Source organism: Boleophthalmus pectinirostris, unplaced genomic scaffold (assembly GCF_026225935.1).
Source record: "Boleophthalmus pectinirostris isolate CB_2022bp ecotype Guang Dong unplaced genomic scaffold, ASM2622593v1 HiC_scaffold_20, whole genome shotgun sequence".
NCBI classification, from domain to species: domain Eukaryota; kingdom Metazoa; phylum Chordata; class Actinopteri; order Gobiiformes; family Gobiidae; genus Boleophthalmus; species Boleophthalmus pectinirostris.
In genome coordinates this window covers 31,523,504-31,667,682 of record NW_026571153.1, presented here as the reverse complement: position 1 = coordinate 31,667,682, position 144,179 = coordinate 31,523,504, and the positions used below count along the sequence as shown (strand labels likewise).

General features: G+C 40.2%; 1 protein-coding gene across 1 annotated transcript; it reads right to left on the bottom strand.

The window, feature by feature from the left end:
* Positions 1-56,428: 56,428 nt before the first annotated feature.
* On the bottom strand, positions 56,429-143,036 carry LOC110163435 (cytochrome P450 26B1). Its single transcript, XM_020928391.2, has 7 exons — positions 142,274-143,036; positions 97,293-97,517; positions 76,276-76,394; positions 74,672-74,828; positions 71,335-71,487; positions 63,266-63,550; positions 56,429-59,255 (listed from the first exon to the last, which is right to left on the bottom strand). The coding sequence occupies exons 1-7, from the start codon at positions 142,475-142,477 to the stop codon at positions 58,863-58,865; spliced, it is 1,536 nt and encodes a 511-aa protein (XP_020784050.1). The 5' UTR covers positions 142,478-143,036; the 3' UTR covers positions 56,429-58,862.
* Positions 143,037-144,179: the final 1,143 nt, after the last annotated feature.

Below are 144,179 nucleotides of genomic sequence, written 5' to 3'. Positions count from 1 at the left end.
GGGGCCGAGGGAGGGGCAGAGCCAGAGTGCGAGGCCGCGGCCGAGGGAGGGGGTGGTGCAGGTTCTGATGCGGAGAGCGAGGGAGGGGCTGATGAGGAGAGCGAGGGAGGGGCCGAGGGAGGGGCCGAGGTGACTGTTGAGGAGGAGATGAGGTGTTTGTGGAGCACGGCCACAGTCTCAGTCTCACCCCAACCCCAGGAAACAAACTCGTATCATGTGCCCGAACACAATCACCTGGAGTTGTGTTTAAACTTGTAGGAAAGCAGACTTGTTGAACTCAGAGCAGATGAGTTCCCCTGTGAAATCCTCTGAGCTCATGTCCCGCGTGGTCAGTGTGATGTGTTTGCATTGAGCATGTTCAACTGACCGGAGGTGGGGCTCGGGGGTCCGAATGGGGGCGTGACTGTGGACCTGGGTGTGAGCGGTGGATCAGGTTGTGTTGTTGGGGCTGGGAGTGAGCGGTGGATCAGGTTGGGTTTGTCAAACTGTATCAATAAATACCCAGCGCGCGTTGCATGCTGGGAATTATTTTGGTCGGTGGCAAGAAACACTAATTCAACATGACAGACGAAGCGAGAAAGCACGTAAAGGGTATTGATCCTGGTTATTTATCCAGTCTAACGACAGAGGACCCAAGACCATTTGACCAGAAATTGGTCATAAACATCGATGGAGCCAAATCACCCTTTTCAACCCCGACAAAAGGTGGACCAAACCAAATTTCTGGTCCGAATCGCCAACTACCTGGACAAATATTCACTTGGGTGATATCCACAATGACTTGGTGGAAACTCCTGGGCCATTCACAGCAGAAAAGATGAAAACCTCCAAGAGTCTCGATGTTGTTGTTGAACTTGTTGGAGTCCACGGTTTGTTAGGATCTTCTACGTTTGCTCTGCGGATGTTTGAAAGCCATTTAATTCACCGTTAGCGTTTGTGCATCCGATAATGCAGCAGAAATTTACCATTATCGGGGAAAATACACAAGGTTACGCACTGTGTTTGACCGCTATTGTGTTTCTTGCCTCCGACCAAAATATTTCCCAGCAGCAACGCGGGCTTTTAATAACAATGACATCAGCTGAAACTCGCCTATTACAATGTGCGTTTTGAATAGGTGGGGTTTCCGTCCTGGTTCTGTTGATTTCGGGGGCCTCACTCTCGTGTGGCGTGGATGAGTTGTTGCTGCTCGGACACTGGTGCCCAGAGACACGTTGGGTAAGGTGAGATGTGCATTATGTCACTACCAGTCAAAGTTTGGACACATTAGTTTTGTCTTTATTTCCACGATTATTGAGTGTGTTTACATGCACATCAGAGTCCCGGTTATGATCGGGTTTTTTAAGTGTCCCGGTTTCTTCATGGTGCATGTGTACGGTTTCAGTATCCTGGTTATGGCAGTATTCTGGTTATGAGAAACCGGGATATTGTAGCTGGTATATTCCGATAGTAACTGGGATACTGTGACATGTAAACACAGTATCCCGGGTACTGCAACATAAATTTGAGTGTGCATGCATCCAAAAGACAAACACCTTCCAGTCTTTTCACCACAACAGTAGTGACAGAAATAAAGTGACCAACATAATTAAAGTGACCAACATAATTAAAGTGACCAACATAGATAAAGTGACCAACATAAATAAAGTGACCAACATAGATAAAGTGATCAACATAAATAAAGTGATCAACATAAATAAAGTGATCAACATAAATAAAGTGACCAACATAAATAAAGTGATCAACATAAATAAAGTGATCAACATAAATAAAGTGACCAACATAATAAAGTGATAAAACATAATAAAGTGACCAACATAAATAAAGTGATCAACATAAATAAAGTGATCAACATAATAAAGTGACCCAACATAAATAAAGTGATCAACATAAATAAAGTGATCAACATAATAAAGTGACCAACATAATAAAGTGATCAACATAAATAAAGTGACCACATAAATAAAGTGATCAACATAGATAAAGTGATCATACATGAGTGAAATGACTGTAAAATAAAGAGCTGCACTAAACCTGCACACGTATGATCACTGAAAAGTTAAACATGAAACATCTCCTACGATATACACACAGAACAGACTCACCATCATCAGCCACTCCTCTGTCACAGAAGAAAACACATATAATCCACTGAGTTGTGTCCTTTAGTTCGACAGAAGCTGAGCGCATCAGAGGCACAAGTAGCGAGGTCTTTTTATCGGCGCTAACAGTTTATGTAAATTAGCCATGCGGTTTTAAGTTTTGTTTCAGTAAACCGTAAACAAATGTGGCAAAGCTGAATTATATGATCAAATGGGCTGATGTGGCTCTATAGTGGTTATGGTTTATATGTTACAAAGCTGAGTATATCTATGCAGAAGATTTTAATTTAAAAAATCTACACGTTCAGTTTGATCTGCGCAGTGGATTGTGGGATACCTCATAGCTCCTTGCGTTGGATAAGAACATGGATCTGTTAAAATAAGGAACCTCCCGAGCTTCCTGTGCTCATGGTTATTGTACGGTTAACAGAGTTAATGCGAAGATGAGCTTGAGTTGACTTGTTTTATTTTTAGTTTATATATTATTTAATGTAATTAGGGATTTTTTATAATCTTAAATGTGGCAGAAGCACTGTCTACCTCTTTGCACTTCAATAAAAAAAAGACATTGTGGAATTTGGCATATTTGTTTTGCTGTAGTTTTTGGGAGGTTATTTTTCCTGTACAGATAGAGATATATATCGTATATTGAGATATAGCAAAATATATCAAGATATATTTTTTGTTCCACATCGCCCAGCCCTACTCCAGAGCCATTCTTCTGCAATTTCTCAGAGCTCTTTCTGCCCATCACTCGTTTTGGGCTGGCTCCTTTAAATGTGCATGAGATCCTTCACAGCCCTCCTTCCCCCTGCAGTTTTAAAATATCACTCAGTGTTTGATGCAGCCGAGTGCATCCATGAACGATGTATGGACATGGTCATTTTGGCTAAAGTCTAATTGCTGTAGTTCATTTTATTTATTTCGTGTCTTCAGGTGGAGAACAGATGCTGTTAAGAAACCCCCAAGGTGTGTTTGCTTTCCAAAAACTAGTTTTCAGTTACTGTATGTTATGCCCACTCATGTTATTGATCATATATTTGGTAGGTGACAGCAAGAATGGAAGAAGACCCCAGCCAACCTACATGCACAGTGAACCATCCAGGATTTGGGCCTGTGTGTCTCAGTATATACTCCCTTCAAAATGACATTAACGTGTACAAAGCACAGCACAGTTTGGACCAGAACATCAGCAATGGTACAGTGAGTTGACTTTTTCAAAATGGTACCAAGTTATTGTCAAACAAACACTAAACATTATAATGAAAGTACAATCAAATAAAACAGATGGTTATGCACATTGCATCAATAAATACTTAAGTACAAACACAAATATAAAAATATTTCACAAAAAGTATTGCACACCATGTAACTTCTTTTATACTTCAGTCTCGCTACAAGCACACCCAATAAAAAAAACTTTAAAAAACACAAATAGAGTAACTCTAAGTACTGCACACTGTATACATTTAAATACTGTATATATTTACTTTAGTCTGCAAACACAACTCTACAAAGAAATAACTAAATACACAAACAAATAATTAGAATAAATAAGTTATTGTATACTGTAACTATAACTTCTTTTTCACTTCTGCACACGTAAGAAACAAGTGCAAAAACACAAACATAAATAGATAGAATAAACAAATAATGATTGCAGGCTGTCTAATCACTTCTATATGTGCTTCAGTCGTTATAGATGCTGTGCCTACACATGTTTGGTGTCACGGTGCTGGCGACGGCTGTCGGAGAGTTCGCGTGGTTCTGCTGTATTGTGTCGTCCTCAGGTCTAAACCAGGTCTAAACCAGGACTAAACCAGGTCTAAACCAGGTCTAAACCAGGACTAAACCAAGTCTAAACCAGGTCTAAACCAGGACTAAACCAGGACTAAACCAGGTCTAAACCAGGACTAAACCAGGTCTAAAACCAGATCTAAACCAGGTCTAAACCAGGACTAAATCAAGTCTAAACCAGGACTAAACCAGGTCTAAACCAGGACTAAACCAGGTCTAAAACCAGATCTAAACCAGGTCTAAACCAGACTAAACCAGGTCTAAACCAGGACTAAACCAGGTCTAAACCAGGACTAAACCAGGTCTAAACCAGGTCTAAACCAGGACTAAACCAGGACTAAACCAGGTCTAAACCAGGACTAAACCAGGTCTAAACCAGGACTAAACCAGGTCTAAAACCAGATCTTAAACAGGTCTAAACCAGGACTAAACCAGGTCTAAACCAGGACTAAACCAGGTCTAAAACCAGATCTAAACCAGGTCTAAACCAGGACTAAACCACGTCTAAACTAGGTCTAAACCAGACTAAACCACGTCTAAACTAGGTCTAAACCATTACTAAAACTGGATTAAAACAGGACTAAAACAGGATTTAACAGGACTAAATCCTGCTGCGTGGACCGTGTCTCCTCCTCTTCTAATACTATTTTTTAATTTGGTTAAATAAAGTCTGGGCTTTTCGTTGTCTTTTAGCAGATACAACATCTTAGGTTATGATTTCCTCGTCTTTGCTTCTCTACAGCAAATCAAGTAATCCAAAGTATTCAGATTACGTTACTCACTTTAAGTAATTTAATGGATTACGTTACAAACTACATTTTGGGATGTAATCTGTAATCTGTAGGGGAATACATTTTAAAAGTCACCTTCCCAACACTGATTATAAGTTATTTGTAACGTGTGATATTAAAATACTGTAGATATGGCAGAGGACTGTATAGTTTGTGATGGTAATTTATGAAAGGCAGCCTCATTTTGGATGGGCCTTGTGATGCCTTCTTCTTTGTTATACTTTGGGGTAAAATACCATGTACATGAGCGCTCCAGTTGTTTTTGTAGCAGAAAGCCAACAGTGGACATACTAACACTGTCAGCTTACTCCTGGAGGCAACCTGAACAGAGAATCTTCAAAAAAGAGTCTTGGAGAGTTAAAACAGTTCTCAGACATCTCTTTATTAGTTCAGGCAGGTACAGGTCTCTCCGATTCAAGTGGATTTTACATGATTCAGCCTACACGGCGTCTCTTTGCGTCGTCGTCCCTGGACAACGCCCTTTAGACGACGTCCCCCATTCTCTGACCATTGACAGAAAGCAGGTGCATTTATACTTGCCTAACTTGTTGAGTTAGCATCTTCAGCAGAAACATCCACAGCAGTTTTGACCCAACACGTGTTTATCACAGACTGGCATAAGCTCAAGTGTGGAGACCCACCCCTTTGCTGTCCCATATACACTCATAGACTATATGACATCACCAGTGTTGGGGAGTAACAGATTACATGTACCGGAGTTACGTCATCAGAGTACAAATTATGAGTAACTGTATTCAGTTACAGTTACTGTTTGAATGAGTGGTATTTGGATTACAGTTACTTGGTTGAAATAAATGGATTACATGGCGGTATTTTCCTGTTTTCACATTTTGGGCAATATCTCTTTTTTTTTCTGTAATTCCACTCATTGCCGGAAACTAAACCAGGTCTAAACCAGGTCTAAACCAGGTCTAAACCAGGTCTAAACCCAGATCTAAACCCAGGTCTAAACAAGGTCTAAACTAGGACTAATCCAGGTCCAAACCAGATCTAAACCAGGACTAAAACCAGGTCTAAACAAGGTCTAAACTAGGAATAAACCAGGACTAAACCAGGATTAAACCAGGTCCAAACCAGGTCTAAACTAGGTCTAAAACCAGATCTAAACCAGATCTAAATCAAGACTAAACCAGGACTGAACCAGGACTAAAACCAGGTCTAAACTATGTCTCAAACAGGATTTAACTCTTCTATCAATAATATTTTTAATATAGTTCAGTAAAGTCTGGGACTTTTCATTTTCTTTTAGCAGACAAAACTTCTTATGTTACAATATCCTAGTTTTTCTCTACAGCAAATCAAGTAATCCAAAGTATTCAGATTACGTTACTCACTGTAAGTAATTTAATGGATTATGTTACAAACTACATTTTGAGGTATGTAATCTGTAATCTGTAGGGGAATACATTTTAAAAGTAAACCTTCCCAACACTGGACATCATATTCCAACCCCACTGACACTCCAAATCCAGAAACATAAACATCATATCATTGAACTCAGTGACTTCCATATAACATGGTGAATTAACATGAATGAAACATTAAAAACACGGAATAAACTCACAACACCAACATCAGTGCACTGCCAGGTTATTGAAGTGTCTATGTAAAAAAAAAGAAAAACAAAGAAACGTTGATATTAGCTTCACCTTACAGTTCTTTCTGCTGGGGGTCTGTACTCTAAACTCACATAAAAACACACACACACAATATGAACCTCTTTACCTCTTAATAATATCTGCGTATAGTATAAATGTTTACGTATCTGTACTCCTGAAATGAGACGGAGGGTTTGGATAGACAGCTGTGTCCCAGTTGTGCACGTTGTTGTTTCTGTCTGGCAGCCTGTTGTATCAAACGGTGGCTGGTGTGGAGTCAAGTCCCCTGAACAGCAATGACATGTTAACTGTACAATATATAATCAATAAGTAACATTCCTTTAGTAGACATTAGGTATTCTTTTTTCAAGTAAGATATGTTATTCACTGCACTGAATATTATTCACGTCTTCATTGTGACATCAAAACAGAGGAATAAAACACATGTTGTCTCTCTGTGCTGTATTATGGCTACACACTAAACACAACTCCGAGCTGGATACAGTATCTGAGCTAAACATTTGACACAGCAGCTGGTGTCTTCTTACAGCTCACATGTGGTCGTTGGTTGTTATTTGCAAAAACACTCTTTATTAGGAATATTTACACATTTGTGTAGCTACAAGATTTTTTTTTTACTCAATATGGATTCTGGCATATCATATATATCGATATAACACGTTTAATTCTGATTTCGCCGCTTTACTTGTTTGCCTTCTCTGCTCGTCCCTGACTCCCTTCTGTGAACCGCAGACAGGTGTCTGCTGCCGTCTATGCCCAAAGTTGCTGCCAAAGAAAGACTCTAGCACTACAAACCATTTCCACCATGTACAGACGAGGCCATCAGCAGCACATCCTCCGTCACAGAGAGAACATACATATTCCACTGAGTCGTGTCCTTTAGTCCGACAGCTCTTACAGTTTTGGGTTTTTTTCCCATTCTGTTAAGGACTCAATTTTGAGGATTTTTGAACATTCAAGGCACTGGATTGTACGTTATGAAAACTGTCCTAATTCAAAGGTGCGCTTGTGTAACCTTTTGGTTGGGGGTCCATCACCTTGTTTCTCTGGAGATTTCATTGCTCTGCCTGGAATGTTCCACAGTGTGACACTAAACATGTCCACCTTACATTTATTCAATTACATGTTGTTTTATAACTCAAAAATACCTAGAAAAACAAATATTCTGACTGTGAACAGGGTCGCCTCTCCACAGATCTGACCTGTAACTTTGTCAGGTTATGCATGGAGAGCCATCTGCATAGAGACAAGTATTTGACCTCCTCCAGAAAAGTGTGTAAAATCCCTCAGTCGTCCACGTAGAATTCATGGAAAAAGAAGAAATTAAATTTGTCAACTGGAGAAACGTTTATTTGGTCGAAAACGTTTCGCAGTCTGCTTCTTCAGTTCGGAAACTATCCTAATTCAAAGCTGCACTGTGTAACTTTTTGGTTGGGGGTCTGTCACCTGCTTGGTTCTGTGGAAATGTCGTTGCTCTGCCTGGAATGTTCCACAGTATGACATTAAACAACTCTACTTTACATTTATTCAATTACAGGTGGTTTTAGAGCTCAAAAATACTTAGAAAAACAACATTCTGACTGTGAGCGGGGTCGCCTCTCCACAGATCTGACTTGTAACTTGGTCCGGTTTGGGCTCCATGAAGATAGAAAGGTTTAATGCCAGACTGCGAAACATTCTAGGACTTTGAGGACTTTCGAGGTAGAACAGAAGTTGAATTGCACATTGTTTTGGAAACTATCGTAATTTAACATCACTTTAGCGCCATGTATATGTAATTATCTACTTATAACACCAAATTATGCCAAATTGCCTGTTCAATCTTATACGTCTATACCTCTCACATAAACGACATTGTGGTGTACAGAGACTTGGCACCAGCTCCTTCATCTCTCTCTTTCTATTTGCCTTCTGCTGCTTGGATCTAAAACACACCTCTAATATTACTCCCTGTGGTCTTCTGTGCTCATAAACCTGAACCTGAATTAGCTGCATTATTCGACGCAAATATTGACTCTCGGCGCGGCAATAAAGTTCTGTGGTTTTGAACGGCGGCCACGTTTGAAAAAAGCACGTTCTGCCGTCCTTTGAGTCCGCTCCAACGTTCTGAGCTGTCCCCGAGCGCGGCGTTTGCGGAGTCGATCGGACCGAGACCGCGGCCACGCTCCCGTCTGCACTAAAGAGGCATTGTGTAACTTCTGGGTACTCAGCCGCCGAGAATGTTTCACGTTGTCTGTCTCCATGGAGGCGAGCGGCAAGGCGAGGTACAGATCAGTTCGGCGGAAAGGTGAGTCTGCTTAAAGTTAATGTTCTTAAAGGTATTTCTGAACAATAAAGTCACCTCTGGAGAAACAAAGGCTGAACAGATCTTTAATGTCACACTGTGGAACATACCAAGGAAAGCAATGCCATCTGTCCAATGAAAATGAAACTCTCCACCAGAAAAGTTACAAAATGCATCTTTAAAGTGGAGCTAAACACAATTTTATTATTATAATTTTTGGCTATTTAACCCTTTAACGCCTGAATTCATATAGATTTATAATTTTTAATAAAGGGTTTCTGTAGATGGTAAATTAAGTTGAGATTACTAATTTGACTACAGCAAAATAAATAGAAATTTGGGTGTGTTGCAACACCTAGAAATAAGTGCTTGCCAAAGGTTTCTAGGAAGGTTCTGCATTAACATAAACCGGCATTGGGAGCTACTATCTCGGCTTATATCTTGATCCAATTTATATATATCTGTGACTGTCAGTCTTAAGGGGTTAAAGGTGCACTTATCCACCTTCAAGGCACTTTACAACAAGGAACCACTCACCCATTCACACACACCAGTGTACACAGACACTGTGGGCAAGGTGGGTTAAGTGTCTTGCCCAAGGACACAACAACAACATTCATCTGTGGGAGCTGGAATCACATCAGCCAACCTGTGGGTCAGTGGATCTGACCACTCAACCTGTGATGTTTTATGTCGAGAGCTGGAATCGAACCACCAACCTTCAGATCAGTGGGCGAATGCTCCACCAACTGAACTACTGCTGCCCACTATGTAACTTTTTGGTTGGGAGTCTGTCACCTGCTTGTTTCTATGGACATGTCATTGCTCTGTAGGGTGACATCCCAAAATCTATGCTGTTGTCCCGAATCCCAAATCCAGCCCTAAATGTCCCAGAAATGACACTTTAACAGAATACTGAGTACTGTATTTTTCAAACTATAAAATGCACCAGATTATATTACCACACCAGATTTGATTTCCTATGAGGAGAACTCAAATATACAGTGAGTAATAATGTGTTTAATGCAGCTTTGCACACATATGTTTATGTTTTACAAAAACAAAACTGAAAACCACATTTTTAATTTGCATGAACGATAAGCACTGAAAAACACCTCGCTCCTTGTGCGCTGATGAGATCAGCTTCTGTCGGACTCCACGAGGCTCCTGACTACAGTAGACTACAACTTTTGAAGTGAAATCTTATACTTTTACTTGTTTCTATTGTACACATTTTATTATATTTATTTATTTTAGGTATATTTTTAGGATTTCCAGTGTTTCCTCTGTAGGAGCCTCTGCATCAGGAGCAGAGGTCGGCTGTGGCCGCTGGGTCTGTCCTGTGGGCTCCTGGTGGAGGGTTGGTGCTTGGGCTTCATCTCTCCCCTGGCTCCTGTGGTGGTTCCTGGTGGTGGTGGACGTCTCTCTGCTCCTGGTGTAGACGTCTCCTCTGATGGTGCTTTCTCAACTGGTTTGTCTTATGTATTTTAGCATGTTAGTGTGTGAGTGTGTGCGTGTGTGTGCATGTTTGTGCGTGTGTGTGTGTTTGGGTTGTCTGGTTGTGTGGGGTCGGGCAGGTGTGGGTATTGGGTGGGTGGATGGAAATGTGGGATTATTTTAATCACTGTAAAGCACTTTGTGTTACAGTTTTGTATGAAAAGTTTACCAAAGTCGCACTCTAACATTTTGACAAATTTTTAAGCACAGTGTACCAAATAAAATCAGTTTGAGGTCAGTCAGCACAACCAGAATTAATACATAAAGTGCACCGGATTATAAGGCGCATTGTCAATTTTTGAGAAAATAATAGGATTTTCAGTGCGCCTTATAATCCGAAAAATACTGTAGTTACTTTCTGATAAACATTAAAAATTGTTTGTAGAGAGGTTGAGTCGACTGCACGCAGCCCCTGACGGCTTCTAAGAGGGTGCGTGCAGCCCCGGCTACAATCTATTTTGTTTATTTTTTGATGATCTACAATCAGCACTGAATATGCACTGATGATAAGATCATTTTCATTCATTCGAAAATTAGCTGGTGGACCAGAACCTCAACACAAACAACACGGAAATATTAATGAAACATCTTTGAATAAAAACATGTTTGTAACAGATTTGAACATTCATCTTTTATTGTTGTCTGCATCCCCCACCATCAGTGAGGTTTAATGCCACACTGTGAAACATTACAGACAAAGCAATAACATAACTCCAAGAAGTAAAAGCATTTAACAAAGCCTCCACCAGAAAAGTTACACAATGCACCTTTAACTGTGTATATGGTCTTCAGTTATTTTTTGGTCATTTTGTGCAAACTTGGTGAATTGGATGTTTTGGGGTCAAAAACATATAAAAATTAGGAAGCGTGGCAATTTTAAGTAGTTGGTAACATCACACACAGAGAAAGGTAGCTATTCACTTGAAAACTACCACTTCATGACATCACAAGGTGGAAGAGGTCATTTTGAGCTTCGGAGATGTAGACAGACTAATGATGCAGGATTATTCAAACATGTGAATGAAACAAAACACAACTCCAGGTCTGTTTTTAAGGAGGTAACAACATTATAACATGTCTTGAAGCTCATAAGAGTTGATTGTGCCTTGACAGCTCTATTTGAAAAGTGGTTTAGGCAGAGTTAAGGTGTTTAGTCCCACTTTAAAGGAATACTGCGGAACCTAGCATTCAAAAGTCTAATCTAATCCCCATTTCATCATGGTTGGTACTAATATGCAGAAGTGGGGACTTGCAAGTTGTGACTTGAATCACTATTTTTGAGACTTGACTTGATAAAATGGACTAAGACTTGGGACTTGACTTGGACTTGAAAATCAGTGACTTGGGATTTCAGGCCTGTGACTTGAGAAGACTTGATGCTTCTTGCTAAAAAATATGTTTTTAGAAAATACTTTCCTTTTTTCATTTGATACATGTGGTGCTTAATTTTACAAGAACAAACTGGAGCATGTCGCTCCCACTTCTATATTTGTTACTTTGGTTGTAACTGAAGTACTGTGATACTTAAATATACTAGTACTACAGTAGTATACAGTACAATACAGTAAAACAGAGGAAACTACATAGAACAACATGATAAAATAACTGTTATTTAGCACTTTTAAATCTGAATTCTTCCCAGTTTGACCATAATGATTCACACTAAGATCTTGTCAAGACATTTAAAAAGGAAACACTTGCATTTCTACTAGGGTTGTCCCGATCCGATCACGTGATTGGAAATCGGCACTGATCATGTGACTGCGGACTCGATCCAGACTCGGACATTATGTGCAGATCAGGTATCAGATGAATAATAAACATATATAACACACAGGACATACAGCACACAACAGTTTTTTCTGAAGCGTGGGATTTGCTCAGGGACGTCCAGTCAGCGCGACTGTCTATCCCAGCGCCTGCTGCACTAGAGGTGCACTCACGCTGGGACTTTTGGGCCGTGCTCGGGTGCTGTTACCTGGGGTTCTGTGGCCCGTGTTCACACCCGCGCGGCCGATTGGCGTCGTTGCACGGCGCTGTTTGTTGCAAACAAAACACAGTGGAGTTGGCACTTTTGGTGGTGAGGGTCCGTCTAGAGGCATGAAGTGTCTATTGAGCAGCTGGACCGATGTTGTTGTGTTGTGGCTCCACTGTGGGTTTGTGGATGTGGTGGTGGTGTGGGGGAGTGGGGAGTGGCCGGGGGACAGAGGCTGTGGGGCTTCTGTCATCTCGTTTTTATTTGGTAAGATTTTGTATTATTTGGATTTCATAGATGAGCCTAAATGTTTCAAATGTAATGCACATGATTCCATATAATATCAAATATACAAAGTGCAGATTGTGCAGAGTCTCAGGTCTGATCTGGTTCTGGTCTGGTTCCTGTTTTGTCCAGTTCATTAAGTTTACTAAGTTACACATTCCAAGACCAGACTGTGAAAAGTCAAGATTTTCAGCAATGATGATGAATGGTTAGAAAAGTTAATAAAATTAAAGTTTTGGATATTTGATTTTTCACACTAAGTTCAGCCCAAATACTACACATGAAATCAACACATCCTGGATCTTATTCTTTGCTCTTAGTTCATTTCATAATATTTTATAGAAGTATCAGATCGGGACTCGGTATCGGCAGATACTCAAAATCAAAGGACTCGGACTTGGGCAAAAAAAAATGTGATCGGGACATCCCTGATTTCTACAACTCTTCCTACATAAATAATCATATAAATATACCCTGACTTTTTAAGTACAATACAAAGTCACATACATTGCAAAAACCAAAGCTATATTTGGTACTTTGGTTTAAACACTTGAAATGACTTGAAGCTCAAAGCAGTCGTCTTGGACTTGCCTGTCTTTGACTTGGGACTTGACTCGAAATTGAGGTCAAAGATTTGAGACTTAATTGAGACTTACAAAACAACGACTTGGTCCCACTTCTACTAATATGTCTGCTTCAGTACGTGTAATAGTCCTCGTTTGGCTCGGTTTTGGTTGTATCTTCCATTTTGCATCGTGTGCATTCTCCCGTCTCTCTCCTCTTCACTGTTGGGAATTCTGAAGCTCTCTTCTGTGATCCTTGTTGACGTTTTAATGGTATCAGTTATGTTAATTTTCGTGAAGACGTGAACTTGAGTGACTTGGGGATCACATTTCGTTTGACTCCGCAGCATTCGTCATGGTTTTGGGTTTTTTTTCCATGTCCTGGGAGGATTTCAGGGTCGTTAGGATAATTGGGAATGAGCTTAGGATTCCAGTTTGAGGAAAGTAGCCAGGAATGTTTTTTTTTTGAGCACAGACTATCGAATAACTGTTATAAAACTATGATCAATAACATGTATCTCTATCGTCTACTGTAGTTAGTGGTAAAAGGTGCACTATGTAACTTTTCTGGTAAACGTTCTGCCATCTGGTCACTGTGGAGATGGTATTCCTTTGCCTGGAATGTTCATTAATCTTGTACACGTTCTGAGTCTTCTGTTCAATAAAACTCAACTTCTGAACTCTCAATAGTGCTGTTAAAAGTATCGAAAATGTGATAATAACTGATACTAACGCTGGTATCAAAACTACAGTAGATACTTTTTTGAGCAGGTATCAATACTAAAAAAGAAGTCTGGTTGACAGGACACAAATGAAGCTTTCCTGAATCACTTTAGAATGATCTTGAGCTGTATCAGAACAAGTATAAGAGCACATAGACTAGTACACACTCATGGATCATTATGGAACCTACCTGGACCACTCAGGGATTACACAAATATAAAACCACATTCGATTAGAAAAGAAAGTACTATGATTTAATGTTGAAAATCACAGTATATTGACTAAAGAAAGAATAGTTTTTACCATTACCATAGCATCGAAATCAGTATTTAACTTTTTCAGGTTAATGTTCTGCCGTCTGATCACCATGGAGATGTTTTTACCTGGTCCCCAAAGGGTTGACCAGGTTTTGTATTCACCCTGTGTGTCTGGGTATGTGTCTGTCCACTCACAATTATTCCCCCACTTATGGACCAATTGTCACCAAATTTGGTACGTGGATCAAGCCCCCTTGCCCAGTGCTGCAAAAAACGTTTGGTGACGATCCGAGGTCATTTGAGGTCACACGGGTCACTTGAAAAGTCGCGCCATTATAAAAGATCAGCAATTTTGGCAATTTCTGAACCATCTGCGGCCTAAAATCTTAACCCAACCATCACACAAGTTGACACACACATAACCGGGGTCCAATGGATGTTACAGGTTGAAACCAGTCAAGGTCACTTGAAGGTAACCAAGGTTAAATATGTGTTTTTGGTCATAACTCCGCAAAGGATGGAGCTAGAGCAACGGGAGTGTCTCAAAATCTCAGAAAAAATTGCATCTATTTATAATTCTGTGCATTTGTATATTTAAATATTCATAGTTTTTCTCTTTCAGTGTAGCTGTTAAAATTCTAACTGGAATGAAAATAATTTCCATTTCTTGTTTTTCTGGTGATACACGACACACTGATCTACAGTCACACAACGAACATACACACAACTCATGAAAAATGACATTTTCATTACACATTAGTAAACACAGACATTCTCAAAAACCAGCCGGTTCTGATAAGACGCCTGCAATTTGACCTGAACACAGTGATCCCCCCAAATATTAATAAACTCACTAACCTCGCTCTCCCTCCATTGACTAGGCTCAGGTCTGACGTGTAGGTGGGATGAATGTGACCTGGCCATTCACACTGAAGTCACATGTCAAAAGATCAGATATGTATCGGTTTTAGGAGCACATATCCAAGTGGCCTGGGTCACTTTTGAAAAAATCTGATCTGTGTCGTTAAAAGATTAGATACAGGTCACATAGAGGCCAAAAAATCTGATTTGGGTCACAGGCTGCAGTCTGAAGTGAAGCCTAACCGTGTGTGTGTGTGTGTGTGTGTGTGTGTTTGTGTGTGTGTGTGTGTGTGTGTGTGTGTGTGTGTGTGTGTGTGTGTGTGTGTGTGTGTCTTGTGTAACATTTTGTAGTTCCAACTAAGTCAGCTCTTTTAAACAGTAGTAAAAAAAATTTCTTAGTAAAAATGTTGGTGACGATATCAGTTATGTTTATTTTCTCCCTGGAGATGTTATTGCTTTATCTGGTAGGTTTCACAGTATGGCATTAAACCTTTCTATCTTCATGGGTTAGACGAAACCAGACCAAGTTCCAGTTCAGATCTGTGGAGAGGCGACCCCGCTCAGTCAGAACGCCTGTTTTTCTAGGTATTTCTGAGCTATAAAACCACCTGTAATCAAATAAATGTAAGGTAGAACTGTTTAATGTCACACTGTGGAACATTCCAGGCAGAGCAATAACATCTCCATAGAAACAAGCAGATGATGCTGAACCCTCCACCAGAAAAGTTACACAATGCACCTTTAAGACATGAATTTGAGTGACTAAAGGATCACATTTCGTTTGACTCTGCACTATTCAGCTGACTTTTTTTCTTTTTTTTTCATTTCACAGTGTCTCTGGAGTATTTTGGGGCAGTTAGGATAATTGAGAACGAGCCTGAGATATTTGGGGGGAAAAGTGAGGAACGTGGCAGCTTCTGGGAGCAGCTGAGTCAGTTTTTGTCTGGAGCGAAGCTGGAAGTCGTCCGTTAGAGGGGATCATATAACTCTGACCTGATCGGAGCGCGGTGTAATTACGCTAATGGTCAAATGGCTGGGTTCAGTCCTGTTAGTATTTCAAGCTCGCGAAGGACTGCTACAAGAACTGCACCGCTTTGAGAAGAGGAAGGATTCTAGAGTTTGACCATCACGACTTCAGATAAAGGCCAGGAAAAACTGACAATGCAAATGATCACTGACAAACGTTAAAAAGCCCGTACTGTATTACACTATTTTTAAAAAATCTTATTATAATCTTGTTTCTTCCTCCAGGTTTTTGCCCATAATGTTTAACACACAAACCCTGCATATTTAGTTCTTCAGTTCTTCTCTTAAACAGAAAACACTGTGTTTTACCTTGTGATGTCATGTGGTAATACAGGAAGTGCTCCACTGTGTTTTTAAAGGTTTAAGTCATGTTATAATGTTGTTACCTCCTCAAAAACAGACCTGGAGAAAAGGGGGGGATACCAAATGTTGGAGGTCCTGTCGCGCAGATATAGCGGATCACCTCAAGCAGAAGTAAACAACAAGGCCAAAAATTCAAGTTAATGCATCTGATATAAAAATGTATTGAACAGATACATATGTACTCTAGTTTATGAAACTGTTGACCTTTTTTCTGTACCATTTTTGGTTCTAAAGTTCCATATGTTTTAAACAGACCATGTATGAAACATGGAACAAAAATTATTTCCCAAATTTCAAAGACCCAAAAATCATGTAAATAAATGGATGTATTTCATCATATCTTGTGTTATTCCATCTTTGAACTGTTGATGAAGGGACATGATTTTTCCAAAAAAATGTATTTAAAATGATCAAAATTTGCTTGGAAAAGACTGACATATTTTATAGAAATAGTTTCCTTTCATTTTGAAGTAATATTAAAGTATTTGGAAGAAAAAAGTGACAAATGATGTAAAATCCTGCACCTTCTACTTGTTTGAACAATTTTCCCTCCGTTACTTTTCCCTCCATTACCATGACCTTTCTTAATAAAAAATCTCATGACTCAAAAAGTAAGAGGTTTTTCAACCTAATCTTGTACCATATGGTAGAAAACTATATGAAGCAAATATTCAAACCAGTTTGTTAAGGATATGGAAGTGAGAACCAAGAGTTATCACTGTTTGGATTTATTGCCCAAAAAGTGCTGCATATTTCATTCCCTCCGTTACCGACATGAGTTTTTTAATTTTTTGTCAACAACTTGAAAGAATATCACAGGTTTAACTTGACCCTGTTGGAGTGTAACTCTTTCCTACATTCTGATACTTTACTTATTTCAATAGTCCCTCTAGTTTCTGAATAAGAGACATTTGAATGTCAAAAATCTGACCCTGTTTCCCTCTGTTACTGCTTGACCAGACCCAGATATATCTTCTGGGGATGCCCCATAATACAGCAATATTGGATAGATATAAAAAAAAAAAAAAAAGATTAATGAGGTCTTTAAAATTTATATTCCAATGACTTTTGAAATGATGTATCTTGGTATCATTGATACTCTGAATTTTAAAAGATGGGAAGATTATAAAATGTTAAGAATTCTGCTGTTGGCTAGTGATCTGAGGCCTAAAATAGAAGAATGGTTTGATATAATATTAAGTATTTATAATATGGAAAGACTCACTGCTTCACTTAGATTGGAAGGTAAATTTAAGAAAATTTGGAAAGGATGGTTACATTATATTAAACAACATAGATCTGATTTTGTGTAGATTGTCTGATTGTCTGGATAACAAAGATTGAATCAACACCCCGGTTTAAAGCTACAATGTTTATTTTATGTTTTGAATGACTTGTTCTTATGAAAGTTACATTACATTTTGTGTAAGTAAGAATGAGAAATGTGGAAATGCTTAACTATGGACAATGGACATTTAGACTTGACTTGTTATGGACAATAAAATGCAAATGGGAAAAAAAAACAAAAAAAAAAACACAGACCTGGGGCCTCATTTATAAAAAAAAAACTGTGCAGGAGTTGTCGTAGGTTAGTGCGTACACCTAGTAGCTACGAGAGGCGTGCGCCACGCAAACTCCATAATTAGAAAACCCACTGTACGCACCAAACCACGCAGTCTTTGCTTTATAGATCCCACCTGCAGCTAGAATTTGCGCACGTAAACCCACGTTACATCACGGCCTCTCCACACCTCCACCTCACCATAACAGGAGCAGGTAAAGTGACTGGTGAATGAGATTTCCCTGAACATGAGCTGATAATCAGTGGGTTTGACCGAGACACGCGGGACAGAGGGAGGAGGAGGCTCCACGCAGCACCACGTGATCACCACAAACACTTTATTAAACAAGGTTTAATAAATAAACACAAAACTAAAAGTGACAACAATGACTCATCTGTTCATTTAATCATATTTCATTATATTTAGGCAGCACATCTTTGCAGTAAAGACCATGTGTTGTTTCGCTGTTGGCGTAGAGTTAAGCAAAGCGCCACGCCTTAGTCGAGGTTCATAAATACTGCGGTTGGCGTAGAGAGCGCGTACGCAAGGATTTTTGCATAAGCGAGCTTTATAAATGAGGCCCCTGGAGTGTTTTGTTTCATTCACACATGTTTGAGTAACTCTTTATTATTAGTCTGGCTACATCTCCAAAGCTCAAAATGTTCTGTTCCACCTTGTGATGTCATGAAATGGTAGTTCAAGTGAACAGCTCCTTTTACTTTTAGTTCAGTAGAGATTGGCAAATCCAGGGTTGAAAACATCTAAATCAGAGGTCCAACCCAGGGGCTGCAGACCGGTACTGGGCCGTGGGTCGTTTGGTACAGGGCCACAAAAACATGAAACCCCCCTCCCATACGCCGCGTGGACCATCCCTCCCACCGTAAGCTAAATCAGAACTAAACCAGAACTAAATTAAAACTAAAACGAGGTCTAAACCAGGACTAAAACAGGATTTAACCAGGACTTAATCATGCAGTGCAATATTGTTGGGTATAATACATGGATCTATTAAAATAACTGGATAGGGTGTTGCTGCTTGTATCTGCCTCCAGTTGATGTAGTGGTCACTCTCGGGTTCTACAGCGGAAAAAAACCCACGGGCCGAGACAAGATTTTTCTCAAAGAGCTCAATGTAATGACAAACTGCTCGAGTCTGGCTGACAGGGACATACAACATACCTGCCTAAGGACGACAGATGGAAATGAGCAGTCTTGCTCTAATCTGGCATATTTACACTGCAATGTTGTAGATGTTCATTAATATGCACTGTCCCTATTAAATAAATAAAAACTTTCAAAAATGTTGGACTTTATGGTGATTTTTACCTATTTTTAGATCATAAACTTTTTCTCAGCTCAAAATCCTTCAGTTGTCTTGAAAAATCACTTTATAATTGTTAGCTCCGGCTCCACTCTGCTCCTCTCGCTCTGATTGGTCAAAGTGATCACGTGATACACGAGACTGCGCTCCATGTGTATGTTTGTGTGCACTGGCATGTGCACGGGGTCAACCTTATCACCAGAAGAGCCTCTAGTTAGAAAATCCATGTTCAGGTCGTGTTACATATTGTTACAAATGAAATTGTATTTCAAGTTTAAAATTTAAAAAAAAAAGTAAGTATTAAAAGTAATAAATATATTAAACCCTCAAAATACAGCAAAAATGTTTGAGGAAATAATGATCTGGGTGGAAATGTCTGTCTTAAGTGTAACAGGGTTAATAATTGTCTGATTTTCAGGCAACAACTTGCAAAATGTTCAGTAATTCGAGCTCTACAACCTTCATTTCAATTTTATTTTAAATATTTTTCTTTTAATATAGCATTGGTGGGTTTGTAAACCAACAAATGAAGTAATGCTGACCTTAGCTAATGCTGTTATACATGATTATGTGTTTTCCTGTCAGTATTTCTAAAAATGTTGATGTTGCAGTCATTTTTAATTGGTAAACATCCAAAAGTTTACTAATTCTTCCCTGATATCCAGGAGTTATTCCCTGTTGCTTTCATCAAATATACATTCAATTGTTCAAGAGAAATGTTGCTGACAAACCAATAGAAGAGGTCATGATTTGTGACTAGTGGACCTTCTCACTACAGGGCCTCCTGATGATAAGGGTGTAACCCTGTGCCCGCGGGAGAAAAGACACTACTGCACATGCTTGGTCGGCCCACAGCCACTGGAAGTACCTCGCCGGGCTAAAGGCGAATCTGGAATCATGCACCATTGAGCTCCATCCTTTGATCTGAATGGGCGGCCATTTTGGAACCCCGGGGCTTGATTTAATATTGCAAAAAAGGTTGGGGACCACTGATCTAAATGATTCTAGAAAAGGTGTATGGAGTTTAAAAACACTTTATTACCACATGACATCACAAATTGGAACAGAGTTTTTTTCAGTTTGAGAGAAGAACTCAGCCTAAATCTGCAGGTTTGTGAGTTAAACACGTGTGAATGAAACCAAAACACCACTCCAGGTCTGTTTGTGTCAAGGAAACATCATTAGAACATGGTTTAAAGCTCACGAGAGTCACATTTGTGTAATACAGGACAAGATTGATACTTTAGATAGAAGTTTAATGCCATACTTTGGAAAATTCCAGGCAGAGTGGTAACATATCCACGGGGACATAGCTGATGTAGGCTTGTGGGATGAACTTTGGATCGTACAGCTAACCCCAAGGAGGCTTCGAGCGGAGTACTCCAACTCGCATGGATGACTTCTAAAACCTCTTTGGGCATGTTTCTGATGATGGAACAACATTCTAATAAAAAGTACCAAACATTTTACATAATATCCCTTTCTAAATGCTAGTCACAACTTGTTTGGCGTAAAAGAAAGCCCAGCAGAGAATTCTTCCTATGGTTTCCGACTTTTTGCGGAAAACTGAGCCGGATCTCGTGGGGTTGAGAGAAAGGGCTGGAACGTGCATTGTTTGAAACCGTCTCTGTCCACAAACATGTGCAGATCTGTGGGGAGAGGTCAGAGCTACTGTCCCTGTCTGTGGGCCCATTGTCCACACTGGGACTCGCGCAAACCACAAGAGTTTCCATTTGGCCTCGTTCACATGTAAACAGTCACCGGCTGCATCGCATTAATACAGAATCAGCTCTAACCAAAGTCTTTTGTTCAATAAAACTCAACTACTGAACTCTCAATAGGGCTGTTAAAAGTATCGAAAATCTGTTAGTAACCCATACTAAAACTTATATCGAAAGTACGTACTCATTTGAGCACCGGTACACACGCCCACTGTGACATACGCACTTCTGTCTCCAGTTTGATTTTCTTAATCGGCGATTCGAGGATTCCACAGCACTGTGTAGTCATTTTGGTCCAAATGTAAAAACATGTTCTGCTCTAGTGTGATGTGCAACTATCCAGGAGGGGTCCACAGAATGCAGCGCTTTGTTGTCATGATGTTTACACCCATTGTTGGGCAAGTGACTTTAAAACTGTAATGTGTTTTTTATGACTTGTTACTGTCATTTCAAAGTAATTTGTGACATTACAATATTACTGTATTTAAAATGTAAGACATGACACGACTATTGCAGCACTTTTAAGTTACTCTCACCAAAATAACTGTGAAGCTGCTGAACTTTTGTGCCATATATGGACTGAACCAGAACTGAACCAGGACTAAACCAGAGCTGAACCAAGATTAAACCAGGTCTAAACCAAGACTAACCCAGGACCAAACCAGAACTAATCTTGGAATCTAGGACCACCTCTGAGAGAACCCCCGAGTGCGCTCGGGCATCAGCTGTGATTAGCTCAGTGGAAAGCAGAGTTCTGCGCCGCTCCTTTTGCTTTTGAAGAAAAACGAAAAACCCTCCACTTCAATCCAGGTTAAAAAAAGCATTGTAACGCATGTTACTGGCATTTGTACCGAGTAAAATAGTACTATTTTCTCCCCTGTAATGCCAAACATTACTGAGCTACAGCAAAAAGAAACACATTACAGTAATTTCTTACTTTTATAATAACACGTTTCTCCCAACACTGTTTACACTGAAATAAACTTTTCAAATAAAAAAAGCAAGGGATGCACAATTACGCAGACCAAGATGCGTAATTTGCAATTGATTTGAGAAATAACTGCACTTAGAGCGACTTTTTCAATTGTTACACACACAGACGCTCAGAGCAGTCGATTATTTTGACTCACTACACTCTTTGGCAAAGTTTGGTCCAATCAAAATGGATGGAGAGCATGAGGTTGGTGGAAAACAAAGATCCTATTGGACACTCGTTTTCCCAACATCATCACACAATGTGCATGTGACGTAGGATAATGCCAGAACTATGCTCGGAAAGCTGCAACTCTCAACTTTCTCAGATCAGTTTTAGATCAATATTGAGATTTAAAATGTCAGAATTATAACATAAAGATCCACGGGGTCAGAGGTTATAACTATAGGGCACACACAAGGTCACTATAGGTCTGATTTGAAACAACACTGTGTAACTTTCTGGAGGTGGTACATCATCTGTACCCAGTGTTGGGAAGTAACAGATTACATGTACCGACGTTACGTAATCAGAGTACAAATTATGAGTAACTGTATTCAGTTACAGTTACTGTTTCAGTGAGTGGTAATTGGATTACAGTTACTTTGTTCAAATAAATGGATTACATGGTGGTGTATTTCTGTTTTCACATTTTGGGCTAAATCCCACATCTCCTTCCGTACTGCGTGGACTAAAACCAGGACTAAACCAGTCCAGGACTAAACCAGGACTAAACCAGTCCAGGACTAAAACCAGGACTAAACCAGACTAAACCAGGACTAAACCAGGACTAAACCAGGACTAAACCAGGATTAACTAGGAACTAAAACCAAGACAAAAAATCTTATGTTAAGATATTCTAGTCTTTGTTTCTCTACAGTAAAACAAAAGTCTGTTCATGGAGACTTGGGCTCAACAGACAATTTGAAGAAAACAAACAGAAATTTTCAGGATGTGGTTGTTACATTCATGTAGTTTTAAAAAGCACGACAATATCAAGTAATCCAAAATATTCAGATTACGTTACTCACCTTAATTTAATGGATTACGTTACAAACTACATTTTGGGGTGTGTAATCTGTAATCTGTAGGGGAATACATTTTAAAAGTCACCTTCCCAAAACTGTCTGTACCTTTCCTTGGAAACAGAAAGTTAAAGCCAGATTTCAGAACATTCAAATGTCATGTCATGCTGTGAAATATTATAGCAAAGGAATAAAAAAAATATCATATTGCATTAAAGCTCCTATATTACACAAGATTTAAGTCATGTTATAATGTTGCAAACCTGGAGTTGTGTTTTGTTTCATTCACACATGTTTGAGTAACTCTTTATTAGACTACATCTTTCTCCTAAGCCCAAAATGCTCTGTTCCACCTTGTGATGTCACACAGTGGTAGCTTTCATGTTAACACCTCCTTTGGCTTTTTGTTCATTAGAGATCGGCAATTCCAGGGCTGAAATGATCCAAATGATTCTAGTAAAGGTGTAAATGGTTCGGTCAAGTGGTAACGGAGGGAAACAGGGGCAGATTTTTGACATTCAAATGTCTCTTATTCAGAAACTAGAGGGACTATTGAAATAAGTAAAGTATCAGAATGTAGGAAAGAGTTACACTCCAACAGGGTCAAGTTAAACCTGTGATATTCTTTCAAGTTGTTGACAAAAAAATTTAAAAACTCATGTTGGTAACGGAGGGAATGAAATATGCAGCACTTTTTGGGCAATAAATCCAAACAGTGATAACTCTTGGTTCTCACTTCCATATCCTTAACAAACTGGTTTGAATATTTGCTTCATATAGTTTTCTACCATATGGTACAAGATTAGGTTGAAAAACCTCTTACTTTTTGACTCATGAGATTTTTTATTAAGAAAGGTCATGGTAACGGAGGGAAAAGTAACGGAGGGAAAATTGTACAAACAAGTAGAAGGTGCAGGATTTTACATCATTTGTCACTTTTTTCTTCCCAATACTTTAATATTACTTCAAAATGAAAGGAAACTATTTCTATAAAATATGTCAGTCCTTCCAAGCAAATTTTGATCATTTTAAATACATTTTTTTTTTTTGAAAAATCATGTACCTTCATCAACAGTTCAAAGATGGAATAACACAAGATATGATGAAATACATCCATTTATTGACATGATTTGCAGGTCTTTGAAATTTGGGAAATAATTTTTGTTCCATACATGGTCTGTTTAAAACAAAAAAATGGTACAGAAAAAAGGTAAACACACATACATATGCTATCTCAAAACACAACGGACTCCAGACACTCCAAAACAGCAGAAAAAGTTTCATCAGGGCTTAATTAAGCCCTGATGAAGACCAGTTAAGGTTGAAACATGTCGGCTTTGGCCATTCAAATAAAGGCCTTTTAACTATATTTTTCCTCGTGCAATGTGTTAACTTTTTCTACTGTTTTGGAGTTGCCTGGAGTCCGTTTTGTTTTGAGTTTTGATCCTTTTTTCCAAGAGCGCCTCTACCTGCTCCTACTGATTGGAACACCTGCAGCAAACAGCCACATTTTTGTTCTTTCTACATATGTATCTGTTCAATACATTTTTATATCAGATGCATTAACTAGAATTTTTGGCCTTGTTGTTTACTTCTGTTTGACTGGGCCCGTATGTAGTTTAAAAACACAGAGGAGCACTTTCTGTATTACCACTCAATGACATCACAATGTGGAACAGAGTGTTTTCCATCTGAGAGAAGATGGTTTGTGTGTTAAACATGTGTGAATGAAAGAAAATAACCCCAGATCTGTTTTTGAGGAAACTACATTAGAACACAGATCAGAAAATAGTGTAATACCTTTTAATATTTCACTCCGTGGTTGTTACTCACTTCACTTTCGACCTCTCCAACCACCACTCACTCACACGTTCGAAAAGATGGGAAGTGTCTTGCCTAAGAACACATTGACACTGTGAGATATGAAAAGCGTTTACAGCTCTAACAGGACTCTTCAGCCGAACACGGGACCTCGCTCTCACCCCTCCGTTGTCAGTCACTCCTGTTGCCGCCGCTCCACACGCCCGCTCTCTGGTTGTTGTTGGCTCGTGCGTTTGACGTGCATCACCGTTCACACTGGAGCACGGTTTCAGATTGTGAGTGGACGACAGCCTTTCAGCGGCTCAGAGAGAGAGAGAGAGAGAGACGGACTGACCGGCTGTGTGGTTCGAAGTGGAACCTGGGCGTCGGTCCCGATGTTACCGCTGCTTCTGTAATGGAGCTTTTCAAACGTCGAAACTCAACATGGACCTGTGTGTGGTGGAGTCCTCTGACAAGCAGCTGGTGGAGCCGATTTCTCACTGGATGCACGTATCAAATTCAACAGCGTTTGGACGTTTCATTTCCCACTGAAAATATTGTAAAAGCGGCTCGTAGTGTCTGAGTCTGGCTGCTGTGTGCCGTCTGCAACATCATCTGACTCTCACTATGGTACTCTGCATTGTCTCTGTGGGACATCTATCTATCTATCTATCTATCTATCTATCTATCTATCTATCTATCTATCTATCTATCTATTTATCTATCTATCTATCTATCTATCTATCTATCTATCTATCTATCTATCTATCTATCTATCTATCTATCTATCTATCTATCTATCTATCTATCTATCTATCTATCTATTTATCTATCTATCTATCTATCTATCTATCTATTTATCTGTTTATCTATCTATCTATTTATTTATCTATCTATTTATTAATCTGTCTATCTATTTATCTATGTATCTATCTATCTATCTATCTATCTATCTATTTATTAATCTATCTATTTATCTATCTAAAATATAAAGTTGACTACTTCGCAGATTTCACCTATCGCGGGTTTAGATACAAAACAAAACTGTGTTTTTATTATTATTTGTTCATTCAGTTTTGTATTTCTTTGTGTCAAACACCAGGACTTTTCTGAAAATGAACAGGTCAGACTGTGATGTGAGAAAAGCTCCAACATCCTGGACAGGGAGACTTCACCTGTGGATCCATCAACATATAAAAGAGTGATTTTGTTTACTACAGTGAGGCTCCGCCCCTTTACCTGAGAAGTGAGGCCCCGCCCCTTTACCTGAGTATTTTCTGAGTAATTTTCCTTGAATCAGCAAAAACAATGAATGATCTAAGCCCCTCCCTAAGCTGCAGAAAGTCCACGCCGAGCTGGAGAGCTCCAGAGCAGAGGAGTAGAGGAGAAACCAACTTCTCACACGACTGAAGGACAAATACGAACTCCACGACGAAGAAGAAGAAGAAGACGAGGACGAGAGCGCGACAGGAGAGGAAGAGGAGACGAAGGAGGAGGAAGACGGGACCAACTAGATGAAACCCCAGCTCAGACCTGGGTTAGATCAGGTTTCGATTGGGTTTTCAGACCTGGTTTAAACCTGGTTTCACCCACATTGCCTCGTATAAAAGTGGTGTGTGTGTGAGTGATGGTGGTGTTCGGAGGGACCGATGGCGCTGATTGACATGGCAGTCGCGCTTCTGTCAGTCTGCCCCAGGGCAGCTGTGGCTACAACAGCAGTTTACATCAGCAGGTGTAGAGTGAATGAATAATGCTGAATAATGTTCTGTAAAATATCTTTGTGACAAAAAGCGCCGTCTCTATTCAGACGCGCCGCTATTACAACATGTTTTATATTTGTGACTACAAAATAAATCAACTATTCTAAATATTTTAAAATATATCAAAATTTCATCATTTCTAAATCTAGTTATTGAAAAAAACTAAATCACACACAAAGTCGGACTCTCCTGAAACTCTGAGAGAATCGAAACAACAAAAATGTAGAGCTGTATCATAATCATTTAGTAAAACAAACCAAAAACTACTCTGGGTGATATATCGATACAGCAGCCCACGATATCGATACTGTATCATCACATTAAACCATACGATATATCGATATTTTTGCACACTCCTAACTGGAACTGATGCTGAGTCTGACAACGACGCAGAAGAGTTTGTGTGGCTCCGTTTCCCTCCGGAGGTCGAGGTCGAGTTGTTCAGAAGTGACACGAGGATGAAGAACTGAAGTGATTTAGTGATTTGGAGGGAAACAGAGAGTTTGTTCAACTTGTTCTGTTGTTTCTAGTTTATCTGAAGAACTGTCAAATATGTGACGTTAGGGTTAGGGGTGTGTGTGTCTGTGTGTGTGTGTGTGTGTGTGTGTGTGTGTGTGTGTGTGTGTGTGTGTGTGTGTATGTGTGTGTGTGTGTGTGTGTGTGTGTGTGTGTGTGTGTGTGTGTGTGTGTGTGTGTGAGTGTGTGTATGTGTGTGTGTGTGTGTGCGTTTGTGTGTATAGTGTGTGTGTGTAGTATGTGTGTGTGTATGTGTGTATGTGTATAGTGTGTGTGTGTGTATGTGTGTGTGTGTAGTATGTGTGTGTGTATAGTGTGTGTGTGTGTGTAGTATGTGTGTGTGTGTGTGTATAGTGTGGTGTGTGTGTGTGAGTATGTGTGTAGTATGTGTATGTGTGTATGTGTGTATGTGTGTATAGTGTGTGTGTGTGTATGTGTGTGTGTGTATAGTGTGTGTGTATAGTGTGTGTGTGTAGTATGTGTGTGTGTGTGTATGTGTGTGTGTGTGTGTGAGTATGTGTGTAGTATGTGTATGTGTGTATGTGTGTGTGTATAGTGTGTGTGTGTGTAGTATGTGTGTAGTATGTGTGTGTAGTGTGTGTGTGTGTGTGTATGTGTGTATGTGTGTAGTATGTGTATGTGTGTATGTGTGTGTGTATAGTGTCTGTAGTATGTGTGTAGTATGTGTATGTGTATATGTGTGTATGTGTGTGTGTATAGTGTGTGTGTGTGTGTGTGTGTGTGTGTGTATGTGTGTGTGTGTATGTGTGTAGTATGTGTATGTGTGTGTGTGTATGTGAGAATGTGTGTGTGTGTGTATATGTGTATGTGTGTGTGTGTGTGTATGTGTATGTGTGTATGTGTGTGTATGTGTGTATGTGTATATGAGTATGTGTATATGTGTATGTGTGTGTGTGTGTGTGTGTGTGTGTGTGTCAGATACACTCCCGCTACATAGAGATGAAGACAGAGGAAGAGAAGAGGGATAAAGAGGGATGGAGACGGGAAGAGCAATAAAAAGTGACAAGTGAGTGTCCTGATGTGACTGAACCAGAACTAAACCAGGACTAAACCAGAACTAAACCAGAACTAAACCAGGACTAAACCAGGAACTAAACCAGGACTGAACCAGGACTAAACCAGGACTGAACCAGAACTAAACCAGGACTGAACCAGGACTAAATCAGGATTAAACCAGGACTAAAATATGGACTGAACCAAGACCAGGACTGAACCAGGACTAATGTAAAACAGGACACGGCAAAGGCTTATGTCCCGAATCCCTCTTGTAATTATGACAAAAATAGAACATAGGCGCCTCAAAAACTTCACATTTCATTTTTATTATTACTCACAGTCTGTTTGTCTTTCAATGATAAATGACTCACATCTAAATCCAAAATACAAACTGAAAATGCTGAAATCCGGAGTCCTTTTCCTCTTTAGACGTCCACAGACTGTAAAGAAATCGCTCGGCTCCAGTCAAATGAAACTCATCAACGCCGGCGGTTACAGGGGAGAATTCAGAGCTGCATTTTAGGAATCGATTCACAGACAAAACAGCAAAATGAAAAACCCAGGATCACGTCGAGCGGATTAATACGAACATTTTAAGAGCAGAACGATGAGGCTCGCAGCAGCAGTTATGACCGACACACACTACAGGATTTGGAACCATTTTTAAACGTGCGACAGAAAGCGAACGCCACAGACACGAGGAGAATCTTACAAGACTTTAAATCCCCGATCGCAAAGACTGAAGCGGGATCTGTGTGCAGACCTTTGTGTCACCTGTTTCCTGTCTACAGTAAAACCACTCACTTTGAGACTCTTCAGTGTTCAAAGATCAGACTGTGCACTTCTTAGTCCAGTTCCTTATATACTTTTGTGGGAATTTTTTGGGGATTTGCTAACCTATATATTTTTGGAAAGGTTATAGTATATGGAGTCAGAAAATCAATGTTTGCATTTGCCCACATGTCTTTATGGCGGTCATATTGAATTTTTTTTTTAAATGGCCGCCAAAAAAATCTTTTAGGAAAATCTCGGTCTCTGAATAAGTTGAAATGTTGATTTTAACTGCTAAACCCACATTTTCAGTGTCAGGGAATCAAATGGTGCTAGTTTCAAAGCTGTAAGACCTACCCACCTTGGTTGTTTTCTTGCAATTTCACTGTAATATTCACATATAATACTCCATGTTCCTCCAAAAACATGTTTTTGTTTTTAATTATCCTGCTGAAATACTTCAACAACATTGGTAAAACAAATTATAAACATCACATGCAGCTGGTCAGATAACTCAAAGAGATTAAAAATAGCTAACATCAAATGTGTATGTTGGATGTCAACAAACACATTTAGACACAATATGATTACACAACTTTCATCACTTTCATACAACCATAGACTGTATATACGAGTGGACAGATCTAACGCTGTAGCCGCCATGTGCCAAATAGGAAGTTCTCCAGGAGGCTCTTCCGGCTCCTTCTGACTCTGCCTCCAGTGGACTTACATTAGGATCTTGTGGCTCCTCTCTCTGTACCTGCTGCAGTGAGCCTTGATATTTTGGTCTTAAAATGTTTATATGAACCTGCTCTACATGATCCTGATTTTTATATTTATTTTTTTTGCTATTTTGTCCATCAAAAAAATCCTATTCATAATGTAGAGTCTGGCTCCAGATTGGCTCCTGTAACCGTGAACGTCACAAGCCTCATTTGAGTGGTACTGAACTCTGTGGGTCACACTCACTTAGTCCACTTCTTTTATACAGTCTATGCAACAACATGGCTTCGGAATCATCATCATTCTGGCACTGGCTGCTGCACTGATACATGTTGGTACAGGATAAACCTTTAGTTTCTGGTGTGCAGTTCTGCAGTCGCCTTTGTACTTGGCAGTGGTGAACCGTGGACCTGGACCCTGAGCCTTCATTAGGACCAACTGCTGCTATCATGACATCATTTATTTAAAGAAAACTAAATGAAGCAAATTGCCCATGCACTTCTTTCATATATTTGCTTAATAAACATTAGCTACTGTTCAACAAGATAGATAGGTCCACGGCCAGCCGGGCTCCGAGCTCTGCCACCTCCGAGCTCTGGTCTGGCCGTGGGCTCTATATATAGGGAATGCGGCTATGGCCAAATACCTGCAAAGAGTGAGGCAAGTCCTAAGAAGCCAGCTCAATGGCAAGAACAAGGCGTAGGCAATCAACAGCTCCGCCCTGCCAGTGATCAGATACCCTGCAGGAATCGTAAGCTGGCCAAAGGAGGAGATACAGACCACAGATGTTAAGACATGAAAGCTCCTGACCTGCATGGAGGGTTCCATCCCAAATCCAGCACCCTGAGACTGTACGCAAGCCGGAAGGAAGGAGGCCGAGGACTAGTGAGTGTGGGAACCACTGTCCAGGATGAAACATCCAAGCTCCTTGAGTACATCAAGGACAAGGCCCCGACAGATGAGGTGCTCAGAGAATGTCTCAGACAGTGGGGTCCAGAGGAAGAGGTGCTGGAGGGACCATCATGGCAGGACAAACCCCTACATGGGGCAAACCACCGGAACAGAACTGAAGTAGCTGATATCAAGAAATCCTACCAAGGGTTTGAGAGAGTCTGAAGGACACACAGAGGCTCATCCTGGAGCTCAGGAGCAGGACCTGGGCACTCGAGCAATAGAGGCCCAGATTTACCACACCAGACAAGACCCACGGTGTAGACTGTGCAAAGAGGCTCCTGAGACAGTCCAGCACAGAACTGCAGGGTGTAAGATGCTGCAGGGAAACAAACATGGAGCGACAGAACCAAGTGGTGAGCAGAGTGTACAGAAACATCTGTGCAGAGTACAGGCTGGAGACCCCAGGATCAAGGTGGGAAACACCTCCAAAGGTTGTGGAGAATGACCGAGCCAAGATCCTGTGGGACTTCAGATACAGACTGACAGGAATGGTGATGGCGAACCAACCAGACATAGTGGTGGTGGATAAGAAACAGAGCAGAGCCGTGGTGGTGGACATCACAATACCAAGCGATGGTAATATCAGGAAAAAGGAACCGCCTGACAATCTCACGCTCCATCCTCCCCTCACTCATGAACAAGACCCCGAGATACTTGAACTCCTCCACTTGAGGCAGGGACTCTCCACCCACCCGGAGAGGGCAAGATGCATTTTTCCAGTCGAGAACCACGGCCTCAGATTTGGAGGAGATGATCTTCATCCCAACCGCTGCACACACGGGTCAAACTGCCCCAGTGCTGCAGGTCCTACTTGATGAAGCCAACAGGACAACATCATCTGTGAACAGCAGAGATGATCCTGTGGTCCACAAACCAGACCCTCCGGCCCCTGACTGCACCGAGAAATTCTGTCCATAAATACAATGAACAGAACCGGTGACAGGGGCGGCCCTGGCAGAGACCAACATGCACCGGGAACAGGTCTGACTTACTGCCGGCAATGAACACAGCTCCTGCTCCGGTCATACAGGGACCGGACAGCCCTTAGCAAAGGGCCCCGGACCCCATACTCCCAGAGCACCCCCCACAGGACACCACGAGGGACACAGTCGAATGCCTTCGCCAAGTCCACAAAACACATGTGGACTGGTTGGGCAAACTCCCATGAACCCTCGAGCACCCGATGGAGAGTGTAGAGCTGGTCCAGTGTTCCACCACCGGGATGAAAACCACGGTCAGATTCTCCTCTCCAGTCTCTGGCACAGACCGGGGAGGCTGAGGAGTGTTATTCCCCTGTAGTTGAACACACCCTCCGGTCCCCCTTCTTATACAGAGGGACCAACACCCCGGTCTGCCAGTCCAGAGGTACTGTCCCCGACCGCCACGCGATGTTGAAGAGGCGTGTCAGCCAAGACCCACAACATCCAGAGACTTAAGGTACTCAGGATGGATCTCATCCAGCCACGGGCTTTATATTATGAATAGGATTTTTTTGATGGGCAAAATAGCAAAAAAAAATTCAGGATCATGTAGATCGGGTTCATACAAACATTTTAAGACCAAAATGTCAAGGCTCACTGCAGCAGGTACAGAGAGAGGAGCCACAAGATCCTAATGTAAGTCCACTGGAGGCAGAGTCAGAAGGAGCTGGAAGAGCCTCCTGGAGAACTTCCTATTTGGCACATGGTGGCTACAGCGTTAGATCTGTCCACTCATATATACAGTCTATGGTTGTATGAAATGATGATGAAATGTAATGTGTAATCATATTGTGTCTAAATGTGTTTGTTGACATCCAACATACACATTTTATGTTAGCTACTTATAAACTCTTTGAGTTATCTGACCAGCTGCATGTGATGTTTATAATTTGTTTTACCCATATTGTTGAAGTATTTCAGCAGGATAATTGAAAAAACAAAAGAAGAAAAACATGTTTTTGGAGGAACATGGAGTATTACATGTGAATATTACAGTGAAATTGCAAGAAAACAACCAAACCGGGTCATTTTTGACCCACTTATGCATCTAAGGGTTAATGTGGGTAGGTCTTACAGCTTTGTAACTAGCACCATTTGATTCCCTGACCCTGAAAATATGGGTTTAGCAGTTAAAATCAACATTTCAACATATTCAGAGGCTGAGATATTCCAAAGAGTTTTTTGGCGGCCATTTTTTAAAAATCCAATATGGCCGCCATAAAGACATGTGGGCAAATGCAAACATTGATTTTCTGACTCCATATACTATAACCTTTCCAAAAATATATAGGTTAGCAAATCCTCAAAAACTTCCCACTAAGGTCAAAAAATGACAATAAGGAACCGGACTATTATTTTTAGAACGTAACCCCCGTGTTCTCTCACCTCACAACCTGTGCACATGGACTCACACTTGTCCGGACTTGGACGGAAAACTTTCTTGAGAATTTCTTGTACAAGTCCTTGTTAAATGCACATTTGTGCTTGGGCATGTTGCAGACTGACCGACTGTTTGTGTCTGCTCACTCCTTCTGAGTCACAGACGCTAACGAGAGATGTTCAATTTAATGGCCCCAATGAAAGGAAATGAAAACCCGGACATTTCCATCACTTTAAAAAAAAAAAAAAAAAAAAAAACGTCATTTGGTCACCCTATACAACCATCTCTAAAATAATCATCTACATTAACAACATGAACTCTGCGTCTCTTTCCTAAATGTCCCCTGATGACTCGCTCCCTCTGCTCCGGGCTCCAGAACCTGTGGTTGGAAAAATGCATTCCTGAGATGGAGAAACTAAAGAAGAGGAGAGGAGACGATTCAGAGAGAGGGAAGAGAGAAGACGACTCTGAGAGAAGGAGGAGGAAAGGGGATGACTTGGAGGAAGAGAGGAGGAGGAGTATGAAGGAGTGAAAGAATCCATTGTTCTTCAGTCCGACGCAGATAAGAGCCGAGGAGCAGGGGCAGGTGTCATGATGGTGTTTGTGATGGAGCTGATAACGGAGCACACAGGATTTCAACAGAACTTTGAAATCTTCGATGGCGGTGAGACCAGACCACCCCAGAATCCAACCACATGGAAAACTGCTGAAGGTCCTATTTGCATTTTAAAGTGATAAATAAATTACCAGAAGTCCTCAAAATGTCATTACATAAATAAATAAAATCTTAAAACATGCTGAAATGCAGAGATGGGGAATTGCAAGTCGTGACTTAAACTCGGATCAGACTTGAGTCACTATTTTTAAAACCTGAGATGGACTAAAACTTGGGACTCAACTTGGACTTGAGCCCTGCGACTTGAGAAGACTTGATGCTATTCCTAAAAAAATACTTTTGTTGATACTCCCACTACTCTATTACTTTGGTTGTAAGTGAAGTAGATGGTGTCCTCAAATGTACTACAGTGATACGCAGTGCAATACAGTAAAACAGAGAACTACACAGAATGTGATCCTTCCATTTTAGTGCAGTCTACACGACAGAATAACTGTTATTAAGAATTCTCTCTATTCTGACCGTAATGATTCACACTTAGGCCGTTCAGACCGTGACCCGAAGTGACCCAAATCAGATTTTTTGGCCTCTATGTGACCTGTATCTGATCTTTTAATGACAGTCTGAACCACACAGATCCGATTTTTTCAAATGTGACCCAGGACACTTGGATATGTGCTCCTGAAACTGATACATATCTGATCTTTTGACATGCGACTTCAGTCTGAACGGTCAAAGTGCATTCATCCACCTACACATTATCAACAAGACACAAACGTCACTATTCTGCGCTGAAGTAGGTGAAAATTGTTAATGAACTCTGTGTCACTGAAGTGAAGCACATCACCACTCACCACTCTTGGCTACGTCTCCACATCCACATGTTCCTTTCAACAGACGTCGCTGCCGCTGTCCCACAAAACACCACGACCAAAAACCTCGTCCTTCTCCTTCTCAATCTCCTCCTTAAAACAAGTAAGTTGTTCATGTTCTGGCTCCGGTACGAGAGGAACTTTAAAATCTCCAGGTGCTCAATGCTGCGTCCATGTTTGGACAACTTCTGTAAACACAGAGACGCTCGCTGCGGTTGACGTCGTCGTGTCTCCAGTGTCACATGTGGGACACTTTTGGGCCGTTTAATGTTCACACTGGAGTCACATACAAGTCACATTTAATTGGAAATGTGAACGACCTCACAAAAACATTGGATTTCACAAAAAAATCGGAATTGAGTGCTGCAGTCTGAACGTAGCCTTAGATCTTGTCGAGACATTTAAAAACTAAAAATTGCATTTTGACAACTATATAAATACTCATATATAAATATAGGATAACTTTGTAAGTACAATTTCACTTAAAAGTTATATAAATAGCAAAAATCTAAGCTATATTTGGTACTTTGGTTTAAAGACTTGAAATGACTTGAAGCTCAAAGCAGACGACTTGGACTTAAATAATAATAATAATAATAATAATAATAATAATGCATCAGTTTTATACAGCACTTTTTAAGACACTCAAAGACACTTTACAGTTCATTATTCATTCACTCCAGACCCTGTGGTGGTAAACTATTATTGTAGCCACAGCTGCCCTGGGGAAGACTGCCAATCTGCGTCATCGGCCCCTCCAACTACCACCAACACTCACGTACACAGCACTTTCCTACTGGGCAATGTGGGTGAAGTGTCTTGCCTAAGGACACAACAGCAGTTTTTTTTGTTTTGTTTTTTTGAGACTGGTGTCCCACTGTGGCACCAGATTTTTCCAGTGGTCTCCCATCTAAGTACCATATTTTTCGGACTATAAGTTGAACTTTTTTTCATGGTTTGGGTGTTTCCCGCAACTTCTACTCCAGTGGGACTTATATATTAAAAGTTTCAGACTGACAACCGCGAGAGGCTCTAGGCTCATGTGTCAGTATCTAGTATTACTGTTACCACAGTCACTTCACTCTACTGCGCATGTCTCCTGTAGAAAAAGCCGTCTTGCTGTCTTGCTGCAAATAGTGAAATATTCAGCCGAAAATGGTAATCGAGCAGCAGAAAGAAACTTGTGAGCGAGTGACAAAAGGCGGGGGTGCAGAAGACAGTTTCATGACAACCAGGATGGCGGACCATGAAACTTTCCTGGAAGTCACCGAATGAATCGACAAAGCCTGAACTTCAATGACAATCAAAACCATCCTGTCGGGATTCAGAAAGGCTGGAATAATTCTAACTGGAACTGATGCTGAGTCTGACAACAACTACACAGAAGAGGAAGCGGCGCTCTGTTTACCTCCGGAGAAGTTCAGAAGTGACACCAAGGATGAAGAATTTAATGGATTTAGTGATTTGGAGTGAGATTATGAGTTTGGCAAAGTTATATTGTTATGCTATAATTTTCTGAATAACTGTTCATATGTTACGTTAACACACAGGTGTCAAACATACGGCCCAGGGGCCAGATCCGGCCCTCCAAGACCTTTAATCTGGCCCTCAGCTGATTTTCTACTAAAATATTTTAATTATATTTTCTTTTTTTCTTTTTTTTTTCTATTTAAATATTGGTAATTTTCTGTGGTGTTTATCACAGCAGTGTCTCCAGCGCCTCTGTTGGCCCCTCTCTGGCCCCTCCCACCAGAGCAGCACAAATGAAGACTTGTCTCTTTCCAAACGCTCTTAAAGGACGATCGTTTTGACTGTTGACCGTGACACCCTCATCAGAAAAATGTCCAACATGAGAAAAGTGGAGCCGAGTGCAGGATTTTCCAAGAAAAATTGACTTATTCCTGTTTACATACAAGTTCGTGTTAAAACATTGTGTTGAAATTGTTTTTTTCTTAAAGTTTCAGGTTGTTTATAATATTATAATATTTTGTAAAAGAAAGAATTCATCAATTAAAAAAGATTTCTGTAATAGATTTGTGTTTCGCTGCACAAATATTTGAACTTAATGTTATTTTTGGGGTTTATATGACATGAGTTTTCTGATCCAGACACTTTGGGATCAAAGTAGGTTGGATACGGCCCCAGGACCAAAATGAGTTTGACACCCCTGTGTTATTATATATATTAACGCCTTTTCAGTCTGTTGTTCTTTATTCTGTTGTTATTACTAGAACTTGCCTTTCAAGATGAAATGTCGGTTCCTGGTCTCTGATTTTACTAAATACATTTCCCAAAGAAGTGCAACTTATAATCTGGTGCGTCTCATATATGTTTTTTTTTCTTCTTCAATGCTTATTTTTTGGCTGGTGCGACTTATACTCGGAAGCAACTTATAGTCTGGAAAATACAGTAACACAGTGCTAATCAGGCCCGGCCTTGTTTAGCTTCTGAGATCTGACGGGATCAGGGCCTTGATGAGCCGGTATGGCCAGTTGACTTAGACTTGTGGGCCAGTGATTCGAGACTTGACTTGGACTTGTCTGTCTTTGACTTGGGACTTGACACGGACACTGAGGTCAAAGACTTGAGACTTACTTGAGACTTGCAAACAACGACTTTCTGTCTTCTGTCTTTCTGTGTCTGTTACCTGTTTATCTCCATGGAGACTAGATATTGAATGTTCCACAGAATGGCATTGAATTTATCTATAATTGTGTTTTCAAAAATACCTTCTGTTGAATTTTTTATTTTATTTGGCATGCACTTTTGGACAGTTCGTCTCGTTACAACAAAAATAACTGCTTTTGCTAATAAAGTACAATTTTGGGCATTTGAATTTGATCTTTACAGGAACTTAAACTCCTCTTACTCATGCTTTTACATGTTAAGTACAGTGAACATGACACTAACCCAATGGGAGTTAAATGTCTGTTTTTTTTTTTGTTTGTTTTTTTTAACAAACGCTGCTTCTGCTTTTATTGATTCTGTTTTTTTGCATTATAATCTTCAGTTACAGCAAGTAGATACAGTAAAGGTCAGTGGGTCAGATCTCCCTTTACATGAACCAGTCCATTAAATCAATACGTATGAAGTCATGCAGCTTCTGAACCTGAGACTTTATCAATAATTCTCTGTGTTTCCTTGAGGTCAAACCCCGAGGACAACATCACATGAGAAGCTGATTGAAGTCACTGGCAATGAGATAGAAAAATGGACTAGAGCTTAGTAGTGTTGTCATCAAGACTGGACTAATCGAGATCAAGACCAGTCTGAGACCACCAAGACCTGTGAAGGTGGAGACCGAGACAAGACCGAGACTTTTAAAGGTTGAGACCAAGACAAAACCAAGATCATGGCCCATCGAGACCAAATCAAGACCATTTTTTACATTTATTTGTATTTTACAGTTATTTTGGCGCATAAATATCAATGTTTTTATAAATCTATCTCCCTCGTTGATGGTCTGACCTCGAGACTGAGACAAGACTGAGTCCAAGCGTCTTCAAGACCAAGAAAAGACTGAGGTCAAACGCAGTCGAGTCTGAGACGAGACCAAGTCCTCCGAGGGTCGAGATCGAGGCAAGACTGAGACTTTCAAAGGTCGAGACTGAAACAAGACCAAGACCATGACCCATCCAGACCAAATCAAGACTATCTTTGTAATTTTCAACATTTATTTGTATTTTAGGGTTATTTTAGCATATATATATATATATATATATATATATATATATATATATATATATATATATATATATATATCAATGTTTTTTATTAATCTATCTCCATTGTATCAGTTGTCGAGGGTCAGACCTCGAGACAGAGACAAGACCGAATCCAAGCACCTTCAAGATCAAGACAAGACCGAGTCCAAGCACCTTCAAGATCAAGACAAGACCGAGTCCAAGCACCTTCAAGATCAAGACAAGACCGAATCAAAGCGCCTTCAAGACCGAGACCAGACTGAGTCCAAACGCAGTCGAGTCCGAGACGAAACCAAGTCCTGTGAGGGTCGAGATCGAGACAAGACTAAGACTTTCAAAGGTCGAGACTGAAACAAGACCAAGACCACAACCCATCGAGATCAAATTAAAACCATCTTTGTAATTTTCAACATTTATTTGTATTTTACAGTTATTTTGGCACATATATGTCAATGTTTTTATAAATCAGTCTCTATTTTATTACTTGTCGAAGGTCAGACCTTGAGACCGAGACAAGACCGAATCCAAGCGCCTTCAAGACCGCAGTCAAGGCCGGTCACGAGACCAAGACCGGTCTTGAGTACTTCAACACTGTAGCTAAGGCCCATTGAAATAACATGACTGTAATAAATTGTAAAAAAAAAAAAAAAAAAAAAAGATTTCCTCTTCATTTACCCTCTCAAAGTTATATTTGTGTGTTTAAACTCCACACATCTTTCCTAGAATCATTTAATCATTTGGATGGTTTCTGCCCTCTCTACTGAACTAAAAGGAGCTGTTAAGTTGAAAACTACCGCTTCATGACATCACAAGAAGGAACAGAGCATTTTGAGCTTTGGAGATGTAGACGGATTACAAACATGTTACAGTTACTCATACATGTGAATGAAGCAAAACACAACTCCAGATATGATATTGAGGAGGAAACAATGTTATAACATGGCTTAAAGGTCCTATATTACACAGAATTTCCTCTTGTGAGCTTTAAGCCAAGGTGGAACAAAGTATTTTCCATTTGAGAAAAGTACTCAGCCTAAATCTGCAGGATTTGTGTGTTAAACACATGTGAATGAAACAAAACAAGACCCCAGGTCTGTTTTTGACGAGGAAACATCAGTATTAAAGCTCACAAGAGTCAATTTCACATAATAGAGGATCTTTAACATTGCAAATTAGCTGTAATACCACCTCATTATTCACCTGGTGGCGCTGTAACGTCACTATCAGTGCTGTTGTGTCTGTGATGATGTTGGTTTAGCTTCAAAACGCCTCTGGATTCCATGTTTCACCCGTGTACTCCAGCTCCAGTCTCCACATACTTGACACACGGATCTGAAGGCACCGGCCGCTCCTCCTTCCCCTCAGGCCTGTTCTGGAGTTTTCGTTGGGTTCGTTTGAGGTAAATTTGTTGTTGTCAAAAGTCAGTCCTGAATTTTTTGATCACGTTTGTGAACTCTGTGTGACTCGTGCACCTGTAGAGCTCAAAGACACGCAAGTTCATTCATGGTTCACGTGGTGATTCACAGAAATACAATGCAAATCAGGATGGTTACAACAGGTGAATGGAATTTGTTCCTTTGCATTGATCAAAATGTACAGTTTTACAATGGGTAAATCAACCCATGAAAATAGACGTTTAATGCCATACTGTTGAATTTTCCAAGTAAAGCAGTAACATCTCCATGAAGATATATATTACATTTGCTAGAACACACACTTTCTAAGACTACGTTTACACAGACAGGTATGTTGAGAAACATACATCATGCACACAGCAAAGTTTTCAAAAAAGTTCTCATTTACATCAACCCACATGAATACATCATCGAGTGCCAAGCCTCTGGAAGCCTCTTGAAAAATGTGTATTACTGAGCGGGCTCGCCTCTCCACAGATCTGTTAAAGAAGTGGTAAAATGACTGACCTCAGCTCATTGGTCTCTGGTCATAGATCTGATCCTTCAGCTGTGTGTGCAAATACAAACACATGAAAAGTGTTTGTACCAGAAGAAATGTGACTGCTGCTCTGATGCTTCATCATCATCATCAGCATCAGAGCAAAAGGTAATCACCGGTTGTACTTTTAGCTCCTAAAACTCCATTTATCTCACTTTACACGCAAACACAAAACTGTAGTTTTCCAGAATCGTCACTCTAGCTGGACTTTTTAGAAAGATTCATTTTCAGAGGTGAATTTGCCGTTTGTGTGTAAAAGATGGGTAGAAAAGAAGGAAAATGTTTCAATTTTTAAAAATACCCGTATACGTGTGAACGGGGCCTAATACTTGATGTGAGTCTAGTCATTGGTTAATCTCCCATATTTTTTTTTTTTTTTTTTAATCTAGTTTTAGGTCCCATGTAACGGAGTGGTTGGCTGCTCTTGTGGCTGCCTGGCTCACACACTGAGCAGTTTTTGAAATGTGTTTTGCAAGCTCAGTTTTTAACATATCATATTATAGATATCATGGGATTTTAACCAACTAAGAAGTACAGCATGTGCAGACCAAAGGACACAAGTAAGGGACTGTTGGATTGTGTGAAATGAGCCGTTTGTTTGTTTCTCCCGTATCTGTGGAGACCGTGCAAGAGGCTAAAGAGCAACAACGGACATTCGATGTTTCTTTTTACAAAAGAAAGCGCATGTGACAGAAGACCTTCCAGATGAAATACTTTGAGGGAATGGACCATTTTGTCACCAGCCAAAACACCAGAGCAGAGTAAGAACGAGGCCTTTCCTGTTGTGTTTAGATGGCGCCCCCTGGAGGCTTCTGTGATGTTGGAGGAGGGACACTTTTGGCTCTTCTTCTCCACAAACTGCCCCTGATCTGCTGACCCTCCCTGACCAGTCTTCCTGTTTCATTGACCTCAGACCTTTGACTGAGACACAAAGGCCACTGAGAAGTGCAGTGTAAAACTTCAACTTCCCTCAAAATCAATAAAGTACGTCTCTCTCTCTTTCACTCTCTGTCTCTTTAGTCTCGAGGTGTGGCAGAGGGCGTGGTCACCAGGCCGATACCCCTCTGTATAAACAATATATCACTGTGGACTTGTCAGATTAACGTTCCAAAGCTCGTCTTGAAAGTTCATGACCCGTAGCAGACCCACACCTGTGCAGATCCAGATACATATTTCAGATCTTTTTTCTAATCTGATTTCCAGTTATCGCTGTCACTTTGCCTTGTCAAAACCCGTTCCAGACTTTCCTTTTCCTCACACGTATCTCTGTCTTTGGAAATCCCTCTTGGCACCGAACATCACAGCTGCCACTCACATTGTGCAACAGTTTCTTTTGCGATACCAGACACGCCAAAAAAAACAAAAAAAACAGCGTGGGTCAAAGCAAAACTGTTCATCCCAGGAAGTGAAACTGATTTGAAAATAAAAGCTGGAAAATATTAGCTGGAATTTAAAGGGTCCATATGACGTTATTTTCTGATCTGTGTTCCGATGGTGTTTCCTCATCACAAACAGATCCATTTTTCGTAATATAGGACCTTCTTACTGAGACACAGGCTAACCACTCTGCCACATTAACACAGAGCTTCAAACCCCATCATAATTTCCATAAACAATAACATAATATTGATTCAGTGACTGTTACCGATAGCCCCATCAGTTGTTGTTTTAGGTTTGTGGGAAACTAATTACTTGTATAGATTTGACCTGAGGGAGGAGAACAACTAACCGACTTGGAACCAACTCGTGGCTAATAATTATCTCAAAGGAACACGTGGTTAAACAAACATCGCAAGGTATAATTACATTTAAATTTTGGCACTGTGTTAGATTTTTACCGTCTTGTGAAAATGTGAGAACCAGAACTAGTTCGTTTTGCAATGGGCCAAAGTTATTCCTCACTTACTTTGAGTTTATAAGCACTTTTCACAACTTTTAGAGGCCAGAGTGGAGTTTTGCTGGTAATCGTAGACTTATTTTGACCTCAGAAGCTTCTTATACAATATATCTGAACTGGGCAAAGACTACATCATAAATGGACATTAGCTGACCCGCCAGTCGCCGCGTTCCAAATAGGAAGTGAGAATGGGTGCACTTCCCGCTCCATCGACTTTGGCTCCAGTTCACTTTGCATTGAAAAACTATAGCCCCTGACTCTATAAGTGCTGCTGTCAGGCTCCTCATCTGGTCTTAAAATGTTCGTATTAACTCGCACTACATGATCCTGGTGTTTTTATTTTGATATTTTGTCCGTAATTAAGTTTGTATTCCTAATATGGGACTCGGCTCCAAATTTGCCCCTGTAACTGCTGGTATGGTGAGCTTCATTTGACTGGAGCTGAATGCTGTGTGTAACGTCATATTGAGCACATGTTGAGCTCAGGAGACAGACTAATAATACAGAGTTACTCAGACAAATGCAAACGTATGTCCGACCCTGCACAGCTGACAGGTGCGTCCGACCCTGCACAGCTGACAGGTGCGTCCGACCCTGCACAGCTGACAGGTGCGTCCCCTGCACAGCTGACAGGTGCGTCCGACCCTGCACAGCTGACAGGTGTGTCCCGCTCTGCACAGCTGACAGGTGTGTCCCGCTCTGCACAGCTGACAGGTGTGTGTGATGCAGGTGTGTTTCAGTTGGAGGATCGTGGGGTTTTCCTCTCATGGACCTGACAAACAGGTGCTAACGGCTCAGGGCTGAAGTCAGTGCAAAAATTCAAAGGAAATGAAACTGAAAACTGGTTACAGGAATTGTAACATTTAATAAAACCCATTTACAGTTAATGGACAGATTTTGTTTCCTTTTCTTTTTTGCTTTAATTCAGTTAATTCCATTTCATGGTGAAAATATAATAGTATTATTTTAGCGATAAAATTAAGCTTTTTGGTCCACTTTATTCTCCTGTAGAGAAGTTTGATTTCTACATTTGGCGACACATTGACTGAGAAGACCTCACGCTTCACAGCGGCAACGTTCTGGGTTCAGTCCCTGGGTTCTCCAGGTTCTCCCTGTGTCTGGCACTCCGCTTTCCTCCATCAACCTAAAAGATGCACAACACGTCAAATCCTCCTGCGAAGCTCCTGACTAGACACACTCAAGATCTACACAGAAAAAACTGGAGGGTTCAAATATCAGGGTAAAATATTTCAGAGTTGTTTTTAACACAAAAAGTGTTATTTTAACTATTTGAAAGTTAAATGGGGGTTGGAGTTGGGGGTTATTTGCCAGAGTTGACATGGTTGAAGTTAATTCATCTTCCTCTACTATTTATTCAACTTCCTTTAGTGTTAGTTTGGCATCTCTCACCCACCATTTCAAACTCCCACAAGAGAAGACCAGTTTGAACCAGTTTTGTTCATAAGTTCATCTTAAATTAACTTAAAGAAAGTGTAAAAATAAAACACTACTGTGTGTTGTTTAGCTAAATCAGGATAACTCTAGAAAGTGTTACCCATTTACTCTCAAAATTTTAAAGGACAATTCGAAGGTTTGGACATACGGCCTCATTTCCTAGTGAGCCAGAGTGTTGGAGACACTTTGTAAAATACTCCATCCAGTCCTTGTATTTGCAGAGGTCGCTGGTGCTAGGCTAGTGCAAGTCAATGGCCATAGTTATCCTGCCACTAAAAACAGTCTTACCCACTCCACAAAACACCTGAAGCAAAAAAAACACCAGACTGTCCATGTGAATGTCTGTGTCAATAGAATAATTTTAGAAGTAAAACCAACTTTACATTTGAAGAATTTATTTTTGAGCAGCAGTGAGTTGTACTTCCTGATAGAAAGCTGGGCAGTGGCGGACTGATGTGAGAAAATAGTCCCTCAACATGCAACGATTCATGTGATGCAAGGTTAGTTTTATTTAAAACATTATTCTATCAACATAGACATTTACATGGACAGTCTGGTGTAATAATAAATTAGTTTCGGGTGTTTTGTGGAGTGGATATGACTGTTTTTAGTGGCAGGCTAACTATGGCCATTGACATGCACTAGCCTAGCACTAGCAACCTCTGCAAATACAAGGACTGGATGGAATATTTTAAAAAGTGTCTCCACACGTCTCCAACACTCTGGCTCACTAAGGTGTGTGTTCTTCGTTTACCCGAAGCTGTAAAAATCATTTTACGTTCGTCTCAGAGGACTGTGACTAGAAGACAATATTTTTTTCCAAACTGTATTCTCAAGGACAACAATAGAACAGAAATGCGTCTGTGTACAGAGTCAAGATTTGGAATTTGAAGTGGGGATTGATTATTAAAGAAAAGTTTTGTTTTGTTTTTTTTAATATGTGAAAGGACCATGGTTTATAAGATTTATCTTTTTCCTTTTCCTTTTGTTCATGCTGCATAGACGAGGCAAATAATGGTTGGAATATGTATTTATGTCAGATTTTGTTGTTGTTGTTGTTCTCTTTAAATTGATGCCAACAAAATAACAGCATGAGCAATAAATAAATCAATAAATAAAACTCATCAACATTCCCTGGGGGTGTGACGCTAACTAGAGGCACTAATCTGTCTGAGCCTCTGTTCGACTTTCATCTGAAATGTGTTTGAACACAATCAGACCCAATTAGAGATTCATTACAACTGTTTGAAATCCCCCCATTGTTTCTCAGCGCGAAACGTTTCGGAATCAATGATCAAAATCAAATGAAAGTGAATTGCAATGGGAGCCTCCTGGAAGCTCACAGTTTGGTCTCAGGAGTTGATTTATGACGGCTGCCTCTTTAACAGAAATCCCACATGAACGATCATTCATCATAGTGCACTTTTCACGACGCCAAATATACACACAAACCAAAAGTTGGAGCTCGTCTACAGCGTCACAATATTCAACAACATTTTGCCAGCAGTTTCCTAATTGCCCCAAAAATAAATAAAGGATAGCTCTGTTCTCCACACGGCGGACTCCAGTGAGAAAGGTGGTCTTTGAAAAGGCGGTAACAGACTTTTGGGATGGTAAATAAACACTCAGAAACCAGGAGAAGCTATTATAAACAAAGAGCCGAGGCCTGTAACCAGAGACAGACTGATCCAAGCACGCTGCTCACTGCTGCTAACTCCTCTGTCAACTCATTCAAATAGAGAAAATAGCTTGGGTCCTGTGCATTTGACCCATCCTGCAATACAGCTATAGGGTTAAAAGGCTCCAGTTGTGCATTGTGAACTTTAAGTCATGTTATAATGCTGTTTTCACCTCAAAAACAGACTTGGAGTTGTGTTTTGTTTCAGTGACACATGTTTGAGTAACACTTTATTATTAGTCTGACCACATCTGCAAAGTTTAAAATGCTCTGTTTGGCCTTGTGATGTCATCAGATGGTACTTTTCACGTTAATAGCTGTATTTTAGTAGCCTGGTTCATCAGCCGGTTTTACTTCGTTTCACTTCGTACAAACCGTCTGGCCTTAGATGTCGTTCGCTCGACAGTAGGTGGGTACTTTTTATCATTTAACCATTCGCTGCTATTTGGTCGTGATCAGTGTTGGGGAGTAACAGATTACATGTTACGTAATCAGAGTACAAATTATGAGTAACTGTGTTCTGTTACAGTTACTGTTTCAATAAATGGTAATTAGATTACAGTTACTTTGTTGAAATAAATGGATTACACGGCGGTATTTTCCTGTTTTCACATTATGGGCTATTTCTTTTTTTTTTTTCTTCGGTAATTCCACTCATTGCCGAACACTAAACCAGGCCTAAACCAGGTCCAAACCAGGTCTAAACCCAGGTCCAAACCAGGTCTAAACCCAGGTCTAAACCAGGTCCAAACCAGGTCTAAACCCAGGTCCAAACCAGGTCTAAACCCAGGTCTAAACCAGGTCTAAACCAGGTCTAAACCCAGGTCCAAACCAGGTCTAAACCAGGTCTAAAACCAGGACTAAACCCAGGTCCAAACCAGGTCTAAACCCAGGTCTAAACCAGGTCCAAACCAGGTCTAAACCAGGTCTAAACCAGGTCTAAAACCAGGTCTAAACCCAGGTCCAGACCCCAAAACATTTTGTGGTTTGGGTTATTACGAGTTTGGTACATTCTCAGAATATGCATCTCATATTTATTGCGATATTTTGGAGAAGCTATTGTAGATTGTAGATACCACTGCTGTTTTGTCATGTTGTTGTGTTACTGTAATAAAAATAAGAAATACATTTTTAAAAAGCTGCATTTTAGCTTTTGTTTTGGAGAGAATTCAAGAACTGAAATGATCCAAATGATTCGAGTTGAAGGTGTATGGAGTTTAAAAACCGGTTTCTAATAACGGGGATACTGCCATAACCAGGATACTGAAACCGTACACATGCACCATGAAGAAACCGGGACACTCAAAAAAAACTATCATAACCGGGATACTGATGTGCATGTATATGCACACAATAAAGTCAGGGAGTGAGACGGGAAATAGAAATGATGGTTATACTGGCCTTGGTGAGATTCACTTCTTTATACAACCGTAAGGAAATTGTGGGTTAGACTCCTGATCTTTGAGTTTGCATGTCCTCCCTGTGCTACCGTGGCAGAGTGGTTAGCCTGTCCCCTCCTCATCCCTGTTTTAAATGTACAGTCACACCTCCTCCTCTGCTCTGTTTTCTCTCTCTCTCTGATCTTAACCGCGGTTCAGTATTTCAGCGGATCTCTTGAATCAAACTCTGTGGGGGTCACTGTGTCTCTGCATCTCAAGCGGAGGATGATCATTCCGCTGTAATCCTCTGGAGCAGGCCGCAGTCACACACCTCACCACCGGGGGCGTCTCAACTTCAGGTTTAAGAGGAAAATACGCATATCCCAAAATCTCGACAGATGGACTCAAAAAAAGAAAACTTAAAAGAACTATATAACAAGAAAAAGCTATTGTCCCTTCACAGCTGATGTCATTAACCTGAGCTAACTAACTGACTAACTCGAGGCACTGCTCTGTCTGAGGCTTTGTTAGACTTTAATCTAAGTGTGAAGAATCCGCCCTATAGTGTGGAAAATATGGTACTCAAGACACTTGAAAATTGTCCTATAGGGCCTGTACTATAACAAAGCCAACCAAATAAATAAGGCGTATTTGAATAATTTGTAAGTTGCTTATAAAGTCCATAAAAAGTTACTTGAAAACACAAAATGAGTCAATTAGTCAATTTCCAGGAAACTTCTTGCAGCTTGAGCAACCTCTAAAACATCTTTTTCTTCCAAATTTCTTCCTAAATCATCTTTTGGATGCTAAAACCTAACGTAGAGTTCTAATCGAGGTTATCTGAAACTTTATTTTTTACCACCCTAGCTGAAAATGTGCTCTTTAAATCACTTTTGTAATTTTTTTCTTGAGTTTTTGGACAATCTAAAAACTTGTCAGGCTGTGTTTGCTATGGTGTGTACTGCGTTGCCATGGTAACTGCTGAACATAGAGATGCAGTACCCCCTGGGGTGATGTCAATACAATGTACGAATGTTAACCAAAAATACAAAATCAGTCTCACGGGGCTTGAATACAATGTCTGAGGCACAGATTACAAAAATAAAAGTCCTTGATTCATACCTTTATTTATACATTTCTTATTTTGTTTGGTGTACCCAGAGTATCGTTCCGTGAATCAGCCCTTCATCAGATATGTCAGGTCTGCACTGGTAATATCCGGTGTGGGCGGAAGATGTGTGAGTGAATAAAATACTGTGAATAATGGTGGGCAGAGAGGGCAGGGATCAGCATCCATCCATCCATCCATTTTCGTCTGCTTATCCGGGGCCGGGTCGCGGGGGCAGCAGCCTAAGCAGGGACTCCCAGACTTCCTTCACCCCAGACACGTCCTCCAGCTCCTCCGGGGGGATCCCGAGACGTTCCCAGTCCAGCCGAGAGACATAGTCCCTCCAGTGTGTCCTGGGTCTTCCCCGGGGCCTCCTCCCGGTGGGACATGCCCAGAACACCTCCCGAGGGAGGCGCCCAGGAGGCATCCGGAACAGATGCCCGAGCCACCTCAACTGGCTCCTCTCGACGTGGAGGAGCAGCGGCTCTACTCCGAGCTCCTGCCGTGTGACTGAGCTCCTCACCCTATCTCTAAGGGAGCGCCCAGCCACCCTGCGGAGGAAACTCATTTCGAGCGCTTGTATCCGCGATCTCGTCCTTTCGGTCACTACCCAGAGCTCATGACCATAGGTGAGAGTAGGAACGAAGACTGACCGGTAAATTCACCACAACGGTCCGATACAGCGACCGCATCACTGCCGAAGCTGCACCGATCCCCCTGTCAATCTCACATTCCGTCCTTCCCTCACTCGTGAACAAGACCCCGAGATACTTGAACTCCTCCACTTGAGGCAAAGACTCCCCACCCACCCGGAGAGGGCAAGCCACCTTTTTCCAGTCGAGAAACACGGCCTCGGACTTAGAAGAGCTGATCTTCATCCCAGCAGCTTCACACTCAGCTGCAAACTGCCCCAGTGCACATTGCAGGTCCTGGTTCGATGAAGCCAACAGGACAACATCATCCGCAAACAGCAGAGATGAGATCCTGTGGTCCCCAAACCGGACCCCCTCCGGCCCCTGACTGCGCCTAGAAATTCTGTCCATAAACACAATGAACAGAACCGGTGACAAAGGGCAGCCCTGGCGGAGTCCAACATGCACCGGGAACAGGTCTGACTTACTGCCGGCAATGTGAACACAGCTCCTGCTCCGGTCATACAGGGACCGGACAGCCCTTAGCAAAGGGCCCCGGACCCCATACTCCCAGAGCACCCCCACAGGACACCACGAGGGACACGGTCGAATGCCTTCTCCAGATCCACAAAGCACATGTGGACTGGTTGGGCAAACTCCCATGAACCCTCGAGCACCGATGGAGAGTGTAGAGCTGGTCCAGTGTTCCACGGCCAGGACGAAAACCACACTGCTCCTCCTGGATCCGAGGTTCGACTATCGGCTGGATTCTCCTCTCCAGTACCCTGGCATAGACCTTACCGGGAAGGCTGAGGAGTGTGATCCCCCTGTAGTTGGAAACACACCCTCCGGTCCCCCTTCTTATACAGAGGGACCACCACCCCGGTTTGCCAGTCCAGAGGTACTGTCCCCGACCGCCACGCGATGTTGAAGAGGCGTGTCAGCCAAGACAGCCCCACAACATCCAGAGACTTAAGGTACTCAGGACGGATCTCATCCACCCCCAGAGCCTTGCCACCAAGGAGCTTTCCAAGCTCCAGGAATCAGCAGTCACTTCAAAATCATAACATTTAAAATAATCAACCTGTTAAAATTCAAATAAATTAAAGTCAATACTGCCGTAGTTTTTCAATGTAGACGACTTCAGTTTGTGGTGTTTTAATATTTATTATGTACGGAAGCCAAGAGGGGTCACAACGAACGCAAACGCCGCAACAAATACAAATGCAACAACACAACAAAAAGCCACAACACACCAAAAAAAGACACAACGGAAATGACCGCGGGACTATTTTAATGCAAATGCCACAACACAAATGCAAATGCAGCAACACATTAAAAAGCCACAACACATTAAAAAGCCACAACACAACAAAAAAAGCCACAACGAAAATGATTGCGGGACTCTATTTTCCGACGGACCGATCAAGCGGCAAGTGAAGAAAAAGAACTACAACGTGAAACAAATAATGATAAAACAATACATTTCTTTTACTTACATTTCCAACTTCTCCGTTCCTTTACTTTTCACGTTGTAGTTCTTCTTCACTTGATCGGTCCATCAGAAAATAGAGTCCTGCGGTCACTTCAGTTGTGGCTTTTTGATGTGTTGTGACTTTTTAATGTGCTGTGGCTTTTTAATGTGTTGCGGCATTTGCGTTTGTGTTGTGACGTTTGTATTTGTTGCTGCGTTTGCATTAGAATAGAGTTCCGCGGTCATTTCTGTTGTGTCTTTTTTTTGGTGTGTTGTGGCTTTTTGTTGTATTGTCACATTTGTATTTGTTGCAGCATTTGTTGTGACCCCTCTCGGCTTCCGTAATTATGCCTCAAATTTAGCATTAGCATTAGCACCGAGACGCAAACAAACATTTCTTTCTAAACCCAGAAGAGTCCTGCGCTCAGTTTGTTTTGTGTACTTTTTTTACATGTTTTCATTTATATCCAGTGAATCATACACATCCACCTGCCTTATCTTATTTTGCAGTTCTAGCTTGACTCAGCAACAAAAAAACATAGAGATAAAAAAATACACAGGAAGTAGTGATGCCAACAGTGAGGTTACACAGAGCCTGTTGTTGTCAAATAAGAGTAAAAATGTATTTGGGAAAAACTGCTCAAGTAAGAACTTCAGAATAATATTAGTCAAGTGGAAGTACACAGTAGTGATCCAATAAATGACTCGAGTTAGAGTGATTTCAAGAGGAACTGTTGAATATAACGTCTGATTTATAATATGAAGTTGAACATCATTTCATACAGTGCTTTTCTGGACACTCAAAGATGCTTTACAGTTCATTCACTCCACACCTGTAAAGTGTTTGCCCTGAAACACACCTGAGCAAAGGATCATGGTCTATGTAGTTCCTTTCTGTTATTTTTAGCTATAGGCGAGTTTCAGCTGACGTCATTGTTATTAAAAGCCCGCGTTGCATGCTGGGAAATATTTTGGTCGGAGGCAAGAAACACAGTAGCGGTCAAACACAGTGCGTAACCTCGAGTGTTTATCCCGATAATGGTAAATTCCTGCTGCATTATCGGATGCACAAATAGAAGCACGGAAGAAGGAAAATGTCTTTTTTCGTATTCTGAGTGAAAAGAACCACTAACGGTGAATTAAATGACTTTCAAACATTCGCAGAGCAAACGTAGAAGATCCTAACAAACCGTGGACTCCAACAAGTTCAACAACACATCGAGACTCTTGGAGGTTTTCATCTTTTCTGCTGTGAATGGCCCAGGAGTTTCCATCAAGTCATTGTGGATATCACCCAAGTGAATATTTGTCCAGGTAGTTGGTGATTCCGACCAGAAATTTGGTTTGGTCCACCTTTTGTCGGGGTTAAAAAGGGTGATTTTGCTCCGTCGATGCTTATGACCAATTTCTGGTCAAATGGTCTTGGGTCCTCTGCCGTTAGAGTGGATAAATAACCAGGGTCAATACCCTTTACGTGCTTTCTCGCTCCGTCCGTCATGTTGAATTTGTGTTTATTGCCACCGACCAAAATAATTCCCAGCATGCAACACGCGCGTTTGTCAACAATGAAACTCGCCTATTGCCACATGTTATGACCAAGCTCTGCTAGGGACAGGGAAGTAACAAAAATAAAACCAAGATGTAAAATGGAATAAATTAAATCATGTTTAATTAACAGTGGTGTAAAAGGTAAATTAACAAAAGACTAAAATATACAGAACATAACCTAAACTAAGAAACAGAACAACAGAATAAACTGAGTTTTGTCACGCAGGCTTACACAAAACGAGTGGTTAACCAGGGGACACACACTAAACTAAAACACAAGTTCCCCAAATTAAACCACATAAGCCCACAAACAGAATCAAGTGACCAAATCAAAAAAGGCACAAAACTGAACTGAACTAAACTAAACTACACGCACAAACACAAAATGGCAGACTGACCACCAAGACCAGCAGCTCCAATCAGGTGCAGGCAATCTTCTTAAATAGGGGGCGGGGGCTGCAGGTGAGGTGGGCGTCGACATCCCCCACCAATCACAAACCAGGGCTCCCACAGCAGAAATCAAGGTGTGTCAGCAGAATAATTCAAAACACACAAAACAACTTAAAATCTCAGGCCTGGGGATGTAACACACAAAAACTATCAATTTAAGCGAAGGGACTTGTATTTAATAATAATAATGCATCAGTTTTATACAGCACTTTTTGGACACTCAGAGACAGAACATTATTCATTCACTTCATACCCGGTGCTGGTAAGATACTATTGAAGCCACAGCTGCCCTGGGGCACACTGACAGAAGCGAGGCTGCCATTCTGCACCATTGGCCCCTCCGACTGCCACCATCACTCACACACACACACGCCACTTTCATACTAGGCAATGTGGGTGAAGTGTCTTGCCTAAGAACACAATGACACTGGCGCTCCACTGTGGTACCAGATGTTCCCAGTGGTCTCCTGCCCAAGGCCCGGCCTCACTGAGCTTCTGAGATGTGACGAGATCAGGCTTTGACACATTAATATAACATGAAGCACAAAACATTAAATAAAGCAATCAGCTCTTTTCAAAGAACAGACACAAAAATGAGAAATGTTAATTTGTGCTGCAAAAACCACAAAGGTTCAATTAATTTCATATTGTCACATAAAGTTTTGTCACTTCAGACTTACTCACAGTGAGAAGTTAGTAAATATTACTCGAGTAGATGTAAAAGTGTAACTATCCATATCTAGAAAAGTGCTCTGAAAGGTCAAATTTCTTTAAAAAGTTACTCAAGTAAATGTAACCACTGAGGAGAATGTACAAGGGAGATCCAAGTGTTCATCTTCTGACCCGAAGGTTGGTGGTTCGAATCCCACTCTTGACATAAAGGTCACTGGTACAGCCGGTAGATCCAGAGGTGGCTGAGTGGTTCCTTGATTTGAGCATGGACTGTTCTTATAAATGGACATAGTTAACCCGCCATATCCACTGTGTATGCTAAAGCTGCAGTGTTCCACATAGGAGATGAGCATGGGGGCGCTTCCGGCTCCATCAACTCTGTTTCTTATTGAGTTTACATTGAACATTGTGGCTCCTCTCTCTGTAAGTGCTGCAGTGAGTCTTGTCATTTTGCTCTTAAACTGTTCATATTAACCCACTCTACATGATCCTGGTGTTTTTATTTCACTATTTGTACGTAAATAAATTCATATTCATTATATGCAGTGCTGGGGAGTAACAGATTACATGTACTGGAGTTACTTAATCAGAGTACAAATTATGAGTAACTGTACTCAGTTACAGTTACTGTTTCAGTGAGAGGTAATTGGATTACAGTTACTTTGTTGAAATAAATGGATTACATAGCAGTATTTTCCTGTTTTCACATTTTGGCTATATCCCCCCCATTTTTTATTTTTTTCTTGGTAACTCCACTCATTGCTGGAAACTAAACCAGGTCTAAACTAGATCTAAACCAGGTCTAAAACAGGTCTAAAACCAGGTCTAAACCAGGACTAAACCAGGTCTAAAACCAGGTCTAAACTAAATCTAAACTAGATCTAAACCAGGTCTAAACCAGGTCTAAACCAGGACTAAAACTAGATCTAAACCAGGTCTAAACCAGATCCAAAACAGGACTAAAACAGGATTTAACAGGTTTAAACCATGCCGCGTGGACATGTCTCCTCGTCTTCTATCAATAATATTTTTAATACGGTTGAGTAAAGTCTGGACTTTTCATTGTCTTTAATCAGACAAAACATCTTATGTTACGATATCCTGGTCTTTCTTTCTCTACTGCAAATCAAGTAATCCAAAGTATTCAGATTACATTACTCACTTTAAGTAATTTAATGGATTCTGTTACAAACTACATTTTGGGGTGTGTAATCTGTAATCTGCAGGGGAATACATTTTAAAAGTCACCTTCCCAACACTGATTATATGGACTTGGCTCCAAATTCGCTTCTATAACTTCAAGTTTTGAATGCCTTCTAGGGATGTAACAATAACCAAAATGTGGTGATATCATATAGTCAAAGGTCTCATAATAATATCGTGGACAGTCACAATATATTGAAATGTGGCCATACCGGCTTCGTGGCCATACCAGCTCGTCAAAGCCTGATCCCGTCAGACCTCGGAAGCTCCGCAGCGCCGGGCCTGGTTAGTACTTGGATGGGAGACCACTGGGGGGGCCACAGGGGGGCGCCAGTCTTAAAAACTGTTGTTGTGTCCTTAGCAAGGCACTTCACCTACATTGCCTAGTATAAAAGTGGTGTGTGAGTGATGGTGGTAGTCGAAGGGGCCGATGGCACAGATTGGCAGCCTTGCTTCCGTCAGTCTGTCCCAGGGCAGATGTGACTACAATAGTAATTTACCACCGGGTCTGGAGTGAATGATTAATGCTCTGAAAAGCGTCTTTGAGTTTCCAAAAAAGTGCTATAAAAAACTGATGCACTACAATTATTAAATACAAGTCCCTTTGCTTATAGTTTTGGTGCAATAGCTAAAAATAACAGAAAGGAACTACATAGACCATGATCCTTTGCTCTGGTGTGTTTCAGGACAAACACTTTACAAGCACTTTTAATTCTTAGTTCTTTGGATTAAGTCTTATCAAGGTATTTTAAGAGGTCAAAGTAGCATATTCACAGTTTAGTAAGCCTCCACAAAATATCATAATAAATATTGTACCGTAAAATGTGTATCTTGAAAATATCGAACCGAGAGATTTGGATATCGTTACATCCCTAATGCCTTCATATAAAATAATAAGTACCGTTTTAGTGAAAGAACGATGAGTGAAGAGTGCAGGTTGTAGTTTTTTCTGGTTTATTACAGGAGTACATTTACAGGATCACGTAACAAAAAGGAACAGAGGAAAAGTTGAAAAAACATTCATATTTAAACTAAGCTGTTTTCTGTAAAAAGAAGTACAAATATTATATACACAACAAGAGAAGGAAGTGAAGTCGCATGGCACATACAATACACATACCTCGCAACAAGTGCTTTCTGTTTTCATAATTAATATCAAATAAAATGCAGTGATAATAAGTCTGAATAACAAACCAACATAAAAATTATTACAGTAAAATCCAATATTAACATTTTAAACACTGTTTACAATATAGCTGTAATACATAACACTCTAAATACATCCAGTATTTACCAAAGACCGTCTCATTTAGGCTAAAATCTCTATAGAATAAAAATAGCATTTCAAATATCTTATAACAATATTAATGGTACAATAACATTAAGGTCATTAGTAGATAGCTGATTTTTCCCCGTTTTTGCTAAAGAGAAGGAATATTGTACAAATTGCTATACACTATATAGCCTAATAATGCTATGTTGTTTTTCACATATGCAAATATTAGCAAATCTTATCAGCTAATTTTATATAGATGTAAAAAAAAAACTGGAAGAAAAATATTGTTGCAAACTAGTAAAACTCTCAAATAGAAAATGTACACGAGAAGCAGCAAAAACAATTTATATATTTGAATAAATCAGTGGTACGGTTGTTAGTGATGAAACTGGCGCAGGCTGGACTCTTGGAATTCAATCGTCCAATCAGAAAAGCCCTCGTTTCGCTTCTGTAATCTCATTGGTCCGTCCTTTCCGTCGCTCTCGGTTTGAATTGTCCCAGAGTTTCAACTTAAAAGTCCCAGAGTTGATTTTCAAAATAAAGGTCGGTTTAAAGACTTCCTGTCGTGATTGTGCAACCACCTCAAACCATAAAAATCTCTTTAGCTAATAAAGTTGCTTAAGCCATTTTTCTTTTTTTTTTTCTTTTTGCATTTTAGCGTTGCCTTTGCCAAAACACATATGGTACAATACAAATATAATGACGAAGCAACAGTTAAGCAGCATGTATGTAAGTCTTCAACCTCCATTTCTTCCTTAGCATCAAACTGACATCGCTAACAATACAATCTTATGTAACTCTTGAACGATCAGCGCACAGGTTCGAGAATATTCCGTTAATTATACCCAAATGTAGACTAGTACTATACAGGCGTCACGAATTTTGGACTTCTGGTCATTGTGCACTGGTTTAGCAAAAAGTTTTTTCCGAAAAACTGAGCATCAAACTGCCATGTTTGTTTTCCCAGTGGGATGTGTCTATTGACAAAGTCAGTCTTTTCTAGTCTTTTGAACCATATCACTTTTGTTTCTGGTTCTGATATTGTCATATTTTAGTTTTGGGATTTGGACATCGTAATTGTGTGGTTGTTGGATCCTAACAGCGGAAAATGGCTCGAGAAATTTGTTTGCGAACTTCTTAAATGCAAAAGGGAATCAGATGTGTGTGACTCAAACCTCTGTTCAAACTGTTTCCCTTCCCAATGGAACTGAAAAATAGTGAAAGGTGAAGGTGATGGGCAGGATTAATACTGTACACAAGACAAAAGACAAAAAAGGAAACTTTGACTACCTAAATCATCCCAAGTTTGCAGCAAACATTTTGTATGTGGAGCAGCAACAAAGCAAAACCCTGATCCCTCGCTCCACCTTGGTTACGAATTTAAAAAGTCAACACCAAAGTGAAAGGCTCCAACTGTTCACCAAGAAACACCTTCCACTGCAAAGAGACCAAGACGTGATGTTGCTGTAAAACCACAAGAACAAGAAAGTGCAGCTCAGTCTGTTTGTCTTCTGCTCCTCTCACTTAACAAACGGGATCCTGCTTTGATGGCTCCACATACAAAATGTTTTGCTGTAGACTCGGGATGATTTAGGCAGTTAAAGGTTTGAACAGTTTGAACGGAGGTTTGCAGTCACACACATCTGATTCCCTTTTGCATTTATGGAGATCGCAAACTTCCGAAGCACATTTCTCGAGCCGTTTTCCGCTGTTAAGACATCCAACAATCACACAATTATGATGTCCGAATCCCAAAACTAAAATATGACAATATCAGAACCAGAAACAAAAGTGATATGGTTCAAAAGACTAGAAAAGACTGACTTTGTCAATAGATGCATCCCACTGGGAAAACAAACACGGCGGTTTGATGCTCACTTTTTTGTAGAATCCTTTCCTGTATGCATCGCACAATGACCGGAAGTCCGAAATTTGTGATGCATGTATTGGAAGTATGTTGATTTGTAGGCATGTAGCATTTATACATCACCTGAGACTGTTTGCAAGCTAACTACAATGCTAGGATAACACTATATTTGTGGATTTCAACTTCCTGTTTACATCATAGTCGCCATTTTGAGTATGTATTTTCTGATTTACATTGTAATGTAGTTTCGTCATCACAAACGTACCTGGAGTTGTGTTTTGTTTCATTCACAGGAGCATATTTAGTTCTTCTCTTAAACAGAAAACACTCTGTTCCATTGTGTGATGTCATGTGGCGATGCAGGAAGTGCTCCACTGTGTTTTTAATCTCCTCACACCCTCCTTGAAAGAGGTTCATTCATGTCTACCAAAAATAAAAGGTTAACAAATTGTAGCTGTTAATTCTGGGTTAGGCATTTATAATTGATTTCACTTCAGCCTAAACCCCTTTGGTCATAGTTTTATGCAAAATGTTTGTAACAGTCTATTAAGTACATGATTAAGTACATGACTGAAGAAAAGAAACTACTACTACTACTACTACTGCTACTACAATCCGTGTATCATTCGTTCATTAGTTTTTCAAAATAAAACCAATAATAAGAAAATTAAAGAAGAACTGTTTTCTTCATTATTTGTCTCCAAAACCAAAATGAATAAAACGGATAACGATTTGTTTTTTCAGTTTTCTGGTCACCCTAAACAAAACACAACTCCAAGTATGATGTTGAAGTAACAACATTCTAATATGGCTTTATGGCACAGTTTGTTGTGCTCGGGACTTGGGGAAAACCCACCTCCACCTCGAGAATGTGCAGTGGCTTTCTCGAGGTCAATCAAAATCGAGGTTCCGAAACACAAACTCGGACTAGTTTGGTGCAGACTGAGTCGATTGGACATTAAAAAACGTGAGCACATTACCCCGATTTTAGCGTTGTTGCACTGTCTTCAAGTTCGTTTTAGAGCTGATTTTAACATTTTATTGTTTGTTTTTAAAGCTTTGAATGGACTGGCCCCACAGTACATCTCGGACCTCATCCACATTTATACCCTCTATGAGGTCTGAGGTCCAGCTCCAGCTTGTGGTGCCGAAAACAAGACTTAAAACCGGGGGGACAGGGCTTTCTCTATGGCCGGACCCAAAATCTGGAAAGCTCTGCCCCCCCCACGCCCCAACAGCCCCGACAGTGGAAAGTTTTAAGTCTCGTCTTAAAACCCACTTTTATTCTCTGACTTTTAACACCGCGTGAGTTGTGTGCTCCTCTGTCTTTTAAAAAAAAAAAATTGTTTTACTTATTTACTGTGATTTTATGGTTTCTGCTTTTATTTGCTTTTACTGCTTTTATTGTTTTAGGACTGGTATGACCAAATTTTAACAATTTACCTTTTTGTTGTCTTCATTTTCTGATCTCTGTGCAGCACTTTGGAAACGTCTTTCTTTGTAAAATGTGCTATAGAAATAAATTTGGATTAATCTTTCTCGGGCATCCATATTTTCCCCAACTGTTGCAATGGAACGCTTTTACAATGGATATCGGGAGAACTGACTCCGATTTAACAACTACCGATATTCAAATGAACACGGCATTAAAGCTCACAAGAGTCCATTTAGTGTAATATGGGACCTTTAACTATTCAAAAGATAAATTTGAATTGCTATGGAAACTGTTTATTTTTCAGTCACTCTGAAAACCACAGATAACTGGTGTTAGCATTGTTAGCATTGTTGTTTATCAAGGTTTTCAACGGAAATAAGTTCGAACCTGTGCAACGATAAAACTGCATTTGAACTCTAGCCTTATAGCCACTGCAACCTGAACTGAATGCCTCCAACGGCTGTCGATTTTTCAAACATTCCCAAACAAAAAAAAACCTAATAATTTTCACTAAAAATAATTAAAAGTTAGCCTAATCTTATACAACTAATTTACCCTGGTTTACAAAACAAAATGGTCCGTTGGTTTAGTTTAAGCTAAATGCTAATATAATCATTCTCTTTCAATCTATACCCTGTTTTATCCAACTTCCTACTTCTACCTTTTTCTATGTTTACCACTTCATTTTTCCGAGATACCACCTTTGCTAGCTCTCTATCCCTCTCATCTTGTGCACTCCCTACTTTTCTTTCCTTAAACTGTAGGCCTATAGCTTTTTTTCATGCGATTCGTTTTAAAAATAACACCAACTAAACTTTTTGGCAGCTTCTTCCTTTGTACGTGGACAGTCCCGATTCAGTTGTTACGTATTTTTAGTCATTGCAAACGAACTTCCAGCAACAAAACGTGACTTAGCGATTTATTTCATTTCTTCTTTCAGATTTTAGCTTTTCGCGGCGTTGTTTTTTCGCCGGTCTAAACCGTAGCTCCCAGTAGCTCTTCCGTCTTGGCCATGATCTCGTTCTGATTTGAGTCCAAACCGTAAAACTTGACTTTCAGCCCGTCGACCGGATGCACGACCGGTACCGTGATCAGGCGTGGGAAATTCCGCGTGGCCAGCTCGAACCGGCTGGTGCTGGCGAGCTCTATGGCTAGCAGGCGGAGGAAGAGGGTGGCGAGCTGTTTGCCCAGACAGGAGCGTACGCCGCCCCCGAACGGCAGGTAGTGGAATCGGCCCTCTTTGTCCTCGCCGCGCTCCTGGCTGAACCTGTCCGGGTCGAACGCGTCGACGTCTTTGAACACGGACGAGGTGTCGTGGGTGTCGCGGATGCTGTACATGACGCTCCAGCCTTTGGGAATCTGTACGCCCTGGAAAAAAGAAAAAAAAAAACAAATACACGGAAGCATGAGAACATGAACTGTGAGTTGTCCATCAAATTCTTTACAACAATTCACCCTTATGTAACAAATAATACTCCCTACAACTGTACAACAACTCGCACTTATGTAATAGATAATACTCCCTACAACTGTACAACAACTCACCTTTATGCAACAGATAATACTCCCTACAACTGTACAACTCACCTTTATGTAACAGATAATACTCCCTACAACTGCACAACAACTCACCCTTATGTAACAGATAATACTCCCTACAACTGTACAACAACTCACCCTTATGTAACAGATAATACTCCCTACAACTGTACAACTCACCTTTATGTAACAGATAATACTCCCAACAACTGCACAACAACTCAGCCTTATGTAACAGATAATACTCCCTACAACTGTACAACTCACCTTTATGTAACAGATAATACTCCCTACAACTGCACAACAACTCACCCTTATGTAACAGATAATACTCCCTACAACTGTACAACAACTCACCTTTATGCAACAGATAATACTCCCTACAACTGTACAACTCAGCTTTATGCAACAGATAATACTCCCTACAACTGTACAACTCACCTTTATGTAACAGATAATACTCCCTACTCACCTTTATGTAACAGATAATACTCCCTACAACTGTACAACTCACCTTTATGTAACAGATAATACTCCCTACAACTGCACAACAACTCACCCTTATGTAACAGATAATACTCCCTACAACTGTACAACAACTCACCCTTATCTAACAGATAATACTCCCTACAACTGTACAAACTCACCTTTATGTAACAGATAATACTCCTACAACTGCACAACAACTCACCCTTATGTAACAGATAATACTCCCTACAACTGTACAACAACTCACCTTTATGCAACAGATAATACTCCCTACAACTGTACAACTCACCTTTATGTAACAGATAATACTCCCTACAACTGTACAACAACTCACCCTTATGTAACAGATAATACTCCCTACAACTGTACAACAACTCATTCATTATGTAACTTTTCTTGTGGAGGGTCCTCAAAATGCTTGTCTCCATAGAGATGTTAGAGATGCCTGAAACTTTCCACTGTATGGCTTTAAAATGATCTATGTTCATAGAGACAAGCTCAAGTTGCAGGCCAGATCTGTGGAGAGGCGAGCCCACTCACAGTAAGAACGCATGACTTTCAAGATACTTCATTTAGCTATTCCAAATACCCAGGAAAGTTGGCCATATTATCTCCATGGAGACAAGTGGACCACCGGAATAGTGACATAGTGCAACTTGAGTTACACTTAGTATAATTACACTAGAATAATTGGACCCCCCACTAAACATCATGTTTCACTTTTTTGAGTTTGAGTGTGGTCCTTGAACACTTACAGCAGCTTCGAGCACCTTTTGATGGATTACAAAAATACAACTATCTAACTATTGTTTTTTGCCAACTTGCCGCCATTTTGGTTCTTGTTGCTAAAGTAAACAAGTGTGAATTCCAAAGGAAACATGCTTTAACTGGCCAAATATCAGGATTTTCAAAAAAACGTTTTAGGAACATTTTATTAATAACCCTGCCTTCCCGTTAAAGTCTGTGAAAAGCCATCTAAAACACCGCTTGTTATCGAAGGAATTACTCCCAAAATGTTTACATATTCAACTGATACTTTGCAGTGACATCATGCTGGGGGTGTTCTATGTGTATGCGTATGGCAGAATGTTCAGCAGTTACAGTGCTTCTGAAAATGTGTTGTTTAAAGAAATTTTGTATTCTTTTTTGAGTTTTATTACTATATGCAAAATTTGCTAATGTGTGCATTACATCGCTGTGGTATCTGCTGAACATTCTGCCAATAGAGAAAGACGTAGAACACCCCCAGAGCCATAAAGTATCAATACTCATACAGGTCTTTAAAAAAATTAAGATAAGAACTAAGAAAAAAAGTGATTGCATCTCTGCGCTTCTGCTCTGTTCTGTTCTGAGTGCAGAACAACTGTTCTATGTTCTGCACTTGGGTCCAGTCAAGTGGTAACGGAGGGAAACAGGGGCAGATTTTTGACATTCAAATGTCTCTTATTCAGAAACTAGAGGGACTATTGAAATAAGTAAAGTATCAGAATGTAGGAAAGAGTTACACTCCAACAGGGTCAAGTTAAACCTGTGATATTCTTTCAAGTTGTTGACAAAAAATTAAAAAACTCATGTCGGTAACGGAGGGAATGAAATCTGCAGCACTTTTTGGCCAATAAATCCAAACAGTGATAACTCTTGGTTCTCACTTCCATATCCTTAACAAACTGGTTTGAATATTTGCTTCATATAGTTTTCTACCTCTTACTTTTTGACTCATGAGATTTTTTATTAAGAAAGGTCATGGTAACGGAGGGAAAAGTAACGGAGGGAAAATTGTGCAAACAAGTAGAAGGTGCAGGATTTTGCATAATTTGTCGCTTTTTTCTTCTGAATACTTTAATATTACTTCAAAATGAAAGGAAACTATTTCTATAAAATATATCAGTCCTTCCAAGCAAATTTTTATCATTTTAAAACTTTTTTTTTTTTTTAAATCATGTACCTTCATCAACAGTTCAAAGATGGAATAACACAAGATATGATGAAATACATCCATTTATTTACATGATTTGAGGAGAAAATTCAGTTTGTCGACTGGACAAAAGTTAGTTTGGTTGAAGACGTTTGGATGAGCTGCGAAACGTCTTCAACCAAACTAACTTTTGTCCAGTTGACAAACTGAATTTTCTCCTCGCCATGAAATTGTAAATGCAAAGTTGCTATTCTGCTTTTCTTTTTTGGAATTCTGTCATTGTTTAATAGGGTTAGACAGTATAGAGGCTTTGCACCGTCACGTGATCCCTATAGCAACGGTACCTACGCCGCCATGACACCGGGCACACTATGTCATTGACTTCAGCAGCATCGGAGAAACATGGGCAGGTTTTGTTGTGTATTTGTTTGTTCTAGACGCTCTGAAAGGGATAAAACGAATTGTTTCTTCACTGTTCCTCTGGAAATGACTCATCAGGATCAAACAAGGGAATTATCGAAAAAAAGACGGGAATTATGGCTAGAGAACATAAACCACGAAGAGATTTCCAATGGTACCATCAAGACACACTCACGTCACTTTCATCAAGGTATTTGCTATTTAAATTGTTTCATAGTTTATTTAATGAGAGAAGCACATTTACTGAACTAAAATGTAAAAAGAAAACATTTGCAGTGTGAGTGGCAGTAGAAACTGGTATCTTCCAGCGCACATATAAACATGTCACTCATCGTAGGACCCATGTTTTCTTTATTGTCTTGCTTATCCACAACTATGTCTTCTAGAATTAATCTCTTTTTGCGAGTGGATCTTTCTAACGTTGGCGAGGATCTTTTCATGGCCGATTCTTTCAAGGTTCGGCTCACAGACTCTTTGACTCGTGCGTCATGTTGATCACAGGAGCCCAGTGTGGGTTCGTTGAATCGTAAACTAGTGCGGGTTTTCCTGGATAAATTAATGACATTTTAGTTCAGTAAGTGTTTCTTTCATTAAATAAGCTATGAAACAATTTAAATAGCAAATACCTTGATGAAACTTCAGGTGTCTTGATGGTACCATAGGAAATCTCTTCGTGGTTTATGTTCTCTAGCCATAATCCACGTCTTTTTTTTGATAATTTCCTTGTTTGAGCTCCTGATGAGTAATTTCCAGAGGAATAGTGAAGAAACGATTCATTTTATCCCTTTCAGAGCGTCTAGAACAACCAAATACACAACAAAACCTGCCCATGTTTCTCCGATGCTGCTGAAGTCAATGGCATAGTGTGCCCGGTGTCATGGTGGCGTAGGTACCATTGCTATAGGGGTCAAAAAGCCTCTATAAGGACTTTTACTTCAGCCTAAATCCTTTCGGTCATGATCTGTGCTGCAAAATGACCAAATGAAGTATTACTGCTACTAAAGTTTAGACTTACGTCGAGTTCAAACGTCTGCATGGCGGTGCGGTAGGCCCCGGACACAGGCGTAAACAGCCGGAGGACTTCTTTGATGACGCAGTCCAGGTACCTCAGGCTGACCACAGTGTCCAGACGCAGCTCGGACTCGGGACACAGGCGGCCATTTTGGAGCAGGCCGCGAGATCGGAGCTCGTCGCGTAAACGCTCCAACACCTGCGGGTGACGGAGGAGCTGCATGATGAGGGATGTGCTGGCGCTGGCCGTGGTGGCGAAGGCGGCAAAGATCAGCTCGATGGTGGACTCCTGGATGAGAAACAGGACAAAGAGAGGGTTAAAACTGGTACTTCTTAATGTAAAAGTGCGCTATGTAACTTTTTGGTTGGGGGTCCGTCACCTGCTTGTTTCTACGGATATGTCATTGCTCTACCTGGAATGTTCCACAGTATGACTTTAAACAGCTCTACTCTATTTATTTAATTTCAGGTGGTTTTATAGCTCAAAAATACCAAGAAAAACAGACAATCTGATTGTGAGCGAGGTCGCCTCTCCACAGATCTGACCTATAGGCGAGTTTCAGCTGACGTCATTGTTATTAAAAGCCTGCCTTGCATGCTGGGAAATATTTTGGTTGGAGGCAAGAAACACGGAAGCGGTCAAACACAGTGCGTAACCTCACGTATTTCTCCCCGATAATGGTAAATTCCTGCTGCATTATCAGACGCACAAATAGAAGCACGGAAGAAGGAAAATGTCTTTTTCGTATTCTGAGTGAAAAGAACCACTAACGGTGAATGAAACGGCTTTCAAACATTCACAGGGCAAACGTAGAAGATCCTAACAAACCGTGGACTCCAACAAGTTCAACAACACATCGAGACTCTTGGAGGTTTTCATCTTTTCTGCTGTGAATGGCCCAGGAGTTTCCACCAAGTCATTGTGGATATCACCCAAGTGAATATTTGTCCAGGGAGTTGGCGATTCTGACCAGAAATTTGGTTTGGTCCACCTTTTGTCGGGGTTGAAAAGGATGATTTGTCGTCCATCGATGCTTATGACCAATTTCTGGTCAAATGGTCTTGGGTCCTCTGCCGTTAGACTGGATAAATAACCAGGATCAATACCCTTTACGTGCTTTCTCGCTCCGTCCGTCATGTTGAATTAGTGTTTCTTGCCGCCGACCAAAATAATTCCAACGCGCATGCAATGTGCGCTTTTGTCAACAATGAAACTATAACTTGGTCTGACTTGGTGCCTATGATGATAGAAAGGTTTAATGCCGTACTGTGAAACATTCCAGTCAAAGCAGTAACATCTCCATGAAAGCATTTGATGGACAATCCACCAGAAAAGTTACACAAGGCATCTTTAAAGAGACTTCCATGGGTTATTAAGTGCTGTTTTATCATTTTCGGTTTTGTTTTTGTTGCTCTAAGTCAAACATGTCAAACTCAGGCCCCGGGGCCAAATTTAGCCGGCAATATAATTATATTTGGCCCGTGAGATTTTGTATTAGAGCTGGCCTGCTACAGATAGGCTATAGAGACATTATTTATTTAAAATGTTATTATTTTATATTTTGCTTGTTCTGGATTCAATGTTTAAGAAAAACTATACTATTAAACATTTATTTTATTAAGAAAATGTTTAACATTACAAATCTCGAAAGAAGAGAAAACATGCAGATGTTGTAGACATTTTTCAATAAATATTTAGTTTGCCCACAACTTAGTCCCAGTTTTTAATTTAGTCCCTCTGTAAATTTGATTTTAACACCACTGCTCTAAGTCACTCCCCCTTCAGAGCACTATCACAACACAATCTTCGTGCGTCCCGCTAATTAAAACACTGCACGTCGCATCAGGTTTGTTAAGTTGCTGTGTACAGTTTTGTATCATGTTTTTGCATATTTATGGTGAATTGTCATGGCTTGTGGGCGGAGCCTTGTACTGAATCTTACAGCTAAACATAAGGAGGGTTTAAATGTGGAGAGATCGCAAAATTACTCAAACATCCACGCCTTAGAGATTGCCAACTCTGTGGCTATTATCCAAATGATTCTAGTCAAGGTGTACTGAGTTTAAAAACACACTGGAGCACTTCTTGTATCACCACGTGACATCACAAAGCAGGACCAAGTGTTTTCTGTTTGAAAGACAAACTCAGCCTAAACATCCTGGGTTTGAGCGTTAAACATGCTCGAATGAAAAAAAAAAAAACAGTTTCCATTTTAATATGAAATGAAATCATCTCGTACACACAATATCTGTTTTCGGAAAAATTTCTCTCAGTTTTGCCTAAAAAGATCTCAACGTTTTCACAATCCCCTTTTCTTCATACGGTGAGGTTCTGCCAAAGCCACACTTGTGATATGGAAAGTGGACTTGTTATTATTTTAAAGTACGCAGAAGGCCCCTAAATTTCCTTGTCTTTACTTTGTGGAGGGGCCAGCTGGACTCACGAGCGCTTTAATGGCTCTTCTCTGGATAAAGTGGAAATATAGATGACCATAATTTACATAGGAGTGAAAATACAACAGGAATATTGATCATTTGCGGCTGAAATGTTGCTAACTTAAAGCACTACTGTGTCCGAAGTTCTGTTACTGAAGTCTGACTTCATCTGAGACCAAGACCTGTCTAAGACTGCAGGGTCCCGAGACAAGACCAAGACCTCTGAGGGTCGAGACCAAGACGAAACCAAGAGTTTTACAGGCCAAGACCATGACCAAGATTGAGACCTCTGAGGGTTGAGACAGAGACAAGACCAAGACTTTTAAAGGCCGAGACTATTCCCAAACCGAGACCACTGAAGGTTGAGACCGAGACAAGACGAAGACTTTTAAAGGCCGATACCGAGACAAGACCACGACCTCTGAGGGTCGACACTGAGATAAGACCACGACCTCTGAGGGTCGAGACTGAGACAAGACAAAGACTTTTAAAGGCCGAGACCAAGACAAGACCAAGACTTTTAAGGGCTGAGACCGAGACAGGACCAAGACCTCTGAGGGTCAAGAGAGAGACGAGACCGAGACTTTTAAAAGCCGAGACTGAGACGAGACCAAGACTTTTAAAGGCTGAGACAGTGACCAAGATTGAGACCACTGAGGGTCGAGACCAAGACAAGACGAAGACTTTTAAAGGCCGAGACCGTGACAAGACCAAGACTTTTAAGGGCTGAGACCGAGACAGGACCAAGACCTCTGAGAGTCGAGACAGAGACAAGACCAAGACTTTTAAAGACCGAGACACGACCACGACCTAACCATTCATCATCATTGTTGAAAATCTTGACTTTTCACAGTCTGGTCTTGGAATGTGTAACTTAGTAAACTTAATGAACTGGACAAAACAGGAACCAGATCAGAATCAGATCAGACCTGAGACTCGACTCTGCAAAATCCACACTTTGTATATTTGATATTATATGTCTGCATGTGCATTACATTTAAAACATCTATGAAATCCAAATAATACAAACTCTTACCAAATAAATAAGTGTGTTGGCGTGTGTTTGTGGAGTGTGTTGGAGTGTGTTTGTGGAGTGTGTTAGAGTATGTTTGTGGAGTGTGTTTGTGGAGTGTGTTGGAGTGTGTTGGTGGAGTGTGTTTGTGGAGTGTGTTGGAGTGTGTTTGTGTAGTGTGTTGGCGTGTGTTTGTGGAGTGTGTTTGTGGAGTGTGTTGGAGTGTGTTGGTGGAGTGTGTTTGTGGAGTGTGTTGGCGTGTGTTTGTGGAGTGTGTTGGTGGAGTGTGTTTGTGGAGTGTGTTGGCGTGTGTTTGTGGAGTGTGTTTGTGGAGTGTGTTGGAGTGTGTTGGTGGAGTGTGTTTGTGGAGTGTGTTGGCGTGTGTTTGTGGAGTGTGTTGGTGGAGTGTGTTTGTGGAGTGTTGTGTGTGTGAGTGTGTTTGTGGAGTGTGTTGTGTGTTTGTGGAGTGTGTTGTGGAGTTGTGTTGGAGTGTGTTGTTGGTGGAGTGTGTTTGTGGAGTGTGTTGGCGTGTGTTTGTGGAGTGTGTTTGTGGAGTGTGTTTGTGGAGTGTGTTGTTGGTGGAGTGTGTTTGTGGAGTGTGTTGGCGTGTGTTTGTGGAGTGTGTTGGAGTGTGTTGGTGGAGTGTGTTTGTGGAGTGTGTTGTGGAGTGTGTTTGTGGAGTGTGTTGGTGTGTGTTTGTGGAGTGTGTTTGTGGAGTGTGTGTGTGGCGTGTGTTTGTGGAGTGTGTTTGTGTGTGTGTGTTGGAGTGTGTTTGTGGAGTGTGTGGAGTGTGTGTGGAGTGTGTTTGTGGAGTGTGTGTTGGAGTGTGTTGTGGAGTTGTGTTTGTGGAGTGTGTGGTGGAGTGTTGTGTTGTGGAGTGTTGTTGGAGTGTGTTGTGTGTGATGGTGTGTGTTGGAGTGGAGTGTGTTGGAGTGTGTTGGTGGAGTGTGTTTGTGGGTGTGTGTTGGAGTGTGTTGGAGTGTGTGTGTGTGGAGTGTGTTTGGAGTGTGTGTGTTTGTGGAGTGTGTTTGTGGAGTGTGTTGGAGTGTGTTGTGTGGAGTGTTTGTGGTGTGTGTTGGAGTGTGTTGTGGAGTGTGTGTTGGAGTGTGTGGAGTGTTTGTGGAGTGTGTTTGTGGAGTGTGTTGGAGTGTGTTGGTGGAGTGTGTGTTGGAGTGTGTTGGAGTGTGTTTGTGGAGTGTGTTTGTGGAGTGTGTTGGAGTGTGTTGGTGGAGTGTGTGTTGGAGTGTGTTGGAGTGTGTTTGTGGAGTGTGTTTGTGGAGTGTGTTGGAGTGTGTGTGTGTGGAGTGTGTGTTGGAGTGTGTTGGAGTGTGTTTGTGGAGTGTGTTTGTGGAGTGTGTTGGAGTGTGTTGGTGGAGTGTGTTGGAGTGTGTTTGTGGAGTGTGTTGTGTGTGTGTTGGTGGAGTGTGTTGGAGTGTGTTTGTGGAGTGTGTTTGTGGAGTGTGTTGGAGTGTGTTGGTGGAGTGTGTGTTGGAGTGTGTTGGAGTGTGTGTTGGAGTGTGTTTGTGTGTTGTGGAGTGTGTTTGTGGAGTGTGTGTGTTGGAGTGTGTTTGTGGAGTGTGTTTGTGGTGTGTGTTTGTGGAGTGTGTTGGAGTGTGTTTGTGGAGTGTGTTTGTGGTGTGTGTTTGTGGAGTGTGTGTTGGAGTGTGTTTGTGGAGTGTGTTTGTGTGTGTGTGTGTGTGGAGTGTGTTGGAGTGTGTGTGTGGAGTGTGTTGGAGTGTGTTGGCGTGGCGAGCTGGAGCTGAGCGCGTCCTGGACTCGTACACATCTGTTTGTTTTGGGGGCCCAAAAGTGTCAGGACACATTATGTAACGTCAGCGGCGAGAGTTTTTAATTCCTCAAAAGTGGAACATTTGTGAAAATATGTGAGTCGCCTCCAAAGTCAACAGACGCAGCTCGGGACCTGGCCATTTCCAGCGGAATAAAAAAACACACACAAAAACAGAGGGTCCGTACAGCGCCGCGCTCTGCCCCCGGTGTTCAGGAGGAGAACACGATCTTACACATGTGCAGGACGGACGGAGGGAGAGAGGGAGAAAAGAGGGAGGAAGAGAGGGAAGGAGAGAGAGAGGAGGGTACGTGGCGAAAAAAGTGAGGGGGAGGACAGAGGGAGAAAAAAGGAGAGGGAAGGAGGGAGAGAGAGAGGAGTGTAGTTGGAGAAAAGAGGGAGGGAAGGAGGGAGGTAGAGGGGGATGAATAGAAAGAGAACAGAGAGAGGGAGAAAAGAGGGAGAGATAGAAGGAAGGGAGGAAGGAAGGAAGGAAGGAAGGAAGGAGAAGGAGACGAAGAGAAGGAGGACAGAGAGAGATATAGAAAAGAAGGAGAGGTAGAAGGAAGGGAGGAAGGAAGGAAGGAAAGACGGAGAGGGAGATGAATAGAAGGAGGACAGAGAGAGATATAGAAAAGAAGGAGAGGGAAGGAGGTAAGAAGAAGAGAGAGAGGAGGGTAGCTGGAGAAGAGGGAGGGAAGGAAGGAGGGAGTGAGAGGGGGAGGGATGGAGGGAGAAAAAAGAGAGAGAGAGAGAGGAGGAGGGTAGCTGGAGAAGAGAGGGAGAGAGGGAAGGATAGAAGGAGAACATAGAGGGGGAGAAAAGAGGGAAGGAGGGAGAGAGGGGCAGTTTAGAGAGGAAGACAGAGGAGAAGAGAGGGAGGGAAGGATAGATGGAGAACAGAGAGAGAGGAGAGAAAAAAAGGAGGGGATGGAGGGACAGAAGAGGGAGAGGTGTCGACTTATTTTTGGGCCTGGCCATAACCCAAGAACCAGGAAAAAGGGGGAAAGAGGGAGAGAGCGAAAAAGAAGAGACAGAGACGGGAGGGGGGAGGGTCGATGGAAAGAAAAAAGATAGAGAGAGAACAGGTGGAAGAGAGGGAGGAAGAGAGAGAAGTGAGAGGGAGAGAGAGAGAAGAGGGGAAGGAAAAGAGGAGAGAGGCGTTTGTGGAGGAAGTTTTTCGTTTTCACAAATATCACTCTGCAAACATTTTTCACGCCGCAGACACACCAGCTTATCTTTACACCGGTCAGAGAAACTACGCTCGGATACAGACGCTGTGCCCTTGAGCAAAACACTTCACTCATATTACTCCGTCGGCTCGCTCACTTTGTCGTTTCCTCGGCACAAACCCAAACAAAAAGACCCGGAGTTGCATTTTGTTTCTTTCAAACACACAACAATTTAATACATGAACCGCGCAGATTGAGGCGGGAGGGGTTCGGAAAAACGCCGTTCCACCTTGTGATGTCATGCGGTAGCACAGGAAGAGCTCTGCTGCGTTTTTAAACTCCATACACCTTCACTACAATCATCTGGATCATTAGAGTAGGTTTAGTCCTGGTTAAATCCTGGTTTAGATCTGGTTTAGACCTGGTTTTAGTCTTGATTTTAGTCCTGATTTAGACATGGTTTTAGTCCTCATTTTAGACCTGGTTTAGATCTGGTATTAGTTTAGTCCTGGTTTAGTCCTTCATTAGACCCAAATCTGGTTTGCTCTTGTCCTGTTTAGGTCCTGATTTTAGTTTAGACCTGGTTTAGACCTGGTTTAGACCTGGTTTTAGATCTTAGATATTAGTCCCTTAGTTTAGTCCTAGTTTGTTTAGTCCTAGTTTAGTCCTGGTTTAGATCTGGTTTAGTCCTGGTTTAGATCTGGTTTAGTTCTGGTTTAGTCCTGGTTTAGTCATTCTTCAATCATTCTTAGTTGTTTATGTAGACTGTGCCTTTACACGTCCATGCCTTGGCCGTGACCCCTCTGTGACCCCTGTGTGACCCCTCTGTGACCCCTCTGTGACCTCTCTGTGACCCCTGGATGACCCCTGACACAGATGTTTGCTCCGTTTGCTGCTCTGGGACAGTTCCTTCTGGCTGCGCTCCAGCGGGGACCTGGATTCACACCTGAGCGCTACAGTCTGAGCTTCAGCGCCGCCCCTCTGCCCACTCAAATACTCCACTGCACAGAGGGCAGCCACGGGACATATTTAGATCACCGTGTTACCTTTTATTGTTTTGTAAGTGCTATACTCGCTGAAAATAACGTAGGAACATGTTTTATAAGAGTCTCCCATCCCTTTGCTCCCCGCATTAAGTCTCTCAACTTTTTTCTGTGCTGTATAAATCCATATATCTTGGTTCAAATTTTTGATGTCTTCTGTATAAAATGTACCGTATTTTCCGGAGTATACATGCATCACGAATTTTGGACTTTCGGTCATTGTGCAGTTCATACTGCGAAGGATTCTCCGAAAAAGTGAGCATCAAACCTCCATGTTGTTTTCCCAGTGGGATGTGTCTATTGACAAAGTCAGTCTTTTCTAGTCTTTTGAACCATATCACTTTTGTTTCTGGTTCTGATATTGTCATATTTTAGTTTTGGGATTCAGACATCGTAATTGTGTGGTTGTTGGATCCTAACAGCGGAAAACGGCTTAAGAAATTTGTTTGCGAACTTTATAAATGCAAAAGGGAATCAGATGTGTGTGACTCAAACCTCCGTTCAAACTGTTTCCCTTCTCAACAGAATTGAAAAATAGTGAAAGGTGAAGGTGATGGGCAGGATTGATCCACAGGAAGGACACCTTGTAATGAATAAATGCTGGAGTTTGGGACATTGTCGTACCTTGAGTTCCTGCATGGTGAGCTCCGCCCCGTTCTCTTTGGCGCTCTCCATCAGGACGTCCAGAGCGTCGCTGTAGTCTTTCCCCTGAGACAGAGGCTTCTCCAGGATGGCCTTCTCTATGCTCCTCTGAAGAGTGTCCCTCGCCCGGATGCCCTACCGACACACACACACACACACACACACTGGGTCAGAACACATGTCAAGTCTTTGTCAACACTTTTCTCACACAGGACAGTTACAATCCTTTTTGCATCCTTCTTAAAACTTATTGCTGCTGTGGTCCTTTTGTTATTTTCCTCCTTCTTTATGTAACAAACCGAAGATTCATTTATTCCGTAAGGGAGCCCTACAACGCAGAGTCCTGCACAGGGCCATTTTTGAAGACCCGTACCCGTTAACCCAAGATGATATCAAACTTTTGCGCTGCCTACACCACGGACTGAACCAAGACTAAACCAGGACTAAACCAGAACTGAAACAGGACTCGCTGTCAGGACGGGCTCGACTCAGTGCCGCACCTCATGGAGGTAAACGCTTTACGGACACCTTGCTTCGGTGTTCCCTCTCTTAAGTCCAAGATTAGTCCTGGTTTAGACCTGGTTTAGACCTGGTTTAGTCCTGGTTTAGTTCTGGTGTAGTCTTGGTTTAGTCCTAGTTTAGTCCTGTTTAGTCTTTAGTCCTGGTTTAGTTCTGGTTTAGTGGTTTAGTCCTGGTTTAGTTCTGGTGTAGTCCTGGTTTAGTCTTGGTTTAGTTCTGGTGTAGTCCTGGTTTAGTTCTGGTGTAGTCCTGGTTTAGTCCTGGTTTAGTTCTGGTGTAGACCTGGTTTAGTCCTTTTCTAGGTATTTTTGAGCTCTAAAACCACTTGCAATTGAATAAATGTAAAGTAAAGCTTAATGTCATACTGCGGAATATTCCAGGCAAAGCAATAACATCTCCATAAAAACAAGAAGATGAATGTCCACCAGAAAAGTTACACAATGCACCTTTAACTTAAAAACTAAAACTAAAACATGTGAATGAAACAAAACACGGCTCCAGGTCGGTTTTTGAGGAGGTAACAACATTGTAACGTGACTTAAACCTCACAAGAGTCCGTTTTGTGTAATTCAGGAGCTTTTAAAATGTTTTGTAACTGTTTTTAAATTGCACATGTCTAACTGTAGCCACACCGCCCATCATGTCAGAATAAAACTCACTGCATTGTCTGGGTTTGTTTGTGGAAGCCACCCAGGCTGAAAGTGCACCCAGAGTGACCCCGAGATCACCCCAAATGGACCCAAAATGTCTGTAATTATCCTCATCTATCATAAAGAGCGGGGCACGGCCGTCCTGGAGTCTGCTCTAAATCACATTGTTCCGTCTGCAAAGTCAAATATAAGGTTAGGGACGTATGTGGGGTTTGTTTATTTCCTCAAAAGTTCAGAAAGTTACAGCGAGCAGCTACAAGTTGGCATGGCAGTGAGGTTAAAGGTGCGTTGTGTCACTTTTTTGGTGGAGGGTCCGTCAAATGCTTTTCTCCATGGAGATCAAACCAGACTAAGGCTACGTTCAGACTGCAGGGGGGATTCTGATTGTTTTGGGTGTTGGCACCGGCTTCTACAGCCCTGTACGAGGGTGGCCTGGTGTCGCACATTTTTGTTCTGTTTGGTCGACTCACCAGGTCCACCTTGCTGTTTATTACTTTTCATAATTTTTGGGGCATGGAAGGGTTTTTATATTTCTTTAAAAACATTTAAAAAATATATAATAAAATAAGAACCAACTCAAAATAAAAGAAATAAAAAAACTATATTTTGACTTCCTTCCAATCCTTAACAATCACAAGGTGGAACAGTAATATCATTCTAACAATGATTAAAAGCTCACAAGAGTCAATTTTGTGTAGTTTAGAAACTTGCTGTGTTTAATGCAGTACATGTAAAAAATGTATTCAGTATTTTACCATAAAAGTGCACTGTGTAAATTTTTTCTGATTCGTTGAAACCGGCTAATAAATCACACTACTTTTCTGCTGAAGGGTCCGTCAAACGCTTTTCTCCATGGAGATGTTTTTACTTTGTCTGTAAAAACAATGTTTCACAGTATAGCTTTAACCCAGGCATGTTCAAACTATGGCCCAGGTGCCAAATGCGGCCCTCAGACAAATTTTTCTTGGCCCTCAGGCTTTCAGGTGAATTGGCCCAAATTACCTTGCATCAATTAAAAAATCATTTTAACTGCAAGTTTTTTGAAAATCTACCTTGATAAAGTAAATATTGAATATTTATTGTGTGGTTTTAAGGATCTTAGCATGAATAGGCAAGTTTCATTTTTGACAAAAGCGCGCATTGCATGCTGGGAATTATTTTGTTCAGCGGCAAGAAACACTAATTCAACATGACGGACGGAGTGAGAAAGCATCCACTATCCACTCTAACGGCAGAGGAGCCAAGACCATTTGACCAGAAATTGGTCATAAGCATCGATGGAGCCAAATCACCCTTTTCAACCCCGACAAAAGGTGGACCAAACCAAATTTCTGGTCAGAATCTCCAACTGCCTGGACAAATATTCACTTTGGTGATATCCACAATGACTTGGTGGAAACTCCTGGGCCATTCACAGCAGAAAAGATGAAAACCTCCAAGAGTCTCGATGTGTTGTTGAACTTGTTGGAGTCCACGGTTTGTTAGGATCTTCTACGTTTGCTCTGTGAATGTTTGAAAGTCATTTAATTCACTGTTAGCGGTTCTTTTCACTCAGAATATGAAAAAGACATTTTCCTTCTTCCCTGCTTCTATTTGTGCATCTGATAATGCAGCAGGAATTTACCATTATCGGGGAGAAATACACGAGGTTACGCACTGTGTTTCTTGCCTCCGACCAAAATATTTCCCAGCATGCAATGCGGGCTTTTAATAACAATGACGTCAGCTGAAACTCACCTATAAAGACGATGAATCATTCTAACGTGTTAAACACTTATTTTAATTATTCACTTTACTGAGCACCAGTCTTTGGCCCTCGATCGACCCTCTGCTTCATCTGTGTTTAGGTAAGTGGCTTTGATGAAAAAAGTTTGGACACCCCTGCTTTAACCCTTTCTATTTTCATGGAGATCAAACCAGACCAAGTTACAGGTCAGATCTGTGGAGAGGCGATCCTGCTCACAGTCAGAATGTCGGTTTTTCTAGGTATTTTGGAGCTACAAAACCACCTGTAATTGAATAAATATAAGGTAGAGCTGTGGAACATTCCGGGCATAGGAGTGACATCTCCATAGAAACAACAGGCAGCATGGACCCTTCACGAGAAATGTTACACAGTGCAAAATTCTAATTTAGTTCTGGCCCCTCACCTTCCTGTAGCCGCTGAAGGGCAGATCTATGGGCAGGCTGAACAGGTTGTCCACGAAGTCCTGGAACGTGGAGAAAAGGTGCTTCATCTCGTCCTCTGACACCCTGAACCCGAGCAGCACCCGCACGGCCATGGTGAAGGACAAGCGCTGGCTCTCCCTACGGGCGACAACACAACACAATGGGGTCATAAAATGATCAAAAATCAGATATTAATTGGTATTAAGTCTGCAAATGAACCCTTGACTAGACATGGGATCATTTTTTTATTTTAACGTAACAATGCTCTCTGTTGTGTCCCTTTTAATTAAACAAATAAAAGTGATATTAGATGTTAGATTATTTTTGCAAGTAAAAAAGAAGTGCCATTGACAGGACAGAAGTGATACAATACATACTGTGATACATGGGCCACAATACGATACATATCTCAATACAGTGCACTTTTGATTCGATACGATTCAATAAAATTAAAGGCTAAAACATACTAACTTTGTTAAACCATGTCTTGTGCAAAATGAATATGAAACACCAACATTTTAACCATCAAAACAGTGAATATAAGGGAACAATAACCAAAATATTCCGATATCATCAAAAGTCTCACAATAATATCGAAAGCTGTCACAATATAGATCGAATTACAAGTTTCTTTGTTAAATGCATGGTTTTATCGTAGCAACAGTTTATAAACATTGGGAACTACATATCCCATGATTCCTTTCAGCGCAGACAACATGATGAAATATGTTTTTTGTTTTACTTTAGTTTATTAAGATCAGCAGTGCAAATAAACATTTAGAACAATCCTTGGGTTATTATACTAGTTATTATTCAGGTACATAGTCACCGGAGTCCATCGTTCTAAGAATAAATCCATTTTCATCTGAAGTTTGGCCGTTAGCTGTTCCATGATATAGACTTGTTTTAGTCTCTGTGTCCATTCTTTCCTCGTTGGAGTTGAGGGTTTTCTGCAGTTACAGTTATCATTTTTCGTGCAATCATCAAAAGAATACACATACACACTTTTACACATACATTAACTGACAATGCTCCTAATACTTATATCAGCGGATCCAGAGGGAGTTCACAAGGCAGTGTCTTTTCTATTTCTATTTTAATGTCCTGTCAACATTGTTGGGAATAACGTGTTATAAAAGTAACAAATTACTGTAATGAGTTGCTTTTTGCTGTAACGCAGTAATGTTTGGCATTATATAGGGAAAAAAATAGTCATATTTTACTCTGTACAAATGTCAGTAACGCACGTTACAATGCTTTTTTAACCTGGATTGAAGTGGTGGGTTTTTCTTCATGCAAATATGCTAAAATCACCGCGATATCAACAGAGTTTGGGAAACATTTTGCATCCTAAACATGACATAAAGTCGGTTCATTTGTGTAAAATGTTCAATGTTCATGTGCACCGATTCTCTTGGATGCTTTAAATCAGCTTTATTGTCCATACTGAACTTATTATTGCTGTAAAGATACAAAACAACACAAAATAATACAACTCAAATCATGACGGCAACTCCTGGAAAAAGGTGAATACTCTGACTGCATCTTCAGCTGATAGAAGACACTGCTCGTGTTTGTGTGTTACCTGTAGACGTTGATGGGCTCTGGGTTGGAGCTCCACACTCTCAGACTCTCCTGGATCACCTGCTGGATTTTGGGTAAGTACGACTCCAGCGCCTCGTGACTGAAAACTTTGGCAAAAACCTAAAAACAAAGAGAAAAGGAAACTTTTTATTCACATGAGAAAACATCTTGATAGATTCTTTGCGGTGATGCCACGATAGGGATGTCCTACGTGTATGTGTGGAATGTTCATCAATTATCAAGGAGACACGCAAACAATTCCCAGGGAATTTTGGAAATAAATTACTTTTCCAAAATTGTCTGGTTTGAATTTGAATTTTTAGTTTTATGAGTTGATAGGGATGGGTACAGATACCATTTTCTCAAGACAAATGGACATATGAGATTGGACATGACAACGAAACAAGACGAGATTTGAACATAATTCCTAATATACCATATTTTTCAGACTATAAATTGCACTTTTTTCATGGTTTGGGTGTTTCCTGCGACTTATACTCTGGTGCGACTTATATATATTAAAATTTTCACAGTGAAGCTGTGAGAGGCTCGAGTCTTATGTATCAGTATCTGTTACTTCTGTTCCTCCTGTACCACTGTCACTTCACTCTACTGCACATGTCTCCTGCAGAAAGAGCCTCTGTTCTGTCTGCATCATGTCAGTCGATTGCACCAATACTTCTGCACCTCTGAACAATTTCACATTTAAACAAACTTATAAAAACGACAGAGAAAACTGAACACAAATGCCCCCAAAAAGAAAGTCATATTTTGCAGATTACAAGATGCAAGTTGTGAAATCTGCAGCTGAAAACAGTTATCGAGCAGCAGAAAGAAAGTTTAGAGTGAGAGAGAGACTTGTGAGAGACTGGCAGAAAGAGGGGATGGAGAACACAGCTTCATGAAAACTGGGTGCACCATGTAACTTTCCTGAAGTCACTGGATGGATGGACAAAGCCTGAACTTCAGTGACACCGAAACCATCCTGTCGAGATTCAGAAAGACCAAAATAATTCTAACTGGAACTGATGCTGAGTCTGACGACAGCGACACAGAAGAGGAAGGGGCGCTCATTTTACATCATGGATCTATGGTTTATCTCTGGAGGTCGCACAGAAGGTCGTGGAGTTGTTCAGAAGTGACACCGAGGATGAAGAATTGAATGGATTTAGTGATTTGGAGTGAGATGGAAGAGTTTGTTAAACTTGTTCTGTTCTGTTGTTTATGTTATAGTTTATGTGAAGAACTGTTCATATGTGACATTAACAGTCTGTTGTTCTCTCTTCTATTGTTATTACTAGAACTTGACTTTCAACATGAAATGTCAGTTCTTGGTCTCTGATTTTACAAAATTAATTTCCCCCAAAAAGTGCAACTTATAGTCCGGTGTGAATGATAATCTGAAAAATACAGTAATGAATCATTTCACAGTTCAGTTTCCAGTTTTGGCCTCACAGATTTATTTGAGTTCATATTTTTGCTTTCATTCTTGTTTGTGCTGCTTTTTGGAACTGTAAGAGATGTAACTCACCAACACGTGACCCTTTTTTGTGAGATCATTTTTGTCTTGTGTGTGCAATCTTGTGGCAATTTTGCACAAGATTTTTCGCAATTTTGTCGCACATCCCAATCTACTACTGACCACTCCAAAAACATGTTCTGCATTTGAATCTATGACTAAAGCCAAAGCTCAAAGTGCTCTGTTCCAACTTGTTCTCTGCTCCTTTTACCTTTTGTTCAGTAGAGATTGGAAATTCCATGTCTAAAATGATCCAAATAATCCTAGTGAAGGTGTAGGGAGTTTAAAACCACAGTGGAGCTCTTCCTGTATTCCCACATGACATCACATGGTGCAACAGAGTGTTTGGAACAGAGTCTGAGAGAAGAACTTAGCCTAAATTTGCAGGGTTTCTGTGTTAAACATGTGCAAATGAAACAAAAACAGCATTATGACAGATCAGAAAATACAGTAATACGGGCTCTTTAATGCCAAACTGTGGAACATTCCAGGCAAAGCACACACTCCACTTTCTTGGCTATTTCCAAACGCAGAACTCTTTCCCAAACCCGTCTGTGAGATACGGTGGATTCTGTGACACTGATCCTGACTGGCAAAGACCACATCGTGTTTTCAGTTTTGTTGGCCTCACATGGCTTTGGTTTCCTGCTCAATGAATCGAGACTGGAACATCTGATTGGCGCGATTTCACTTTTGTCCTCCTCTTCTCGTCTGCGAAGAGTTTAGGTTTTGGACGGGAGGTTTGAGCGCAGCAGAATCGTGAACAAAATATTCCGAGTGAAAATAACAGAGAGAAAATTTCGGTAGTTTCGGTAGTACCAGTCGTGTCATTTTCAATAAAGTGTGTGTGGATCATACGGGTCGGTCAGTGCAGTGACAACCAGGTCTAAACCAGGTCTAAACCAGGACTAAACCAGGTCTAAACCAGGTCTAAACCAGGTCTAAACCAGGTCTAAACCAGGACTAAACCAGGAAACCAGGTCTAAACCAGGTCTAAACCAGGTCTAAACCAGGACTAAACCAGGACTAAACCAGGACTAAACCAGGACTAAACCAGGGACTAAACCAGGACTAAACCAAGGTCTAAACCAGGTCTAAACCAGGATCTAAACCAGGTCTAAACCAGGACTAAACCAGGACTAAACCAGGTCTAAACCAGGACTAAACCAGGACTAAACCAGGTCTAAACCAGGTCTAAAACCAGGTCTAAACCAGGTCTCTAAACCAGGACTAAACCAGGTCTAAACCAGGTCTAAACCAGGATCTAAACCAGATCTAAACCAGGTCTAAACCAGGTCTAAACCAGGACTAAACCAGGACTAAACCAGGACTAAACCAGGTCTAAACCAGATCTAAACCAGATCTAAACCAGGTCTAAACCAGGTCTAAACCAGGTCTAAACCAGGACTAAACTAGGACTAAACCAAGTCTAAACCAGGTCTAAACAAGGTCTAAACCAGGACTAAACCAGGACTAAACCAGGTCTAAACCAGATCTAAACCAGGTCTAAACCAGGTCTAAACCAGGACTAAACCAGGTCTAAACCAGGTCTAAACCAGGTCTAAACCAGGACTAAACCAGGACTAAACCAGGTCTAAACCAGATCTAAACCAGGTCTAAACAAGGTCTAAACCAGGACTAAACCAGGTCTAAACCAGGTCTAAAACCAGGTCTAAACCAGGTCTAAAACAGGTCTAAACCAGGTCTAAACCAGGTCTAAACATGGTCTAAACAAGGTCTAAACCAGGACTAAACCAGGTCTAAACAAGGTCTAAACCAGGTCTAAACAAGGTCTAAACCAGGACTAAACCAGGTCTAAACCAGGTCTAAACCAGATCTAAACCAGGTCTAAACTAGGTCTAAACCAGGTCTAAACTAGGTCTGAACCAGGTCTGAACCAGGACTAAACCAGGACTAAACCAGGTCTAAACTACATCTAAACTAGGTCAAACCAAGGTCTAAACCAGGACTAAACTAGGAGTAAACCAGGTCTAAACTAAGTCTAAACCAGGACTAAACCAGGTCTAAACCAGGACTAAACCAGGTCTAATACAGGACCACACAAGACTAGATTTGGGACTAATCAAGGACTAAACTAGGTCTGGACTCGTTCAGGGTTCAACCAAGACTAAACCATTATGTTTAAGAGGAAGTATGATGCAAAATTGGCTTAATGCAGCTTTTCATTCATTGATTTCATTGATCCTTCATCAAAAACATGCTTGTAGAGGTTTTAGATGTCATCCATGCATGTTTGAGTCATTTAGTGATCTCTACCCCACCTTTAAAGGCTCCCATAGTGATTTTTTGTTTGTTTTGTCAGATACAGATACATTGTAGAAGCAGCTCTTGAGGTCAAAACGAGTACGCTGTCTACTTCATGCACCTAATTACAAAGTGAAGGAAGTGCGTGTTAGCATACTAGTTGATGCTCTTTACTGTTTTGGTCTCTGAAAGTCGTGAAAAGCGCGTATAAACTCATCGCAGAGAATAATTAGGATGTTCTGAATGTTTAAGGTAAATGAGGAAGAACTTTGGACCTCTGCAAACCATTTAAAGAACGTTTATTACACAAAATCTCTCTCATGAGCTTTAAGCCATTTTCTAATGTTGTTCCCTCATCAAAAACATACCTGGAGTTGTGTTTTGTCGTGCAACCCTACATTTCCACAACTCCAAATGCTCTGTTCCACCTTATGATGTCATGAAGCGATGGTTTTCAAATTAAAAGCTCCTTTAGTTCATTAGAGATTGTCAGTTCCAGGTGTAAAATTATCCAAACTATTCTGTTGAAGGTGTGTGGAGTTTAAAAACACAGTTGGATGACATCACAGGTGGAACAGAGCGTTTTCATTTTTGAGAGAAGAACTCAGCCAATATGCAGGGTTTGTGTGTCAATTAAAGGTTGTAGGAGGATTTTTTTTTTTTGTTTCAAATTGTCAATGAAACTTTCAAATACCATTACAGAGACGCAGCAGCCTTGTCATTTTGATGACCAAAAAAGAAAAGAATGAAAATCTATCAACTGTGAACGTAGTGAGGCCAGATAAACATCAGCCAATAGATAACGAGGCTACCTCATTTTCTATTGGCTGTTAGGTTGTCAATCAAACTTCCTACATTTTTAGTGTAACTGACTCACGGCGCGCTGGGATTATGTGGTTTATGCAGCGGTTCTTAGAGGCTTTTTTAAACTGTTGTTTCCTCGCAATTCGCACAAAGTTTGTCGCGATGGCGGACGAGAATCCACGACCAGTTCGCCACAAAAGACAAACTGAGGTGATTCTTGGAGATTTCTTCCAGCGATGGCGCGACTGAAGCGGACGAAAGATCTAAAAACTGACGCATCGGTCGCTAAATTATTTCTAGACAGGTCACTTCAACAGTAATTCTGAACGCACACTGGCTGTAAACAAACGTGATTTCTAGAGTAAGGAGGAGGGAGGAGGTGTTTCTACTGATGGAGCTGTGGAGGAGGGAGGTGGTGTCACACATGCACAACATTTGAAAAAGGACTGTCGCTGTATTTCACTTTCCTTAAAAAATCCTCTATACAACCTTTAAACGTGTGTGAATGAAACAAAACTCAACTTCAGGTACGTTTGTGACGAGGCTACAACACTGGAACGTAGATCAGAAAATATCGTAATGTAACCTCCTTAAAAATGAACTTGTTTTCGTGTTAAAAACCAGGTACAGCTCCTTTAACAGCGGGTCCAGTGGCTCTCCGTGGAGCCTTTGCCAGTCAAACTCTGCTTCTTGTGGTTAGCTCGGCTCTCAGCACCATCCCTCTCCTCACCGCCGCGCGTTCTGTCATTGAGCCGAATTTTCCTCTCATTTTCCTCCTCGGCGTCGCCCCTCCCTCACTTTAAAACCCAATGAATGAACAATGGGGCTCAGAGCTCAAACGCTGCTGTCTGCGGAGTCGACGCGCAGGAAACATCGTGTGGAAAATGCTATTGTCTATCAAAGCCAGTGCTGTGAAGTAACGAAGTATATAAATACACGCCGAGGTTGTAGTACTCTTTTACATTTAGTTTGAGTAACTTTTCTACTTTTCTATCTGCATACTTTTACTCCTACTTGCGTAATATTTGTATTGAAGTATCAGTACTCTTACTTGAGTAAAAGTTGTGCTTCCTCTTCCCGCTGTGAGTGAGTCTAAAGTGACAAAAGCTTTACGTGACAAAATAAAATGGTTTTATGTTTCTCGCAGTGCCCCTTCAGAAAACAGAACAAAACTTCAAAAAATTCAAAAAACTGGTTGAAAACACCAGATTTTGTGACTTATTTAATGTTTCCCCTTCAAATTACATTGACTTCAAATTATAAATCAGATGTTACTTCCAATAGTTACTCTTTACTGTACATCTTTTCAGCTGGAGTTTTGCCTAGGATGGTATTACCGTATTTTTCGGACTATAACGCACACCGGATATAAGGTGCAATGTCACTAATGTTGAATTATCTCGTCTATGTTCATACATAAGGCGCAATAAGGCACATTAAGCGAAACAAACGGACGACACTTGAGACTGATACTTAGCCCAGGCATTCACGATCCATTGGTGTAACTCGCCCGGCGTTGCCAATCTGTTTTGGTGAATGTGGATTATGAATGTGAATGTGGCTGGATCATTTAAGGGTCTGTTTGCATGAGAACACTTGTGGCTAAAAATGACAAAATATTTTATCAGAAGTGCTTTTCATTTAGATGGTTACGGAATATTTGGGACTTAAAAATGCAAAAATCTGAAACCAATCTCCAGAGTGGAAAAGTTGAAAACGCTCCGCCGTAGCGTTTCCGTCTACACTGTCCAAGACGCAAAACTCTGGTCAGATCTGCTCACGTCACGTACACGTTTACGTCACATACATACAGTACACAAAAACCTGGCATGGATACCCAGTCAATCTCACTTTTGCGTCATCGTATGCACACAAAACGCAGAATAAAAAGTGAAGACGCGATGCCACTTTTGCATCTTCTGTTCAGACTGTCATCAAATAAACGTAGCCTAAGTTTGTTCTTTTTGTTTCCCACGAGGAGGACTCAAATATACACTGAGTAATCATGTGTTTAATGTAAGTAAAAGTACAGTCACAAGTGCAAAAGATTACTCAAGTAAAAGTATCACAAAACTAAATGAAGTATCTGTTAAAAAAGTTGGACTTAAGTTGAACTAAACCAGGTCTAAAGCAGGACTTAAAATGGACTAAACTAGGTGTAACTACTAGGTCTCCGCTGCAGCGTTTCCGTCTACGCTGCCCAAGACGCAAAACTCTGGTCAGATCTGCTCACGTCGCGTACGTGTTTACGTCACATACGTACAGTACACAAAAACCTGGCATGCATACCCAATCGAATTCCACACACTTTTGCATCACCGTATGCACGCAGATTTCCTCCTGAAAACACTCGACGACACTTTTGCGTCTTCTGTTCAGAACGTCATCGTATAAACGTCGCCTAAGTTTGTTTTTTATTTTGTTTCCAACGAGGAGGACTCAAATATACAATGAGCAATAATGTGTTTAATGCAACATTTTACAGAAACAAAACTTAAAACCACATGGCTCATTTGCATAAACTATAAGCGCTGAAAAAACTGCTCACTCATTGTGCGCTGATGTGGTTCAGCTTCTGACTAAAGGACACGACTCAGTGGAATATAGGTGTTTTTTCTGTGATGAAAGCGAAAAGGCGACAGTGGCAGTGTGCGTTGAGTCGACGCAGAACTATACTTCTTTCTCCGCGAGGCTCCAGACTAATGCTCCAAAAATCCATCAAGGGGTGCGGCTTCGTAGTTTACTAAAGTCGTACTAAAATATTTTTTGACAGATTTTTGAGCGCTTTGTACCACATAAAATCATTTCGAGGTCAGTAAGCACAGCCAGAATTAATACATAAGGCGCAACATTTTATGAGGTGCATTGTCGAGTTTTGAGAAAATGAAAGGATGTTAAGTGCACCTTATAGTCCGACAAATACGGTAAACAAATCTATACTGTATTTATTCAATTACAGTTTTTATTTCTCAAAATTACCACATAAACATGCATTATTACTGTGAGCGGGTTTGCTTCTCCACAGATCTGACCTGTAACTTTTTTTGTGATTTGTCCTTCACATTACATGAACTTTAAATTACAAATCAGATCAAGTATAGTTGCTGGGAAAAGAAAACAAATACAATGTAAAAGAGTAGCGATTTTGGTCATTTTTGTCAAATTATATGATATAAATTTACAACAAACTCACCCACAGCCCCCTTTTTTTTACCACAAACCTTTAAGACTCATATTTCCAGAAGCCATTTTCAAGTTTCAAAGGCATTCTTCAGATTGAACATTTCTTCTGGATGGAGCCGCAACGTCTTGATCGCAAAATCAGTGTCCAGATGACCACCGCTGAAACTCTCTACTCTTACTTTATTTTACTTTGCACTGAAGTGTTTTCAAATAAAACATTTTCTCTTGGCAGCTGCTTGGCCAAAACTAAATATCAGTCTGTGCTGGAGATGAAGCTGATATGCTAAAAGTCCCAAAATATCCGTCTATCTCTTTAAAATAGTGCAATACTGACAGACGCAACGCAAAAGGATCACCAAGACTAAACCAGGTCTAAAGCTGGACTTAAACTGGACTAAACCAGGACATAAGTTGGACTAAACCAGGTCTTACACAAGATTTAAGATGGACTATACCAGGTCTAAAGTTGAACAAAACCAGGTCTAAAGTAGGACTTAAGATGGACTAAACTAGGTCTAAGCAGGACATAAGTTGGACTAAACCAGGTCTAAAGCTGGACTTAAGATGGACTAAACCAGATCTAAAACCATGTCTAAAAAGCAGGACTTAAGTAGAATTAAACCAGACTAAACCAGGTCTAAAGCTGGACTGATGTTGAACTAAACCAGGTCTAAACCAGGGCTTAAGTTGGACTAAACCAGGTCTAAAGTAGGACTTAAGATGGACTAAACCAGGTCTAACACAAGACTTAAGGTGGACTAAACAAGGTCTAAAGTATGACTTAAGTTGGACTAAACTAAGTGTAAAGCAGGACTTAAATTGGACTAAACCAGGTCTAAAGCAGGACTTTTGTTGAATTAAACCAGGTCTAACACAGGAATTAAGTTGGACTAAACCAGGTCTAAAGCTGGACTTTTGTTGAATTAAACCAGGTGTAAAACAGGATTTAAGATGGACTAGACCAGGTCTAACACAGGACTTAAAATGTACTAAACCAGGTCTAAAGTAGGACTTGAGATGGACTAAACCAGGTCTAACACAGGACTTAAACTGGACTAAACCAGGTCTAAAGTAGGACTTAAAATGATCTAAACCCGGTCTAACACAGGATTTAAGCTGGACTATATAAGGTCTAAAGCTGGAGTTAAGTTGAACTAAACCAGGGCTTAAGTTGGACTAAACCAGGTCTAAAGTAGGACTTAAGATGGACTAAACCAGGTCTAACACAAGACTTAAAACAGACTAAACCAGGTCTAAAGTATGACTACACTAAAGTTGGACTACGCTAAGGACTTAAGTTGGACTAAACCAGGTCTTAGCAGGATTTAAGATGAACTAAACCAGGTCTAACTGCGGTCCAGCTCAAAGACGCCATAAAACTTGACAAAATTACTACAAATAACAAAACCTCAGATTAAAAACAACTCATTGAAACTAGGACATAAAACAGACTGCATTACCAAAAAACACTGCCATCGCCTTCAAATTTCCAAACACTTTCTCCGTGCAGGTCCAGCCCGAGTCCCTGTAATGACCTAAAAATACCGTTAAATCCTGGGACAATGATTGGTGGACGTGCTCGGAGTTAAAGGTGCCTGTTTTAAAGGGAATTTAGTCACTGAAGCTGTAATTGGAGCGTTTAGAGTCTCACCCCGCGCTACTGTACACTGCATCTGGATCGGGAGCCAGAGGTAACTACAGGTCACACTCACTCTGCAAACACTACGTCACTTTAAGAGGCACCAGAGAGTTTGTTTTTACTCTGAGGATTTCTCATCGCCACAAAAACGATGAAGGAATGATTTTGGCTCAAGAAGAAAATAAGAAAACTGCAGATCCTGGTATGCTTAAAAACACCAGTTATGCTTTAGTTTGCTATATACTAATACTACAACTACTACTACTACATACTACACCCGTGGATCTTTATGTTATATTTTGGCAGTGGTGGATGAAGTACTCTATTTTGTTGAGTAAAAGTACAGTTAAAAATGCAAAAGATTACTCAAGTAAAAGTAAAAGTATCACATAAAAAAATCTGTTGAAGTAAAACTAATGAAGTATCTGTTAAAAAAGTTGGACTTTAGTTGAACTAAACAAGGTCTAAAGCTGGACTTAAAATGGACTAAACCAGGTCTCAAGCAGGACTTAAGTTGGACTAAACTAGGACTAAAGGAGGACTAAAGTTGAACTAAACCATGTCTAAAGCAGGACTTAAAATGGACTAAACTAGGTCTAACATTGGATTTAAGATGGACTAAACCAGGTTTAACACTAAATTAAGTTGGATTAAACCAGGTTTACAGCAGGACTATAAATCTACTTTAGTAAAACTAATGAAGTATCTGGTTACAAATGTACTTAAAGAGTAAAGAGTAAAAGTATTTTGCAGAGATTTTTTGAACAATTAAAGCTTTAACCACGAGCGAAAGGACCGGTGCAGAACTCCACGCTCCACAGGGTGAAACGCAGCTGACGCCCGATCACGCTTTGCAGACATCCTGTTCCACGGGCTCAGGGTTCTCTCAGGACTACCTGGTTTAGACCTGGTTTAGACCTGGTTTATTCCTGGTTTAGTCCTGGTTTAGTCCTGGTTTAGACCTGGGTCAGTTCTGGTTTAGTTCTGGTTCAGTCCATATACGGTGTAAAAGTTCAGCATCTTCGCAGTTATTTTGATGAGAGTAACTTAAAAGTGCTGCAATAGTCGTGTCATGTTTTACAGTAATATTGTAATGTAACAAATTACTTTGAAATGACAGTGACAAGTCAAAAACAACGCAATTTTTAAAGTAACTTGCCCAACAGTGTTAACAGACACAACTGCAGAGACTAAAAACAGCATTGATTTCCTTTAAAATAAGACATTTGGATCAGTTCTGTCTTATGTAGTTGTTCTTTATCTCTTCAGTAACAAAAGACAACAACTCTCTGTCAATAAAAATTCATACATTCCTAAAAGTTGTGACTTTCTGGGTGACTGCGACCACTAAATAGTCTTATTACATCTTTTATATGTCCAATGAGGATATCGTCTGAACTGGTATTTGGAAGCCGATAATCTGATCCAGCTGATTTTTTTAGTATAAATATCTGATCGATACATCCCTAAAATGAAAATAATATGTCAATTTTTGTCCGTTTAATATTTGATGTTAAAAGAACTGATAGATTTTAAGTTCATTCAACTCAAAATGATGAGTTTTTAATGTAACTAAGCCGATTAAGTCATTTGAACTCATTTACATTTTTGTAGTTTAAGGATTTTTGAGTTGAATTTTCATTTTTTGGCAGATATTTTTTTTGGTAAATATATGTGTTGTAATCACTCAACATACATACATCACACCTCACAATATCTTATAATAACAAAGAGCAAAAATATATATAAATGGTCACAATAAATTCAAAATAAGCAGCAAAAATCGCAAGTCAAATAAGGCATAATTATAAAAATGTATATGTGCAAATAATAACAAAATATAGAAATATAGTAATGCAGATATCTGAGTTATTTGAAGTGATTTTAAGCGTATTTCTTTTCGGTCGTGATAAAGAGTGAACAGGTTAGCCCCGCCGCCGACACAGAGCTGCTAATACTGTCCATATGTGTGACATTACGTGAAAGTGCTGCTCTCACATGTAAAGAGCTCTTTCTTCTACTGCCCCCGCCTCTTCCCGTCTGCTCCTGCCCCTTGCCCTGCCACTTGCCCCTGCCCCCCCCCTGCTCCTGTCATCCGTTCCTGTCGTCTGCTCGTGCCCCTCTGCTCCTGTCATAATCCGTTGTCCGCTTGCCGACGATACAAACGGAGGTGTAAACACGAGCGGAGACGCGGACTCATGCGCCGTCTTCGTTGAGGCAAAATACTGTAAATATTAAATTGTAATCTGATCCCAGCGGCAATTTGCTTCTGTTTAACGCAACCTTATCCACCTTATTACAAAAGTTGCCATGGGAACCGCCTTCGTCATTGGGGTTGTATTATTTTGGGGCTGCAGACCTATACAGAAAATATGTTCTATACGGATACAAAGCCTTTTTAAATCAGACTTATAGAGCTTGTGTGTGCTCTGTAGTAGAATCTTGACGTTTGGAAGATGTTAGTTACCAACACTGTGCTTGATCTATTAAAACCGACTGATTAAACTCATTGAAGTAGATGTCATCAGCTGTAAAATGAAGTAGGGGTGTAATCGTACCATATTTTCTGCACTATAAGGCGCTCTGGATTATAAGGTGCACTGTCATTGAATGGTCTATTGTCGAACTTTTTTCACATATAAACCACACCGGACTATAAGGCGCATTAAACGAAACACAACAGTTAGATAAGTCAGTCAGACTTTATTTAACACATTCACAATAACTCTCAACTTTGTTCAATTGTAACGCGGACAAAAAAATACTGAGACACTAAATTGATAGTTGTTCAATCAGTTGGGTGATTACGGCGTCCAGCACGCCGACATCCCTCTCATCATTATCTGAGTCAGTGTGGTTACTGTTCCCTGCAGTTCAGTGATGATTCTGCTCTTGGTGAAAGCTCAGACCACAGTTGATACTGATCCTTAGTCCAGGCGTCCACGATCCATTGGCAGATGGTGAATGTGTGTTCTCCTTCTCTCATCCACTGCTTCCACGCAGCTCACACTTTCACTTTATAACAGTCTTGAGTTTAAAGTTGGTGTTGTAAGTGTGTCTCTTGACAGGTGCATTTTGATATTAAAAAGAATCACAGTATGTATTACTCCTGATGCTCCTGACTACGGGAGCAGTAATGCTGCAAGTGGTGTGGCTTTGTAGTTTACTAAAGTCATACTAAGACACCCCAATAAATTCATATATAAGATGCTCTGGATTATAAGGCGTGCAGTCGTTTTTTGATGAAATTAAAGGCTTTTAAGTGCGCCCTATAGTGTGGAAAATACGGTAACTGTATTCGTCCTGAATTGATGTCTCACATCTTATATTACGTAATATTAACTTTTCATCGTCCATCATTAACCTTTCCTTGGATGCAGTGTGTTTACGTTGTTTACGTCGTTGTCTTGACTTTGGTTAAGTTATTTTGAAAGGGCATCAGAAGTTTCTTTTGACACCGCGTGTTTATTTCCTGTCTTTCTCCTGCTGAAAACCTTGGAGACGCGCCATTGACGCTGCAAAATTAGAACTCCAACCTATCTCGAGCAGCGCGTCAGCGTCAGACACTCGTTGGACGCGCGTATGACACTGCCGGTGTGACATTGTCAGACCGGTTAAAATGGAAAGCTAAAGCTGCGCGTCTGCTGCTCATGTGCTGTGCTGCTGCGCTTACGCGCTGTTGCGCTTTGGTGTGAATTGGGGGTTACACCCCTACAGCATACGTATGTGCTGTTTGGATCATCTTGAATTTGGCGCCTCATCTCTTCTAATCGCATGTACCCAGTGCACTCGGAGTTGTGCGTCAGTGAGGAAAACTGAGGTGTGGTTGTAATTGTTGATTAGCCGAACATAAAGGAACACTACAATAACATTTAGATGAACAAAACTGGGCCTGAGAAGTTGTAATCGCATCTTACTGGTTTGTGACGTAAGTGCGAATAGAGCCTGCATTTTAAATTGCGATACTGACCTAAAACAACTTCATAAAAGAAACAAAGCCGCTGATTTCTACGTTAGAAAACTGTGGTGTCCAGTGGGAGCTGGACACCACAGTCATAAATGTTATCATCAGCTGCACCTTTTTAAACTTGCATTGTGTAGCTTTTCTGGCGGTATTAAACCTTCTATCTTCATGGAGACCAAACCAGACCAAGTTACAGGTCAGTCACAGTCAGAAAGTCTGTTTTTCTAGCTATTTCTAAGCTATAAAACCACCTGTAATTGAATAAATGTAAAGTAGAGCTGTTTAATGTGACAGAACAATGACATATCCATAGAAACAAGAAAATGACAGACCCCAAAGATTAGCTGTAATCAAAACTATCTTCAAATTTAATGGCCACAATACGAAACTCCACTTTTCCATATTTCATTTCTGTGTGTACATTGCAACAGACTCTGCATAACTTTCACTCAAATTAGCCTTGGTTTCACAGACCCAGACACATAGAAAACATGCTCAAATAATAATTAGTTTTAATGACTTGACCTGGAGCAGTCTGGCCATAGCCCTGTTCCCAGGTTTGGCCTCGTAGTGGAAAAGTTCTGAGTGCATTTGACTTTTACACAGGGGTTCCATGGAAAGTGGCTGGCACCGCGAAGCCACCGAGCGCTAATGTCCTGTGAGCGAGTCTGTTTCCATCCAAAACCACAGACGCGGAGAACGAGACCTGAGCCTGCGTCAACACGGCCAAAACAAGATCTGCAACAGTTCAAATGACTCCAGCCCTCAGTATTTATCATGGTTTGGAGTTATTTTTACTTTGATTTATTGAAGAAACCTTACGTAAGATTTTGACGTTAAAGGTCTTATGCTGTATTACCAAAAAAAAAATTACTCTTTTGAGTTTTTAGCCTTGTTATAATGTTGTTACGTCATCAAAAACATACCTCATTCATTTATTTTGTTTGAGTAATCCTGCATTATTAGTTTAGTAGTATTATGGAGAAGAACTCAGCCTAAATATGCAGGGTTTGTGATGAGGAAACAACATTAGAGCATAGATCAGAAAATAATGTAATATGAGTCTGTAAAATTTCATAAAGTTTTACTGATAACAAGTGTATCCGTGTATCGTTCGTTCATTCGTTTTTCAAAATAAAACCAAAAATAAGACAATGACAAAAAACAACTATTTTCTTCATTATTTGTCTCCAAAACCAAAATATAAAAACGGATAACGATTCGTTCGTTTTCAGTTTTCGATTTTGTGTTTAAATGAAAAATGGAAAAAACGGATAATGGCCGTTTCCTGTTTCCGTGACTTAAACTGCGATGTCGGACTAAACCAGGACTAAAACAGGACTAAACCAGGATTAAAAAAGGTCCGGGACCAGACCAGGACAAAGACTGGGACCAGACCAGGACCAGACCGTGACTGAGACCGGGACTAAGACGACCAGACAGGGACCAAGACCACGACGGAGACGGGAGCAGACTGGGACCAGACCGGAACTGAGACCGGAAGTGAAAACGGTTCAGTAATGTCTCAGTCCCGGTCTCAATCACGGTCTGGTCCTGGTCTGGTCCCAGACCTGGTTTAGTCCTGGTTTAGTCCTGGTTTAGTTCTGGTTCAGTCCTGGTTCAGTTCAGCATCGCAGTTTAAGTCACAGAAACGGGAAACGGCCGTTATCAGTTTTTTCCATTTTTCATTTAAACACAAAATCGAAAAATTAATCGTTATCCATTTTTTCATTTTGGTTTTAGAGACAAATAATGAAGAAAATACTAGTTTTTTCATTTTCTTATTTTTGGTTTAATGCTGATTTATCCTTAAACACAAAAACATCGGACATGGTGGCCCATTTATTGACTCTATTCACGTTTACGTCACAAACCAGGAAGATGTTTGGAAAGATGCGATGCCAACTTCCAGTACTGACACTGGGCTCACCGACCGACTGTGATCAAACCCACTGAAGTAAATGTGATCAGCGGTAAAATGAAGACTGCATACGTATATGGTGTTTGGAATCATCTTGAATTTGGCGCCTCGTCTCTTCTAATCGCATGTACTCAGTTCGCTCGGAGTTGTGCGTCAGTGGGGAAATGATGAAAACTGAGGTATGGTTGCAATTGTTGATTAGCCGAACATAACGGAACACTACAATGACATGCACATGAAGAAAACTGGGCCTGGGAAGTTGTAATCGCAACTTTCCAAACGTCTTCCTGGTTTGTGACGTAAACGTGAATAGAGCCAATGGTGAAATCCAGTTGGTTTAAACCTAAAATGTCTCTCTGATCTGAACGGTCACAACCTAAACTCCAGAATCTGTAGCCAGGGAGGGAATTCTGGGGGTTCTGAGCTTTCACGTGAGGCCTGTCCATAAACTGAGAACGAGACAAACTTGGATGTGTCTCTATCTGCAGGTGAAGGTTGAGATGTGATTCTAGCAGCTTTTTTTAAACAGTAAAATCACAGGACACATACAGGTCCTTCAGTATGACTTGTTTTCAGATGGCTTGGGGTCATCAGCTCAAGGGGGTAGGTTTGCATAGGGACGGTGGGGACATGTCGCAACCAATATTTGGGGAAAACAAAATAGTCCCTACCAATATTTGCCATTTTATTTTAATAAACAAAGATATACATTTATTCCAATATTTTTCCAAACTCAATAGCATTAATTGAACAGGTTTAAGTTCACATTTTGTTTATTAGATGTTCTGAGATGATGTCATTAGTGGTGCCAGGAGCCTAAACTGGTGAAGCAGCAGGACAGGGTCAGCACCTGAAGATGGTGGCTTGAGCAGGCGTGAGTGAAGACGCTGCACCAAACTTCTTCAAGAGGAACTTACTTGGCTTCATCTTCAATTAAACTTGCCTTACAATGAGTCGCCGCAGAAAAACAGTAACTATCGCACCTCCCAAACGGAGCCCTGGCATCAGCAGCTTGTCTTCATAAAGTAGATAACGTTTAAGACCATACTGCGGAACATTCCAGGCCTCGCAATAAGATCTCCATAGAAACAAGAATGGACCCTTCACCACATTCTTAAACAACCGAGGATCACATTTTTATACAACGCTTTTCCACCTTCAGGGCTCAAAGCGCTTCACAACATTGTACACTTGGGACGAGGTGGGTTTAGTGTTTTGCTCAATGATACAACGACAGCATTCATGTGTGGATTCGAACCGCCAACCTTCGGATCAGTGGACATAAGCTCTATGAACTGAGCTACTGCCGCCCCAAGTTTACAGTTTTTAAGTGTTTTGCCCGACAACTCAGGACTGTTACACACTAGAAGTTGTGATTAAACCGACAGCTGTTTTATTTCAGTTGTTATAATGAAGTTTGAACACAGCTGATGTTTCTGGTATATTTTTCTGGTCAGGTGTGTTCACGTGTGTGTGTGTGTGTGTGTGTGTGTGTGTGTGTGTGTGTGTGTGTGTGTGTGTGTGCGCAGGCAGCCGCTCGGCCCCCAGAGAAAGCCCTCATTGTGCAGTGTGTCACAGCTCTTTCCTAATCAAGGGTCATTACAGGAGGTTAGTGCGGGTCTCCAGGGACCGCAGGGGATCACAGCCAAGATTACACCCAGCCGACCCCTCTCGTCCCTGGGCACCGAACCTGAGCCCGGGCCCTTCCTGTTACACGGAGCCAAATCACTTTTATAGACTTATGATAAAAAATAGACTACAGGACGTCAAAATGTATGCTTCACAAACAGTCAAAACTAACTTAAAGATGCATTGCATAACTTTTGTGGTGGAGGGTCTGCCACATGCTTGTAACCATGGAGATGTTGTTGTTTTGTCTGGAATGTTCCACGGTATGAGGTTAAACATATATACTGTATTTTTCAGACTATAAGTCGCTTTTTTTTTCATGGTTTGGGTGTTTCCTGCGACTTATACTCCAGTGCGACTTTTATATTAAAATGTTCACATTGACAGCCGTGAGAGGCTCTAGTCTTGTGTGTGAGTATCTGCTGCTCCTGTTCCTCCTGTACCACTGTCACTTCACTCTACTGCACATGTCTCCTGCAGAAAGAGCCTCTGTTCTGTCTGTATCATGTCAGTCGATCGCACCATTACTTCTGTACCACTGAACAATTTAAATTTAAACAAACTTATAAAGACGACTGAGAAAACTGAACACAAATGCCCCCAAAATGAAAATCATATTTTGTAGATTACAAACTGCAAGTAGAAAAATCTGCAACTGAAAACAGTAATTGAGCAGCAGAAAGAAAGTTTGGAGTGAGCGAGAGACTTCTGACACTGGGAGGATGCACCATGCAACTTTCCTGGAGTAACTGGATGAATCGACAAAGTCCGAACTTCAGTGATACTGAAACCATCCTGTCGAGATTCAGAAAGACCCGAATAATTCTAACTGGAACTGATGCTGAGTCTGACGACAGCGACACAGAAGAGGAAGCGGCGCTCTGTTTACCTCCAGAGGTCACAGAGTTGTTCAGAAGTGACACCGAGGATGAAGAATTGAATGGATTTAGTGATTTGGAGTGAGATGGAGAGTTTGGTAAACTTGTTCTGTTCTGTTGTTTATGTTATAGTTTATCTGAAGAACTGTTCATATGTGACGTTAACAGTCTGTTGTTCTCTCTTCTATTGTTATTATTAGAACTTGACTTTCAACATGAAATATCAGCTCCTGGTCTTTGATTTTATAAAAGAAATTTCCCCCCAAAAGTGCAACTTATATATGTTTTTTCGTTCTTCATTGCGCATTTTTTGGTTGGTGCGACTTATACTCCGGAGCGACTTCTAGTCCAAAAAATACAGTATAGAGGATTTATTCATTAGCGTGTTTCTATTGCTCAAAAATACATGAACTCCACCTGTGAGTAGGGTGGCCTCTCCACAGATCTGACAGACCTGTGATATTCATATGTTTAATGCTATACCATGGAACATTCTAAACAAAGCAATAGCATCTCCATGGAGACAGATGGTCTAGAAAAGTTACCCAGTGCACCTTTTAAAGAGAATATATGACAGATTTTCATGTTTTTATAATTATTACTTGGGTTGATGGGATAGTATTAAATATTTAGCATAGTTTTACTTCAGTTAAGAGAAGAAAAGTACAACAATACATGAAGTAGTCGTGACTTTTAAAACACTTATGTCATCAACACCGAAAATTCCGCCTAAAATACAGGAACAATTTACACGCAAGGAAGGCATTTTTCTGACAGTTTGAACCTTCATTTAACAAAATAAAGGTGTTTTCATAATATCGTGTAGTTTTTTGTGTGTAAATGTTGGCTGTTGCTAGGTAAAAGTCAAGGAATTACATCATATCTGCTGTCCGTGTCCAACCAGGAAGTAAAATTATAAACTTCAGCGAAATGAAAAAGAAAGTAGGCTAAAGTTTTTGTAAAATATGTAATTATCCAAACTATGATTTAGTGAAATGGGCAGTCCAAGCTGTCACTTTAAATGAAACATAATTATAATGATAAAAAACAACGCTGTATTTTCAGTATATCAACTGAAACCTGAAAATGTAATTCTTCTAAATGGTCTTAAATTTTCAGATTGCGTTAGATCTTTCGAGGATTTTCTGGAAGCAAAAAAGGGAGTTGGAATTTACAGGAAAACGAAGTCGAAGGTATGCGCCCCGGGGCGGAGGGGGTAATTTAGGAGGAGTGGAGGGGGTAATTGAGGTGGGGGTGAGGGGCCGATTCCACCTGAAAGAGCCCTGGTCCAGAGCAGGAAACAAATTTAGACTCGCGCTGCTTCATGGACACGAAAAATCCATAGATACACAATTGGACGCCAAGAGTGAGTTTGCCGGGCGATGTCGCGGTTATATTTTCCACGTGTTTGTCGGTCCTCGTGGTTTCACAGCTCCGTCACGAGTTCGTCACAGCGTTGTCCGTTCAGACTTCCTCGGAAACTCGTCCCCAAAACACCGGTTTGAGTGAACAGCGTCCGTTTTGGGGTACAGACTGTTGGGTTCGGTTTTGTTCGTGATCTCTGCTTTGCGCACAGTCGTGGATTTAAGCATTATCGCGCGAGGGGAAACACGCAGCGCCAGTCCGCAGATCAGACTCACAGAGATTGAAATCGGCAGGGAGAGAGCACTCACTATTATTTATTCAGTTTTTTCAAGTTTTGAGAAACAAACAAATAAATACAAAACCTGGGGCATTGTTCCAGTGTGGTAAGAATATTGAAGTCAAGTCTCTTTTTCTTTATATTTTAACCATTTTGTCCAGCGTCTAATGAAGAAATGTCCTTTGAGACGTAGAAAGAAAGTCAGTCGTTTCATGGAATATATTTCTTCAATAATGTCGAGCCGCTGATTTACTGGCGGTGGGTCTTTTTTAAGCCAGTTTCTTGTAATTGCTTTTTTTGATGCCAAAGTCAGAATCTTTAAAATGTACCTGTCTGCTTTTTCGATCACCTCTCCAGGCAGAAGGTCTAACAAAAATATCAACGGGTCCTTGGGGACAACATAAGTCAAGATCGTATCTGTTTTTCCAAATACATTGTTCCTAGAATTATTTTAATTTTGTACATGTCCAAAAAATGATTGATGAGAATGATTGACGCTTGAGTGGCCAGACTGTCTCCAACAATGACAGTTAAACTCTTGTACTCTGGCAGTAATTTGAGGAATAATAAAGAATAGTATAATACACTTCCACCCAAATTCCCTGATTTGTCACAGTTTGATACAAGAAATATCTAAGGTGTCCCTATTTTTGACAAATTTGATATGTGCCAACAGTGAAGCGAGGCATACATTGTCATTCCCAGTGTTGGGAAGATGACTTTTAAAATGTATTCCCCTACAGATTACAGATTACATACCCCACAATGTAGTTTATAACGTAATCCATTAAATTACTTAAAGTGAGGAACGTAATCTGAATACTTTGGATTACTTGATATTGTCATGTTTTTTAAAACTACATCCTGCAAATTCTTGTTTGTTTTCTTTAAATTGTCTGTTGAGCCCAAGTCTCCATGAACAGACTTTTGTTTTACTGTAGAGAAGCAAAGACGAGGATTTTATCGTAAGATGTTTTGTTTTATCTGCTAAAAGAAAATAAAAAGCCCAGTCTTTACTTAAACATATTTAAAATTATTATTGAGAGAGAAATGTTTTTCATATGAGATCACTGCTGCCTGAAATGATGTCCACTACTGTTAGTGTCATATTGTTTAGTCCTGGTTTTAGTCCTGGTTTTAGTCCTGGTTTAGTCCTGGTTTTAGTCCTGGTTTTAGTCCTGGTTTTAGTCCTGGTTTTAGTTCTGGTTTAGTCCTGGTTTTAGTCCTGGTTTTAGTTCTGGTTTTGCCCAAAATGTGAAAACAGGAAAATACCACCCTGTAATCCATTTATTTCAACAAAGTAACTGTAATTCCAATTCATAATTTGTACTCTGATTACGTAACTGTGGTAATTGTAATCTGTTACTCCCCAACACTGGTCATTTGTTTAAGTAAAATACAGAAAAGCTGCTTAAAAATGACCAAAACACAAAGAAAATCTGACTATACTGACTCACAATTTCCTCGTCTCACAATTTCATTATTACCAACGACTACGAACCAGGGAAGTCGCAGTTTTTGATTTTGAATATCTACCCTTCACACACATATTCCCACTGGTAGCCGGCTCTTACCTTCCGGCGTTTGCGGTGAATGTCTCCGATGCTGTTGGCGAGGGAGTTGGGCCCCAGCAGGGTGGAGGTGCTCTGGGGCCAGTCCACGGTGACCAGCGTGTGCTCGCCCATCAGAACCTTGCGGATGTTCTCGGCGCCTGTCACTCGGATGAGAGGGCGCCCGAGAAGGTGAGTCTTAAACACGTTACCGTACTTCTGCCTCCGTGACGCGTGGAAACTCGAACCCTGAACGAAAAACACAAAATAGATCAGCATTTAAAAAGGTTCACAATGGAGGTTCTTCCAATGGAGAGTTTGGATTCTTTTTCAGCGTATTTTTTTTCTTTATTTTCACTACTTTTTGCATTTTATTACACACAGAAGACATCAAATATATGAAGTAGCCACTCTTTGCTCTGCTGAAAACATTTAGTATAGTTATATAATGTTTTACTACTACTACTTTATCTTGCTTCATATGTTCTGGAAGGAGACTGGAAGAATACTTTGAAAACGTATTTAGTGCCATAAAACTGACTGAATGCCCAAATGAAAATATCATATACTGATACCTGGGCCAATCAGAGTACTGTGTTCTGAATACTTGCAAAAAAAAACATGACACATCATTACAAACAACTTTATTTTAGTTGTTATGTCCTCATTTACATCTAACTAGAGCTGAAAATTTAATACAGGTACTCAAAATTAGTATTCATTATCTGTATTTTTGGTACATGTTGTGGTACAGTTACTTCCCAACGCTGCATATATTTGACGTCAAAAGTAGTAAACAATACATGGAAAAAGGGGTGTCCAGGTCATTTCGGAAAACTCGTTCATTGCAGGTATGGTAATGTCAAAGCGCCGTGCCTCTGTCTGTTGTGTTATTTCAAAAGTTGCGAAATAAAAATAAAAATAAAAACTCGAATTACAAAAAAAGAAAAAATGAAATTCCTTATTTATCAAAAACTTTAAAAAAAAAACTAGCTGTACAGAAATAATCACAGGTCTGATAAAAAATCAGACTAAAACAAAACATCCAGAATCTGATTGATTTATTAATTAAGATTTGATTACTTTTTTTTTTTGTCTTTGTACAAGATACAACAAAACTTAGAAACTTCGCAAAACTGCAGCAGTAAAAATGAATAAATAAAAACACACTCCCACATCTTTACCATTACAAACACATGAATGAAAACTGCATTGAGGGGCGACAGTAGCTCAGTCGGTAGAGAATTCGTCTACTGATCTGAGGGTTGGCAGTTTGAATCCCACTCTGGACGTAAACACCTTTGGTAGACCAGTCCAATGAACTCTACCTCATGTCAGTGGTACGTGCCCTTAGCATGTAGTTTCAAATCAGATCCGCTGACTCACAGGTCAGCAGTGCGAATGCTGCCGTTGTGTCCTTGGCAAGACACTTAACCCTCTTCGCCCCCGGTGTCCGCGTGCATGTGTGTGTGAATGGGTGAGTGTAAAGCGCTTGGAGTGCCTCGAAGGTGGAAAAGCGTTGTCGAGTTTGAGTCCCTTCAGGCCTTTTATTTATTCTTCACTAGTGAGAACATTTATAGAGTTTCATTGATTTAAAGAGGGGACAGAAGATAACAGAAGATTTCAAATACCGTATTTTCCGCACTATAGGGCACGCTTAAAACAACTGCGCGCCTTATAATCCAGAGCGCCTTATTCGTGTGTCTTAGTACGACTTTAGTAAACTACAAAGCCGCACCACTTGCAGCATTACGGCTCCCGTAGTCAGGAGCATCAGGAGGATCAATGCCCACTTTAAACTCAAGGCTGTTATAAAGTGAAAGTGTGAGCTGTGTGGGAGCAGTGGATGAGAGAAGGAGAACACACATTCACCAAGACAGAGAGACAGCGCCGAGCCACTTACACCACGATCTGCCAATGGATCGTGGACGCCTGGACTAAGGATCAGTATCAACTGTGGTCCGAGCTTTCACCAAGACCAGAATCATCACTGAACTGCCAGGGAACAGTAACCACACTGACTCGGATAATGACGAGAGGGATGTGGACGTGTGGACGCCGTAATCACCCAACTGTTTGAACTATTATGAATTATTGTGAATACACGAACAATCATCATCTCAGACAGTATTTTTTTTAAGCGTTACAACTGAACAAAGTTGAGAGTTATTGTGAACACGTTAAATAAAGTTTGACTGACTTATCTAACTGTTGTGTTTTGTTTAATGCACCTTATAGTCTGGTGCGGTTTATATGTGAAAAAAGTTTGAAAATAGACCATTCAGTGACAGTGCACCTTATAATCCAGAGCGTCCAATAGTGCAGAACATACAGTATATGAGTAAAAAGCTGCAAAAACTATTTAAGAACAGTTCGAAAGTTGGGTAGAGTAAAGAAATGACAGAACAAGTTGTGAAGTTGTAAATTAAAATACTACTTTTGTAAACTAGCAACAAATATGTGACTTATCGCTCAGCTGGTGATGTTTATGTCGATTATCATGGGATTCGAAGTGGCAACCTTCAGATCAGTGGACACTCCATATCTGTTAGTTACAAGAAAGTATTCTAGCCCTGTTTCTGACCTTGAAGGGCCCATATTACTTTCTACTACTTTCTGGTCTATGTTCTAATGTAGTATCCTCATCACAAACAGACCTGGAGGTGTGTTTTGTTTCATTCACACATGGTTAACACACAGACCTGCAGATTTAGGCTCAGTTCTTCTCTCAAACCGAAAACACTCTGTTACACTTTCATCTGGATAATTTCAGCCCTGGAATTGTCCATTTCTTCTAAACAGCTTGAAAACATATACTTCATAACATCACAAGGTGGAAGAGAGCATTTTGAGCTTTGGGGATGTAGACAGACTAATCATAAAGGATTTCTCAGACATGTGTGAATGAAACAAAACACAACTCCAGGGCTGTTTTTGAGAAGGTAACAACATTATAACATGGCTTAAATCTCACAAGAGTCAATTTTGCGTACCTTTAAAAACCTTAGCTGTTTCTACCTCACGTTTTATGTTACTGGAAAGTGCCATTAGCCTGAAGTTTCAAAGTCCTGCTAAAAGTTCATATAAGCATTTTTCTCTCCAGTTTGGAGCAGGCTCGCACAGTTTTTTTTTAACGTTTCACTCCTGCACATGTTTAAGAACAGAATACACAGCGGGTTAATTCAATGAAACCCGATTTCAAATGCCTCCAGGACGAGATCGGAGCGGCGCTTAAGAGCAGGGGTCAAAGGTTATCCAAACATTTAAACTTCAGTACAGTAAATGAGATTTCTGGTCCCACAAGGCTCAAATAATGGAATCAAAACTGCTAAATGTGCACAGAACATTCTCGGCTGCATTTCACTCAAGCGCAGTTTAACCCTGTCGCCGCGAGAGATAAAACTCCACACGTCAGTTTTAATTTAACTCAAACTTATAATTCTTGTTTAAAATGTTTGTTTAAAGAGGGAGAATTACGCAAAATCGATTTTTTTTGGAGCTTTCTACCATGTTTTAACCTTGTTCCCTCATGAAAAAATATGCCTGAAGTTTTTTTATGCCATCCATGCATGTTTGAGTAATTTAGCGATCTCTCCAGGGCCCTATTCAAATCCTCCTTAGGGTTAGTTGTAAGATTTTGTACAAGGCCTGCCAACAAGCCTATGTCACCCATGCTCCCACACAACAATGCTCCATAAATTAACAAAAACATGATACAAAACTGTACACTACAACTTCACAAACCTAATGTGATGTGCTGTAGTTTCATTAGCGCACTGAAGGGGGAGTGACTTAACACGAAGAGCAAAGGGAAACTTATGTAGCATGTTCAAAGCAATAAAAAGTAACATGGTGATCTATATATGTTATGTGTTACAGTTAATACCCCATACAAGTCTTTACAAATCTAAAAACAAAGCTATAAAAAAAATTGTCTTGATTCTTTCATTTAAACAAACCATGTTCTAGTTGCTGGGCTGTTCCACCTGGTGATATCACGTGGTAATACAGGAAGTGCTCCACTGTGTTTTTAAACTCCAAACACCTTCTTCAATAGAATCATTTGGATAATTTCCACCCTGGAATTGTCAATCTCTACTGAACTAAAGGTACAGGGAGCTGTTACCTTGAGGGACAGTTCAGAATTTTGGACATAGGGCCTCATTTCCTAGTGAGCCAGAGTGTTGGAGATTTGTGGAGACACTTTTTAAAATATTCCATCCAGTCCTTGTATTTGCAGAGGTCGCTGGTGCTAGGCTAGTGCATGTCTATGGCCATAGTTAGCCTGCCACAAAAAACAGTCTTACCCACTCCACAAAACACCTGAAGCAAATGTATTATTACACCAGACTGTCCATGTAAATGTCTGTGTCGATAGAATAATGTTTGAAATAAAACTAACCTTGCGTCACATGAATTGTTGCATGTTGAGGGACTATTTTTTCATATATCAGTCCACCGCTGCCAAGCTTTCTATCAGGAAGTACAACTTGCTGCTGCTCAGACATAAATCCTTCAAATGCAACGTTGGTTTTATTTCTAAAATTATTCTATCAACACAGACATTCACATCGACAGTCTGGAGTAATAATAGATTTGCTTCGGGTGTTTTGTGGAGTGGGTAAGACTGTTTTTAGTGGCAGGATAACTATGGCCATTGACATGCGCTAGCCTAGCACCAGCGACCTCTGCAAATACAAGGACTGGATGGAATATTTTAAAAAGTCTCCACAAATCTCCAACACTCTAACTAACTAGGAAATGAAGTTCTATGTCCTAAATTCTGAACTGTCCCTTTAACTACCGCTTCATGACATCACAAAGTGGAACAGAGCATTTTGAGCTTTGGAGATGTAGACAGACTAATAATAAAAGTTACTCAAACATGTGTGAATGAAACAAAACACAACTCTAGGTCTGTTTTTGATGAGGTAACAACATTGACTGAGCTCACAAGAGTTCATTTTGCGTAATGTTTCCAGAGCAGGCTTCTTGACAAGTTCTCTTTTATTGCTTCATCTTATAAGACAAATGATAAAAACAAAACTAAAATGAGAACCAAATAAAGATTGATAACAGACTGATCATAAACTCCAGTAGTAAGTATACACAGCCCTTCAGTGGGAGCCCCCAGAGGCCAGCTGGCTGTAGCCCGTAAGCATTTAGCCTCCAGTTCGACCTTTACGCGCCGAGGGTCACAGCGAGGGACCCCATAACTGTAAATGGTCTGTTTGAGCGAAAAGGACATATCCCAACCCCAACGCGCGGTTCCACAAACGCATCATTCACTTTCAAACGCACACAGCGGTCCCCACAAGTCACAAGAAACACGTAAAATAAACAAACACGCTGGAGCTGCCGTGACAACACTAACTGGACTGACCCGGGTTCACTCCAGAGGGAAGAGGAATGCACGCTGTCACACTGGAAAAAACGCTTCAGAAACGGTAATGTGTCCCTATAGTAAATATCACAACACAGAGAGGTCAAAAGTATCGGAAATCAGATAGTAATCGATTCTAGAATTAGGACTGGAACTACATTTGAGCAGGTATCGAAACTAAAAAAGAAATGAGGCTCTCCTGAATAGCTTTAGAATGATTTTGAGCTGTATCAGAACAAGTATAAGAGCAAATAGACTCGTATACGCCCACAGATCACTATGGAAACTATCTAAGGAAGAGCTGTTTTTATTATTACTCTGGTATCAGAATCGAGTATTGAGTATTGAGTCTGTCCCTTAGTATCGAAATCAAGTTAGAAATTTTGTTGCATTTTGTTTCATTCGTGGTTGTTTCACTCATCCATTAATCCAAATCGTCTTCTCTTAGTCTCCGAAATGCTCTGTTCACAATTTGCCGCACACTTTAGTTGTGTTATAGGAAAAAAAAAATCCAGACTTCTCTTGTGCAGTTTTTAACCATTTACCCCGTTTAAATGTTGAAAATCGCTTTCTTAATGTTATAAACTTAACGTTTAGTTATGAAGCATCCAATCTCTTGTATGACCATCACAGCTAAAGGCAACGACTGAAAAAGAGAGAGCAGGTAGAGACATTCTGTAAATAATCATGACTGTGACAATGAACAGTGAGCAGATAGTTTCACAATAGTTAATGTGCCTCAGTCGTCCACGTAGAATCCATGGCAAAGGAGAAATTCAATTTGTAAACTGGGCAAAAGTTTTTTTGGTTGAATATGTTTCGCAGCTCATTCAAACTGCTGAACTGAAGCAGCTTCCAAACTGGAGAAGCAGGTTAGATGAGCTGTGAAATGTATTCAACCAGTTGACAAATTGAATTTCTCCTTTTACTTAATATCGCAGATACAAGTGCTCAAAATGAGTTTCCTCCGCAGGGTGGCTGGGTGCTCCCTTAGAGATAGGCTGAGGAGCTCAGTCACACAGGAGGAGCTTGGAGTAGAGCTGCTGCTCCTCCACGTCAGAGAGGAGCCAGCTGAGGTGTCTCGGGCATCTGTTCCAGATGCCTCCTGGGTGCATCCCTCGGGAGGTGTTCCGGGCATGCCTCACCGGGAGGAGGCCCCGGGGAAGACCCAGGACACACTGGAGGGACTATGTCTCTCGGCTGGCCTGGGAACGCCTCGAGGTCCCCCTGGAGGAGCTGGAGGACGTGTCTGGGGTGAAGGAAGTCTGGGAGTCCCTGCTTAGACTGCTGTCCCCGCAACCCGGCCCCGGATAAGGGAAAGAAAATGGATGGATGTTTGGATAGCCTATTTAATATATTTCGATATCCAGTCAGAGTTTTATTTCTCTTTTCTATAAATCTGTAGCCCAAACTATTCTTAAGCATTCTAGTATAGAGCCATCCAAGAGTTGAAACTGGACTAGTTTTTGTCACAATACCAACATTTCAAACTCAATTTTGATACTACGGAATAAATTCGATAATAATAATACCACAATGATGAAGGGGGAAAAAAACATAATGGAATGCAATTTTCAACTTTCTTTAGATGGCCTATATGACGCTATTTTCTGATTTATTTTCGAATGTAGTTTCCTTGTCGCAAACAGACCTGGAGTTGTAATGTGTTTCATTCACACATGTTTAACACACAAACCCTGCAGATTTAGGATTCTTCTCTCAAACAGAAAACACTGCAGTAATCCAGGACGTGCTCTGTTGTGTTTCTAAACTCCATACACCTTCACATTGTGGATAATTTCAACCCTGGAATTGCAGATCTCTACTAAATTTAAGGTAGCTTTAGCTGTTAAATTGAAAACTACTGCTACATGACATCACAAGATGGAACAGAGCGTAAGAAATGTAGACAGACGACAAAACACAAATCCAGGTATGTTTTCTGTGCAGTAACAACATTCCCAAACCTCAGAAGACTCAATTTTGCACACTGTCAGGCCTTCACGTACCGATTACCGTCTGATTTTCAATACTACACTAGTCTAGCTCCATTGTGATGCTAACACTACCCAGGCGTTTGGTTTTAGGCTATCCTCTCATTGAAATATAGGCTAACGTGTCCTCGTGTCTGTCCCAGCTCACATTCAGCTCGTGTCTCGCTTCTTTTGGTCTAAATTGAGGACAGATGGGGGCCCTCTCTCTCTCTGCTGCCGCTCTGGAGCTTTGAAAACCTCCACTCTGATTGCCAGACTGTTTTGCTGCTAATTAAGATCCAGAGAGCGCCCCGCCTTCTCCAGGAGCGCTTGTAATTGCCCCTAAGCTACTTCAGATGTTAAGTCCTTTTCACGAGGTGTTGACGGTAATTTATCCACACGGGCCACTTCTGCTTTGTTTTAAAACTCCAACTTCAAATTTGGTTATGGGTTTCGGGATTTAGAAGTGATTTTGTGTTTGGAGTTTTCAAGGGACCATGATACGTTGTTTTCTGATCTGTGTTATAATGTTGTTTCACCGTCACAAACAGACCTGGAGTTGTGTTTTGATTCATTCGCACGTGTTTTAACACACAAATTCTGCATGTTTCGAACTGAAAACACGCTGATCCACCTTGTGATGTCATGTGGTAACACAGGAAGGAAGTGCTCCACTGTGTTTTGAAACTCCACACACCTTCACTAGAATCGTTTGGATGATTTCAGAGGTTACATACTGCATTTTAGACATTGACATCTAACTGTCAGAGTAGAGGAATAAACATTATTTTTCAAGCGTCACGCTACAATTTTAAAATTTTTTTTCCATTGTCAGAGTAGTGGTACTTTACTATTTTTCAAACATCCCGTTTATTCCAACAGGTGATGGCCTATTATACTTTGCGCTCCCATATTTCGGTCACACAGGATATCAGACTGTGGGAACATGTCCGTACTGATCGCCGTGGAAATAGTCATGCAGTTTAAACAAGAGCATAGGCCAGCCTTCGGGAAAATATCTAATGTAAGGCTTACGTTTATTTGATGATGGTCTGAACAGAATAAAAAGTGAAGACGCGACGCCACTTTTGCGTCTTGCAAAAGTGGCGTCACATCTTCACTTTTTATTCCGTGTTTAGACGAGCGTTTTCGGGAAGAAATCTGCAAAAGTGTGTGTATGCATGCCAGGCAACTAGTGGGGACGCTAGGTAGTGACATAAACGCGTACGCGACGTGAGCAGATCTGACCAAAGTTTTGCGTCTTGGGCCACTCTAGAGGGCGCTTTCAGATTTTTGCGTTTTTAAGCCCCAAAAATGCCATCACAGTCTAAACAACGATACCAAAAAGTGTGAAAACCAGCACGTTTAAATAGAGACATGACGTACTGAAGGGATATCGGAATAGGCAGCGGATTTCAGCCCTGGAATCGCCAGTCTTGACTGAACAAAAGGTAAAAAAAGGAGCTGTTAACTTGAAAACGAACGCTTGAGCATTCTGAGCTTTAGAGATGTACACAGACTAATAACGCAGGATTACTCAGACTTGTGTGAATTAAACAAAACACAACTCCAGGTCTGTTTTTGAGGAGGTAACAACATTAGAACACGGTCTAAAGCTCACAAGAGTCCATTTTGTGTAATATATATAGGACCTTTTAGTAGAATTCCCCATAGACTTAGCCTGACCTTCCGTTTGTTTACTCACTTTGACATGGCCTAGAATGTTTTGTGGGTAACTACTACATACAGTAATGCTCATATATTTGGTATTTGGTCTTCTATAGTGAACTCAAATTGTTGTTAATGTGATGTGACTACAGCCAGAGAGCGCCCCCATCTGAGAGACTGACATCATCGCATTTTGTTTTTACTGAAAGAACCAAAAACTGAAACTGAAATCCAAAAGTATAAACTTTTAAGACTTGTAACTGCGACATTGGGCTTCAAATTAAAATTAAAAAAGGTGATCAAAATGTAGTTATGAACCCAAAATTTACTTTGATTTGAAGTTTGAAAGATATCCAAAGTGCTTTACAGTGCAGCCGTACCAGTAGTAGTAGTAGTAGCAGTAGTAGCAGTAGTAATAGTAGTCGCAGTAGTAGTAGTAGTAGAAGTAGTACCAGTAATAGTAGTAATACTAGTCATAGTAGCAGAAGTAGCAGTAGTAATAGTAGTAGTAGTAGTAGAAATAGTACCAGTAGTAGTAGTAATAGTAGTAGTAGTAGTAATAGTAGTCACAGTAGTAGCAGTAGTAGTAGCAGTAGCAATGGGAGTAGCAGTAGTAGTAGTAGTAGTAGTAGTAGTAGTAGTAGTAGTAATAATAGCAGTAGTAATTGTAGTAGTAGTAGTCATAGCAGTAGCAGTAGTAGTAATAGCAGTAGCAGTAGTAGTAATACTAGTAGCAGTAGTAGTAATAGATGTAGCAGTAGTAGTAATAGCAGTAGTAGTGGTAGCAGTAGTAGTAATAGCAGTAGTAGTGGTAGCAGTAGTAGTAATAGCAGTAGCAGTAGTAGCAGTAGTAGTAGCAGTAGCAGTAGTAGTAATAGCAGTAGTAGTAATAGCAGTAGCAGTAGTAGTAATAGCAGTAGTAGTAATACTAGTAGTAGTAGTAGTCATAGCAGTAGCAGTAGTAGTAATAGCAGTAGCAGTAGTAGTAATAGCAGTAGCAGTAGTAGTAGTAGTAGTAATAGCAGTAGCAGTAGTAGTAGTAGTAGTAATAGCAGTAGTAGTGGTAGCAGTAGTAGTAATAGCAGTAGTAGTGGTAGCAGTAGTAGTAATAGCAGTAGTAGTAGTTGTAGTCAGCAGATATGTATTCTTTCACTCTACTACGATTGGTAAACTAATACTGTAGCCACAGCTGCCCTGGGACAGACTGATGGAAGAGAGGCTGCCAATCTGCACCATCGGCCCCTCCCACCACCAACAACACACACACACACACTCACACACACATTTATACTAAGCCGCATGGGTGAAGTGTCTTGCCTAAGGACACAACCACAAAACTTGGTCTGAACTTGGAATCGATCACTTCTTCCAACAACTAAACTCATAAAGCGTCCTAATTATTCACCTCACCAAACGCTTTTTGTCTGGAATGTTTCACAGTGTGGCATTAAACCTTTCTATCTTCATGGAGACCAAACCAGACCAAGTTACAGGTCAGATCTGTGGAGAGGCGACCCCGCTCACAGTCAGAATATCTTTCTCTAGGTATTTTTTAGTCTATAAAACCACCTGTAATTGAATAAATGTAAGGTAGAGCTGTTTAATGTCGTACTGTGGAACATTCCAGGCAGAGCATTGACATCTCCATAGAAACAAGCAGGTGATGGAACCTGTATATCATTCTTTCATTTGTTTTTCAATATAAAACCAAAAATAAGAAAAAAAAAAAACTTTTTCTTCATTATTTGTCTCCAAAACCAAAATGAAAAAACGGATAACGATTCATTTTAAAATTTTTCAATTTTGTGTTGAAATGAATAATGGAAAAAATGGATAACGGCCGTTTCCGGTTTCCGTGACTTAAACTGTGATGCTGGACCAAACTAGGACTGAACCAGGTCCGGGACCAGACCGGCACCAGCCCAGAACTGAGACCAGGACTTAGACTGGACCAAACCAGGACCTGGACCGGGACTGAGACCAGGAACAGGTCTGGGAACAGGACCGGAACTGAGGCCATGACCAGACCAGGACCAGACCAGAACCAGACCGTGATTGAGACCAGGGCTGAGACCGGGAACAGACTGGGACCAGAACTGAGACTGGAACTGACTCCAGGACTGACACCAGGACCGAGACCAGACCAGGCCTGAAAATGGTTTAGTCCTGGTTTTGATTTAGTCCTGGTTTAGTCCTGGTTCAGTCCATATGCGGCGCAAAAGTCCGGCATTGCAGTTTAAGTCACGTTTTTTCTATTATTCATTTAAACATAAAATCGAAAAATGAAAAAAACAAATCCTTATCTGCTTTTTCATTTTGGTTTTGGTGACAAATAATGAAGAAAACAGTTTTGTTTTGTTTTTTTCATTGTCTTTATTTTGGTTTTATACTGAAAAACGAATAAACGAATGATACACGGATTTGACGGACCCCAACAAAAAGTTACACAATGCAGCTTTAAGTTGTTATTATAAAATACTCCCAAGAAAAAGGACAAAAACTGTATTAAAAGTCCGTTAAAGTCTTCATATAGTAGGTGCTCTTTGCCTGTGCTTTGACCCTGCCGTGTTTTCACAGCTCCGGTGACCCTTCCTCCACGGACCCTCCCCGAGCCGGTCGCGTAGCCCAGGGGGAGTGTGCGTTAGTGGGCTCGTTTTCCTCCTCCTCTCCCCTGCCTCCTGGATGTAGGCTGGTTTAGTGTGTCTGCTGGCTGCTCCGGGCTCAGGCACACAAGGACCTCTTTCTTCCACTCCACGCGCACGCTAAAAACTCTCAGGCCAAACGCAGAACAACTGGATTTGAGCTAATGCCACGGGTCCCAGTGTTTTAGCGAGCTCAGCCTTCACGTATACACTAGTGCTGGGTTTCAGAGATGTATTTGAAAGGACACGTGATGAAAACTTTAACTTCTAAGAATACATGTTAATCAAAATGTTCTCATCAAAAAAATACCTGGAGTTGTTTTTGGCATTGTTTTGAACTAGAAACTAATTTTTCGCAGGTATTGGTACAAAAAAACGTCCCATTTTCCCTCGGTTTGAACAGAAGACGCAAAAGTGGCGTTGCATCTTCACTTTTTAATTTCGCGTTTAGATGATTGTTTTTGGCAGGAAATTCGCATGCATACGGTGACGCAAAAGTGTGGAATTCGATTGGGTATGCGTGCCAGGCGGCTAGGTGGTGATGTATGTGACGTAAACGTGTAGGTGACCTGAGCAGATCTGACCAGAGTTTTGCGTCTTGGGCAGTGTCGATGGAAACGCTACAGCGGAGAGTATTCAACTTTTCAACTCTGGAGGGCGGTTTTGGATTTTTGCGTTTTTAAGCCCCAAAACGCCGTCACCGTCTAAACTAAAGGCACTTCCGATAAAATATTTTGTTATTTTTACCCGCAAGTGTAAACAGACAAATGAACTAGATATTCAAAATAAAAAACTGGGGCTTACACGCTGCCATCCGACATACCAACTCCGACAATGATGTCTAATTGTCGGAGTCCCGGCATTTCCATTTTTTATCAAACGTCCAAACACTCCGACATTTATTTCTTCTTTGGTCAAAGTGGTGGCACTTTAGTTTTTTTTTTTTTCAACATTCCTCCATTCCGACACACAAGGTAAGGTGCTCTTTTCAGGACAATAATTTCACGCACTGACGGCGTACGGAACGAGGTGCATACGCTAGAAAATCTTACTAGTCTACTTTCATACCTGTTCGTTAGACGTTGAGATTAGAAAAACACTGATATTCTACAAACGCAAGGCAAAAAAGGTGACGCTCCAAACTATGAGTAGGAATGGAGGGTTGACGGAATGACGGAATGTCAGAGAGTGGGAGTCTGTTGGAGTGGGGGTAAGTCGGAATAAGGATTGGACTCCAAAACTGTGACATCTCTGGTGTGGGGCGGTTGGTAATTATAAAATTGTGAAACGAGTGTGTAATTAAGGAAAACTGTTCCGCACTCGGCACTAATGTGAGTCAGTATAGTCACATTTTTGTTGTGTTTTGGTCGTTTTTAAGTAGCTTTTCTGTAAACAGTTGGCAATGTATGCCATCTCCTTATTGTTTGTGGGGATCAGATTGGTCAAAAATAGGGACACCAGGGACATTTTTTGTATAAAACTGGGACAAATCACAGGTTTTATATAAATCTGCTGGGACAGGGGACACAGGGCTCAAAGTTGGGACTGTCCTGGGTAAATAGGGACATCTGGTCACCCTAGTTTAAAATGATCTTGAGCTGTGGAACTATGGAACCTACCTGAACCACTGAGGGCTTACACAGCTATAAGAACACACGGGAATAGATAAGAAAATATTATTGTTTTATGTTGAAAAGGACTGTAATATAAAGTCAGTTTTGAGTATCCAGCGAAATCCGAGTTTGGAATTTTAGTATCACCTCCACAGTACAAGGGGTGTGCAAAAATAGTGAAAGATTGACTCGATGTTTACTTACTATTCGTGTAAGAGCTACAATTGTGTTGACATTTTCATTGTTTTGGTGAGTAAAATGGGAGTTTTTCATATTAACTTTGGACAAACTTAGTGGACTCAGTAGACTTTTAGTATCACACCCATGATTTAGCCTTTTTTTCACTGAACTGTCTCAATTTCTCTTTGATTTGAAATATATATCATATCAAATCATATTGAATCGGAAGCGCACTGTATCGAAAAACGTATCGTGTCAAGGCCTATGTATTGACGTATGTATCGTATCGGTAACTTCTTAAAACATGAAGATGTTACCCAGCTCTAACCGGTACAATCCCACTGTGACATACGCACAGCCTTCTCCAGTTTTATTTTCTTAATCGGTGATACACGTAGGATTCTGCAGCGTCATTTTGGTCCAAATGTAAAACAAAACAAAAAAATCGCTCTGTTCTAGTGTGATGTGCAGCTGTTTACATCATGCGTCGCTTTGTTGTCATGACGTTTACACCGACGTCAGCTCCTGTTGGATCAGTAGATTTGCTTCTTTTATTACGTCATTTTAGATCAATATTGTGATTTAAAACATCCAAATTACAACATAAAGATCCACAGGTGTCATAGATTATAACTATCGAGCACACACAAGCGCTATAGGTCTGATTCAACAAACTGAAATTGTAAAGAAAGCTTCTCTGGTTAGTTCTCAAATCTGAATCTACATGAAGCAAACTTTTCGCCCTGAAAGTCCACTATTGTGTTCAGTTTTCCACTGCTCTGTTTTCTTTCTGTTCAGAAGGATTTCATGTGCCCTATTCCATCGTCTGTGGAAAAAAGGGCCAAAAACAAAAGTGACAGAGAGAAATACGTGCTTATATGTGTGCGTGCGTGTGTGTGCGAGTGTGTGTGTGTGTGTGTGCGTTGGCCAGGGGTGTGGTCTGGAGTTAGCTTTAAAAAGGTGAGACGTGAGCGCAGCAAGCTAAGCGCTCCCTCCGGAGTTAAAGAGCAAGCTATGGAAAAGTCAGGAGGCTAATGTGATTTTAGCATGAGGAATATAGTGCAAAAACACCATCTAATTGTATGTCACTCGAAAACCCCCGTACCCAATAATTTTCCATGTATTTGAGTTCGCCGCAGTACAGATATATTAAATAAGCAGCCCTTGAGCCCAAAATAATCCAGATGTGCACTACCCGCATCTACAAAGCGATCTACTGTCTGAGAAAGTGGGAGATTTGCATGCTAGTTATTGTCAGGGCAAAATTCCAAGTCTCCAGGTCTCTGAAATGTAGTAAAAAGTGCTTTTGGGGTGTCTTTGAAAAGCGCTACATAATGGAAGGTAATATTATTATTCATTATAATCTGCATCTATAAAGCATGTCATTGCCCGGTAATCAGGAAGTGCACTGTTAGCATGCATTGCTGTGTTCTCTGAGAGTTGTGGAAAGCGCATAAAGGATGCTCTGAATGCATAAGGAAAGTGAGGAATAACTTTGGACCACTGCAAAAAGTTAAAAATGTACTTGTTTTTCACATTTTGAAGTAAAAATCAGTCACTTTAAGAATGTACCGTATTTTTCGGACGATAAGGCACACCGGATTATAAAGCGCAATATCGATAATGTTGAATTCTCTCGTCTATTTTCATACATAAGGTGCACCGGATTTAAATGAGCATGAAGCGAAACGAACAGACGACACTTGAGACTGATCCTTAACCCAGACGTCCACAATCCATTGGCAGATCGTGGAGTAATTCGCCCGGCGTTGCCTCTGTTTTGGTGAATGCGGATTATGAATGTGAATATGAGTGGATCATTAAAGTTTGTTTTTTTATTTCCTACGAGGACGAGTCAAATATACATTGAGTAATAATGTAGCTTTGACACATTTGTTTACGTTTTACAGAAATTAAACTTAAAACCACATGGTTCATTTGCATAAACTATAAGCTCTGAAAAAACAGCTCGCTCCTTGTGCACTGATGCGATTCAGCTTCTGTCAGAGTAAAGGACACGACTCAGTGGAATATATGTGATCTTTCTGTGACAAGGCGATGGCGGCAGTTTGCATAGAGTCGACGCAGAACTATACTTCGCCCTTTACTCTGCGAGGCTCCTGACTACAGTAGCCGTAATGCTTCGACAATCCATTAAGAGGTGTGGCTTTGTAGTTTACAAAAGTCGTACTAAAACTTTTAACTGTTGACAGATTTTTGAGCGCCGTGTACCACATAAAATTGGTTCAATGTCAGTAAGCACAACCAGAATTAATACATAAGGGGCACTGTCGAGTTTTGAGAAAATTAAAGGATTTTAAGTGCGCCTTATAGTCCGAGAAATATGGTTACATTTATGGTACATTACTTCGATATGACTAAACCATGAGAAAAACAGAAGTATGAAGTAATATAATATAAAAAGTGCCCCACTGTGTTTTTAAACTCCATACACCTTCAAGAGAATCATTTGGATCATTTCGGTCTTGGAATTGCCCATCTCTACTGAACTAAAGATAAAAAGTAGCTGCTAACTTGAAAATTACAGCTTCAAGAAACAGAGTACTGGTAATAATGTGTTACTCAAACATGTGTGAATGCAACAAAAACAGTCTCCAGGTCTGTTTTTGAGAAGGTAACAACATTATAACACAACTTAAAGTTCACAAGAGTCAATTTTGCGTAATCCAGGACTTTTAAACACACGAATCTTGCATTTATTTAACTGCAAACACGTCTGATCTAAACCAGAACTAACGAAAAATGACTAAACCAGGTCTAAAAAAACTCAAAGTGCAGAATCCTGGTTGTCAAAAGTTCACATCCACCGCAATATTCTTAAAATGCACTTTCTTTCCAAAAAATCCTGACTGTAGCTTAGGCGCAGAGAGCACTAGTCGGCGAAAAAAAAAAACACAACGTTGAAACCAAAATTGCTACCACAACATCGCTGCAGATCTTAAGCACCGGGTCACAGGCAGCTGCACTGATCTGAGCTGAAAACCATAAAGACGGTTCGACTAATGATGGCGCGCATAAACTTTTTAGAGCCTCACTTTTTCTTGGGGGAAACGTTACCGCGGCAACTAAGAATTACAACTTCGGGGGGCGATTCCGAGAGTCGCCTTTGATTTCGGGGCCCCGAGCGTTGCGTATACTTAAATACGGTTGTATATTTCGTGCTGTCATTAAAAGTATACGTGTAAAACGGGGCTTTCAAATGGCCTAAGCTGCAGTTTCCATACGCTCAAACGAAATGGGGTAATTTGAAAATATGATGTACTCCCTGAAGCCTCTTACATTCTCTGTAGGCTGCGTTTCGCTTCGGAACAGTTGACTTATTTCAAGTACTTTCAACAGTTTAAAGGTCTGATATTAGGCAAAATGGACTCTTGTGAGCTTTAAACCAAGTTCTAATGTTGTTACCTCCCCAAAAACATACCTGGAGTTAAGTTAACAGCTACTTTTGACCTTTAGTTTAGTAGAGAACAGCGATTCCAGAGCTAAAATCACCCAAATGATTCTCGTGAAGGTGTGTGGCATTTAGTGTTTTCAGTCTGAGAAAAGAAGTCAGCCTAAATCTGCAGGGTTTTTGTGTTAAACATGTGTGAATGAATGAAACAAAGCACAACTCCAGGTCTGTTTATGATGAGGAAACAACATTAGAACATAGATCAGAAAAATGACATAAAACAAATCCTTTAAAACCAGACTGTCCATGTAAAACTGCTGCTCTACACTTGAATACATGGAATCTGGAAGCCTGGCCAGGTATTGGCAGATTTCGCTGACTTTAATGACGGTTTTTCCAAGGTCCAAAGGTCGGCTCCACTTAAGTCTTGGTTAGTTTGACACTCCTCCAGTTTGGGTGCTTAAAATTGCAGATTCCTACCGCGCACAGACTCCCCTTTAATACTTTTATATGCGCTGTACCAGATTTTGATTTATCTGAGAAAAAACACATGTTGCCTCAGTACAGAAATATGGTATAAGCAACTCTTGAGCTCAAAATAAGTCTGGTGAATACCTGTCTGCATCTAATTTTGAAGCGTTTTCTTATCCGAGAATCAGGAAGTGCATGGTTGGCATGCTAGTTAGCTCTCTGAAAGTCGTGAAACGTGATTAAAAACTCATCGCTGTGAATAATTGGGATGCACAGAAAGGTATTAAGCAAGTGAGGACAGATAACTTCAGTTTCAAGGACCGATAATTATGAAGTTGCTGATGGCTTTTCCATGACGGCAAACTCCACACTTCTTTCTGAAAGTTGTGAAAAGCTCTTAGAACATCAGCGCGGTGAAGAATTAGGATGCTCTGAATGCATAAGGTGAGTGAGGAATAACTTTGGACCACTGAAAACGGTTTCACGAACTACGGACTAGTCTTGTTTTTCACGCTTTTTTAAGACACTATAAATCAGATACACCAAATCTTTAAAAGTTCGATATTACACAAAATTGACTCTTCTGAGCTTTAAGTCATGTTCTAATATTGTTACCTCCTCAAAAACAGATGTGGAGTTGTGTTTTGTTGCATTCGTAGACGTTTGAGTAATCTTTTATTATTAGTCCGTCTATCTCCAAAGCTCAAAATGCTCTGTTCTTTTTCTTTTTTTTTAAAGGTTTCTACAGCGTTGGACTGTTTAAAATCATCACTCCGATTGTTCCACAAACTAAAACCTCTACCAGAAACACAATCACTTTCTTCCTACTTCTAATCTTCATTTTTTATTTATTTTTTTCCGTTTATGGTCGTACAAACTAATAATAATGTTAATGGAGGCCCAAAAGTTTATCGTTAATGATGGTGCGAAATAAACCACAATGAGAATGAAAGAATGTAAGGATTTTTTGTTTTTCGTTTATGGTCGTCCAAACTAATAAGAATGTTAACGAAGGCACAATAGCTTATCGTTTATGATCGTGAGAAGTAAACCGCAATGAGAATGAAAGAATGTGAGGATATCTTGTTTTCATTTATGGCCGTACAATCTAATAATACTGTTAACGGAGGCACAAAAGTTTATCGTTTATGATCGTACAAAATAAAAGGTAATGTTAAAGAAAATTTTAAAGAAAAGCATGTGTTTAGTAGTTAAGTCGTGTTTTGTTTTTTGTTTTTTTATACCCCCATCTCACTAGTCCCACCCTCAATACTTAAATCCCCTCACCCACCCCTTTTAATTCCAATTCTTTGCTGATTTTTTTTAACATGCCCAGGTCTACTGATGGTTTTCCGAGTTTAGAATGTGACTTCTAAAGGGGAGGGGGGGGGGCAAGAGCCAGTTTTTCCTTTGATTACACTGCATTTTACCATGAAGCATCCAAAAATGTATCCACAAATGTTGAACCTGCTCATTTCTATTCGTGACAAGACACAAGAGCTCACTATATTACAACAAAAAACTGCATTTGAACTATGTTTATATTTGCTGCTAGCCTTCATTGGCCGGTTTCACTTGGAAACTGTTTGACCTCGCAGCATTAGGATTCGTTTCCTTGACGGTAGGCGGGTACTTTTTATAAATTAACCAATCGCTGCTCATGACGTATGTAATGTGCCGCTATTGGAGTCTACTGGTGTATTAAGCTTTTCCCAAATCCCGCAGGAAGAAGGACAATAACGTCTTTCCCTTTGATACAATTCACTAAACATTCTCTTTGTTCTTTTTTTTTAAATACCATTTGTACCAGTGGAAGCACACTAAATTAGGCTACGTTCACACTGCAGCCTGAAGTGATCCAAATCAGATTTTTTGGCCTCTATGTGACCTGTATCTGATCTTTTAATGACAGTCTGAACCACACAGATCCAGTTTTTTCAAATGTGACCCAGGACACTTGGATATGTGCTCCTGAAACTGATACATATCTGATCTTTTGACATGTGACTTCAGTCTGAACGGCCAAAGCACATTCATCCACCTACACGTTATCAACAAGACACAAACATCACTATTCTGCGCTGAAGTAGGTGAAAATTGTTAATGAACTCTGTGTCACTGAAGTGAAGCACATCACCACTCACCACTCTTGGCTACGTCTCCACATCCACACGTTCCTTTGAACGGACTGAACCACAAAACACCACGACCAAAAACCTCGTCCTTCTCCTTCTCAATCTCCTCCTTAAAACAAGTTGTTCATGTTCTGGCTCCGGTACGAGAGGAACTTTAAAATCTCCAGGTGCTCGATGCTGTTGTTGTCATGTCCATGTTTGGACAACTTCCGTAAACACAGAGCACGCTCGCTGCGGTTGACGTCGTTGTGTCTCCAGTGTCACATGTGGGACACTTTTGGGCTGTTTACTGTTCACACTGGATCTAGATCACATACAAGTCACATTTAATTGGAAATGTGAACGACCTCGCAAAAACATCAGATTTCACAAAAAAAATCCCTGCAGTCTGAACGTAGCCATAGAAATTCAAAATGCTCTGTTCTATCGCGGTAGTTTTCAAGTTAACAACTCCGTTTACCTTTAGTTCCAGTCTGAAACTATCCAAATGATTCTAGTGAAATTTCACACACTGGAGCACTTCCTGTACTAACACATAACATAACAGAGTGTTTTCAGTTTGAGAAAAGAACTCAGCTTAAATATTTAGGATTTGTGCGTTAAAAGAATGAAATAAACACAAATCCTGGTATGTTTGCGATGAGGAAACAACACTAGAACACAGATCAGAAAACAGCGTAATACGGGCCCTTTAAATAAACGTGGAGAGGTGAGGTTTGGGAGCTGGTGGCACTAAGCAGTTTTCCACACGCCGGTTCCAGGTTGGAGTTGTAATTACGTTTTAGCACGCTCTCAAAGCTCCTGACAAACGCCACCGCCGTCACCGAGAACTCATAAACTCAGGTCTGTCTCTCTGGTCGCCCCTCCCCTAGTGCGTGGCGGGTTTGGGGCAGGGGTGGCAGGGGTAGCAGAGGTAGTAGAGTCTAAAAATACCCCCGTTATGTTGGGGTTGGCCTCGGGGCGAACCTGCCACCAGCCTTATAAATGTCCTCTTTGTAGGGCAGTGGAAATGTCCAACAAATCAGTCTTTTATTAGAGCAAGACAAAAAAACAGAGCTAATTATGTTTACACAGATCAACGCGAAAGGGACAGGAAGAAGGGAGGAGAAGGAGAGGTGGAGGTTTGAGAAGTATAAAAGAGAAAGCTGTGAAGTGGTTACTTAAAGGGCCCATATTACGGTATTTTCTGATCTGTGTTCGAATGTAGTTTCCTCATCACAAACAAACCTGGAGTTGAGTTTTGTTTCATTCACACATGTTTAACACACAAACCATGCATATTTACACTGAGTTCTTCTCTCAAACCCAACAACAACACTCTGTTCCACCTTGTGATGTCATGAGATAACACAGAAAGTGCCTAACTGTGTTTTTAAACTCCTTTTAAACATATAGATAAGTTGGATAAGTTCAGCCCTGGAATTGCCGAGCTGTAAGAAACTAAAGGTAAAAAGGAGCCATTAAGATGAAAACGACCACTTCATGACATCACAAAGTGGAACAGCGCATTTTGAGCTTTGGAGATGTCGACAGATTAAAAACAAAGGGTTGTGAATGAAACAAAACACAACTCCAGGTTTGTTTTTGATGAGGTGACAGCATTATAACGCAGCTGAAAGCTCACAGGAGTCAATTATTGCGTTATACATTACCTTTAAATTCTCTCTACCTGATTTTTTTGCATCTTAAAAACCCAAAAAACAAAACTAGTTAATTTTAGTTGAAACAGTTTGCAGTGGTCCAAAGTTCTTCCTCACTTATGCATCCTGAGCATCCTAATGATTCACAGTGATGTTTCTAAGCGATTTACACAACTTTCAGACACCGGAGCGAGTTTGAAGTCACGGAAAAGATAACAACTAGCATTCTATCACACACTTCCTGATTATCAAATGATAAAACATTTTATAATCGTATGGAGACAGAATAAAAGCTGCTGAGGTGACTCTTCAAACATGCACACGTGGATTCAAATAGTTTTTTGTTGTTTTTCCTGCCGAATACTCCGAATCTGATTATAAAGCGTTTTCTTATCCCAGAATCAGGAAGTGCATGGTTAGCATGCTAGTTAGCTGCATAGCTGTCTCCTGTACCGCCAAACATCAGCAACGCTACAGTAAGAGCCGATAAAACAGAGCGTCAGGAGCAGACGGAGCGATGGACACAGAGGCGCAACATACAAACTCTGGAAATAGCAAAAATAATCTTGTAAAATCGTACATTTAACCTGCAGCATCTCATCCACATTATCCATACATTTTGTTGTCTGTAAATAATGACACCCACATGACACAATGACACAGTCTGAGGTGTTCTTTAAAAGCAAAACGGTGGGAGTAGTTCCTCACGTGTGTCTGTTTACATCCACACAGCGAGGATCGAGGTGAAGCTGCAGATTAGTGATAGTGATTATCTCCGGCCTTCTGTGCATTGAAAAATCATGTATCTGAAGTTTTGCACCACATTTCACAAATAATAACACAGTTTGACTTGTATCTAAACTAGAAGTGCAGAAACCTGGTCTTTTGGACATTGAAGAGTGTCAAAGCGAGTGGTTTTAGTGTAGACAGGAAACAGCAGACACGATCGCACTCTCAACTTTATATCCTGTGGTACACAGACTTATCCCGCTGCAGTCTTTGTGATTGGAGATTTTAAGTCTCATGAGATTCTCCTTGTGTCTGTGGTGCATGCTTTTTGTTACATGTTTAAAAATCCTTTGAGACTGACAGCTTTCAGACATCAAATGTACATATGGGCCCAGTCAAGCAGAAGTATGCAACAAGGCCAAAAATTCAAGTTAATGCATCTGATATAAAAATGTATTCAACAGATAGTATATGTACTCGAGTTTATGAAACTGTTGACCTTTTTGGTTCTAAAGTTCCATATGTTTTAAACAGACCGTGTATGAAACATGGAACAAAAATTATTTCCCAAATTTCAAAGACCCAAAAATCATGTCAATAAATGGATGTATTTCATCATATCTTGTGTTATTCCATCTTTGAACTGTTGATGAAGGTACATGATTTTTCAAAAAAAAAAAAAAAGTATTTAAAATGATAAAAATTTGCTTGGAAGGACTGACATATTTTATAGAAATAGTTTCCTTTCATTTTGAAGTAATATTAAAGTATTGGGAAGAAAAAAGCTGACAAATTATGCAAAATCCTGCACCTTCTACTTGCTTGAACAATTTTCCCTCCTTTACTTTTCCCTCCGTTACCATGACCTTTCTTAATAAAAAATCATCATCATCTCATATCAAATATTCAAACCAGTTTGTTAAGGATATGTAAGTGAGAACCAAGAGTTATCACTGTTTGGATTTATTGCCCAAAAAGTGCTGCATATTTCATTCCCTCCGTTACCGACATGAGTTTTTTTAATTTTTTGTCAACAACTTGAAAGAATATCACAGGTTTAACTTGACCCTGTTGGAGTGTAACTCTTTCCTACATTCTGATACTTTACTTATTTCAATAGTCCCTCTAGTTTCTGAATAAGAGACATTTGAATGTCAAAAATCTGCCCCTGTTTCCCTCCGTTACCACTTGACCAGACCCAAATTTACAGTGGTAAAAGGAATTTAACTCATCAAATATGAGTCATTTAGCGGTGTTGGTAAAATAAATTGATAATAAAATGAATACTTTGTTTGCATTATTATCATGAAAATACACAAGTAACTTTACTTCATCTTTAATCTTAGTCTGTTGTGGATTAATAGAGGCAATTAAGTGTCATATTTCCTCAGATTTTTTTTTTATTATTATTATTTTTTTCCCAAATAAGAATTGTCTGAGCCACTATGAGGGAAAGACTATGAAAGTACATTTAATTATTGTTAAAAGTATCATTTCCGGAATACAGATGAGCGAAGCATCAGTATAACAATAGGCCTAAAGACTATAGCTTGTTTATGACTTTAAGCTCTGGGTTCACCTTGTAAACATGTCTATGGGAATCTTGGGGCCAAAGGGGGCCAGAGAGGGCCAAAGGGGACCAAAGTCAGGCGGACGCGTTACACGAATAATTTAAGGCGGCGTCGAAGGAGGAAACCAGGTCGAAGGCTTTGAGGAAATTCCTTCTCCTCCTTTTGAGACGCCAATCATTCAGCCGGTGCCAGAGATACCAAGGACCCAGCGCGTTTGAATGGCGAGCCCCACAATGGCCACCGTCTCTCCGCTGTCACGCCACGCCATCACAGCCCCGGCGGAGAAAAGCGCGAGGAGGAGAGGGGAACGTCGCCAGAAACGTGAAAGCTAACGGCGAGCGTGCGGGCGCAGGGGGGCGGGGCGAGCGTTTCAAAAAGGATCAGATTAAAAGGAGGAAAAAAAAAAACAGTGGGGGCTACGTATAGTTCAGCCAAAAGACACTAAGAATAGGGGAAAGGGTGGAAAGAAAAGGGGGATGGAGAGAGAGAAAGGACTGGCCCATGACCCGCGGACACTACAGAAAGTTGGATTAATGTTGTTCAATACTCTTTAAGTACTCACCCCAGGACCTCAGCTAATACCGAGACACACAGCACACAAAGGGCCCTCCATCAAAGGCCCTGCTTATATCTCCCATCCCTCGTATTGGCTCCGATGCAGTTTGATCAGTGGACTGGAGATGTATTATCGCTCAAAGGACTCCATCTACATTTTAGATTTCTGGGAGCGCCGAGTTTGGGTTACAGGGTTGAATATTCTGAGTTTTTTTGTGTGTGTTTCGAGGTTCTGTTGTAGTTTCAGGATACAAAAAGAGGATTTTGGACACTTGGTTGAGCTGCATTGTGATAAAGGTTTGAGTGTACTGAAGGAAACTGGAGGAACTAGTGGCAGTGCTTTTGGTTCAACGTTTTTTGTTGTTGTTTTTTAAAAAAAAATTTAAAAATATGGGCCCGGTCAAGCAGAAGTAAACAGCAAGGCCAAAAATTCAAGTTAATGCATCTGATATAAAAATGTATTGAACAGATACATATGTACTCTAGTTTATGAAACTGTTGACCTTTTTGGTTCTAAAGTTCCATATGTTTTAAACAGACCATGTATGAAACATGGAACAAAAATTATTTCCCAAATTTCAAAGACCTGCAAATCATGTCAATAAATGGATGTATTTCATCATATCTTGTGTTATTCCATCTTTGAACTGTTGATGAAGGGACAGGATTTAAAAAAAAAAAAAAAAAAGTATTTAAAATGCTCAAAATTTGCTTGGAAGGACTGACATATTTATTAGAAATAGTTTCCTTTCATTTTGAAGTAATATTAAAATATCTGGAAGAAAAAAGTTGACAAATGATGTAAAATCCTGCACCTTCTACTTGTTTGTACAATTTTCCCTCCGTTACTTTTCCCTCCGTTACCATGACCTTTCTTAATAAAAAATCTCATGAGTCAAAAAGTAAGAGGTTTTTCAACCTAATCTTGTACCATATGGTAGAAAACTATATGAAGCAAATATTCAAACCAGTTTGTTAAGGATATGGAAGTGAGAACCAAGAGTTATCACTGTTTGGATTTATTGGCCAAAAAGTGCTGCATATTTCATTCCCTCCGTTACCGACATGAGTTTTTAAATTTTTTGTCAACAACTTGAAAGAATATCACAGGTTTAACTTGACCCTGTTGGAGTGTAACTCTTTCCTACATTCTGATACTTTACTTATTTCAATAGTCCCTCTAGTTTCTGAATAAGAGACATTTGAATGTCTAAAATCTGCCCCTGTTTCCCTCCGTTACCACTTGACTGGACCCACATACATAACAAATCAAAGGTTTGGCCTCACCATTTCATTCAATGTTTTTTTTTTTTATATATATACCTTCTACTTTTTATACTTTTTCACGTTGGAAAGTTTAAAGTTTGGGCTTTCTGAGCATATTTCCGGCCATTATCCTACATCACGTGCAGGCTGCGTGTTGACATTTGGAAAACGAGTGTAAAATTTGTTGTGTCTAATTTTTCTTCCAAACACATGCGCTCCGTCCTTTTTGATTGGGCCAAAATTTGCCAAAGAGTGTAGTGAGTCAAAATAATCGACTGCTCTGAGCGTCTGTGTTTTTAACAATTGAAAAAGTCGCTCTAAGTGCAGTTATTTCTCAAATAAATGGCAAATTACGCATCTTGGTCTGTATAAATGTGCATCTCTTGCTATTTTTATTTGAAAGGTTTATTCCAGTTAAAATATACAAATCCAAATGTAATAAACTCCATGGAAATGCAGGAAGTGAAGTGGCTCTGTGCTCTGGACCTGACACCAGCTGTGACTGGCACCAGCAAATTCATAGGGTGACTGCACTTTTTTGTTGTTGTTTTGAGGTCAATAAGTATATTTTTAGTTTACTTACAGACTTGATATTTTTCATTTTTGTAGCTAAGGCCTTAAATGAAGCATTTTCTAATGTCCAAAAAGTCGTTTATACGTCTTTGCTGTGTGTTTTGTATGAAAGAGTGTGATTTTTTTTTTCATTTGTATTTCTGGTCCTATATCTTTTATTACAGCCATATGACACAACTACAGCAGCAGATTGTGAAATAACAGATTGTACTGCAAAAAAGATTTGTAAAACTTCATTAGGGGGTAAAAGGGGCAGTTTTAAACGTAAAATTAAGGGGGAAAAATCCAGGCGAGGAAAAAATTGTACTGAAATTGCCCTTAGGTCTGGAATTCGAATTGTGTAGAAAAGGAGAAAAAAGTAAAGTAACTCTATATACTTTTTAATGATTTTTACATTTGGATATTGTCACTATTACAAAAACAAAGGCTAAAAAAAAAAAAAATAAATCCTCTGTATGTAATTAATGCAACACTGTGTAACTTTCTTTCTGGAAGTACGCCTACATTACAGACACAATTCCATAGAAATAAAAAGTACGGAGATTAATACGTTTATGCCATACTGCGGAACATTCTAGCCAAAGAAACAACATTTGAACGCAAGCAACAAGCAGGAAAAGACCGTTCTCCAGGCCGAGTATGAGTCAGGTTTGTGGCGATGCGAGCCTGCTCATAGTAAGGAAGTATGTTTTTCCATGTTTCTTGGTGCAATAAAACATCCAAAATTGATATTAAAGGTGTATTGTGTAACTTTTTGGTAGGGGGATTTATGGAGACGTCATTGCTCTGCTGGGAATGTTCCACAGTGTGACATTAAACAGCTCTACCTTACATTTACTCAATTACAAGTGGTTTTATAGCTCCAAAATACCTAGAAAAACAGATATTCTGACTGTGAGCGGGGTCGCCTCTCCACAGATCTGACCTGTAACTTGATCTGGTTTGGTCTCCATGGAGATAGAAAGCTTTAAAGTCATACTGTGAGCTATTCCAGACAAAGCAGTAACATTTGACACACCCTCTACTAGAAAAATGACACAAAAAAACTCTTTAAAAAACTTAATTTACTTGAAACTTGAAAACGCAAAATTAGTCAGTTTACAGGAAATGACATGCAGCTTCAGCAACCTCTGAAACACAGGTGTCAAATATGCGGCCCAGGGGCCAGATCAGGCCCTCCAAGACCTTTAATGTGGCCCTCGGCTGATTTTCTACTTAAATATTTGAATTATATTTTCTATTAAAATATTGTTAATTTTCTGTGGTGTTTATCACAGCAGATTCTCCAGCGTCTCTGTACGTGGCCCCTCCCACCAGAGCAGCACAAATGAAGACTTGTCTCTTTCCAAACGCTCTTAAAGGACGATCGTTTTGACTGTTGACCGTGACACCCTCATCAGAAAAATGTCCAAAATAAAAAAAGTGGAGCTGAGTGCAGGATTTATCAAGAAAAACTGATTTATTCCTATTTGCATACAAGTTCATGTTAAAACATTGTGTTGAAATTGTATTTTTCTTAAAGTTTCAGGTTGTTCATAATATTATAATATTTTGTACAAGAAAAAGTTCATCAATTAAAAAAGATTTCTGTAATAGATTTGTGTTTCTCTGCACAAATATTTGAAGTTATTGTTATTTTTGGGGTTTATATGTCATGAGTTTTCTGATCCGGCCCCTTTGGGATCAAAGTAGGTTGGATACGGCCCCCGGACCAAAATGAGTTTGACACATTTTGTAGTTTTGTTTAATTTTTCATTTGTTTTTCCACTTCCTTGAGGTCAGTCTGTATGTGTCATGCCACTGGTTGACATGGTATTATACTTTGATGGATACGTGAGTGTTTGAAATTGTCTCAAAGTGTTTGTTTATATACTGCTGTAAAAAACTGAAAATCTTTAAATAAAGTGTTCAAATTTTTTCCTAAATCATCTTTTGGGTGCTAAAACCTAATGCAGAGTTCTAATCGAGGTTATCTGAATCTTTATTTTCTACCACGCTTTGATGGACCACCCTACTCTTTACCGTTAAGATTCATCAGATTGGTCAAAAAATGGGGACACCTGTGACATTTTTTGTATAAAACTGGGACAAATCAGTGGTTTGGGGTAAATCTGTTAGGACAGGGGAAACAGGGCTCAAAACTGGGATTGTCCCAGGTAAAAAGGAACGTCTGGTCACCCAAAAAAATAAAAAATAAAAAATCATCACAAATCCCTCAGATCATGACTGACCCGAGAATCCACAATGTTACACGCTCTTTTCACTATTTTATTCATACCAGCCATCGCAACCCGGGTGTGTCCCAGTTTAGAATTTTGAAACTCTGGTGACCCTATATTGGACGCTGTGCTAATCTTTTGGCTCCGGGCTCCAGCTCCGGGCAGAGGGGCAGAGGGTTGTTCTGGGGTGAACCAGAGGCCACGGAGAGCCACCGCCAGTGCCCCCCGCTACCTTGGCGCACAGGGAGAAGCAAACAACAAACGGCTAACACACAGAGGCTAACCGGAACAATGAGCGGCTAGCGGGGAGCGGCTAACGCGAACGTCACCGCCCAATCTGAGTCACTCGCCCAATTTGCGTCAGTCGTGAGCTTTACTGTAGCGTATTTACATTATTTTACTGACCGGAAACAGTCAGAAATGTCAGCTGGAACAATGTTTCGCCTTCAATTAAGTTAAATTGAGTTTGCAGAGAAAAACGCCGGTGAAACCATGAGCGGCTAAGGAGCTAGCGAGTGAGCTGTGCAGTGAGAAGGGGCATGTATTTTTTCTTCTTATTCGTCTTTTGTAACACACTTTTTGTACAAATTGTGCGTTAGAATTCGTGGGGAATTGTGAGTGAAGAATGACTGAATTAAACTACAAACGTAAAAGCTAAAAGAGTTTGAGAAAATGTTATCTTGGTTTGAACATTTTTACTACGTAGTGTAAAAATTTTACCCCTGCTGTTATATAAGTGATTCTGTAAATAGAATATTAAAAATTATTGACTAGTATTAACTTATATAGTAGTATTTTTCTTTTTGTGTGTGTGTATTTATTTGAAAGACAGATTTAACTTTATTGCAGGAGTCGAGTGTGGGACATTGTGTGGCATTTTCGCGAACAAAAGGCTAATTTGCTTCTTGGTGCGTTTTGGATGCAGTTATGAATTAAATTAAGACTGAACTGTGGCGCTTCTGTGAAAAAAAATAAAAAATCTTGACACGACAACTGGAGCGCGATACAGAAAAAAAAAAACGACAACAAAAAAACGTGCTTCGTCATTTATTCGTAATATTGCTGCGGAAGCGTACATACATTTTGTTTTTTGATGCCAAATAATAAGGTAAGTTCCTCGGTCGCTTAAAGCAATACTGTGTAACTTTCTGGAGGTACACGCCATCTGCATGATTCTGTGGAAGTAAAAAGTTAAAACCATACTTCGGAACATTTGCCATGGAGATACACGTGATGCCGTCCGCAACATTTCCATGGAAACAAGCAGGAAGAGCCCCTCCAAGTACGAATCGGGTTTGTGGAGATGCAAGCCCGCTCACAGTAAGGACGCAATACAAACATCCAAAAGTAAAAAAACACTTTTCGCTTTACTAAAAAGTTACACGGTGGGGCTTTAACAGTGATGGAAACAGTACTCAGAGTTAAAAGTACAGATACTAGAGCGAAGAAACACTAGTAAAAATAAAAGTATCACGTGAAAACTAAAAGTATGAAAGTATCTGTTTAAAAATGTACTTTATGAGTAAAAAGTTAAAGTATTTCACGCATGTTTTGAGGTTTAATAAAGCTTCAAATGTTGTGATTTTGGTACAGAATTGCGCTGAATTTTGTTCAACAGAAACATTTGAATCGTAATTTTGTCTAGCTCTTTTTATTTGTATATTTTCCTTTGCCTAACAATGAAAATATGGAGAAAAAAAAGGAGACAGGGTTTGCACAAGACACGAGATTTGGTACGCGAAAACGAGACAAAACGAGATTTTGATTTCGACGTTTCCATTTCACAATTTTGGATTTGCGGTGTCTTGATTTATTTTACTTAAAGGTGCACTGCGTCACTTTTCAGGTTGGGGGTCCTATTGCTTTGCCTGCGATGTTCCACAATTAAACTTATTTGAGATGCAAAAAAAATAAAAGCTCAAACTATGAACCACAAACTTTTCCACAAGTCTCAAACTATAATAAAAATCAACTTTTACGTTTCAGTCCTGTTCCAAAATGTAGTGGAGTAGAAAGTACAGATACCTGCTCTCAAGTGTAGTGAAGTAAAAGTAAAACTATGTACTTAAAAATCTGCTTAAGTAAATTACAGATACCTCAGATGTACACTTAAGTACTTTACTACTTGACTTTGTTATGTTCCATCGCTGGGCTTTGAGTAACACATGAGCACGGAGCCAAACGGGGCCCATAGTTTTCACACCATTCCTGAGTCTGCCCTGTGCCCGCCCCGTGAACTGTGCCCCTGAACGCAACGCAAGTGAAACATGATGCGTTCAGGGACAGGAGAAGGAGCGGGGCTGTGTGTGTGTCTCTCTGTGTGTGTGTGTGTGTGTGTTTGTGTTCATGATGTGTTCAGGGACAGGAGAGGGAGCGGGGCTGCTGCTGTTCACCGTACATGTGTGTATGAACGTGTGTGTGTGTGTGTGTGTGTGTGTATGTGACCGCACAAAGCCAGGCTCCAGAGTTCTGATGTGGTCTTGAAAAGAACTGTTATCGAAACGAGAAATCGAACCTGGAGAAAAGAGTTTAGAAAGAGTTTTGAAGCTTGTGCGAAAAGAACACACAATATTACAGAAGTGTGTAAAGTTAAACTAAAACGGGACAGGTAAAATGTATCGAGAGTGTATTTTTCGATGTTGTGGTGTGGTTGGATCAGCGGTGGAACACAACAAAGTAAAAGTAGTAAACTACTGCATTTAAGTATACATTTTAGGTATCTGTACTTTACTTGCGTACATTTTACAGCTGATACTTTTTACGTTTACTTCACTGTATTCGAGAGTCTGTTATCTGTACTTTCTACGGCACTCTTTACTGACACATGAAAAAATTGACAGATTTTTTGATATTTAACTCATTATTGGACCTTTGGACAAAATGTAAAAAAACTAAATAATGATAACTTTGACCATTTTAGAAATAAAAATGTATCATATTTGATACATTAGGCCTTTATAGCAATTTTATAGAACCCAACCACGTTTATTTTAGGAACAAACTAAATTATCTTTGATGCATTTAGAACTCAGAAAAACCTTTCTGAACATTTCCTTTTATGTTTTATAAATGTCTGAACAGGATGATTTTTATTTTGTCATGTGGAGGAGAGAAAACAGTTTGGGTTCTTGTTCAAGCTCAGATGTACATCACATTTCCCCCCGTACACATGTGTGAAATGATTATAAATATATGTAAAAAATAAATGAGTGAATCCTTTATATCCTCTGAACCAGTGAAATATAGATTTTTAGTGATTTTATGTGTGAAAATTGAAGAGGCAGGACAGTTACACCAAACAGACAATTACACCTTTCATTTATACACAAGTCATGCAAAGATCCAAATTCCATCATAATGCAATAATAATTGAAAAATATACATTTTTAAGGTGGCATCTTCGTTATGAAATACAAAAAATTGTGTGGTGTTAAATTTGGATGGAACTGCACGAATTCTGCAGATTACATCATAAAATGCATGCTGATGGATGAGGAACAGAATCACAAAGACCTGCTGTATCAAATTTGATACATACAATTTTAACATGATCTTTCTACAAAATGAAAATAAAAATCTGAAGACTTTATAGATTAATCTAAGAAAGTAAATGTTCATATTGGAGAATCACTAACAATATTTAGGCAATTCTTACACTAACCTTTTCAGAATTGACAAAGTTGTTCCTCCAAAAACAGAGAAAGTCACGCCCACCAACGCGGCCATTTTGAAAATGTTATTTATTGACAACCATGGAAAGACCACTAGGGGGCAGCTGACAAGTATTTAATTGTATGCAACAGGTTTTTCAGGAAAAATATTGATTACGTGAGTGGGCAGAGGTCTCACAATGTTGTGTATCAAATGTGATACAAATGACTTTATAGGGTTAAGTACATTTTTAAACATGTACTTTAATATTTTTCACTAGATTTTCTTCATGTGATACTTTTACTTTTACTTGAGTATTTCTATTATATGCTCTAGTATCTGTACTTTTACTTAAGTTAGGGTTATTTGAAAAATTAACTTTGAACTTTGTGGCTAATACATATGATAATGTTCAAAGTTTTTGTCACGCGGGTTTTTTTTGCTGTTTTTTTAGGGTTTTCAGAGGCAAGCTTTTAACATCTCTATAAACTTTTTTAGCAAGCAAGTGAAATCACAGTCAGTCATTTTTTGAATTAACAAATCAGTTCAGAATTTTGGCTTCACAATTTTTGATTTGTTTAATTTGAAGTTTTGGTGTCGCGGTAGCTGCTTTGTGGTACTACATTTTTCAGGCCCAACAAAGTATCGGCTGAATCAATATTTACAAACTGATATCCGATCCAGCACATCTTTCAGTATCCGAGCGCCGATAATATCCGATACCAGTATCTTGTGATGACCATGTGGTAATACAGGAAGTGCTCCACTGTGTTTTTGAAGCCTACACACCTTCACTATTTGGACAACTTTAGACATGGAGTTGCCAATCGCTTTTATTTTGAAAACTACCACTTCATGACATCACAAGGTGGAACAGAGCGTTTTGAGCTTTGGAGGTGTCGACAGACTAGTAATAAAGAGTTACTCAAATGTGTGTGAATGAAACAAAACACAACTCCAGGTCCGTTTTTGAGGTTTTGAGGAGAAGCTCACAAGAGTCAATTTTCCGTACTGAGTGTAGGGTCATTATAGTTTATTATGAAACATTATTTTACTTCCATACAGAGAGATAAATAGTTCTTCTGACCAAGAACAAGGTGTAGGGTCCACTACCCGCTTGTCTCCATGGAGATGTTATTGCTTTGCCTGGAACGTTCCTTTGTATGACTTTAAACGTATCCATCTTGCATTTATTCATTACGGATGTTCCTAATGCTCAAAAATACAATCAGGGGTCCCTCTCTTTTTCACTGACAAAATTTCCAAACTTTTCCATGACTTTTATGGGTAAATATGAAATGTTAACCCTTTCCACTCACCTTGTGGGGTAGCCGCAGGGTCTTAAAAAGTCTTAAGACGGTCTTAAATATCATGTTCCTAAAATTTAAAAAAGCCTTAAAAGTCTTAAATTATGTTATCCAAGTCTTATTTTTTTCACAAAGGTCTTCAATTTCATTAGCCTATTTTTTTGTATACTCAATTTTAAAAAGAGGGAAAAAAAAAAAAAAAAGCATGAAATCACATAATGGAAACGAACATCTAATTTGGAGTATGCGCGAACAATACTTAGTTTGTCTTGTTTGAATGTTTTAAATGAATTTTTGTCCATTTTACAAGCAACCCATCTGCTATAAATGAATTCTGAATGAGATTTTTTTCTGAAAGTATTTTTTGTTATTTAAATCACTGAGTAATGGTCATTATTAGAATTTAATCTGGTGTTTTTCGCTCGCATAATGGGTCCGATGTTGGTCTTAATTTTCATTTAAGTGGTCTTAAAAAGGTCTTCAAAAAGTCTTAAATTTGGGGTAGTCAAACCTGGGGACACCCTGTTATGGTTTGGGATTATAGTTTTTGAACATTCAAAATCCTGTCAGTGCATTTATTGTCGTCTCTTTTAAACAAAAGGCGCAGACGTTCGGAAATAATCAGAAGATGATCATGAGAACTTAACAGAACTTTCATTGAATTTACAAAATTCCGTGACTTTTCCAGGCCTGAAAAATGACATTTTCAATTTCCATGACTTTTCCGGGATTTCCATGACCGCGAGAACCCTGTACAATTATTCCATCTGTGAATAGGGGCGCCTCTCCACAGATCTGAACTGTAGCGTAGCGTCGTGATGTAACCTGCTGTTTCCCTCGAGATTGGTTTAACTGGTTTAATCTACATGTCTACTGTGGAACATTCTAGCCAAAGCAGTAACATCTCCATGGAGACAAGCAGGTGGCGGACCCTCCTCTAGAAATGTTACACAGTGAAGCTTTAATGAAGACTGGGACGGATACGAAACCACCAGACAGGTATGTTTTGGACTACGACAATAAAGTCAAACCACAATCTCCAAATAAGTCCAAATAAATACAGACAGGAAACGAACGTCGAATTTTGGGGAGAGTCCCGTGTTCATTTCCTTCAGTCTAGTCTTTGCTTTGTCTGGAATGTCTCACAGTACGGCATTAAACCTTTCTGTCTTCATGGAGACCGAACCGGACCAAGTTAGAGGTCAAGATCTGCGGAGAGGCGACCCCGCTCACAGTCAGAATGTTGTTTTTGTAGGTATTTTTGAGCTCTAAAACCACTTGTAATTGAATAAACGTAAAGTAGAAGCTGTTTAATGTCACACTGTGGAACATTCCAGGCAGAGCGACGACATACCGTAGAAACAAACAACGGTGACGGACCTTTCCAAGACGTTTAACACCAAAAATTGTCCAGAGCGCTATCTCCGAATAAGTCTGAATAAATAGAGACAGGAAAAGGCGCGCAGACTCTCAGCATTGCCTGTACCGCGAGGGCTAAGCAGATACGCCCCTGGACCCAAACTGCAGCCCGTTCAATGAATAATTTTGGGGAGAGTTCCGTGTTCATTTCCTTCAGTCTGACCCAGTTTCTGAGGCCAGTCTGCGCTCCATCTGTGTCCACTGTACAGAGACGCAAATGAAACCCAAAACTCCACAGCTATGGGCAAAAGCACCGCTCCACCACCAGATACAGACCAGTGCGGAGAGTTTCACTGCAGATTAAAGCTCCCGTGTTACGCAAAACGGACTCCTGTGAGCTTTAAGGCACGTTCTGATGTTGTTACCTCCTCGAAAACAGACCCGGAGTTGTGTTTTGTTTCATTCACACGTGTTTGAGTAACGTTTTATTATTCCTCTGTCTACATCTCCAAAGCTCAAAATGCTCTAATGTTCCAACACTGCAAAAAAAAACTTGGATAAAATGTAAGATATAAACACTTAAATCTATCAGAAAATGACTTAAAAGTAGTGAAATGATGTGTCCATGCAGCAAGATCAATTTGACAAGTTATTTTAAAATAAACGACCTCTAGACTAGAATGAAGCATTTCAGAAGTAGTAAGTAGATAATAAATCTAAAATGCGATACTTTTACTTTTACTTGAGTATTTTCTTGCTCCAGTATCAAAAACAAAATCAAGTATCAAAGGTTATGAGTCCATTATAGTCAATGGGAAATCTTTGTAAAACAATACAAAAAAATAACAGATTTAATTTGTATTATTATTATTTAAAATACAAAATATAAACTCTTAAATCTATCAGGAAATGACTTAAAAGTAGTGAAATTATCAAGGAATTGACAAGTTCTCTTAAAACACACAACCAACATCTCAGAACTAGGGTTAGGGTTAGGGTTAGTAGGTAAGTAGATAATAAATCTGAAATGTGATACTTTTACTTTTACTTGAGTATTTTCTTGCTCCAGTATCTATACTTCTACTTAAGTCAAAAACTAAATCAAAAATCTTCCACCTCGAGCCAAATCAAAGGTTATGAGTTCGTTATAGTCAATAGGAAATCTTTGCAAAACAAAATAATTGATTTAATTTGTATTATTATTATTTAAATGTTTAAATATAAACTCTTAAATCTATCAGGAATTGACTTAAAAGTAGTGAAATTATCAAGTGAATTGACAAGTTCTCTTAAAATAAACGACCTCTAGACTAGAATGAAGCATCTCAGAACTAGTACGTAGATAATAAATCTGAAAACAAGATGAATAACCAGATATAAGTTTTCAAATCTTGGCCAGATCAGAGAAATTTGCAGCGAAATTTGAGCTGTGATATCACGAAGCAGTAGTTTTCAAGTTAGCAGATCATTTTTACCTTTAGTTCAGTAGAGATCAGCAATTCCAGGACTGAAATCATCCAAATGATTCTAGTGAAGGGGTGTGGAGTTTAAAAACACAGTGGAGCACTTCCTGTATACATGACATCACAAGTTGAAACAGAGTGTCTTCAGTTTGAGAGAAGAACTCAGCCTAAATACAAAGGGTTTGTGTGTTAAACGTGTGAAAAAGACAAAACACAACTCCAGGTCTGTTTGTGATGAGGAAACATTTGAACTTAGATCAGAAAATTGTGAAATTTTAAAGTAACAATTGCTGGCGATTCTCGAATTTTGACTTAATTTGGAGGGATAAAGCCTGTTGAAAATATAAATGATAGTCTTACACCAACCAAGAAGGAATATGAGAAGGAAAGTTGAACAAATTTTGAAAATTAAAGGAGAATTCAGTCCAAACGTTTGTAACAATTTACACTTACAAAACATTTCTTTAACTCTTCAAATATGATTTCAACTCAATAAAGGTGTTTTCTTATATTTTTAATTGTCAAATCCTAATTTCTATGTACATTAGTGGAGTTTTGGCCTAATGTATGACATGGTTACTAGGTAAGAGTTACGGAATCCCCTAACGTGATGTCATGCTTTTCAACCAGGAAGTCAAATTTGAAACTTAAAAAATAAAATAAAATGACCAAACTGGAGACAAAAAAAACTACACTTTAAAATTATGAAAACATTTGAAACAGCAGAACAGAGTTAGCTGGAGGTAACAGACTTCAGTAGAGGAATCGGGATGGACAGAATATCACGAAATATGAAAAAACAAAAAAAAAATTGACAAATGAAAAGATTCAGAGACGTAGGAGGGTTGCCAGAGCCCGCTTTGAAAACATTTGCAATTGCGTTTTAAGACGAGAACAATGTTTTCCTGGACAAATCCTCACAGAAAAGTTAGGCCCATTACACTCTGCATATATAATACTTTTAATACTATACTAATATATAGTACGTACCTTGGAAACTCACTATAGTTGTTTATTTTTTGTTATAATGTCATAAAAACATTAGAATTATCATCTGTTAAAATCAGTTAATCGTAGAAAATATGATTATGTCAACTTCACTTTGCTTCCAGTCCTCATTTCCAGAATTCGGAGCATTCTGTGACAGGATTTGAAAGCGTCTGTAGTAAAAACGTATGAAAAATAAAATGTAGAATGAGGAGGCGTGTCCAAACTTGTGACTGGTCATGGAAGATGTGGAAGTATTTTGACCGCCATAGTATACTGACCCCAGAGTCAACATATCGCCCCCATAGGATTTGGACTCCCCTTACTTTTTTTTTAGCAGTTACTTATCTGATTATTATTTCTTATGTCAGTTACTTTGATTATATATTACTACTTCTTTTCAGGTATTTTAAGGAATGTTTTGATGGGTAACAACTTTTGTGTAAATGTAACGTGTTGTTAAAATTGCATATGCAGCATCGTAATCTTGTCACTTTTTATATTATATTTTACATTGTTATGGTTTTTAGTTTGTTCAGATAATCCTTCATCATAATGTCAATTTAGGCAATGGTTTGTAAAGATAATGACCTTGAATTTAGTCATGTTGTGTTATTCTAAACATACTGGAGGGTCAGATAACTATAGTCATAGGATTTTGATCTCCTTTACATATAACTGATCATTGTCAATATTCAACTAACATTACTAATTACTTCTTACTTTACATCCTCATAATTATAATAAACATATTGGGGGGTCAGATTACTATAGTCATAGGTTTCTCCTATTTAACTACTCAATTGATCAGCCCTGTCTATTTTAACAAGATTCCAAGTCATTAGACATCACTTTGATTACCTCACTAATTAATAACTACTTATGTCATTTTCAGTAAAATATGTTTAAACAACTAAGTCATTCAAAAGTTATCATCGACAAAAATGCATCTGAGTTCTTCAAAAAACACTTTTAATTATGTCAATATGTTTTAATTTGCAGATATAGTATTAATATTCAAAGTTTGTCTATAGAATTCAAGTTCTTTATTAATAAAATATAGATTTTCATAGGGGGGGTACACCACACCGGTATCAAAAAGCTGGTTTTACGATGTATCTGTAATGGAGAAAGACACGAATCTTCACGTTTTTAACTCAGAATCTGAAAATCAGCAGTCCAGTGCTGTGAGTGAGCGAAAACGAGATGTAAAAAGCTGATTATACAAAAAAGAGGTGTGAATTTACAGTGGAAATCTGTATTTTAAGTCAAAATAAATAAATAAATAAATAATATAAAACGCTAAAACTCTGAGCCTGACTTTTTTTAATATTAGTGATAAAGTTTCAATTTCCAGTGTGAAATCCGGTTCATTTTTGTCGCTTTTTGTCGAAATCCTGTTTTTCTAATTCTTACTTTTCGGTAATAGTTTGGTGAATAGTACATGTGGTCAATATTTATCGTAGTTTTACATCAGTCAAGTGACAAGTTTTGACCCTTTGCGGTTTTAGAAAGGTTTTAGAAAGACCTTTTGCAGCCCGTGTCCAACCAGGAAGTCTTGAAGTGTTCTTGTAAATTTATCATTTATTGGTTACATTATTAAAGCTGCGGTGGTTCGCGAAAATCTCAGAACTGTGCACAAAGTCTCTCATTTCAGAACATTTTATCAATCGGAAATACAGTGTAAACGAAGAGTCTGATACCTGCTAAGAAATTTCAAATTCAAATTTAAATCTTATCGATACACAGAAAGATGAAAAAGTAAAAGTATGCTACCAAATATTTCTTACATCTACCTAACCAGTACTTTGCTTTATTTCTTACTGTCACTTCTACGCTTTTGTTACTGATTGCGTTCAGTATAGAATGACCAGATTTTCAAAAAAAAAAAAAAAACTGGGACACCATAGTTTGGAGCGGTTGGTAAGAATAAAATTGTGACACAAGTGCATAATTAAAGAAAAGAAGAAATGAGTCAGTATAGTCACATTTTCTTTGTGTTTTTGTCGTTTTTAAGCAGCTTTTCTGTATTTTACCTAAACAAATGACAATGTATGCCTCTCTTTACTGCTGGCGGGGAATCAGGTCAAAAATAGGGACACCTGGGACATTTCTTGTATAAAACTGGGACAAATCAATGTTTTTTTGATAAATCTACAGGGACAGGGGATAGGGCTCAAAACTGGGACTATCCCGGATAAATAGGGACATTTAGTCACCCTAGTTCAGTGTTTCCCAAACTTTTTTTCTGGGGATTCATATATTCACGACCCAAGTCAATAGACATACTCGTAAATCACAAAATAAAGGTGGATTTGAGCATTATTGAACATTAATGAGGATATTTTATCGTTGACTGAATGATCATTTCTCTGAACAATTAGTATTACTCAGGTTTTAAACAATGGAAAACAGTCACTGAAGCAGCAATAAAAGGATCCATAAGTCGCCTATTTGGACATTAACTGTAGCCCATTTCTTTTTCTTTTCAACATTCAACTGAACCAGCAATATTGGAGTAAAATTAAACTTATGTTGCAGGGATACATACAGATCGTAACAAGGCAAAAAAGAAAGAAAAAAAAAACACTGAAACAAATCACTGGTTTTGTATAACTCTACAGGGACAGGGGACACAGGGCTCAAAACTGGGATAAATAAGGACATTTGGTCACCCTAGTTCAGTGTTTCCCAAACTTTTTTTGTGGGGAACCATATTTTAAAAGTCACAAACCTTCACGTCCCACCAAATAAAGGTGGATTTGAGCATTATTGAACATTAATGAGGATATTTTTTTGTTGACTGAGTGATCGTGTCTCTGAACAATTAGTATGACTCAAGTTAAACAATGAAAAACAGTCACTGAAGCAACAATAAAAGGATCTATTTGGACATTCGCCAATATCAGACTTAAAACTTTTAAACTTTTAATCGCCTATTTGGACATTAAATGTAGCCCATTTCTTTTTCTTTTCAGCATTCAACTGAACCAGCAAGATTCGAGTAAAATTAAACTTATGTTGCAGGGATACATACAGATCGTAACAAGGCGACCCAAAAAAAATCTCTTGTAACCCACCTGAGGATCGCGACCCGGTCTCTGAGTAACACGGGAGTAGCCGACAGTCACGGCCCATGACGGGGGAGACTGTTGTGCGTGTCTTTGGGAGAATAAGAGCGCTTGATCTGTATCTATATCGAAACGCAATGTTACACGAAAGATTTAAAAATACTGGTGTCTGAAGAGAAGGAGGCTAATAACAAAAAGCATCAATAGTTACGAGTTTACATACACGTTTATAGAATCACGTCGTATTTAACACCAGTTTCTCGCTATTTTTGCTACTTATTTAGAATTTATTACTACCAGGTGTGTTTTTGCTTTTTTTAAAATTATAATATTAAGTTACAAAAAAGTTACGAAAGTCAATGAAAATGCTTTGTCTGTTTCATTTTTAATATTATGAGTCAATATTAACTCAGAAACTATCCAAACTTACAATAAGTACATTTTTACACGGCATAAAAAAGTCTACTAGATTGAAAAATGTTACACTTTGACTTTCTTACGTATTTTCCAATGTGTTTTTTATCTACAAATGCCAAATAAACCTGCGCAAACCTGCTTTAGCTTGCTGCTGCTAGCACTGAATCTCCTAGCGTCGGGCTAACGGGCTAGTGCTAAAGCTAAACGCCGCACGCTAAGGCCAATACCGCGCATTCCAATGTACATATATCACGTCGTGCTGTTTATTTGCTCAGTCTTATATGTATTTAGGCTAATTGTGGCGAGCGTTCCGGCCACGTGCTCCAGTGAGAGTCTCCGGGAGCTCCCATTTGGCTCCGGGACTCACGCGCTAACCGGAGAAGACAGCATTTTGGCTCTGAATCCGTAAAACTATTTCTAAGACTCAACCAGATCTGGTACAAAAGTGAGATTCTGAGATGTGGGGAGAATATAGAGTTTCTACAGAGGCGCAGAGGAGTAAAAAAGAGGAGAACGGACTGTTACAAAGAGTTTTACAATAAATTAAAGATCAGTGCTGGTTTGTGGAATGACAAAAAAAGGAAAACAAAATAAAAATATGAGATATTTACCTTGGAAATACTGGTATCTGAAGAGTTTAGACCAATTACATAAAGAAGCTATGGGCAGTAGTGGAACGTAACAAAGCAAAAGTAGTAAATAGTGTACTTAAGTGTAAATAGTAGTATCTGTACTTTACTTAACTACGATTTACTTTTACTTCAGTACAGTTGAGAGCAGGTGTCCGTACTTTACCACTGCATTTCCTCTACATTTCTGAACTGAAATGAAAAGTAAAAGTGTTTTTATTATAGTCTGAGTCACGCTGAGGGTTTATTTGGAACACATTTATAGTCTGAGCAAATAAAAATATACAAATAAAAACTAAAAAAACTTTTCAGTTGTTTCACTTGAACAAAATTCAGCGCAAATCTGTTTCAAAATCACTACGTTTGAAGCTTCGTTAGGTTTCAAAACCTGCTCGAAATACTTGTATTTTTTACTCTTTAAGTACGTTTTTAAACAGGTACTTTCATACTTCGATTTTTTCCATGCTATACTTTTACTTGAGTATTTTCTTGCTCCAGTATTTGTATTTTTACTTAAGTCTAAAACAATATCGAGTACTTTTTCTACCTCCGACTACGGGCGAACTAAATCAAAAGTTATGAGTCAATTGTACATTATAGTCAATGGGAAATCTTTGTTAAAAAATACAATCGATAAAGTTTTAGCAAAAAAAACCAACAATGCATCTATTTAAAAAAAGAAAATAGAAAAATTATGTGGATAACGTTGCATAGGGAATAAAAAAGTCACTAAATGTTATAGTATTAATGTTAAAATATGAGATACGTTTCGTTATTCTATTACAATTTTCTATTTTGAATCGCTATTTAAATTGGCGTCTTTAGTTTTTTTTTTTGTTTTAAAGAGAAATTTTGAAAAAGCGTGTTTGACAATGGAGTTTTACATTATTATAGTTCGATCGCGTACAATATTTGCAGAAAAAAATGCCAAAAAGAACAATAAAAACAGGAAAATATGAATGTTTTGATGGACCAAAAAATGTGCGATTTCTAATTTTTACCGTCATTTCCCATAACCTTATAAATAAATATTGCGTTTAAAGCACATTTTGGTATGGCTGATGCAACTGTAATGATCTGTATGAGTCACATCCGGCTCTCGCACACACACACTTACACACACACAGCCTCTGATTACATTCACCTTTGACCCTTTGACCTTTGACCCCAAGATTTCCTCCTGAACTCAGAGGTCAAGGCCAGGGCCGTGACCCCAGCGCTCGTAGAAAACTCACAAATGCGTGACTATGTTTGGTTAAAGTGCAAAAAAATCTGACATTTTCGACAAATAATTTGATTTCTAAAGTCAGCTTGCCCATTCATTTTTCCCATAGACTTTAGGGAAGAAAAAAAAAACATTAAAAATTTGTGGTAAAAAATGTCCAAAACATCTAATTCCATTTAAGATCGGTTTCTGAAACTTTATAAACCGCTACTTTTTTGGACTTTAAACTACCGCGTTATGGATATCAGATACTTTAAACTTTTAATATTAGAATTTTTTTGAAAAGTCTATGGGAAAAATGAATGGAAAATGTACTTTGAAAACCTGAGATCTATTGGTTTACAGTTTGGTTTGGAATAAAAACAGCAGAATAAAACTCTCAAAAGCCATTCATTGTGCTTCAAAGAACAATGTGCTCATAAATATGAACAAATATAATGTCAAAAAGCAAAAAAGCAAATAAAAAATAAAATATAATTCAATTAGAAAATTTACTTTTTGCCATGAATATTTTTGGCAGTGTTCTGAAGTATATTTCGGAAATAAGGTGCACTTGCAGAAGTCCAGTCCACCATTTCCTCTCCTCCTCTGCCCCTCCCCTCTTTCTCTCTCTCTCCTCACTCTCTCCCTCTTTTACCTATCTCTCTCTTTCCCTCCTCTCTTTCTTCTCTTTCCTCAGTCTCCCCCTCTCTTTCCTCTCCCTCTCCTCAGTTTCACTCTCTCTCCGGTCTCCCCCTCTCTTTCTCTCGCCACAGTCTCTATCCCTCTCTCCTCAGTCTCTCTCTCTCTCCACAATCTCCCCCCTCTGTCTCTCCTCTTTTTTCCTCTCTCTCTCACTCTTTCTCTCTCTCTTTTCTCCCTCTCTCCATTCTGTAGTTTTTTGAGGATACCTCCCTCTCTTTGCTTCCTCGCTCTCCTCAGTCTCTCCCTCTCTTTCCTCTCCCTCTCCTCAGTTTCTCTCTCTCTCCCGTCTCCCCCTCTCTCTTTTCTCTCTCCACAGTCTCTCACTCCTCAGTCTCTCTCTCTCTCTCTCCACAATCTCCCCCTCTGTCTCCCCTCTTTTTTCCTCTCTCACTCTTTCTCTCTCTGCTCTGCTCTGTAGTTCATTCCTCACACCTCTCTCTCTTTCACTCTCTCACTCCTTCCTCTCTCTCTCTTTTCTCCCTCTCTCTGCTCTGTAGTTTTTTCGGGACACCTCCCTCTCTTTGCTTCCCCTCTCTCCTCAGTCTCTCCCTCTCTCCTCCGCTCTGTAGTTCATTCTGCACACCTCCATCTCTCTTTCTCCCTCCCTCTCTCTCCGCTCTGCTCTGTAGTTCATTGTGCACACTTCCCTCTCTCTCTTTCTCTCTCTCCTCAGTCTCCCTCTCTCCGTTCTGTAGTTCATTGGGTACACTTCTCTCTCTTTCTCCCCCTCTCTTTTCTCTCTCTCTGTCCTCCGCTCTGTAGTTCAGTGGGCACACCTCTCTCTCTCTTCCTCCTCTGTCTCCTTGCCTCTCTTTTCTCTCCCTCTCTTTTCTCCCTGTCTCCGCTCTGTAGTTTATTGGGCACACCTCCCTCTCTCTCTTTTCTCTCTCTCTCTCTCTGTTTCCTCCCTCTCTCATCGCGCACGTCTCTCTTTCTCTCTGTCTCTCTCTGTGTGTTTCTGGGAGTGTGACAGTGGAGTTGGGGTCAGAGCTGTTGTAGAGTCACTTTTATGAGCACATTTAAACATTTAAACATTTAAACATGTCTGACCCGCTGCGCTCTCAAATGTGACAGCTCCACGCGCGCCTACGGGACGCACAGCACGTACTCTCACGTACTCTCACGTACTTTCACGTACATCTCACGTACATCTCACGTACATCTCACGTACATCTCACGTACATCTCACGCGCACAGGTGACTCTGAATCCGTGACAAATTACTGAACACTTTGAGCTTTGGCATCAACACAGAATAAAATTGACTTTTTTTCAAAACTTTTTGTACAGTTTGTCCCACGCACGAGCTTTCCTCCTCGGGCATCAGCCGCCTTTGATGTGACGCGTTTTAAATGAATCGGCTCCTCCTGATGTGGAGCCGAAGTGAGCGCTTCGGAACGCAACACGTGAGAAGAGGCGCAACGAGACGGGAAGAAACTTTTACATAAAAATGTGAACTGAAAAATGTAAGTGAAAGTTTAATAACCTCCAGTGATCGGAGTCGCGAGCCTCTCTGTCCCTGACGGACGCAGAGCGACGCAGAGGGACGCAGAGGGACGCAGAGGGACGCCCGTGCGCTTTTGGAGCCGCGTTTGGAGCGATGACAGAGCCAAGAAACAGTCTGACAAGAATGAGAAGTCAAGTTTTCTAAATGTGTCTGATATAAGATGAGGCAGAAACAGTGACTCTGTGAGTCAAAGGTTTATTTTGGTGCGTTAAAGAGAGAGGCGCGTGAACCAGAGAAAAATACCATTTCTGTTCACACAGATTGAACTTGCAGACACGGACGTGAGTGCGCGTGCTGCTTTAAGTCAGTCGACGTGATGAACCTGGATGAAAAAGTTGTGTTTCAGTGACACTGCGCGGTCCTAATTTAACTTTGGAACAATTCGAAAGTGCATGAATGAAGCTCAGTGGAGAAAGTAGAACTGTGACTCTCATCTTCAGTCACATCTGTGCGCCCGTGTGGCATCTACGTAAATAACATAAAGTACAAAAGTACAACAGCGGCGCCTGAAGCAGCGCGTGAGTGACTCCGGGACACAGCTCTGCACATCCAAATAAGAAGGAACGTGACAAACTCTATGGTTATAAAGGTGTGCGTAAATCAGAAGTGCGTGTGTGTTTTGAGCACATCTCAAAGTGAACATTTGAAGAGTTTTGAATGAGTCCCGCCCCGTTACCTGCACGAGCCAGTGGCACGTCTCTCCGATGATCGGGAATCCCATGGATCCTTTGGGCATGGGCAGTTTGCAGTTCTTGTCGCGCGTGGCCGTCCACCGGAGCTGCCACAGCTGCTGAGACACCGCGAGCAGCAGCGCCACGGACACGAGGCACGCGGCCAGAGTGGCCAGCGCGGACACCAGGTCAAACGTGCTGAAAACCATCGCGAGGGAAGTCCCGTTTGTCCCGTTGGTCCCGGAGCAGCGGTGGAGCGCGGGGAGGAGGCCGTGTGCAGTCAGAAAAGAGCGCTCCGTTGTTGCGTAAAAGCGCAGTGGCTCGCGCGCCTGTGAGGTGCTGTGTGCGCTGAATGAATGGGCCGTTTGGAAGTCTCTAAAAGGACTCAGTCTCTGCGAGAACTCGGAGAAAATACCTGAAAAGAGCCACAGAAGGCGTCTGTCACTGGCACCACCGCGGTACAATCCACCTTTACGCACAGGACGCGCCGCCCGCTGCTCTGCGTTTGGCTGAAGCTGCAAAACTCATTCTGTGTTTACAAAAGTTTAGAAAAGTTTTCAAAACTCGGCAAAGTCCAAATCCTCAAATATCGAGTCTAAACGAGACTTTAAGAGATGTCAGAGACGTGCGTAAAACGTCTCCAAAGCGCGGTCCTGGAGCGGCTGTGAGCGGGTGAGTCTCGGCTCCACAGAAGTGTCAGAGATGCTGGAGGTCAGGGATGGACCGCGGCTCACGGACGACTGTAGCTGCGCGCCTCAGAGCGGCTTTGAAAAGGTGCTCAGGAGATGCTCTGGTCCTCCTCCTCCTCCACCTCTCTCTCCCTCCTCCTCCACCTCTCTCTCTTTCTCTTTCTCTCCCTCTCTCTCTCATTCTCTCACTTCTGTAGACTGCGCGCGTGCTTGTGCGCGTGCACTGTTTATACAGCGCACTGGAGCTCAGTGAAAGCCTCTCTCTCTCCTCGCGCTCTTAGCCCCGCCCCTTGAGCCTGGTGCTCGTGGAGGCTGCGTGGAGCGTGCTACGTCTGGCCTCGCGCCAGACTCACAAACAGAAACAGAGAGAGAGAGAGAGAGAGAGAGAGACAGAGAGAGACAGAGAGAGAGACAGAGAGAGAGAGAGAGAGAGAGAGAGAGAGAGAGACAGAGAGAGAGAGAGAGAGAGAGAGAGAGGCGAGGTGGGGGAGTGGGGGGGACGCAGAGAGAGAGAGAAAGTCCGTCCCTCCTGAGCTCGGGGCTTAAGTCGTGTCCTTGTTGTAATAATAAACACTCTGGTTCTTACATGAGTTAAGAATTTTCTGCCAGAAGGAAAGAAAAAGAATGATTTTAATTTGGCATTTCACCCCAAACTGAAGCGTCCTGAAGCGCGCGGTGCGTCACCACAGCGTCAGGCCACTTCGAGCCCGTTTGAGTGAAGTGCTCGTGGACTGACACACAACACAGTCACTACAAGAACCATGTAAACACGAGGGTCTGGAGAGTCAAGCCAGTTCAGTCACGCTTAAAGAGTGAGGTCAAGAGCAGGGAGAGACATCCAGCACTACACTGTTCCCTACTCTCATATTAACTAAGAACTCAAATAAAGCCCAGAATTTAAATGTTGTTATTATGATTACTTTTTATTTATTTTCAATTTTATTTTACTATTTATTATTTTTTTTATTTTAATTTGTTTTTATTTTTTATTTAATTTTACTGCATTATTTATTTATTTATTTATTATACTTGTATTTTATTTTATTATTATTTTATTTTTTTTATTTGACTTGCATCTTTCTTTTACTGTATTATTTTTTCTCATTTTTATTTATTTATTTGTTTTGTTTAGTTTTTTCTGCACTAAAAAAAAAAAAAAAGCAGCGAGGAGCCTGCAGGTATTTTCTCAAAGGCTGAGTGCAGACTGCGGAGCGTCTGGGAT

Excerpts from the sequence above, each read along its gene's own strand:
- LOC110163435 (XM_020928391.2), bottom strand. The coding sequence starts at position 142,477 with ATGGTTTTCAGCACGTTTGACCTGGTGTCCGCGCTGGCCACTCTGGCC. Across the intron at positions 63,551-71,334 it reads TCACCATGCAGGAACTCAAG|GAGTCCACCATCGAGCTGAT; the intron begins GTACGACAATGT and ends TTTCTCATCCAG. Across the intron at positions 59,256-63,265 it reads TGCAGACGTTTGAACTCGAC|GGCGTACAGATTCCCAAAGG; the intron begins GTAAGTCTAAAC and ends TCTTTTTTCCAG.